Source organism: Lynx rufus, unplaced genomic scaffold (assembly GCF_022079265.1).
Source record: "Lynx rufus isolate CCGP_SWC_20201006 ecotype Redwood Valley unplaced genomic scaffold, mLynRuf1.p SCAF_18, whole genome shotgun sequence".
Taxonomy (NCBI): Eukaryota; Metazoa; Chordata; class Mammalia; order Carnivora; family Felidae; genus Lynx; species Lynx rufus.
In genome coordinates, this window is record NW_025814832.1 from 20,134,260 (window position 1) to 20,278,438 (window position 144,179).

Consider the following 144,179-nt stretch of genomic DNA (forward strand, 5'->3'; position numbering starts at 1 on the left):
AAACATTGTTCAGGAGAGGAAGCTTAATTTAAGACGAATTATTCCATTTTAAGAAAGTTGAAAACATGCTACATTCAGACAGAGTGCTAGAAATCAGAACAATACTCTCTTTAAGGAGGAAAGGAGAGAGGATCTCGGAGTACACTGGAGAAGGGGCTTCTTAAAATCAGATAATCTATTTTTTGATTAGGGTTTTATTTATCCACATGTGTTTCCTTTATGAACAACCCAGATACTTGCTCTTTTCTGCACATAGATAGTACTTCAAAATTATTTTTGAAAAGGAAGTAAGCATGCTCTGAATTTTGTGAGGGAAGGTGTGGGTAAGCACTAACGAGCATACATTTTATTTGATGAGAATATGTGGTGTGTTTGTATGCGTGCCATCTAGTTTCAGAGGTAGCTTTTGAAAAGAGTTCACGCTCACATTACAGGAATTATTGAGAAACACTAATCCCTGAAGTCCCTCTAAAAACTTTGCCTTTGTAACTTTCCATCTGTACTTTTCAATCTCTTTTTTAATTCTTCTCCCTTTTTTGGCCCTTTCCTCATAGGTTTTGGTATGAATCTTGCACCATATTCCCCCAGAGCTGGAGTCTGATGCAACTGTCATACTTCTTCAAAATGCCAGTTGATGAAAGCTTATGGTGTCACCCTCCTGGGGGTATGTACATTTTAACAGAAATCCTAGAAGACATCAACCAGCCTTTAAGAAACAATTGCATATGTCAATAAGGCTAAAATTTCAGACTCCATGACAAAGAGAATGAGAAATTCTATTCGGCAGGATGAATTCTAGTAGTTCTTAAATTACACTTTACATTTTTTGGTATATAGCATTTACTTTTCAAGCCAGCTCTTGTGAGTGGCCTCAAATTGTGCTGAGCCATGCAAGTTCACCTGAACTATCTTCATTGAAGTTTTAAAAATCTCTTGAGCTCCACCCTGTTGTAAGCTTTACAAAACTTTATCTTAAAAAATTTAACAGATTATTCATTATTGTAGTGTGTAGTGGCTGGAGGGTGAAGCTAAAATTTATATAACTCAAGCAGTACACTGCTTGCTGAATTTTTCCAAATTACTGTGAAGCATTTATTCAGCCTTCTCTTGGACATTTCTAGGGCACTCCTACCTTTTTGGGAGCACATTATATTTTAGATACCTCCAACCATGTATTCTCTTATTATGCCTACAATCATCTTGCAACATTTAAAACATCCCTTGCATTTCTTCCAAATATTTGAAGACACATATAGCTCTTATAATAGTCTTTTCTATCTAATAGTTTAGAGTTTGTTCATTGTCTATGCCGTCCATCATTGATCAGGCTCTATTTTGTCAGTATCTTGTTTAAAGTTTTATACATAGAGTCTTAGAAAATCCATAATGTACTCTGGTTTATAAGACTGCTTTTCAGAGCTGAAATTAGCATATTAGGATATGTTCCCCCTTTTCAAGTGTCACCGTAGGAGGAACAAGCTAAAATACACCTGTCCCTAGAAGACCTATGACTAGTGACAATGTCCATGAGAATTCTATATGCTGTCCCTGGAATTAGAGGAGATGTATCCAACTCAGCTTAACTACATATTGGCTAGGTATTGTCCATGTATCATCTTCAGCAACTTCTTAGCTTCCCCAAACCTTAACTCATAGATCTAATAAACAGAGGTAAAAATAGGATTTGTGTTAGAACTTTTTTTTATGATAGCATATGTGAAATCCCCTGGGGAGAGGCCCAGACATATAGTTATAGCTCAATAAATGTTACCCGACTCCAAATCACAAAATAACACTAAATCGATATTTTGGTCACAATGACCTTTCAATACCCTCCAAAAATTATGCCAGATGGCAGCTGCTACCTTCTGGTCATAAATAGGACTGGTCATAAATAGGACTGGTCATAAATACAGGGTGTGTTATTCATGCCCTGTCTGACTGCACCACCTGCTATCACTTGGCATGAAATGTAGACTTGAGAAATGGGAATTTTCTCTTTTGGGTATAATTTACACTGACACCAACTCTCTCACCAAGTTCCAGGTTTGAAAATCTCTCCTCACCAGAACCGTGATGTTAGAAATTGCTGACTAACTGAACACTTAAAAATTCAGTTACCATTAAATTCTAATGAACGTAAAATCCACATTAACATCTAATTAAGCCATTATGATTAGTGCTGCACAATGCATACTTTATCATCTTGGATACCTTAACATACTTTTATCTTTGAGGCAATGTGGCTCATTAAAAACTGCTATTTGCTGAATAGATCATAAGAACTTTATGATGCAGAGTGGCCAACATCATTAACCTCTTTATAAAGTTTTTCAAAAACTGAATACTCTACCAGTGGGGGGTCACTCTAGGGAAAAGATGCTTTGAAAAAATAAAAACAAAAACAACAATCATTACTTGGGTACAAATTTTGGAAGGACTTATATATACCTCGATCAATATGATATAAAGAATTCACCTCAAAGGAACAATCCCTAGGCATTCTAAATTACTGAACACGCTGTTTGTTCCAATGGGGGTGAATGCCTGTATTTAGAATAAAGCCTTACTTTTCATCCAGAATCATTGGTACTATATTGATATTGACATGTTTTAAACAGCATTTTATTATCCAGGTACAGATGGATCCAGGTCACAACTTGAAATCTTATGTGCAGATAAAGTGTCCATTTAATAGAACGCAAACTTTGCACCTCTGCTTCAGTCCCAACTCTGTCTTTATGGGACATGCAATTTTGGATTTGTGACTTAACACTCTGAACTTCAAGGTCACTATCTGTAGCATGCTTATAGTAGGGAATACCAGAGACTAGACCGGAGACAAGTTAAAAAGATAATAAATATCTATTACTCATTAAATCAGAGCTTTGGTTGGTGTTGGCTTATAGTATCAGTACTGATAACAGATTCATGTACTCTGAAATTGTTATTTCTTAAGTCTTAAGAGTGTTTCTCTTTCTACTAGTTATTTCACATTTTTCTCTTTTGACACCTGAAATTTCTATAATTCATTCACTTGGGTTGATGGGTACATTTTCCCCATCCCAAGAAGAGTAGAGGAGAGAATTAAAGACAGTAATTGTTAGTCATATGCACCTAAATTATAATTAATATATTAGGCCATTTCCTCCTGAGAGTCTCCTGATTGCTGAGTAATGAGACATTGGAAATTAAGATAGAACATCATTTTAGGACCCATGCCAGCCTTGGGGGAAATGCTGTAAGGAGTAACATGAAAATGCTTAAGGAGCCACAGGTTATAGAGAAAAGGAAGGTAAAGGGGAATTAGGAATAATTAATCACTAGAAACCTTGTTATTCAAAATTGTTTATCTCAGAAACCTTTTCTTGTTTTCCTTACCTCTAAAGACCTCTGTCCACCATTCCTTGCACACAAAGGCCTGGCCTGCCCTCACCCTGCCATCACTCATCCTGGGCACAGCCTCACGTGGTCAAACAGGGGAAGCTATCTGGACCTGGGCTCTGCCTTTAGCTGGAACTTGACAACCAGACATTGGAGTAACTCAGCAAGGCTCTACACTTTTCCAATGCTTCATGTTGCCCCACGACTTGAGTATCTAACTGGAATTCCTCCATATTTAGAAGTATATCTTATTTTAATCCTATACCTATTTAGTATAATGGAATATTAAAATGTCACTACTATTTTTAAGTTTTCTTATTTTTAAGTGCTTTATAACAACATCAGGGTAACACCTGAATGTATATATGCTCTTCAACCTGTCCAGGAAAGTAACTTAAAATAAAAGCATGTTAGACGTTTTATAATTTTAAGTTCACTTTCACATGTTATATTTCCTGTTCATAACAACCCTAAGTACAGTTATTTTTATCATCCCCATTTCCCATTTTAGGAAACTGAGACTCAGAAAGACAGTCTCTTATTTCATTAGACTGCAGCTGCACTAAGGTTTAATTTATTTAATAAATATTTATATTAACTCTCTCCCTATCCATTATTCTAGTGAATAAGACAGAAAAAGGACTTGATCTAATGTTGGTTATGAACTCTAGTGAGGGAAACTAAACAAATGCGTATATATAAATCCTTGGTTTGCGAGCATAATTCATTCTGGAAACATGCTTGTAATCCAAAGCACTTGTATATCAAAGTGAATTTCAAGAACCACTGGCTCAGTTTTGATCATGTGACATTTGGCATCACAGACTACTAATACTGCAAAACATCACTTGTTTATCAACTTAAAATTTATTATAAATGTTTGCTTGTTTTGTGGAACACTCGCAGAACAAGTACTTGCAATCCAAGGTTATACTGTACAGAACATTAAAAGTTGTAATGCTGGGCCTTCTGAGTGGCTCAGTGGGTTAGGTGCCTCTCAGTTTCAGCTCAGGTCATGATCTCAGTGTCATAATCTCAGGGTCATGAGATTGAGTACCATGTGAAATCAAGATTCTCACTCTACCTCTCCCTCTGCCCTTCCTCTGAAAAAAGTTGTTGTACTAAGAAAACAATTAAAAATGGTATAGTATGATAAATTGCATCTCAAGAAGCTACTTTTGACTAGATAAGGAAAGCAATACATAATATTTAGGTCAGGCTTCCTGTGAAAGGGGAAACACGAGCAGTTGATGGAAGAAACAGGAGGTGACCAGGCATGGTTTAGCTGTCAGACATTGGGCATCTTGGCAGATTTGTTTGTTTTGGTTCCAGGGCAGGATGGCTGGGCATCAGAAGCTAGGCACACAGACTTGGTACAAAAAGGTCATGGGATTAGTTTATGATTATAAAAGATTGAAAGGAACTAGGTCAAGGAAATCCTAGAAGTTCTCACCAGAAGGAGAAAAGTTTTTTTTTCTTTTCTTTTTATTGTAGCTATGTGAAATGTTGCATATTAACTAAATCTTTTGTGGTAATCCTTTCACAATCCAGGTAAACCAAGATATCATGTTGTATACCTTAAACTTGTACAGTGGCATATGGCAATTATTTCTCAATAAAACTGGAAAAAATGAGGGGACATGGATTGGTAGGCAGAGTCCTCAATGCAGAACAAATCCTTATGGGCAAAGCTAAGGAGCAAGTGTCAGGACAAAACTGCATCCTGAAGACAGATTCCCATTTGGTTTCATTTCCTAGAATTCTAATAGCAATGGAGTGGGCATTCAACAAATAATTTGTTTACTAAAGATGTCAGTGTTGTACAATTTGAAAAAAAAAGTGACTTTATGAGTCTAAGAAAATACCAAATAGGAGATGATAAAAGTAGCTGTACATAGTGGGGTTAGGAGGCAGAAACATGACATGTGAAAACGCTATAAAAATTATATGGCCACATGGGCTCCTAGGCACACAGACTACCAAACCAATGACTGAAAGTCTATTTCAAGACACCAACAAATAATGCAGCTCAGACTGAAAGCAGGTTCATGCTACAATTAGGACAATGTCATGCACTAATCAAGTCTGAGCAATCAGTGATAGGCATTAATGACTTTTACTAAAAAGGATCTATATTAAAGAACTGGACAGGAACTGTTGGGTTCTAGAGCAAGTTATTAAATTAAATAAGGAAAAACCTTGAGTATAATGGAGGTAGGATGATACCCAAATATGTCACATAATGAAAGATATCAAATCCATATGCTATAGACAAAAAGAGTAAGTGGACCTAAGTTACCAAGAAAATTAAGACATAAAAGATAAGAAAAGCCAAACCAAAGAAGAAAGGTTTGTGTCTATATTGACTTTAACCATATAAATCAAGTGACAGAAAGCAGTGTGATTTCTGAGACTTTAAGCTTTCACACTGGTAAACAAAGATAAGAGTCTTATGGACGCCTGGGTGGCTCAGTCAATTAAGTGGCTGACCCTTGATTTTGGCTCAGGTCATAATTTCAAGGTCCTGAGATGGAGTCCCAAGTCCCAGTCTGCACTGAGCATGGAGCCTGCTTCTGATCCTCTCCTTCTCTCTACCTCTGCCTCTTTCCTGCTTGTGTGTGCGTGCTCTCTCTCTCAAAATAAATAAGTATTAAAAAAAAAAGATGAGTTTTATAGGCACATGAAGAAACACTATTGGCATGAAATTTACATACACTTTGATGAATCATAGAACTCATTGCCTATAGCCATCTAACTACCATCTCAGTTAAGATATAAAACATTGATGTCACTCTAAATCTCTCATATCCCTTTCTATCAATACCCTCCAACCCAAAAGGTAACCAATTCTGATTCGTAGCACTAGAGTTTAATCATGCTTATTTTCAAATTTCATATGAATGAAGCTATCCAGTATATATTATTCACATTTGGCTTCTGTCCCTCAACATATGTTTGATATTCACTGGTTATACATATTCTACTTAATACATTTGTCAAAGTGCAGTGTAATCGTCCATGTTTGATTATACCACCATTGTTCCTCCATCTTCTGGTTAATGGACAATTTTCCATTGTGGAGCTGGTCATTTTCAGTGTGAAGCTGTTAAGCATAATTTTGTCCTTTTATAGGCATGTGTTTTAGCTTCTGTTGGATAAATACCTAGGAGTGGAATTTCTGTGCCATAGAGTAGGTGTATGTTTAACTAAGACTGTTAAACTGCTATGCAAAGTCATTTTAAAACTTTACACTACTAACAGCAATAATTCCACATTCTCCTCATCAGCATTTGGCATCATCAGTGGTTTTTAATTTTAACCTTTCTTGTGTGTATGTAGGGTTGTCTCGTTTTTTTTTTTTTTTTTAACTTGCATTTCACTGATGACTAATGACGTTGAGCAACTTTTCATACGCTTACTGGCTTTTTATGTATCTTCTTTTGTGATGTGTCTATTCAAGCCTTTTGTCCTTTTTTTACTGGGTTATCATCTTATTACTGTATTTTAATCTATATATATATTCTAGATAAAAATATTTTTAAGATACATCTATTGTGATTATTTTCTATTAGTCTGTGACTTATTGCATCTACCTAAAAGGTTCTTTGGTTGTATAGAAATTTTAATTCTGATAAAGTATTTGTGTATCTGTATAATAAATCTTTCTCTAATCTAAGGTCATATTTTTTCTAAAAATGTTATTGTTTTACATTATTAAAAAGCCTTTAATTACATGTATAATTTTTGGTTATTTATCTGCCTTTTAAGATGTTAAATGAAAATAAAACTATAATCTTTTTAACCTACATATTCACCACTTTTGATGTTCTTCTTATGATATGAATTTTCATTGAATGTCCTTTTCCTTTAGACCAAATAACTTTCTTTAGCTTTTCTCGTGTTGCTAGTCTACTGGCAATAGTTTCTTTTTTTTTAATTTTTTCTGTTTTAATCTAAAAATGTCCTCATTTTAACTTCATTTTTGAAGGATAGCTTTTCTAGATATAGAATTCTTGGCTGAGATTTTTTTTTTCCTTCAGCACTTTCAAACTGTTTTAAAAATTCTGGAATTCCATAGGTTCTGATGGCAAGCCAGTGCTATTTTATCATTTTTCTCTGAAGGTAACCTATCATTTTGTTTTCAGATTTTCTCTATTATTTGGCTTTCATCACTTTGTTTATAATTCGCCTAGGAGTAATTTCCTTTAATTCATCTCTGTTGAACATTTCAGATCTGTAAATTAACATTTTGGAAGTTTTCAGCTATTATTTCTTTATATATATTTTCCACTCATTTTTTTCTGTCTCATATCCTTCTACAGTTGAAGTTATTGCCTCATTTTCCTGACAAGTTAGGGAGAATCTATTCATTTTTTTTCAATATTTTAAATCTCTGTTCTTTAGATTGAGTAATTTCTATTAATCTATCTTCCAGTTCACATGTTCCTTCTTCTGTCTTCATCAATCTGATGTTGATTTCATCTAGAGATTATCTTTTCGATGATTCTACTTTTGGCTCTTGAATTACCTTATTTTTATAGCATTTCTATTTCTCAATTTAAGTTCCTCATCTACATTCACTTATACCATATTTTCTTTCACTTTGTAAATATTTTTAGGTTATGTGCACTGGAGTCTGTCTCCTAAATCCAACATCATTAGAGTTGTTTCTTTCTTTCTTTTTTTAAGTTTATTTATTTTGAGAGAGAGAGAGAGAGAGAGAGAGACGGGCCAGAGAGAGGGGGAGAGTGGATCTCAAGGGGGAGACTGTAACGCAGAGCCTGACACTGGGGCTCAAACTCATGAACCATGAGATCATGACCTGAGCCCAAGTTGGACACTTCACCAACTGAGCCACCCCAGTGCCCCTAGAGTTGTTTCTACTGATTATTATTTTGTCTCATAATGAGTCACCTTTACCTGTTTACATACATGTCTAACAGTTTTTTGTTGAAAAATTAGACAGTGTAGCTAACATTATAGTAGTTTGTGATTGTGTCATATTCTGTGGATTCTTGGTTTTGCAATAATAGGCATTTAATATACCTGGATTCAAACTGGAAATTATTTTTTCCTTGATATGCAGCTGCAGAACATTTATTCTGTTCTTATGCTTTTTAATCCTGGCTCCCTGTGGATCTTCTCTGTGCCAAGAATTTGAGCCGAGATAGACTCCCTTTCTCTGTGCTTTCCTTGCTTCTGGGGATTCCTCCTACATTTCCAGCTGCTTTGCCACTTATGGACTCCGCACTTTCTCATGTCAATCTTTATGCTGCTTGAACACAGCATGGTTGGGGAATACACTCAGATGAGGAAAGCACGGAACTTACAGATCTGGCTTCATGTAGCTCTGTCATGAGCATATTTATCTCTAGTCTCTAGCTGCAGGAATGTAGGCAGTTTATGTTGGGATTTGTGTCTCACTCATGGGATAACTGGGGTGCCAGGATTTTCTCTTTACATTTTCAGCTATCTCCTAGCTCTGAACTTCTGATCTCAAGTATGTCTAGCCAAACAAGCTGTGAATTTTTCCTTCCATAGTTTTTCACAACTATCATCATGGAGGTTGGGCCATTGGGCCAGCAAGTGACAGATTCACAATTCTTACCCCTCTGGTTGCAGGTTTTTCAGACTAAATTCCCTTTGGAGGTCTATCAGCAATTGAATACATTCCTATGTTTTATAAATAATTCTTTTAAAAAATTTGTCTAGTTTTTGTGCTTGTTATCTGCCAGGGATTTGTGCAGGAGGGTACTTCCCTCCTCCTCTATTATGAGAAGTAATCTCTGCCTCCTGCATTTTTATGTCTGTTTTTTTTTTTCTATCAATTATAGAAAAGAATGTAGTAAAATGCTAGTTTCTTTTTTTAATTTCATCAGATTCTACTTATTCAGAGGTTATTTTGTTAGGTGTTTACAGTCTTCAAATTGTTATATTATTTAGGTGAAGTCGTATTCTTTTTTTTTTAATTTTTCAGTATAAAGTGATCCTTTTATCCCTAAAATGTGTTTTGTCTTAACTTATTTTTTAAAACTAATATTAATATGTGTCACCAGTGTTATTTTTGATAGTATATTCATAGTACCAACTGGTATATCATTTCAATTTCTGTCTCTCTGTGTCATGTTTCAGATTAATCACTTGCAAACAATATAAAGCTGCATTTTCAAATCCAATTTAAATGTGTTTATTGTCTGAGTTTAATTCATTTATTTTTTGGATTAAGTTAAATATTTGAGCTTATTTCAACCATCTCTGTCATATTTAATTGCATCATTCTGTCATATTTAATCTTCACCTTTAAAAAACAGATTTATCAAGTTTTATGTAAAACTCTTTGATCACTGTACTTAGTAAATTTTAATGATTATATACTAAATTTTATGCGGGTATTTGAAATAATTAAATCAAAAGTAAATCATCATCTTTATCATCCCTCTAGAAAACACACATCTATTATCTTGATGTTTATAAATTTAGCTTTGTTCTGATTTAAAACCCTGCAAAATAAGCATGGGCATTACTGTTTTTCTTTATCCAGTGATTTTTAAATTACCTACATATTTATCAATTTATTTGTTCAGGTTTGATTCTTATATTAAATCTTTCTTTCTCATGGAGAACAGAAGACTATCTGAATTATAGTATTTCAGGGCTAAGTGAAAATGCTATTCATGTAGAATTTTATATACAACTACTGGCAGACTCTCCCTAAAAATGCTGAGATGTTATTCAGGAAGAAGGAAGTTGAACTACTATTAAATCATCCATTTTAATTTCGTGAATTACGGTTTTATTTCTAGAAATTCCTTGGGTATATTTCTGTTTTTAAATGGTATTTCTTTCAATCTGCATAATGTCTGTATCTTTATCTACCTTTTTAATCATTTAGTTATACTTATTTTATAGTCCTTATCTACATTTTAAATTTTGTACTAGATTTCTTGGGAATGTAGTACTATTTTGTTTTGTTTTACACAGTAGCCAATTTTCTTGTTGTTTTGTAATTGCTTATTGTGTACTCATCAGCAGCAGGACTCCTTTCCTTAGGGAATCCTGGGCAGCCTGGAAAGCAAGAGAGCCCTCTTCTCCCAGTGCTATTGTTTTCAGTTACTTTCTCAGTTTAATGTTTGCTATACCATGTAGAGCTTATAATTTGAGTATCTAAACCTATATACCTCCAAATTAGTAATTTCTCACCAGTTAATTTTTAATTTTCTTTCACCCATAGCTAATGCATGTTCAAATGCTATGATTTGTTCCACTGGTTTAAGATTTATAATTCTGTTTTGCTATGTTGTACCCTTTTGAAAGTTATAATGTTAAGGAAGGATTTCATGTCCAATTCTATGTACACTACTAGCCTGAGATGTCTCAATCCACACTGTATTGCCAAACACTTGAACTTTATTGTTGTTGCTTTCTATTATCTTTTCATTCTTAGCCTTTGCCCATATATTGTATACTTATAATAAGAACCTTAAAATTTTATATAAAGCATTTTCTGAAAAGCTCAAATACCTCACAGAAATTTACATTATTATCCACTACCTATCACTGCTCACTGGCAAAAACTATCCTATCATATATTTCTGTCTTTTATATCAATAAGTATTTACTGAACCTGAATTATTTATCTAGAATAGTAGACTCTCTATAATTTTTAATTGTCCTGTAACCTGTGAAACCAGTAAATTCACTAATTAATGGGTTAATTATAGCTAATAATGTTATTTTGAAACATCATATGCAATCTAGTAAATTTTATTCATCATGTGAAAGACAAAATAAGCTAGGCTGATAGAAATGTTTTCATTAGCCTATCATTGTTATGAAGATATTTTTATCTTTCTCTCACAATAGCCAGAAGTAGCAACCATGTAATCAGGCTAAACTTTCCTCATTTCTTTATTTTAAACATTTGTTTTCGATGTTTACTTATTTTTGAGAGACAAAGACAGAGTGTGAGTGGGGGACGGACAGAGAGAGGAGGAGACACAGAAACCAAAGCAGGCTGCAGGCTCTGAGCTGTCAGCACAGAGCCCGAAGTGGGGCTCGAACTCACGAACCATGGGATCATGATTTGAGCTGAAGTCAAGCTCTTAACCAACTGAGCCACTGAGGTGCCCCATAAACTTTCTTCATTTCTCATCTACAACTTACATGTGATGGTTTATTGAATGCAAATACAAAGGTAATGAGATAATAACTGCTAACACACATAGGATTCTTACAACCATGTGAAAAAGTCATGGGGAAAAATTTTATCTCCCAATATAAAATAAGTATTATTTACTTATTTCTTGAGTAATATTAGTGAAATCACAATACTGCCACAAATTTTCTGAAATGTAAGGTATATTAGTAAATTACATTTTGCGAAGAAAAAAAATTATTAGTGTATAAGTGGGGATGCCTGGGTGGCTCAGTTAAGCATCTGACTCTTGGTTTTGGCTCAGGTCACAATCTCAGAGTTTGTGAGTTTGAGCCCTGAGCTGGGCTCTGTGCTGACAGTGAAGAGCCTGCTTGGGATTCTCTCTCTCTGTCTCTCTGTCTCTCTTTCTCTCTCTCTCTCTAAATAAAGAAACTTAAAAATAAGAACAGCATATAAGTGACTTGCCACTTAACATGTATCTGCATATTTCTTATTAGAATACCAGCTACACTGAGTTAGTGTCCCCTAAAACTCCTTTCCACCAGAAACTATGAGTGTTACTTTATTTAGAAATAGATTCTTTACAGATGCAATAAAATTAATATAAGGCCATACTAGATTAGAGTGAACCCTAAATCAAATATGACTGATATGCCCATAAGAAGGAGGAATTTTAGGAGTGCCTGGATGGCTCAGTCTGTGAAGCATCCGACTTTGGCTCAAGTCGTGATTTCACGGTTTCGTGGGTTCAAGCTCTGCGTTGAGCTCTGTGCTAACAGCTCAGAGCCTGGAGCCTGCTTTGGATTCTGTGTTTCCCTCTCTCTCTGTCCCTCCCCCGCTCATGCTCTGTATCTCAAAAATAAATAATAAAAAAAAAGTTAAAAAATTTAAAAAAAGGGAGGAATTTTGAACAAAGAAAGACACACAGGGGAGAAAGCCATGTGCAGATAACAGTGGAGGTCTCAGTAAGCATCTCCAAGCCAAAGAAGGCCAAGGATTGCCAACAACCACCAGAAGATCTCAGAGGCTGGGAAGAATTTTTGCCTAGTGTCATTGAAGAGCAGTGACTTGCCAAAAACCCTGATTTCAGCCTTCTCCACTGTAGAGCTGTGAACTATAAATTTCTGTTTTATAACCTAGTTTGTTATAATTTGTCATGGCAGCTCTAGGAAACTAATACACCAGTATAAAACATATTTTGATCTCAAAAGCAATGCTGTAGATATATCCAACCAGAACTTATTCTATCGTCAAACAGAATACTTCTTTTTTTTTTTAATTTTTAATGTTTATTTTTATTTTTGAGAGTGAGAGAGAGGAAGAGACACAGCATGAGGAGGGGAGGGGCAGGGAGAGAGAGGGAGACACAGAATCTGAAACAGGCGCCAGGCTCTGAGCTGTCAGCACAGAGCCCGACATGGGGCTCAAACTCATGAACTGCTAGATCATGACCTAAGCTGAAGTAGGAAGCCCATCCAACTGAGCCACTCAGGTGCCCCAAACAGAAGACTTCTTAATATTAATCTCTTTAAGATGCTTTCATTGCAACGATCAATATGCATTTAAATGGTTGCCTACATCCAAACCATTTTCTTTGATTCAAACCAATCCAGCCATCCTTGGTCTCAATCACCTTCCTAATTTTATGTCAATTTCTTTAAATCCCCAGCTTTGCAACCCCCATGCCCAAATCAGCAGTTCTCAAACCAAATGTGGTAAAAAATCACATGAGAATAATTTTGTTTCAATAATGATCCAGGTTCCCACTACAAACCTACTAAAACAGAATTCCTAGGTGTAGGATCCCAGAATCCAGGATTCGGTTGTAGATGGTCCTTATATTTCACTGTGAGAAAAACTGAACTAGACCAGTGTTTCTGAAGATTTGACGTATGTTATCAATACCCTAGGGATTATATTAAAATGGTTCTAATTTAGTATGGCTAAGTTTGGGCCAGATATTCTATATTTCTAACAAGATTCTAGGAACAGTCAAGGCTGCAGGTTCATGGACCACATTGAGTGTAGCAAGAATTTAGAAACAATGCCTGATTTGTAATAGTGCTCAAGAACTTGATGTTAATTGAAAGAGCATTTTGGGGGCACCTTGGTAGCTCAGTCGGTTAAGCATCTGACTTTGGCTCAGGTCCTGATCTCACAGTTCATGGGTTCAGCCCTGTGTCGGGCTCTGTGCTGACAGCTCAGAGGCTGGAGCCTATTTTGGATTCTGTGTCTCCCTCTCTCTCTGCCCCCCATCACTCCCACCCTTGCACTCTGTCTCTTTCTTTCTGTCAAATAAATATTTAATTTTTTTTTTAAAGAAAGAGCATTTGTATCACTATGCCTATGCTTGCCTTAAAGTGTTTACCACATTCTACATTGAAATATAAATCTCCTGTGCCTTATAAATTCTCTGAACAGGTCTTTCTTGTATTAAAGAAAGGATCTTATTCTATATTTGTATCTTCTCTAAAGAACCTAGTATAATATCTGAGAAACAGAATAATTTCTCATGACTAAACATATAAACCAAAGAAGAAATAAACTAGCCAACAATCAAAAAAATAGAGGACAGACTATACTGCTATGGGTCCTTTGGAACCATATTCCTAAATGGTAACTAACAAATAAATATTGTGCTTATCAAATAATACAGGGGCTTTTCAACTCTCTAAGAACAACAACCAAGATCATTAAGGGACAATGGCTGAATCAAATATCCAACAGCTTTTATATTTTTAACTACTCCCTTAACTACCATATTTCATCACACAACTTCATAATAACTCTTAGATTTCCTACATTTTTTAATTGAAGGGATCAAATAAAGAATAACACTTTCATTTTCTTTAATGGGAAAATTGAGTCACACAGGTTGCATTGCTTGTCTGAGACTTAACAGGTAGCTGGTAAGACAAATATTATTAACAATCCTGATGCGTTCAATTGATGTCTAATGTCTAAAAGTAGGACAGAAAATCTGTTAACTCAGAACTGTTGTAGCAAGTTCCCAGATAAGTCTGTTTTATAGTGAGTACCAGTCATTATCAGTAGGCCCATTACTCTGTCAACATTGAGATGATGGTTTATAGGTGATGTTATCTTTTAAGGGGAAATATATAGGGAAATATAAATGATTACACAGTAAGTACAACCAAGAAATTCTAAGCACAAGACTGGAGTTTTTGGATAGCTCTTAATTTTTAGTTTTAAAGGCTTTCTATTTCCTTCATAATTTTGGCAGACTTCTTGTTCCTGATTAAGATTATACCATGAGGTTCATTAGCTTCTTAACCTGAGATAGATATGGGAGACTGGAAGAAATAAGAATTTGGGGGCCAGAGAGAACTGGTATCTAAACCTCAGCTCCTCAATTATTAGCTATGTTGAAATCCTAAAATATTAATATGAGAAATATATAATAATTTCAATATCTATGTACAATATTTTAAAAAGGAGAAATTTAAAAAATTTTTCAATTAAGGCATAATTTTAATTAGCTCTCTACCCATTCTTGCCCTAATTATTTAACTACGTTTGTTTTCTACCATTGAAAAAGAAACTACTTGCTACTTCTTTTTTATAACCTTTTAAATTATTGTCTCTCTGATTCAAAGAAATCAACTTCATCCTCCTCTTTACCTTTATCACTTTTCATTAAGATAACTATACTGCTACTTTCTCCAAACATGCCACATAGCCCCTCTCTAGCTACATTAACACCATCAGACCTTTATTTCTCATCTAAATTTTACAAAGAAAAAATTAATGATCACTCTCCCTAGTTCTTGTCACTCTTTCACTCCTCAACCCACTCCATCAAGCTGGACTGCACTGAAAAGTACCTTTATTAGGTTACCTGTGGCCCCTAGTCTAAGACCAATTAATACTTTATGCTGTGATCTTAGTTCATCTCTTCATTACAGCAGATAATATTTTGAAAATCTGCTCTTCCTTGGCTTTCATGACTCCATACTTTCCTAATTCTTATTCAATCTCTTTAGCATTCCCTCTGGCCACTTCCATTGGTAGGTTCTCCTCTATTCATCCCTGAAATGTTGATATTGTGCAGATTTCCATCATTGGTTCCCTGCCTTTCTCATTTCACACCCTTTCCCTAAAGAATAATACACAGTGGTGTGTTTTTTAACCCCTCCCCCCCACTTCAAGACACTGATGACTCTAAAATTTATATTTAAAATTGCACATCTTTCTCAAAATACTTATGTTTTATATTAACTTGTAAAGTATTGAACTGTTTCATTCACTTGCTTGCTGACCATCAACATTCAGATATACCATGGGAAGCTCAAACTCATTATGTTCATTTGGAATGCATTATTTTCTCTCTTTAGGTTATTCAATCTCTTACCTCCTCTAATTGAATTAATAACATCACCATTTGCCAATTTTTCCAAAATAGAACCCTTGGCATAATGCTAGATGTCTCCTTGCCTCCTTTTCTTTCATTCTCATTTTCAGTCAAGTCCTATTGATTTATTCTAAGTAATTATCTAATCCAGTACTTCTTAAATTTATTAGGTATTGTAATTACCTGAGGAACTTAGAAAAATTCCAATACCTCATACCCAACTCAGACCAATCAGTACAGAACCTTGTTGATGGTGACTGGGTAGTGGTATATTTTAATCTCCTCTCTGTCTCAGGCAACGTTCTCTCCTCTCCCATTGCCCTTGTAGTTCTTCATTATCTCTCAAATTACTATAGTAGTGTAGTCACTATCCTTAGTCTTCTCTCCCATCTGTCTCAACACCTTCCTCCTCATTGCTAGCTAAAAATATTTCTCAAAAAATATCTTCTATTCTATAAAAATATTACAGCTCTTTTACATAATTAATAAGGTCCTCAAAAATCTAGTTTCTGCCTTTCTCCTGACTCACAGCCATTGCTTGAGATTTTCCACATGTATCAGGATATATCTTATTCATGTTCTTTTACTTGTTTCTTCTCTATGCTTCTCTTTTCAATGATACAATGCCTCCCTGTTGGGAAAAGCATTCATTTCATGCATTCGTTTCATGATCCCTACGTGGCTATGTAAGAGTGAGCCTCAAGACAGGAACACATCCTCACCAAGAGATGAAGAACCCATACAGCCTGTGCCAGGCTCGTCACCTTGTGTGGGAACATCTTTCCCTGTTCCATGCTCAGTGAGTTTTCCTTTGTTCTGCTTAAGCATGCATGTCAACAGTACTCAGGCACATGCCCAGTTTTAAGTATTTCATATTCCATGGTTGAGGGTTGGGATCCTTTTACTGCTGCAGCAGAAGGGTGCATAGGCAAACTGCCCTGCACTGGCTGCCTAGAGATTCATGCTACCCATGGGAGGGCCAATGTCCAGTATTAAAGCTGATCTTGCTGTTTCTTCTCTATGTAAGTAAAATATTCTGTCATTCAGTTCTTGACTGCATTGTGTTTTCCTTGGTGACTGCAATACCAAGATGCAGAGGGCAGATGCCTTTGGACCTCTATCCCTGGTGATCAGCATGGTGATGATCTTTGCTATCTTCCAAGTAGTTGGTCTTTCACTGGGTTTTGTAACTGGTCACAGTGTTTTTCTCCCCTTGGACTGCTTAACACTCCCTCTCAGCGTCATTTGACTTGTTAAATATTACAATGAATTAAGTTCCCATCAGTCCACCTCCTCTGAAAAGTCTTCCTCAGCTCATCTTTCTTCTACATTTGATTAGATCCCCTCCACTATTCACTTCTATAGTTGAACTTGCCTCCTTGTCTTGTAATCATTTATATATGCATCTCTTTCTCCTACCAGAGTTGGGGGATCAGGGACTCATTCCTTTGTGAATCTCTACCACCTACTATAATCTTTTAGTTCCATACTTATTAAATGCCTGAATGAATTTATTAAGCAATTAACTTACCAGTTTGTCCCTTATTTTGCTTCTATCAAAATATTTTATCTGTACCTGACTTGGTACGTAGGGCTATCAGTGAGCAACTATATAAAGTATGTCCTCAGGGTCTCTTCTTCTTTCCCAAAGGCCTTCCTCAGACCCTTCACATAATCCAAGTTCATTGTTTCCCGCCTTATCCTGTGCAACACTTTTACCTTATAACACATATGTATACATAACCTTATATACATAAGTAAAGCCATCTTTATTATCTTGCATTAAATCCATTATATCATTTAAATTAACATTTAATTTTAAAATAGTACTTTAATACCTTAATTAAAATTATAGAGGATAAATAAAAGGAAAGTAATTTATAATAAAATATATTTCAGAAGGTAAAACCTTGAGGATGGCTACATTAGAAGTCACGATGAAGGAGAGGTATAAACGTATCTATCCATATAAAGTTGCCAATGATGTAGCATCTACAAATTCAGAGTGATAGTACTTTTGCAAAACAAAACCATCATCATCACCACCAGTGACATGTATTTCTGAAATTGAGGACAATTCTGGTAAAGATTTCAAATTAACATTTGACTCACACTTCTATTGCTTTACTGCAAAGGTCACTGTATAGTAAAACCATGGACAAAAAAATATAGGTCTTTATACAATGGAATACAGATTCGTTCAGCTAATCTTTTTCTAAACATCTAGCAGGGCATTCAAAAGTCAGGGAAGGAATGGGATAATACTTTGTTCTATTCAACAGTCTGCATATCAGGGCATTTAGCATCCCTATCCCACTCATTGAATGAATTAGTGACCCACCATCACTGGGATACAATATTCACAATATGTCCCTAAACTTTCAGATCTCTCCCTTGCCCTTGGTAAGTTCTCTGTTCACATTTTTCCATGCCCCCACTGAAGCTAACCTGACTTCCTGCTCTTACTTTACCTCAGTTCCCCATCTCATTTAGTATTTCCTCTCCATATTCATTCTGTCATGATTTGATAAACTAACCCATGGTATGTGGTGGCTGATTAATAATGGTCCAAGCTGGAAATTTCAAGCCCTGCAAAAAGCATGTTAGAGAGACTGGTAGAGGGAAATATATGGGAATTTTTGTTCTGCCCAACACTTCATAGCAAATAGCCGTGATTAAGAAAGTTCTGAGCACTCCCAAATCTACTTAAACCTTCGAGTTGCACAGATTCTGGGAATAGGTTTGGGAGTTTTAATCCCCCACCTCCATTAATAACCTAATACAGCATCATCAACAATCAAGTTTTTGATGGCAAATAATCGTAAAAATAAACATATGCAGAACAAATATTTTAAAAATGATAATCCCACAGTAATCATGTAAGATCAAGGAAAGGCACACTAAATGCTTGTTGTATTATTTTAGGTGGAGTTAACTCCAGAGCTTGATTTTATGCTAAGAGTGCTTCTGAGTCTGTATAAGCATAAATAAAGAATTTTGAAAATCTGTGGAATTTGTTTTAACCTTTATATCTGTAGCCTTGTAGTAGAGATCTCTGGAGGGTTTAGCTATAATTAATACTGTTCTCTTGCTGTGACCCATTTTCAGCTGAAAGCTAGTCTTTCCTAGGCTTACCTGAGAAAGAGAAGCCTAAAAGCTTTCCAAATCTCCACTAAAACCCTACACATTTCTCAGCCGTGAGATTTAAGAATTTCCCCACTGCAAAAATCTCCAGTTCTAATTTCTCTCATGTAATAATTTAATCACCCCTCTTGTAATAAAGCTCTTTTTAAGCTGTTTCAAGGTATCCTACAAGTTCCTTCAAAATGTTTTTTGTTTCTTTTTGTTTCCATGATTATGGTAAATCAGCATTAGATTTCAGCAGAGCCCTTCAATGTTTCAGAAAGCATTTACCAGTGCTGATTCTTCATCTAAACAAGAGTTCTTAGAAAACTGCCTTTCTGTACAAGAATAGTTCAAAGGGCAAGAATGAATGGTAGATGGTATAATAAAGTGAACAGTGAATGAGAAAAAAGTAGAGTGCTCAAATACCTTTATAGCTTCTCTTGTGGTAAATAAGATTGAAAAAAAAATTAATCAAGTTCCCTACAATCTCAACTCTGTGATAGCCAACAAGATGTGGATTGATTTAAAGATTTAAATGCAAACCCTTCTTTTTGGTGGTGCTTCAAGAACAGCTGTTCAAACTATAACACCATCTTTGATAGTTTGATCAATACTAGTTTAAGCAAAGATAAAACTAGCTGCACAAAATGTCGATTTGGTACACAAAGGGGTCAATTGAGAAGGTTCTAAACAATTTTTCCTACAACCAAAGTGTTTCACTCTGCCACCTCAAGAGAGATCAATGTGCAGACGCATGCCATCTGTTTTGCTGAAGCCTAAGTCAGAAGAAAATATACCTACTATGGGATTTAAACCAAGATGAAATACAACAATCACAAATACTGGCAAGTATTAGTCACTTGGAAAAAATATTGATCGCGTGCCTCCTGTGAACAGGTGCCTGACCAAGGCAATCTGGACATGCAAATGAATTCAAAGACACAAGAAGGAACTGGCTTCAGGGAGTACATAATAGAATATAAGAGACGGGGGAAATGCTGGCCCATGGGAACATTTGGGAAATACATTTAAACAAAACAAACTGGTACTGAAAATCCTACGGGGATAATAAATGAGAATCAAACAGATAATCATGGAAAGATTCCTGGGCAATATGGGGTATGAGACAGCTTTTGAAGGACATGTCATGGATCAATAGTCACAAATAACTGGATTATATATATTCAATAAATTTACTGAGGACAGTTTGGTTAAATTATTTGATTTCTACCATACGTGAGACTTTCCACGGGCACTTGGGGATATAAGGGAAGAGTAAAAACTGGCCACTCTCGGGGAGCTCAGTCTAGTCTGGGAGGTAATCATAGTACATGGAATGAGGGAAAGACTTCTCAGAACCCTATTATGCTATTCATAAATTTGTAACTACTGGGGACTCCAGGCTGTGAACCCAGAGGAACAGACCCTCCAGCTTCACGGTTCTCCAAAGTGTTTATACAATTTTCAAAACTACTGCCTAAAGCTGGTGCTCAGCTCCAACAATGCTTCTGCTTTCTATCTTCTTCTTGGCATTGACGGTGCCAACAAGTCCTAATCAATAGAATTCATTAATTGAAACACTTGAGGAAATGAAATCACATATGCTTTCCTGTATGCATTTATTTTTCCCCGAGAAAACTTGACTTGATGGTCAAATTTTGACTTGATAGTCAACTACATGGACATAACAGAGTATCATTCCAAATAATATAACCAAGCTTAATATAGCTTCAAATATATAGCTTAAAAATTATTTTTAGAGTGTTTTGGGAAAAAATATGGAGGAGCTATATCTGTCCAAGACATCCTTTGGAAAAAAACTAATATTTAAAAAAAAAAACAAATTAATTCTCATATTTTTTTTTTAATATGGAGGCATCTCTAGAGCAAATCTTCTTTATGCATGAGTTAATTTAATCACATTTTTACCTAAATCAATTCTGCTATTGTCTTGGCTGTCTCTTATGTTTCATGTCAGACCTACTTCCTTCCTTAGCCAATATACATAAAGTCCCAGCTCCACCACCCAGGTGAGTGTAGGCGTCTCAAATATACTCAGACTTACTAATGACTGATGGTTCCCAAAGTAATCTGTCTGCCCAGGTCCTGTTATTCATTCTTCCTGAGTCCACTCTGAGAGCCTTCATAGTTTTCAAGCATCATTTTCCCCTAAGTCCTTGTATTGTAATTTTCAATCACTGCACAATTGCCACAAATTTAGTGATGTACAAAAAAACAGATTTATTATCTCAGTTATGTGGGTCAGAATTCCAGGCTAGCTAGGTCCTCTCCCCAGGATACCAGTCTGGGTCCAAAGTGTGGGCTCAGACTACGCTCTCACCTGAGGATCTTGGTCCTCCTCTTGTTCTTCTTCCTCATTCAGGTTTTTGGGCAGAATTTAATTCCTTGACTGTTATAGGACTGAGATCCCAGTTTCCTTGCTGAAGGTCACTCTTAAGTTGTAAAGAACACTTTCATATTTAAGATGATCTCCTCACAACATGCCATCTTATTTCTTGAAAGCCAATAGAGAAATGCCTATCCATTCTGCTACTAACGTGGAATTTTATGCAGCAACACATTAATTGGAGTGACTCTCACTTCACCCTGGTCATATATCCTAACCTAATTAAAGGAAATACTATCCCATCATACTCAATAGGAGGTGATTATACATCAGAAGACATCAATCCGGAGCCACCTAGAATTCTGCCTACCATTCCCCAGCAACATCAACCTTTTCCATGTGACAGTACTTTTGACTTAATGCTCCTGTCCTCTTGCCTTTTCCAACATCCAGAATTAGGTCTATGAGTAAATTTACAAGGAAATTTAGAATCGATTGGGGCTTTGTGTGTTTATCAATCGATATTTATTTTCCAGTACGTTAAACTCTGTGAAAATCAATATCACAGAAGTTATCTTTGGTCTTATAGACATATATTATTACTTTCACTTTGCTCATGAGTAAAGTGAATGCTAGTTTAAATGATGAGCTTTGGCCCACAGAGTTCTTAAACGGGCCATCAAAATTTTGAATCTAGAACATCTGATTTTTTAAACCTACACTGCTTCTATTTCATCACAGTTTTCTATAGTTTTCTCAAGGATGTTGTTGAGGACAAGGACAATTAATGAAATGAAAGAGCTTTGGGTTCTCATAGGATCAAGAAACCACAGAGGTATTGTCTTAGTCCATTTGGGGCTGTAGGATGTTGAAAATATGCACGGTTCCTCTCCACTCCACATCCAACTATGAAAAGGGAAGATTCAGTTTGGATAAAGAGAGCTTTCAGTGCCACTTGGTTCTTTGGTAACAAGGGAGGAAGCTCCAAAGTCACTCACTGAACCATCTTGACTGCCCATACTCATATGGAGAATATACTTTGTCTCATCTGAATATTTTATTTTTAACTTTCTTTTCATATGCTCTATTGGTATTTTCTTTTTTTCTTTTTATTAATTTCATCAAAAATTTTTTTACATTTATTTATTTTTGAGAAACAGAGTGAGACAAGGTGTGAGCGGGGGAGGGGCAGAGAGAGAAGGAGACACAGAATCCAAAGCAGGCTCCAGGGCTCTGAGCAAGGGGTCAGCACAGAGCCTGATACCAGGCTTGAACCCACGAACTGTGAGATCATGACCTGAGCCAAAGTCGGACGCTCAACCGACTGAGCCACCCAGGCAGCCCTATTTTTTTTTAATTTACATCCAAATTGGTTAGCATATAGTGCAACAATGATTTCAGGAGTAGAGTCCTTGGTGCCCCTTACCCATTTAGCCCATCCCCACCTCCATAACCCCTCCAGTAACCCTCTGTCTGTTCTCCATATTTATGAGTCTCTTCTGTCTTGTCCTCCTCCCTGTTTTTATATTATTTTTGTTTCCCTTCCCTTATGTTCATCTGTTTTGTCTCTTAAAGTCATCGTATAAGTGAAATCATGATTTTTGTCTTTCTCTGACTAATTTCACTTAGCATAATACCCTCCACCTCCATCCACGTAGTTGCAAGTGGCAAGATTTCATTCTTTTTGATTGCCGAGTAATACTCTATTGTATAAATATACCACATCTTCTTTATCCATTCATCCATGAATGGACACTTGGGCTCTTTCCATACTTTGGCTATTGTTGATAGAGCTGCTATAAACATTGGGGTGCATGTGTCCCTTCGAGACAGCACACCTGTATCCCGTGGATAAATACCTTATAGTGTAATTGCTGGGTCATAGGGTAGTTCTATTTTTAGTTTTTTGAGGAACCTCCATACTATTTTCCAGAGTGGCTGCACCAGCTTGCATTCCCATCTATTGTTATTTTCTGTCCCAAGCTGGATTGAGATCTTTTTTTCCTTAACAGTTGTGCCAAAATGTTTGCTGATCATATGAGGGTTTTAAATACTATTTTGAATCTTTTTGTGGTTTCATTTACATCATTTAAAAATTTGTAGTATAAACATATTTTTAAATCCATGACAAAAATATTATTGTTATCAATTATCATTCTTCAAATAACACCATATACTTTGGACATTTTCATTTGTTCATTTCCTCTTCCATACTGTTATTTTGATAAAGCCTCCTTATTACTATTTTCAGGTTATTTTACATTTGCCTTTTCTTTCCTACAAATCGTTTCTTAACAAGTACTCCAATGCTCATAGCTGCCATACTGATAATTTCTTACACCTACTTTTAGTGTTACTATTTTTCTGCTCAGCACTCTTATCGACATATTAATTTTTCTCAATTTCTAGCATTTATTTTCACTTAGAGAATATTTTCAATAAATTCTATCAGACAGAGTTCATAGTAGTAACATTTTAAAAGGTTTGTATATCAAAACATATCTTTTTTTTTTTTTTTACCCCTGCATACTTGAATGATAGTTCTGAGTGGGAGAGGAAGATAAAGGTTTATCTGGGATGGAGTAAGGTTTTTCAATATATTCTGCCATTTTCAACCCTGTTTGCCTTTGTAGACATAAATTACCTCCAACACTACTGTCTTCTCTGCCTACCATGGCCAATCTAGAGGCTGATCTCTGGTGATATCCCAGGTTTAAAAAAGAAAAATAGAACAAGCAAGCAAGAAAGTAAAACAACTATACTCTTAGGTTTCACCTAGAAGCAAATACCAGTAGTAACTGCTCTGAGCTGTAGGAGCTGGTTAGGTGGGCTGCAGTGCCTTCTCTGTATTTCACAGAACACAGACCATCATCAGTGATGAAGTATATCATTATTTCACGCACACCTACAAACAAAGCCTGCTGCCAATTAAAGTATGACACTGCATGACTGCAAGACACTTCTAAATTATTAAATAAATGTTAACATGTGAAAAATTCTAAAGTTCAGAACTGATGAAATATAATTACCTGGTTGACTGCTCACATCCCCTTCTCTCCCCCTGGCTTTTGCCCTAGGTGATTTTGGAGGAGCTATTCCTGAGAGTTTCTATGGAAAAGCATTATTGTTCTTGTAGGTATCCTGTGTTGCCACCTTCCTTAATTCTATTAGATTTCACTGTTAATCTTATTCCATCTGCTTTTTAACTTAACCCAAATCCCTCATTAACGTGATTGTGGCAACTCTTCTAGTCTATCAGGGAGGTTGTAGATTTGTTTTTATATGTTTTCTGTCATATTGACCCATACTGAACAATAACCAGACTTTTTCAAAATATTTTCTCTGAATATACTTATTTCAATTGTGTATACTGTGCTTCTCTTCCCAAGCACATCTTTCCTTCATGCAGCACATTAGGCAATGAGCCAACAATGATTTTCATCTCAGGAAGATGAGATTTTATTCCTCTAGGCAAAATTTTATTTTAAAATAAAGGCAGTCAAATTCCTAAGCTAGGAGCTCAGGTTTTCGTAATTAACACTAAAACACAGACATCCATTAATTCAAAACTTATATAATATCAACAGCCAAGCAAGTAAAGAACTCAACACCTTCTGCCTGGAACATGTTGTAGCAACTATCAACCTGCCTTTCTATTTAGTTCAGAATATAAATTATTATGGATAGAAAGAAGTTCTAAATATTTTTTTTTCAAACCTTGGGACTGTTAGTGCAGACCCCTTGAGACGTGATACGCAACTATGTATTCTCAACCCCCAGAAGATATCTAAATCGGACCTCAGGAATTCACAAACATCAAACTACTCTCCAAGTAATAAACACTTCTCTCCTTCAGAAGTAGTTTCATACACCACTGTGATTGTCTTCATGTGTATCTTTTTAAAGTCTGTTCTTATTTGTTTATTCATACTGTTCCTCATTTACTAAAACGTTAGTTATCAGAGAAAATCCATACAACTTAAAATACTTTAAGAAATTTCATGAAAGGAGAGGAATATAGATGGTGATATAAAATCAAGCCAAGTATAAATTCAGTGCAAAAAAAAAACTGTCTGAAAATATTTTTGAAAGGTTAGGAACAGATCACAAATGTGGCTATTGAACAGGTAGGTTAACCTCATTCTGTTGTAGCTTAGTGGACATGTCTTGATTAGTATCTTTGCTCTCCCACTTACTACCTAAAATCTTGAACATGTTTCTAACCCTGCCCTTTGGTTTTCTTATCCTAAAATGCTGGATAATAATGACATTTTCTCATGGGCCTGTTACAAAGTTTAAATAAGGTAATGAATCTAAACTCCTTGATAATTTCTGACATGTAATTAAAGCTCCGTAAATATTAGCTATTAGTAATATTACTGTTTGAGATAAAAATGTAGAGATGAGCGGCACTTAGTTAAAATGCCAAGCACTTTTGTTTAATTTAAAGTGATAGGCTCATTTTAGAACAGAGATATTGCTTAATTCTTAGACTGTGGGTATAATTAGCTATTATGAATTTGTCAAAGTTCTAAAAAACTGTAGAGGATTGTAACCCGAAGTACACACTAGTTTGAACTGTACTTCATAATACCACAGAATGCAACTGCTTTGAAACAAATCTATAGAAAGAACACAATAAAAACAGATTATATTTGGCATTATATTATCTGATCTCCTTTAATAATAGTAAGAGAAAAATGATACTGAGGTTAGTCAACTGCCATTTAAGAAGTCATTTACATTTATAATCACAATTTGGGATAGCTTTATAAAATATTCTATCAATTTTCTAAAACATATAATGAATTTTTATGTAGTTTACTTCAAGTTCACAATGACATAAATGATTTCAATTCAGGTGGTAGAGGGTAGCATAGAACAAGTTCAGGAAAGGATAGGTTTCTATTATCAATTCAACCACAGGAAAGTAGGAATAGAAAACGCAGGTGTATAATAGAGGTATCAGTGAAGCATCTGGGATAATCCCTGAGTTTTGTAAATTACTGTGGTAAAACACATATAAAAGTTACCACCTTAAGCATTTTAAGTGTACAGTCCAGTGGTGTTAAAAACAATAATAATGTTGTCCTACCATCTTCACTATGCATCTCCAGAAGTATTTCCACCTTTTAAAAGGGAACCTTGACTCGTTCATGAAACAGTATTTCCTCCTTCCTCCCGTCCCCTCAGTGCTTGGTAACCACCATTCTACTTTCTGTCTCTATGACTTTGACTACTGTAAGAACTTCATTTAAGTGGAATCATGAAATATTTTCCTTTTTGTAACTGGCTTATTTCATTTAGCATGATGTCTTCAAGGTTTATCCACATTGTAGTGTATGTCAGAATTTCCCTCCCTTTTAAGGTTAAACAATATTCCAGGCATGTATTTATCACATCTTGTTTATCCATTTATTCTTTGATGCATACTTGGGTTGCTTCCATATTTTAGCTATTGTGAATAATGCTACTATAACGGGTGTCCAAATATCTCTTAAGAGTTTCTGCTTTCAGTTCGAGTGTATACCCAGAAGTGGAATTACAGGATCATATAATTTTGTCTTTAGTTTTTTGAAGAGCTGCCATACTGTATTTTACAGTGGCTATATCATTTTACATTCTCATCAACAGTGCACAAGAATTCCAATTTCTTCACATTCTCACCAACACTTGTTATTTTCTGTTTTTTGTTTGTTTGTTTTTTGTCTATTTTTTAATAGTAGCCATCCCAATAGATGTGAGGTGGTATCTCATTTTTTATTTGTATTCCCCTGATGATTAGTGAGGTTTGGTATCTTTTTCTGTTCTTATTGAACATTTGTATATCTCCTTTGGAAAAATGTCTATTCAAGCCCTTTGCTTTTTTTTTTTTTTTTTTGGATTGGGCTATTTGTTTATTTGTTGAGTTTTAGGAGTTGTTTATATCTTCTGGATATTAATCCCTTACCATACATATGGTTTACAAATAGTTTATCTCATTGTGAGTTGCCTTTGTACCCTGTTGATAGTGACAGTGTCTTTTTTTTTTTTTAACATTTATTTATTTTTGAGACAGAGAAAGACAGAGCATGAACGGGGGAGGGGCAGAGAGAGAGGGAGACACAGAATCGGAAGCAGGCTCCAGGCTCTGAGCCATCAGCCCAGAGCCTGTCGCGGGGCTCGAACTCACGGACCGTGAGATCGTGACCTGAGCTGAAGTCGGACGCTCAACCTACTGAGCCACCCAGGCACCCCATGACAGTGTCTTTTGATGTACACTTTTTTAATTTAAAAATTTGGTTTTTCTTTTGTTACTTTTACCCTTGCAGCATATACAAGAAACACTCTCCAATCCAATATTGTATAGCTTTTACCCTATATTTTCTTCTGAGAGTTTTGTAGTTTTAAATCTTAAACTTAGGGTTCGGGTCCATTTTGAGTTAATTATTGTAGTAAGCAATGCTTCAACTTCATTAATTTGTATGTGAATATCTAGTTTTCTCAGTGCAGTTGAAAGACTGTCCTTTGCCCAACTAAATGCTCTTGGCACCTTTGTCAAAAATCACTTGACCATATGTGTAAGGTCTTATTTCTGTGCTATTTTATTCCATTGGTCTATTTGAGGTCCTTGGAGATTCCATATAAATTTTAGAATAGATGTCTTGTTTCTTTTAAATATATCATTCAAATTTTGATAGAGATTACAGTGAATCACTTTGAGTAGTACTGATAACATTAAGTCTTCCCATCCATTAATATGGGATGTGTGTCCACTTTTTAAGTCTTTTAAAATTTCTTTCAGTAATATTTTGTATTGTTTATTGTATGAATATTTCACCTCCTTGACTAAGTCAATTCCTACATATTTTATTCTTTTTGATGTCACTATAAATTGAACTGTCTTCTTAATTTCCTTTTTGACTGTTCATTGTTAGCGTATAGATATACAATGGAATCTTTGTGTGTTGACTTTGTATCTTGTTGCTTTGCTGAATTCATTTATTAGTTTAACAATATTTTGTGTGTGCAATTTTTAGGTTTTCCTACATCTGCAAACAGATCATATTAATTCTTCCTTTCAAACTCAGATGGCTTTATTTCTTTTTCTTACATAACTGCTATGGCTAGCACTTCCAATACTATGTTGGATAGACGTGGCAAAAGTGATTGCCTTTGTCTTGTTCCTGATCCGAGAGGAAAAGTTTTCAGTATTTTACCATTGAGTATGCTGTTTACTGTATTGTGTGTGTGTGTGTGTGTGTGTGTGTCTCTCTCTGTGTATGTGTATATATATATATATATATATATATATATATATCCCTTTCTTTCTCATATGTATATATGTATACACACACACACACACACACACACACACACACAGAGCGAGAGAGGTAGTTTCATTCCATCTCTACTTTATTTACTATTGTTATGATGAAAGAGTGCTGACTTCTGTAAAATAACTTTTTAAAATTTTATTTATTTAAAATTTTTTTTTACCATTTATTTATTATTGAGACACAGAGACAGAGCATAAGCATGGGAGGTGCAGAGAAAGGAGGAGACACAGAATCTGAAGCAGGCTCCAGGCTCGAGCTGTCAGCACAGAACCCGATTCAGCGCTTGAACTCACAAACTGCGAGAACACGACCTGAGCCAAAGTCGGATGCTCAACCGACTGAACCACCCAGGTGTGCCTATGTTGTTTAATTTCTATAAATTTGTGAATTTTCCAGTTTTATTTCTGTTATGGACTTCTAACTTCATCTTATTGTGGTCAGAGAAGACTTTGTAAGACGTCTACCTTTTAAAAACTATTAAGACTTAATCTGTGGCTTAACATGTGGTCTATTCTGGAAAATGTCCTATGTGCCCTTAAAAAGGATGTATATTCTGTTACTGGATAGAGTGTTCTGTATGTGTCTGTTAGATCATGTTGTGTTATTCAAGACCTAAGTGTCCTTACTTCTGTCTTGTTGCTCTATCGTTTACTAAGAGTGAGGTATTTAAGTCTCTATTATACTAGAACTATTTGTCTTCCTTCAATTTTGTCAATTTTTGCTTCATACATTTTAATTATCTGCTATCAGGTGTTTAAATGTTTATAAATGTTGTGTCTTCTTGTTTTTTGGAAGCTTTTATTAACACATAATATTCTTCTTTGTCTCATGTAACATGTTATATTTTAGTTAATTTTATTTGATATTAGTATAGCTAACTCTGCTCTCTTTTGTTTACTCTTTGCACAGAAAATATATATTTCCCCCATCCTTTCACTTCCAACCTCTTTGTGTCTTTGGATCTGACGTGAGTTTCTTACAGACAGCAAATAGTTGGACTATTATTATTTTATCCATTCTTCTCACCTTACTGATGAGGGAGGACTTTGACATTTTGATATTTCTTTTCCATAGGTCATATAGCTTTTTCTTGTCTTTCCTTTCCTGTATTATTTCCTTCTCTTGTGTTTAGTTGATTGTTTTAATAAAATACTTATATCCCTTTCTCATTTCTTTTTGTATATATTCTGTAGCTATTTTCATTTTGGTCATCATGAGGATTACATTTAACATTTACTGTGAGGATAACATTTAATTTAGAGTATTAGCTATAATACTGTAAAATGAATTTATAGTAGCTTAACTTCAATAACATATAAAAACTCTGCTCTTTTATAGCTCTATCCCTACTCCTTTAAGTTGTGATGTCACAAAAATAAATCTTTATACACGTGTGCCCCAGATATAAACCAATAATTCTTTTAAATATATTAGTCTCATAATTTATGTAGACAACAAAATGTGGAGTTACAAACCAAAATTACAATAATATTTTCATTAAGGTTAATTATTTTTAAAATATATTAGATTTTTAAACCATATAGAACATAAAAAGTTGAGTTATAAACCACTGTTACAATAAAATTAGCTTTATTTGCCCAGATGGTTTCAAGTCTAGTTTCTTTCCCTTCAACCTGCAGGACTCGCTTTAACATTTCTTGCATGGCAGATCTAAACAACAATGAATGCCTTCAGTTTTTGTTTATTCTCTGAAATTAACTTCTCCCACACTTTCTCAAAAGATGGTATTGCCAGACATATAGATTCTTGACTGAGGGTTTTTTTTTTTTTATCACTTTGTATATATTGGCCCACTGCATTCTGTTCTACAAATTTTTGTTGAGAAATTGACTCATGTGATTATTGAGAATCTCTTGTATGTGATGAATCACTTTTCTCTTGTTTTAAAGATTTTTTTTTGCCTTTGTCTTTTGAAAGTTTAATTATAAGGTATCTTAGTGTGGGTCTCTACTTTCATTTTGAGGTTTAGTGAGCTTCTTGGGGTACATACATATTCATGTCTTTCATCAAATTTGGGATATTTTCAACCATTATTTCTTCAAATATTCTCTCTGCCCCTCTCTCTCCTTCTGGGATTCCCACAGTGAACTACTGATCCATTTGATGGTATCACACAGGTCCCTTAAGTTCTGTTCATGCCTCTTCAATCTTTTTTCCTTTGTTCTTTAGACTTGACTATTTCCAATGTCTTATCTTTAAGTTTATCAATTCTTTTTTCTTCCTCAAATTAGTCTATAAATACTTTTAGTGAAATTTTCATGTAAGTTATTGTATCTTCCAGCTCTAGAGTTTCTTTTCACTTTCCTTTTAGGTTTTGGATCTGTTTACTGACATTTCTATTGTGTTCATACATCATTTTCTTTACTTTCTTCACATCTTCCATTAGTTCTTTGTGTATATTTAAGAGTATCATTTTAAAGTTTTACCTAGTAGATCCACCAGAAAATCTTTTTCAGGGACAGTTTCTTTCAATTTATGTTTTTGCTTTGAGGAGACCATACTTTTCTGCTTCTTTGTACTCCTTGTGATTTTTGTTTGTTTTGTTTTTGAAAACTGGACATTTGAATCTAATAATGTAATAACTCTAGAAGTCAGATTCCTCCCCTTTCCTAGGGTCTAATGTTTTTGTTTTTGCCTTTCTTTTTATTGGCATAAGCTGCCTCTGTGCTGAGGATCAGTCTGAGCTGTAAACCTAAGTCTTTTCAGGTGTTTTCTGAGCCAGCACCTTTCCCTGTGCATGTTCAGTGACTTTCTGATTTCCCCCATGAATGCAGCTGCTTTTAAGTATCCTAGTCTTTAATGTCTGGTTCCAAACTTTGGAAACAGAGAAAAATGAAAGGGGAGGAGAAAGGGTTCCAGCCCTTAAAATCCCTTGGAAGTGGAAGTCACTTCAGTTGGAGGGGGAGGATCTTACATCAGTGGAAGGAAGTGCAAAAACAATGGCTATCCACCATTTCATCTGTACCTCTGAGATCGAAAGTAGCATTCAATGATCAGACCACTGATTTACAATACTTGAAGGACAAGGTCATTTTTCCCAACCCTGGCTCCTGAGAGCTACTCCAGGAACACATACATGCATAGGCTGCCTGCCATGGAGCTGAAAGGTGGAATATGGGTAGCTGCTACTGTGATAAGAGCTGAAATTGGTGGGAATTAACTGCAATTTACTGTCCAAACTTTCTTCTGGAAGCTGCAAGCCTTCAATACACTCCAGAGTTTTAAAACAGTTACATCAGACGAGGCAGCCAGAGCTACTGTTATCTAGGTGGGGAGATGGATTCCTACTGCTTTCTATACTGCCACCTTCCCAGAATCCTCTATAACCCCAGAATTTTTGCTAACTGGTAGTTTTCTGGTTTGAAAAGTATATCTTATTTATACCTAGATTATAAAACTCTTCTGATATTTAATTGGGGTTTTTCTTTTTCTCCTCTTTCCTTTTTTTTTTTTTTTAAACCTAGAACTGGAAGAATCCAAGTATTTGTGACAAGTTGTAGTTTTGATTAGGAGAAAAGTATTCCTTAACAGAGCTCAAATTACTGGGCTAAATATACCCTACAAAACTATTAAAATTTGATAGGTATTGCCTAATCATTCTGAAAATTTGTATTGTAAATTTGTTCTAGTTTAGGATATTAATGACATTCTCATAAGCTTGATTTCTGTAATAATTCTATTGAATTCAGCATTCTTTATTCTTCTTTACTTAATGTCATGTGTGCAAAACAGTGGTGAGGAATATCCATGGCTTCTGGCTTTGGTAGTATAGTTAAATATGGATTATGTACATGAGAATTTAAGCCATTTACTAGAGACTTTAGGTTAAAAAAATTAATATACTAAGTCACTATTAGCCCAGAGTAAAAAATAATCTCAAAGATTATTTTTATATGATAATACCTAGCATATACTCACTTAATAAGTCCTATCTAAATTTGACTTGCATTCAAGTCTGATAGATATAATTTACCACTTAGTATTCAAGATGCTTTAACAAATTTTGCAGAAAAAAACAAAGATGAACAAAATAAGGACCTTCAGTTTGAAAAAGTTCACATCTCTTATAGTCATAAAATAATTTCAGTGTCTAAATGACCTGTTTAAACAGCTTTACATGTGTGCATACCTGCTCCCTCATATACTGCCTCCCCCCAACATACACAGACACATAAATACACACAAACAGAAAGTTTGGGTTCATAGCTTAACAAAATACTGGGAAAATATCTCATAAAACATAAATCCTAGTAATACATTATTTTTATGAATTATCAGTTTCTTTGTAAACTTAATATCATCACGTCATCTGGTACTTTTTGAGATGACAATATGTTAATGGAAAATATCAGCTATATAACTGACTTTACTATCTTCTTTCTGCTTCTTAGCTATTGGAAAAGAAGTGTTTTTCATGTTTGGATTGACAGATAAATTAGTGTCCAGAGTTCATTATGCATGAAAATATTCCATTATTTTGACCATAACTATACTCTGACTCAAGTAAAGAAACTATACAACTTTATGGATCAGATATTACAGAAAGAAAATAGAATATAACTGTTAGAGCTCTATCCTCAGTCATCCTGTTCTTGATTTTATTTCAGGGACAAATGCCAAGATCATAGTGGGCTGACACTGGCCTGTAGGAGGACAAAGTAGAACACTGATAGTCTTCTGTAACCTCCATCGGGTGAGACCCATCTTTTCTGATTTGTGCAATATTCTTGTAGATAAATAAATAAACATTAAAAAGATATGTTTCTGGTTAAAGGTCATATATATTTACATATTAATTAATTAAACTGATTGATTAATTTAATCATCTAGGTGGGGAGATGAATTCATAGTGCTATTTCTATGCTGCTATATTCCCATAATACTTAATCCCTACACACACACATACACATGTATATATACACAAATACACATATATACACATATATATATACACACACACATATATATATATATACATATATATACATATGTATGTATATATATATATATTTAACACTGGCTCTGCTTCTGAGCTTAAAAGTTTAGTGAACATAAATATCACAGATGATTTGTGAAAAATGCTTAGGAATGGGTTGTACTCACTGAGCTTCTGATTAGTAAAGTTGGCATAAAATTAGTGTTTCTGAGGTAGTTGAACTGAGTTTCACACATTTGTGAAAAAAAATATTTTAAAAAGAAATAATATGGACTGGTAGAAAGGAAGAATTTGGATACTAAGATCAAAATGTATAGCTCCTGATTCATATATAGCTACAATGAGTGTTTAAAAAAAAGAATTCTTGACACTTGTTAAAGACTAGTAAGGCAGACTTTATTCAGGACCATCTGGACAGGGCAAGGGACATTACAATGGGGTTTTGCAGTGGACAGCAGGAGAGACTAGAATCAATTCCAAACACAACAAGCAAAAGTGGGAATTTACAGTTGGGGCGTGGTGATGCAGTTGTCAGTGGATGAAAAATGACTAAGATAATTAATTATATCAGCGGTGAGCATAGGATCCTGGCTAAACTGACCTAACAAGATTTTTGCTGAAGGTGATTTCTTCATAAATCACCTGGAGGACTACAGAGGACAAGGAACATCCTCAGATATTGAGGGTGATCAGATATTAAGGATGGAAGATTCCAGTCAAACAGACCTAGTAAGATTCTTCTCTAAAATTGAACAATGCAGAGACAAACACAAAAGCTCAAAGTCAAGACCTTTGAGAAGTGAGTTCATAGGAACCAGAGGAATGTTTGGCCAAGAACAGCATCTTTGTCATAAGAAATGGGCAATTACAAAGAAAACATAATTATACCATCATCATCATCGTTACAGAATCTCAAACTAGTTTAATAACCTTTTATTAGAGGAAAAAAAACAGTTTTTCCTGTATGTATTATTCTATACAGATAATCCCCATAACCTCATTTATCAGACAAAAGGAGAGCTGAATGTAAGTGATACAATGTGGTTGCTGGTAGGACTTTTAGAGTAATGTCAGCATCACTACAGTACTAACAATAGGTTGTAATTAGGTCTTTGGGAAGAGTTAAGATAGCAGAGAAGTAGGGGGACCCTATGCTTGTCTCAACCCTTGAACACACCTAGATAGTTATCAAATCATTCTGAACACTCAAGAAATCAATCAGAGGCCTGAGAGAACAAAAACTTCAAGTCTACAAGGAGAAATGCAGCCACCTTTTGGAAGGTAGGGGGTGTGAAGAGTTGACATGGGGGAGATATAGCTGTGGATACACTGGCAGGGAGGGAGGATACCAAAAACTATTATAATAAGCAGAGTGCAAAATCTGAACCTGTAGAAGTCTGTTGCTATGGAGGATGTGTCTGGCTTAAAGATGCTCGGGTGGCAAAGCAGGGAGGAATCCTAGGCACAAGAGCACGGTCCGAGGATCCCCTGGGTCGCAAGAACAGTGGTGCCAATATGCTGCACTATTCCTAGGCATAGGTGCAGGGAAGCTGGCTGAGAGCAGCAGGTCTTGGTGCTAGCTTTCTGCTCTGTTTTGCCATAAACTGCAAACTGCTGTGTGGTCCTGCCACTGCTCTCCTGGGATCAGCCAGGAAACAGCAAAAGCTGGTGAAACCTTCCCCTACAGGAACAGTGTGGGTCCACCCCACAGAAGTCCCTGAAATTTGAAGTTTTGAAGCTCAGTCAGGTGCTTGAGACAAAAAAGCTCAGATACAGACAGGGAGAAGCAGGGCTCAGACAGAAATCTGAGACATACAAGGGGTGACTGATGGCTCTGTGAGGGCTCACGGAAGAGTACCGGTTGCAAACTTTCAGCTCTGGGGCTACAGAATAGGGCCCTCCCATATTCATCCTGCCCATCAACACTGAAGGTCTTCAGGGAGCAAAACAGTGTCACCTAGTGGACACCAGAGCTTACACCAAACCCAGCCTGGCTGCATCCTGCAGGCACACTTCCACTGAAACTAGTCAGCCTGAGAATCAGCATGGCAGGTACCTCCCCCAGATGACCAGCATAAACAACTCACACCAAGTCTACTGATTATAGAGTGCTGCAAAGCTTCAGCTCTAGGGAAATAGGATCTAGCTTCCTTTTTACTTTCATTGTTTATTTTTTAATTATTTTTTCATTTATTTTCTTATTTTTTCACTTTTTATTTTTTATTTCTTTTTTAACTTTTATTTTCGTGTGTGTGTGTGTATATATATGTATATGTGTATACATACATGTATACATATATATGTATACATATATATTGTTTATTTTTGCTTATTTTCATTTTATTTTATTATTTTTTGGGGGAGGGGGTGTAGATTCTTTCAACAAGCAGAACAAAACATATCCAGGATCTGGTCTTTTTGGTTTTTTGAGGTTTTTTTTCCTTTGTTTTTTGTTTTGTTTTCTATTTCTTCTTTTCTTTTCTGGACAAAATGATGAGATGGAAAAATTCACCCCAAAAGAAAGAAAAGGAAGTAGAGCTAACAACCGGGGATCCATCAATAGGGATATAAGATATTTGAACTAGAATTTTAAACAATGATTATAAGAATTAGTCAGACCAAAATTAAAAATGCTATAACCAAGATGCAATCCCAAATGGAGGCCATAGAACCAAGGATGGACAAAGCAGAAGAGCAAATCCATATTACAAAAGTTATAATTATGGAAAATAATGATGCTGGAAAGAAGAAGGAAAAAAAGATAATGGATCATGCAGACTGACTTAGGGAAGTCAGTGACTTACTAAAATGTAGTAATATTTATATCATAGGAATCTCAGAGGATGAGGAGAGAGAAAAAAGAGCAGAAGGTTTAATTGAACAAACTATAGCTGAAAACTTCCCTAATCTGGGAAAGAACACAGACATCAAAATCCAAGAAGCACAGAGAACTCCCATTAAATGCAACACATGCTGACCATCACCAAAGCACATTATAGTCAAATTTGAAAAATACACAGACAAGGAAAGAATCCTGAAAGCAGCAAGGGAAAAAAAAGTCCTTAACCTACAAGAGAAGACAATACAGGTTTGCAGCAGATCTGTCCACAGAAACTTGGCAGGCCAGAAGGGAGTGGCAGGAAATATGCAATGTGGTGAATGGGAAAAATACATAACCAAGAATTCTTTATCCAGCAAGGCTGTCATTCAAATAGAAGGGGAGATAAAGAGCTTCCCAAATAAAAACTTAAGGAGTTCCTGAACACTAAACCAGCCCGGCAAGAAATTTTAAGGGGGACTCTTTGAGTGGGAAAAAAAAAGACCAAAAGCAACAAAGACTAGAAAGGACCAGGGAACATCATCAGAAACCCCAAGTCTATAGGTAAGAAAATGGCACTGAACTCATATCTTTCAATAATCACTTTGAATGTAAATGGAATAAATGTTCCAATCAAAAGACATAGGTGAGCAGAATGGATAAATAAACAAACAATATCCATCTATATGCTGCCCATAAGAGACTCATTTTAGACCTAAAGACACCTGCAGATTGAAAGTGTGGTAATGAAGAACCATCTATCATGCTAATGGGCATCAAAAGAAGGCTGGAGTAGCCATAGTTATACTAACAAACTGGATTTTATAACAAAGATTGTAACAAGAGATGGAGAAGGGCATTATATCATAATTAAAGAGTCTATTCATCAAGAAGATCTAACAATTGTAAATATATGCCCCCAACTTGGAACACCAAATATATAAATCAATTAACAACAACAACAAAAAAAAAAACATAAAGAAACTCATTGATAATAATATAGTAATAGTAGGGAACTTTAACACCCCACTTATAACAATGGACAGATGAAAAGCACCAAGGAAAAAATGGGTTTGAATGACACACTGGACCCGATGGACTTGACAGATATATTCAGAACATTTTATCCTACAGCAGCAGAATGCACATTCTTTCCAAATGCACACAGAATATTCTCTAGAAGAGATCACATGCTAGGTCACAAATAATCCCTCAACAAGTATAAAAAGATAGAGATCATACCATGTTTATTTTCAGATTACAGTAGTATGAAGCTTGAAGTCACCCACAAGAAAAAATTTGGAAATACTTCAAATATATGGAGATTAAAGAACATCTTACTAAAAAGTGAATGGATTAACTAGGAAATTAAAAACAAAACTTAAAAAAAATACAAGAAAGCAAATGAAAATGAAAACATGGCAGTGTTCCAAAACCTTTGGGATGCAGCAAATGAGGTCCTTAGAGGGAAGTATATTGGAATACAGGCCTACTTCAAGAAGTAAGAAAGGTCCCAAATATACATTCTAGCCTTACACCTAAAGGAGCTAGAAAAAGAACAGCAAATAAAGCCTAAAGCAAGCAGAAGAAGGGAAATAATAAACATTAGAGCAGAAATAAATAATATAGAAACACACACACACAACAACAACAACACAGTAGAATGGATTGACAAAATTAAGAGCTGGTTCTTTGAAACAGTAATAAAATTGATAAACCCCTAGCCAGACTTATCAAAAAGAAAAGACAAGGGACGCAACAGATACAAACATGAATGACAGATCACAACCAACACACACACAAAAATACAAATAATTATAAGAGAATACTATGAAAAACCATATGCCAACAAACTGGGCAACCTGGAAAAACTGGACAAATTCCTAGAAACCTATAAACTACCAAAACTGGAGCAGGAAGAAATAGAAAATTTGAATAGACCCACAGCCAGAAAATAAAATGAATCAGTTATTAAAAATCTCCCAACAAACAAAAGTCCTGAGCCAGATGGCTTCCCAGGGGAATTCTACCAGTTAGAGAAGAGTCACTACCTATTCTTCTCAAACTTTTCCAAAAAATAGAAATGGAAGGAAAACTTCCAGACACATTTTAAGAAGTTAGCATTACCTTGATTCCAAAACCAGACGAAGACCCCGTTAAAAGAGAACTACAGGTCAATATCCCTGATGAACATGGATGCAAAAATTCTCAATAAAATATTAGCAAATCAAATTCAACAGTACATTAAAGGAATTATTCACTACAATCAAGTGAGATTTATACCTAGGTTGTGAGGGTGGTTCAATATTCACAGATCAATGAATGTGACACCCCACATTAATAAAAGAAAGGATAAGAACCATATGAACCATATGCAGAAAAAGCATTTGGCAAAATACAGCCTCCTTTCTTGATCAAAACCGTCAACAAAGTAGGGATAGAGAGAACATAACCTCAACATCATGAAAGCCATATATGAAAGACTCAAAGCTAATATTGCCTTCAATGGGGAAAAACGGAGAGTCTTTCCCCTATGGTCAGGAACAAGACAAAGATGTTGACTCTCACCATTACTATTTAACATAGTACTAGAAGTCTTAGCCTCAGCAATCAGACCACAAAAAGAAATAAAAGACATCTAAATTGGCAAGAAAGGAGTCAAATTTTCACTATTTGCAGACAGCATGATACTCTACGTAGAAAACCCAAAGACTCCACCAAAAAACTGCTAGAACTAATATATGTATTCAGCAAAGTTGCAGGATATAAAATCAATATGCAGAAATATGTTGCATTTCTATACACCAATAATGAAGCAGCAGAAAAGGATATCAAGGAATCATTCCCATTTGAAACTGCACCAAAAACAATAAGATACCTAAGAATAAACCTAACTAAAGAGGTAAATGATCTGTACTCTGAAAACTATAGAGTGCTTATGAAAGAAATGGAAGCAGACACAAAGAAATGGAAAAGTATTCCATGCTCATGGACTAGAAGAACAAACATTGTTAAAATATCTATACTACCCAAAGCAAGCTACACATTCAATGCAATCCTTATCAAAATACCAACAGCATTTTTTCACAGACCTAGAACAAACAATCCTAAAATTTATATGGAACCACAAAAGAACCCAAATAGTCAAAGCAATTCTGAAAAAGAAAAAACTGGAGGCATCACGACTCTGGATTTCAAGCTATATTACAAAGCTGTAGTCATCAAGACAGTATAGTAGTGGCACAAAAACACATACATCAAAGGAACAGAATAGAGAACCAGAAATGGACCCACAACTATATGGTCAACTAATCTTGACAAAGTAGGAAAGAATATCCAGTGGAAAAAAGGAAGTCTCTTCAACTAATGGCTTTGGGAAACCTAGACAGCAACATGCAAAAGAATGAAACTGGACCACTTTCTTACACCACACACAAAAATAAACTCAAAATGGATGAAAGACCTAAATGTGAGACAGGAACCCATCAAAATCCTCGAGGAGAATACAGCCAACAACCTCTTTGACCTACACTGAAGCAACTTCTTACTAGACACGTTGCTGAAGGCAGGGTAACAAAAGCAAAAATGAACTACTGGGATTTCATCAAGATGAAATGCTGCATAACAAAGGAAACAAAAGCAAAAATAAAAGGTAGTTTATGGAATTGGAGAAGATATTTGCAAATGACATATATGATAAGGGCTTAATACCCAAAATCTGTAAAGAGCTTCTCAAACTCAACACCCAAAAACTAAATAATCCAGTTAAGAAATGGGCAGAAGACATGAATAGATACTTTTCCAAAGAAGACCTCCAGATGGCTAACAGACACATGAAAAGATGTTCAAAACCACTCATCATCGGGGAAATACAAATCAAAACCATGGTGAGATATCACCTCACACCTGTCAAAATGGCTAAAAGTAAAAACATAAGATGGGGTACCTGGGTGGTTCATTGGTTTTGTGTCTAAATCTTGATTTTGGCTCAGGTCATGATCTCTTGATTTGTGAGATTGGGCCTCTTGTCGGACTCTGCCCTGAAAGCATTGAGACTACTTGGAATTCTCTCTCTGCCTCTCTTTCTCTATCCCTCCCCTGTTTTCACACACTCTCTCTCCCAAAATAAATAAACTTAAAAAAAAAACACACACACACAAGAGATTATTTAGGATTGAGGGAAGATGGCAGCGTAGGAGGACGGTGGGCTCACCGCGTCCTGCTGATCACTTAGATTCCACCCACACCTGCATAAATAACCCAGAAAACCACCAGAAGACTAGCAGAACAGATTCTCTGGAGCCAAGCACAGACGAGAGGCCCATGGAAGAGGGTAGGAAGGGCGGTGAGGCTGTGCGCGCTACACAGCCTGGCGGGAGGGAGCCGGGGTGGAGGGGCAGCCCGCTGGCCAAGAAGAGATTCCGAGTCTGGCTTGCAAAAGCGGAGGGGCCAGATGGAGTGTGTTCTGACAGCAAGCGGGACTTAACATCTGGAAGGCTGTAAGTTAACAGCTCTGCTCAGAGAGCGGGAAGGCTGGAGGACAACTGGAGGGAGAGTTGCTGAGCCCCGGGATGACAGAGCTCAGTTTGGTGGGGAACAAAGGCACTCACCAGCGCCATCTCCCTCGCCCACCCCCAGCCAAAATCCCAAAGGGAACCAGTTCCTGTCAGGGAACTTGCTTGTACCACGCAAACACCCAACGCTGTGTTTCTGCGGATCCATCCCTCTGGCGGGTCTGACTCCCTCCCGGTGCCACAGGGCCCCTCCCGAAGCAGATCTCCAAAGGAAAAGTGACTGAGCCTGCCCCTCCCGCCCCGTGCACCCTGCCGATCCACCCCAGCTAATACACCAGATCCCCAGCACCATAAGCCTGGCAGTGTGCAAGTAGCCCAGACGGGCCATACCACCCCACAGTGAATCCCGCTCCTAGGATAGGGGAAGAGAAGGCACACACCAGTCTGACTGTGGCCCCCGCAGTGGGCTGGGGGCAGACATCATGTCTGACTGCGGCCCCGCCCACCAACTCCAGTTATACACCACAGCACAGGGGAAGTGGCCTGCAGGTCCGCACCAATCCAGGGACTATCCAAAATGACCAAACGGAAGAATTCCCCTCAAAAGAATCTCCAGGAAATAACAACACATAATGAACTGATCAAAAAGGATTTAAATAATATAACAGAAAGTGAATTTAGAATAATAGTCATAAAATTAATCACTGGGCTTGAAAACAGTATAGAGGACAGCAGAGAATCTATTGCTACAGAGATCAAGGGACTAAGGAACAGCCAGGAGGAGCTAAAAAATGCTAACAACGAGTTGCAAAATAAAATGGAAACACCCACGGCTTGGATTGAAGAGGCAGAGAAGAGAATAGGTGAACTAGAAGATAAAATTATGGAAAAAGAGGAAGCTGAGAAAAACAGAGATAAAAAAAATCCAGGAGTATGAGGGGAAAATTAGAGAACTAAGTGATGCATGAAGAGAAATAATCTACGCATAATTTGTATTCCAGAGGAGGAAGAGAGAGGGAAAGGTGCTGAAGGTGTACTTGAAGAAATAATAGCTGAGAACTTCCCTGATCTGGGGAAGGAGAAAGGCACTGAAATCCAGGAGGCACAGAGAACTCCCTTTAGATGTAACTTGAATCGATCTTCTGCATGACATATCATAGTGAAACTGGCAAAATACAAGGATAAAGAGAAAATTCTGAAAGCATCTCGGGATAAACGTACTCTAACATATAAAGGGAGACCTATAAGCCTCATAACTGATCTCTCTACTGAAACTTGGTAGGCCAGAAAGCAATGGCAAGAAATCTTCAATGTGATGAACAGAAAAATATGCAGCCGAGAATCCTTTATCTAGCAAGTCTGTCATTTAGAATAGAAGGAGAGATAAAGGTCTTCCCAAACAAACAGAAACTAAAGGAATTCATCACCACTAAACCAGCCCTACAAGAGATCCTAAGAGGGACCCTGTGAGACAAAGTCCCAGAGACATCGCTACAAGCATGAAACCTACAGACATCACAATGATTCTAAACCCATATCTTTCTATAATAACACTGAATGTAAATGGACTAAATGTGCTAACCAAAAGACATGGGGTATCAGAATGGATAAAAAAACAAGACCCATCTATTTGCTGTCTACAAGAGACTCATTTTAGACCTGAGGACACCTTTAGATTCAGAGTGAGGGGATGGAGAACTATTTATCATGCTACTGGAAGCCAAAAGAAAGCTGGAGTAGCCACACTTATATCAGACAAACTAGACTTTAAATTAAGGCTGTAACAAGAGATGAAGAAGGGCATTATATAATAATTACAGGGTCTATCCATCAGGAAGAGCTAACAATTATAAATGTCTATGCGCCGAATACGGGAGCCCCCAAATATATAAAACAATTACTCACAAACATAAGCAATCTTATTGATAAGAATGTGGTAATTGCAGGGGACTTCAACACTCCACTTACAGAAATGGATAGATCATCTAGACACACGGTCAATAAAGAAACAAGGGCCCTGAATGATACATTGGATCAGATGGACTTGACAGATATATTTAGAACTCTGCATCCCAAAGCTACAGAATATACTTTCTTCTCGAGTGCACATGGAATATTCTCCATGATAGATCACATTCTGGGTCACAAAACAGCCCTTCATAAGTATACAAGAATTGAAATCATACCATGCATACTTTCAGACCACAATACGATGAAGCTTGAAATCAACCATAGGAAAAAGTCTGGAAAACCTCCAAAAGCATGGAGGTTAAAGAACACCCTACTAAAGAATGAGTGGGTCAACCAGGCAATTAGAGAAGAAATTAAAAAAATATATGGAAACAAACGAAAATGAAAATACAATAATCCAAACGCTTTGGGATGCAGCGAAGGCAGTCCTGAGAGGAAAATACATTGCAATCCAGGCCTATCTCAAGAAACAAGAAAAATCCCAAATACAAAATCTAACAGCACACCTAAAGGAAATAGAAGCAGAACAACAAAGACAGCCTAAATCCTGCAGAAGAAGAGAAATAATAAAGATCAGAGCAGAAATAAACAATATAGAATCTAAAAAAACTGTAGAGCAGATCAACGAAACCAAGAGTTGGTTTTTTGAAAAAATAAACAAAATTGATAAACCTCTAGCCAGGCTTCTCAAAAGAAAAGGGAGATGACCCAAATAGATAAAATAATGAGTTAAAATGGAATTATTACAACCAATCCCTCAGAGACACAAGCAATTATCAGGGAATAGTATGAAAAATTGTATGCCAACAAACTGGACAACCTGGAAGAAATGGACAAATTCCTAAACACCCACACGCTTCCAAAACTCAATCAGGAGGAAATAGAAAGCTTGAACATACCCATAACCAGTGAAAAAATTGAATCAGTCATCAAAAATCTCCCAACAAATAAGAGTCCAGGACCAGATGACTTCCCAGGGGAGTTCTACCAGACGTTTAAAGCAGAGATAATACCTAGCCTTCTCAAGATTTTCCAAAAAATAGAAAGGGAAGGAAAACTTCCAGACTCATCTATGAAGCCAGTATTACTTTGATTCCTAAACCAGACAGAGACCCAGTAAAAAAAAAAAAAAAAAAAAAAAAAAAAAAAAAAAAAAGAGAGAGAGAGAGAAGTACAGGCCAATATCCCTGATGAATATGGATGCAAAAATTCTCAATAAGATACTAGCAAATCGAATTCAACAGCATATAAAAACAATTATTCACCATGATCAAGTGGGATTCATTCCTGGGATGCAGGGCTGGCTCAACATTCGCACATCAATCAACGTGATGCATCACATTAATAAAAGAAAAGAACCATATGATCCTGTCAATCGATGAAAAAAAAGACATTGACAAAATTCAGCAAACTTTCTCAATAAAAACCCTCGAGAAAGTTGGGACAGAAGGAACATACTTAAACATCATAAAAGCCATTTATGAAAAGCCCACAGCTAACATCATCCTCAATGGGGAAAAACTGAGAGCTTTTTCCCTGAGATCAGGAACACGACAGGGATGTCCACTCTCACCGCTGTTGTTTAACACATTGTTGGAAGTTCTAGCATCAGCAATCAGACAACAAAAGGAAATCAAAGGCATCAAAATTGGCAAAGATGAAGTCAAGCTTTCACTTTTTGCAGATGACATGATATTACACATGGAAAATCCGATAGACTCCACCAAAAGTCTGCTAGAACTGATACATGAATTTAGCAAAGTTGCAGGATACAAAATCAATGTACAGAAATCAGTTGCATTCTTATACACTAACAATGAAGCAACAGAAAGACAAATAAAGAAACTGATCCCATTCACAATTGCACCAAGAAGCATAAAATACCTAGGGATAAATATAACCAAAGATGTAAAGGATCTGTATGCTGAAAACTATAGAAAGCTTATGAAGGAAATTGAAGGAGATATAAAGAGATGGAAAAACATTCCATGCTCATGGACTGGAAGAATAAATATTGTCAAAATGTCAATACTACCCAATGCTATCTACACATTCAATGCAATCCCAACTAAAATTGCACCAGCATTCTTCTTGAAGCTAGAACAAGCAATCCTAAAATTCATATGGAACCACAAAAGGCCCGAATAGTCAAAGTAATTTTGAAGAACCCCAAGGCAGGAGGCATCACAATCCCAGACTTCAGCCTCTACTGCAAAGCTGTAATCAAGACAGCATGGTATTGGCACAAAAACAGACACATAGACCAGTGGAATAGAATAGAAACCCCAGAACTAGACCCACAAAGGTATGGCCAAGTAATCTTTGACAAAGCAAGAAGGAACATCCAATGGAAAAAAGACAGTCTCTTTAACAAATGGTGCTGGGAGAACTGGACAGCAACATGCAGAAAATTGAAACTAGACCACTTTCTCACGCCATTCACAAATATAAACTCAAAAATAAACACTTCTCTAAAGAAGACATCCGGATGGCCAACAGGCACATGAAAAGATGCTCAGCGTCACTCCTCATCAGGGAAATACAAATCAAAACCACACTCAGATATCACCTCACGCCAGTCAGAGTGGCCAAAATGAACAAATCAGGAGACTATAGATGCTGGAGAGGATGTGGAGAAATGGGAACCCTCTTGCACTGTTGGTGGGAATGCAAATTGGTGCAGCCACTCTGGAAAGCAGTGTGGAGGTTCCTCAGAAAATTAAAAATAGACCCACCCTATGACCCAGCAGTAGCACTGCTAGGAATTTACCCAAGGGATACAGGAGTACTGATGCATAGGGGCACTTGTACCCCAATGTTTAGAGCAGCACTCTCAACAATAGCCAAATTATGGAAAGAGCCTAAATGTCCATCAACTGATGAATGGATCAAGAAATTGTGGTTCATATACACAATGGAGTACTACGTGGCCATGAGAAAGAATGAAATATGGCCCTTTGCAGCAACGCGGATGGAACTGGAGAGTGTTACGCTAAGTGAAGTAAGCCATACAGAGAAAGACAGATACCATATGGTTTCACTCTTATGTGGATCCTGAGAAACTTAACAGAAACCCATGGGGGGAGGGGAAGGAAAAAAAAAAGAGGTTAGAGTGGGAGAGAGTCAAAGCATAAGAGACTGTTAAAAACTGAGAACAAACTGAGGGTTGATGGGGGGTGGGAGGGAGGGGAGGGTGGGTGATGGGTATTAAGGAGGGCACCTTTTGGGATGAGCACTGGGTGTTGTATGGAAACCAATTTTACAATAAATTTCATACATTGAAACACACACACACACACACACACACGAGACAACAGGTGTTGGGGAGGATGCAGAGAAAGGTGAACCCTCTTGCACTGTTGGTGGGAATGCAAACTGGTACAGTCACTCTGAAGAATAGTACAGAGGTTCCTCAAAAAGTTAAAAATATAACTACCCTATGACCCAGCAATTGTACTACTAGAAATTTTCATAAAGGAGATAAAAGTACAGATTTGAAGGAATACATGCACTCCAATGTTTACTGCAGCATTATCATCAATAGTCAAACTATGGAGAGAACCCAAATGCCAACTGACTGATGAATGAGTAAAGAAGATGTGGCATACATACACAATGGAATATTACTCAGCCATCAAAAAAGTGAAACTGTGGTCATTTGCAATGTTGTGGATGGAGCTAAAGTGTATTATGCTAAGTTAAATAAGTCAGTCAGAGAAAGACAAACACCATATGATCTCACTCATATGTGGAATTTAAGAAAAAAATCAGATGCACATATAGGAGGGGGACCAGAAAAAAAGGAAAAAGGGAAACAAGCCATAAGATCCCCTTAAGGACAGAGAACAAATGGGTTGATTGAGGGAGGTGGGGGGGGGAGATGGGCTAGATGGGTGATGGATATTAAAGAGGGCACTTCTTGTGATGAGCACTGGATGTTGTACATAGGTGACAAGTCACTGAACTATAGTCTAGAAACCAATATTGCACTGTATGTTAACTAACTAAAATTAAAAAAAAATAGACAGTAATTAAACCAGTGGATCTCAAAAGTGGCTCCATATTAGAATCTCTAGAGAGCTTAAAAAATATATTGATGCCTGAACAGGTTTGTCAAATCACTATGTTGTACAACTAAAACTAATGTAGTATTTTGTGTCGACTGCACTTTATTAAAAATAATTAGGAAGAAAAGAAACAATTATGAAGAAAAAGAAATATATATTTATATTATTTTATTTATATTTAATAAATTAATGTATTTTATAATGCTATATTCATATACTTATATTATAAATTATTATTTATTACTAATATTACATTATTTTATTATTCATATATATGTTGATGTCTAAAGTGCTTCCCCAGAGAATTCTAACTTAATTAATCTAGGGTATACCTTGGGCATCACTTTTTAAATATGCCAAATTATTCTAACATGTAAACAAATCTGGGATTTTGCTTGAAACCAATCACTGGCCCCAACAAAAACAAATTCCCAGCAATATACAATGATCATATTTCCTCACTGAATGCTCACAACTGTTTTAGCCTATTCACTACTTTCTAAAAGATTTCAAATATGTGTTGTTTATTTGTTTACTTTGCTTGGAATTAACTCATTATTACTAAATGCAGCTAAGTATTTATTTCTTCATGTACTTGCCTTCTAGTAAGAGTGAAGTAATGTTGACCAAAAAGTTGACACATACCTCTCTATTCTTTTATTTTTTTAATGTTTATTTATTTATTTTTGAGAGAGCGTGAGTGAGTGAGTGCCTGCAAGTGAGTGTCCATGAGCAGGGGAGGGGAAGAGAGGGAGGGAGACAGAGAATCTGAAGCAGGCCCATGCTGTCAGTGCAGAGCTTAACACAGGGCTCGAACTCACAAATCATGAGATCATGATCTGAGCCGAAGTTGGAAACTTAACCAACTAAACCACCCAGGTGCCCTTCTCCCTATTCTTTTAGAAGTACGGAATAAGATCAGCCCTGATGAAGGACTGAGAGCTAGTATACTGATTTTTGGGTAGACCAGTTGTCAATTCTGAGCTCTTGATGGCTATAGAATAGAGAGAAGGAAAATGACACTTTTATGGTTAAGTCTCTTGCTTCTTTAAGCTAGACTGATTTCCTAAACTTGATAGTAAGGACATAGATATATATTTTTTTTAAGTTTATTTATTTGGAGAATGAGAGAGAGAGAGGGAGAGAGAATTCCAAGCAGTTTCCAGCATCAGTGCAGAGCCCAATAAAGGGTTTGATCCTATGAACTATTAGATCATGACCTGAGCCAAAACTAAGAGTTGGACACTTAACCAACTGAGCCACCCAGGTGGCTTAATATATTTTCAATACTAAGAAAATAAGGTGCAACTTAAATATTTTAAATGTTTATTTACTTTTGAGAGAGCGCAAGTGGGGGAGGGGACAGAGGAGGGAGACAGAGGATCTGAAGCAGGTTCTGCACTGACAGGCTGGCAGCAGGGAGCCCAATGTAAGGACAGGAACCAGGAGATCATGACCTGAGCTGAAGTAGGAGGCTCAATTGACTGATCCACCCAGGTGCCCCATACAGCTCAACTTCTGCATGCCATGAAACAAAGTATGTTGAAGAGGGTCATTTTTAAATTAAAGAGGTCCATTTCAGAATTCTGTGATCTCTTGTTGAAAGAAAAAGTTTACGACAAACTGAGATTTTTTCCAGATTTTTCTTTTTCCTTTGTCATAATCTTTATATCTTAATTGTTTGTACTATCAATTTATGTTTTCTAAAGCTTTATGGAAATTTCTTCCAGTGAACTTTACATAAAGATATATGAAATACTCAATTAAATACTTCCAAAATTTAATACATCTTCAATAAATTTATGAGCATGTAATAAAACTGTGAGTTTTTTCCAGAAATAAATTCTTGGCACAAAGAGGGATACATAAGAATTCAGTATTAGCAACTTTTAGTTTGTCCAAAGTTCTATTTCTAATTTTCTAAGAATTATAAAGGATAATTGATAAATTTGCCTCCATAAATCCTCTAGCACTACAAAGCTGAGAAAAATCACGTAATCACATTTTCCTCAGTTGTCCTAACCACTATATGAGAACAATCATAAATTTACAGTGTGGACTGTTTGAGCTAATATCAAAGACATCTTGTGACCTAGTACCAATATTCTAATAGTCTCTGCATTGCATTGGTCTTCAGCACTATTAGAAAAGACAGGTCATGGATGTATAAGATGATTTATAAGAAACAGGGGAGAAAGGGAATCTAGGCTTTAGTAGCCTACAAATATTGGCTGCAGATGGCTAAATATTATAAACTATCTCTAACTTGCAGAATATGTGCTTTGTAGAAAACAACTAATTAAAATTCAAAAGTAGCTAGAGTTTCACATTTGGGCAATGTGAAAGGTACTTTCCGTCCTGCCCCTAGGAGGATCAGTATTGCAGTCAGGGTATACTCATACTTTCAACTTTTCATTCGTTTTCTGTAGATAAGACATGCTATCAAAGGTGTTAAGTTCATCAGTCAAACTATTCCCATTCACCATCCTTACTGAATTCAGGAAAGGTCTCCTCATTCTGACCTCAGATGCTGACATGTTTTAATAGGGCCCTCCTAGTACTAAGTTCTCTTCTAAAGCAATTGATATATTTCTTAATCTGGAAAAAAGTCTCTCATTCTAAATGTGTTAATTTGCAAAATATAAAATTCCACAAATCATAAACTTTTCTGAACTTAACATTCAATATATAAAGATGTACAAGAAAAGATGGGCTCTATCGCAATGAAGCAAACAGAGAAACGACAAACATACAAAAAATTAATGCAATAGGTTAAATGTTATACTTGAGGTAAGATCAAAATTTGTTAGTAACGCAGAAGAAGGAGAAAGTAGAAAAAGAAAGAAGACATCAGTGACATCAATAATTTACTTATTTGATAGTCTGGTGGGCTGATGAAAGAACCATCTTAGATTTTTACCTTTGGAAAAACAAGTGGCAATGTTTGAGAAAATAGCTATTCCAAAGACTTAATCCTTGAGTGACTATGGTAAGCAGAACCCTTTTGCTTACTTGTGGTGGTCAGGTAGCATTCATGAGAAATAAACAGTGAAAACAGGAAGAATTTCAGGCTTTTTGTTCATGCGTTACCTAGCTCAGTACTTCCCAAACCTTCGTGTGTATATGAATCATCTGAGATATGTGGAAACATACAGATTTGGACTCAGTACACCTGAATAGAAAGTTTGTAATAAAAAAAGAGAGATCAACTCACACTTGTCCAAATGGTTCAAATAAAAAAACATAACAAACAACAAGCGTTGGTAAGGATGTGGGAAAAAAAAAAGGAACCCTTGTGCACTGTTGGTGGGAATATAAACTGGTACAGCCACTGTGGAAAACAGTATGGAGTTTTCTTAACAACAACAACAACAAAAAAAGCTAAAAATAGAATTACCATATGACCCAGCAATGCCACTATTGGGTATTTACCCAAATAACATGAAAACACTAATTTGAAAAGATGTATGCATGGTCATGTTTACTGCAGCATTATTTACAATAGCCAAAATATGGAAGCAACCCAATTGTCTATCAATAGATGAATGGATAAAGAAGATGTGCCACACACACACACACACACACACACACACAGAGAGAGAGAGAGAGAGAGACAGAGAGAGAGAGACACAGAGAGAGAGGGTGAGAGAGACTAGAATACTACCTAACCATAAAAAGAATGATGGGAGAAGATCTTCCTAAATGACATATCGGATAAAGCATTAGTATCCAAAATACATAAAGAACTTATAGAAGTCCACACCCAAAAAACAAAGAATCCAGTTTAAAAATGGGCAGAAGATGTGAATAGACACTTTTCCAAAGAAGACATCCAGATGGCTAACAGACACATGAAAAGACACTCAACATCACCCATCATCAGAGAAATACAAATCAAAACCACCATGAGCTATCACCTCACACTTGTCAAAATGGCTAAAAATAACAATACAAGAAAACAACAGATGTTGGCGAGGATGTGGAGAAAGTGGAACCCTTTTGCCCTGCTGGTGGGAATGCAAACTGCAGCCACTCTGAAAAACAGTAAGGAGGTTTCTCAGAAAATTAAATTAGAACCATCCTGTGATCCAGCAATTGCACTACTAGGTATTTACCCAAAGGACACAAAAATACTGATTTGAAGGTATGCATGCACCCCGACACTTACAGCAGCATTATCAGCAATAGCCAAATTATGGAAAGATCCCAAATGTCCATGGACTGATGGACGGGTAAAGAAGATGTGGTATATGCATACAGTGGACTGTAACTCAGCCATCAAAAAGAATGCCATCTTGCCATTTCCAGTGATGTGGATGGAGCCAGAGAGTATTATGCTTAGCAAAATAAGTCAGTCAGAGAAAGGCAAATATGCCATATGGTTTCACTCATATGTGAAATTTAAGAACCAAAACAGATGAGTTTAGGGGGGAAAATAGAGGCAAACCAGAAAACAGACTCTTAACTGTAAAAAACAAACTGAGGGTTGCTGGAAGGAAAGTGGGCCAGGGGAAGGGCTAGATGGGTGAAGGGTGTTAAGAAGGGTATTTGTCGTGATGAGAACTGTGTGTTGTGTGTAAGTGATGAATCACTGAATTTTATACATGAATTAATATTGCACTGTATGCTAACTAACTGGAATTTAAATTTAAACTCAAAAGGGAAGAAACGATCAAAGGGAAAAAATAAGACAGAGAGAGAGAGAGAGAGAGGGAGGGAGAAATCAAGAAACAGACTGTTAACTATAGAGAAGGAACTGATGGTTACCAGAGGGAGGTGGTTGGGGGGAGGGGTGAAATAGGTGATGGGGATTAAAAAGTGCACTTGTGATGAGCACTGGGTGATGCGTGGAAGTACTGAATCACTATACTGTACACTTGAAACTAATACAACAATGTATGTTAACTGGAATCAAAATAAAATTTAAAAACTATGAAAAAATAATCAGCCAATACCTCTTCAAAGATTGTATCTTCACCTTCTCTCCTCTGAAAAGCCAATTAGAAACGTTATATATTTTTTCATTCTATCACTTATAATTCTTCTTTTCTCTTTAATATTTTAAATCTCATCTCTCCTTCTTACATACAGAATTAATTATTTTGAAGCATTTACCCATTTTATAATTCTCTCCTTGGCTTTGTCTCTCCTGCTTTCTAATATAGCCACTGACTTTCAAATTTCTATTCCTTATTCTTCATTTTTAAGAGTTTTCTTTTGTTCCTTTTCAAATCTGTAAATAACACATTCCTTATCATGCTTTTGGTACACTCTTTCATTTCCTTGCATATGTTAACCATGCATATTTTGTATTTTCTTTTACATAATTCTAATATGCTAATATTCTTTCATTGTGTTTCATAACTCTCAGCAGCATTGGCTAATTTCCAATGTGTTTTGTGATTTGGGGGCAGTAACCTCAAATCCTATGGAACTTTATCTATCCAAGATATGTTTAGCCCAACTTTAATGCATATTCCTCCAGGGTGCTCTTCAATTGCTTTTGCTACGTGGTTAGGGGTCCCTAGTTTTAGGGTCATGTAACCTTAGTGAATTCTGACTCTAACCCTAATGAGGGCAGATGAAGTATTTTAGGAAAACACATTTTGTTAAACTTAATTTTTTTTTTTTTTTTGCCTCCGTCCAGTATGAAAGCCACGACAGGCAAGTCTTCCATGGCAGAACATTTTCTTGTGTTGTTATTCACCCGCACAGGGGAAGACACTTTTGGAGATTTGGGGATATCCTCAGCTTCACGGTGGCATCTTTGATCGGATTGCTACCCTGTGGAGGGTCAGGGGTTGTCCACTGTTCTCATGCTCTAGGCTTTCACTGATTAACAAAGACTCAGACATACGTGCTGGTCTCAGAGCTTACATATATATTAGGATGTTTCTTGTTTCCGATCTTATCCACAATCTCAGAAATTCGTTTAAATGGTTGTTTTTAATATTTTACCTATTAACGTACGGCACCTTAATCTAGGAGGGTTTCTTCAGACATCTAGCTCAACATATTGCCAATATGACTAGTTCTCAGAGTTACTTTTTAGTGCATAGGTGAAATATAGTACCTTGCAGAATCACGTTCCTATTACCTACAGCTAAAGTACTTGTCTCTGTCTCATGGTACTTACACTAGGTAATTCCCCTGCCTTTTGCTACATACTTGCACAAACTTATTTGCTATATGCCCGTGTTCACCTTTTCTCTCTGTCTACAATATTTTTTAAAACTCAGCTTTAGAGTCCCTCAAATGAAGCTCTCCGCACTTACCATGGATAACATTTTTTTCTGCTTTCTTTCATACATATCTCTGTCATGCCCCCTATAACTTTATTGCCCATTTTTATTATCTTGAATCTTCAAAGGCCAGTATTTTATCATCCTCAGCTGTGTTTCAGAGCTAATTAGCACATTTCCTATGCTATGGTAGGTTATTTACAATTTATTTTTGATGAACGAATCTTGACTTACCCTGCACATGTCATTTAACTCATACAAAACTCTCTAATAAGGACATAATATTTTACTCTTTATTAATGAGAAATTACAGATTTCAAAGAAGGTTGGTACCTTACTTGAAGGTACTCAATTAGTCAGGAGAACTGAGGGTTGGACAGAATTCTATCTCATTCAAAATGTTAAGGTATTTTACTTTTACCGTGCCTTCTGACAACATTTGCAAGGCCCAGAGAAAAGTACAAATCGAAACCTGCATCCATGACTATTAAACTGTTGGATAAAATTTATTCTAGTATCATATCTTGACAAACATATAATCACAATAACTTGAAGTTCAGATCATATTTAGAAACCTTTGTTCTTCATGGGGCGCCTGGGTGGCGCAGTCGGTTAAGCGTCCGACTTCAGCCAGGTCACGATCTCGCAGTCCGTGAGTTCGAGCCCCGCGTCGGGCTCTGGGCTGATGGCTCAGAGCCTGGAGCCTGTTTCCGATTCTGTGTCTCCCTGTCTCTCTGCCCCTCCCCCGTTCATGCTCTGTCTCTCTCTGTCCCAAAAATAAACAAACGTTGGAAAAAAAATAAAAAAAAAATAAATTAAAGAAACCTTTGTTCTTCAGTGTTTTCTGCTAGGCATGGCAGTGTAGAAAGAATGCCCCCACCCCCCACATATGACCAATGCCATCCTTGATTTCCTCTATACTTTGGCTCCATTCTGTACCTCGTATCAAATACTCTGGCCACACCTTAAACCTAGGTACAGAGTGGCAGTGTGGTCTACCTAGATCTAAGAAAGAGGCTTATGAGCCATTTGGGATGGAGCTCTAAAATCCCAAATACCCAGAGACTAATCTAGAAAAGGAGGAGCGTGTCTCTAATTAGATACATCCTCTGGGTCACAGAAACGTTTACACCATGGGAAGAGGCAGAGGTAGAAGTAAACTGAAGTGAGACCCTCCAAAGCATAGGGCCAGAGAAGGGATTTCTCTTGCCTAGACTAGAAGAGGAGCTACATTACTCTGGAGGAACTATATTATTCTGTCAAATTTCACAATAAAGAAATTAGGCCACTAATCAATAATTATTATTAGAAATATACTCAGAGCATCCAGATTGCAATTAAAAGTTCCATACACTAAAGATTACCCAGAAAAAAAATATATATACATATATACACATATACATATATACATGTATATACATATATACATATGTATACATATACATATATACATATGTATACATATACATACATGTATATATGTATATATGTATGGTGCAAGTGGTAGGAGCCTACAATCTGTAAGAGGAGAATTTCCTTATGAAGTGATTCTGGTAGTCATTCTTAACATTTTCACTGAAATGCTTCTCTAAGAAGCTCTCTTCACCCTAGATGTATTTTGGGATGGAGTATTATTTATTTCCCTACCAATGTGAAATGCAGAAGAATAAAATGTGGATATAATGTTGTCTGTGATAATGATATGATTATATATGCTGTTATGCTATCTGACAAGTCATAAGGTTAATTTACATGTATTTTAAGCCATTTTATTCTAGCCAGCCAAGATTTACCTGCTTTTCAATACATGACAGAATGAGTTCTTAGATATTATCGGAGCCAAAACAATGGCATTAAATCTGTGAGTATTTACATCTTCCATTACAGGCAATGTTCTATGTATGACTTTAGACAAGTGCTTTTTCTCAGTGCTTCTTGTATACCGCTCCTTGATTTAGACCCTTGTGATTCTCCTGGCTAAGATATGATCATTAAAAGACAATGTTTGTTTTCTTTTATTAAAGAAATGACCTTCATTTTACTCTTATATTTTCTGTAAGGTTTTTGTAAGATATCTAGCACAGGCTTAATAAAACTCTTGAATAAATACGCATTGGGGCAACTGGAAATATGCACCTCACTTCTCAAACATACAAAAGCAAAGCTGGTTTTTTTTTGAGGCTTGTAAGTCAAAGATTAGGCAGTTTCACTGTTCGATTTGGCAGTCTGAACATCTGGCTTTAGGACATTTCAATATATTACTGAAGTAAATTAGTCAGAGATACTAGGATTACTATTTCATCTAGTTACCACAATTGTATCCTGCTGCCATTAAAAAAAATGCATTACTATATCCTCAGGAACATGTATCTGGACAAGATGTAGGAGAGTGTCGCATCCCCGGGGATTATGGACCTAACTGAACTGAAGCATTTCCAACTTTCATTTACATTTGTTCACATATGAAAAGAATAACTGGGATCTGAGGGCTTCATTATTTTCATTTGGGAAGAACATAACATTATTTTTCCTTCACAATGTGGTTAAAATAAACAACACAAACAATTTGAATGAAGATATTACAGAACTCTGCTTTCATATTGGTTTTAGTGGCCACAGTCAATAACATATGATGAGCTTCCAAGCTCCTCAGAGCTATATTCTCACTGAGTCAGTGTTAGTGGTGACAAATCATCCAAAGACCTGCTTAGCTTCTTGATACTGCCCCAAATCTAATTTCAGAAATGTCTTCATGAGGATGAGGAAACTGAAACCGACATTCACTAATTCATTTATCCCATAAAGAGTTATTAATATTTCTCAAATACTTCCACAAGGGCTATAGCAGTGGGAATAAAACATCAGTCTGCTTACACGGAGCATTCATTTTAAATGTGTTAGAGATGTCTGAAGCAAACAGGTAAATAACATACAAAGTACAATTTTAGATAGAGATCAGTGTTTTGAAAAACAAGAGAATAGTAATGTGATGGAAGGATGAGGGGTGATTAGGAAGCGATAAGCAAGGAAGAACCCCCACCAAAGAGATTTCTGAACTCTGACCCGAAATACCGAAAGAAAAACATAAACAGGAAGAGTCTGAGAATTTGAGAATTAAATGCTGACTACATCTGCCATTAATGAGGGGCAGGAGAGGGCACCTGGCGGGCTCAGTCAGTAAAGCAAAGGACTCTTGATCTCAGGGTTGTTAAGTTTGAGCCCCACGCTGGGTATGGACATTACTTTAAAGATATTAAAAAAAAATAAATAAAGAGGGGTGAGAGGATAAAGCAATATAAAGGCAATCCCTCCCTCCCCAAATAAATGAATGAAAAACCATGGACAGACACAAGAAGTGTTTTGCTTCCATTTTCCCATTGTCCATCTTTAAATACTTCCTTGTTACAAAAGTCAAACTAAATGGAAAAATAGAATAATACCCCCTCCTAAATCCTACCTCCAGGCTTTTCCAGAATTAATTACTGCAAATAATATTTTTTGAGTACTTCTCTAGAAAATTTATGTGAATACGTAACTACACACACACACACACACATACCTTTCTAAAAATTTTCAACAAACTGGATCAATCTCTAGAATGTGCCCTATCCAGTAGTTAAGTGTCCAAATGTTGCAGAGGCTAATCTATATTAGTACATATAAATCTACTCTAGTCCTCTTAATGATAACATAATCTAATAGATAGCCTGAATATACTACTAAATTTAAAAATTCCTCTGTTGATAAACATTCAGGTTATTTCTATCGTTAACTATTTAAAGTAATGCTACAGTATCACTTCCTGAATGTGTATCAGGAATATATATCAGGATTATATTTACTCCCACATGCAAGCATTTCTTAAGAACAGATTAATTAACAGTGTGATTTATAGATTTTAGGATATGTGATTTTTGATTAGGGTAGATCTGGTCAGATTTCTACCAATAAGAAGCTGTAATTTTCATTCATAAAAATCATGGATAAGAATGCTATTTCCTGTGCAGCTTCCCTAAAGTTATTATCAATTATCCATTTGACCCAACTGAAAAGCAACACATAGGAAACCACTGATGTCTTTTACTACCATTTCCCTGATGACTACTGCAGTTAAATCCTGTCTTTTTTTTTTTTTTGCATATTATTTATACATGTTCTCTATATTTTCTTGGGTAAATTGCCTGTTTATTTCATTTTCCTTTGCTCATTGGACAATGAGGGTTTATTATTTACTGAAAAAATTAAAACACTTTTCTATGGAGCTTTATAGCAATCCTCTTTTAAAAAAAACACACTTTACATGAAAAAGTAGCTACAGTTTAACATGTCTTACTGATTTTTTGTTTATAAATATACCCCATGACTTCACCTTTCCTGTTTCTGTGGAATCATAGTTTGTTTTTTGAAAATGCACTTTAAGTAATTCTTCCAGAATGTGTCCCTGGTCATAACATTTCTGAGTCTTTGCATGTAAATGTGTTATTCTTTTCTCCCATTTGAAAGCTAGTATTGTGTAGAATTTCATTGTTTAAACACTTTCTCTCAGAACTTTGACAATATATTCTATACTGCTTTCCAGCACTTGATATTGTTAATTTGTTTCTCATCCCTTTATAAATAGCTTGAGTTCTTTTCCTTTCTGGATATTTTTTAGATGTCTTTTATGTTGGCATAATGAAATTTCATCATAATGTATCTATTGAGACGTTTGGGTTGTTTATGGTTTTCTTTGTTTAAAGTTTATCTCCATGGTTACATTGTGGGAATCTTTCAGCATGGATCCGCCTATATTTCTTCAGCTCTGAGAAGTATTTTTTTTTAAATATTGGATTATTCCTTACCCAATTTTTATGGCCCCTCCTTTTAGAAATCCTATTAGAGACTGGAGGACACATTCTCTCTACTTTACCTCTGAAATTTGCCCAAATGTAACATTGTTTAGACATTGTGTATTCCTTTCTTGGTCTTGGCTTGATTACTACTCTGAGTAATTTGCTCTCTAATTGTTTCTTTCATGTTATTCGATGCTGAGTTTGTTCTTACTGCAGTTGTGGTTTTAAAAATCTATTTTTTTTTAAATTTTTTTTTCAACGTTTATTTATTTTTGGGACAGAGAGAGACAGAGCATGAACGGGGGAGGGGCAGAGAGAGAGAGGGAGACACAGAATCGGAAACAGGCTCCAGGCTCTGAGCCATCAGCCCAGAGCCTGACGCGGGGCTCGAACTCCCGGACCGCGAGATCGTGACCTGGCTGAAGTCGGACGCTTAACCGACTGCGCCACCCAGGCGCCCCTAAAAATCTATTTTTTAATCTTTAGTTTCTAAGTCATTAGTTGATTCATTCTTCTATTATTTATGCATTTTATAATGTTTACTGCTTACTTTAATTTTTTCCTTATACTAATTCTTTTATGATCACTTTGGTGATGTTGGTGACGTTCAAATATTTGATAATTCCACATTTTCTAGCTTTTATTTATTTGATTTTGTGAATCCTGTTTACCTCCATGTTCATTCTGTGACTTACTACTGTCTACTTCTGGTGATTTTAGAGAGAATAGTGAATGTTGTGCTGGCAGCTTTTTGACTACATGTCAGAAATTCTTGTGTCTGTTCAGGGTTAATAGATCTCAGGATCAGTTCATGTAGAGCTTCAAACTTCATCTATTACAAAATCTTTTATTTCCGTGGCTTCTTTTGCTAGATATTATGCTGTGATATGTTTGTTATTCATTGTATCAATAATTAAGTCTTTCTCAGGGTGCCTGGGTGGCTCAGTCGGTTGGGCATAAGACTTCGGCTCAGGTCACGATCTCACAGTTCTCGAGTTCGAGCTCTGCGTCGGGCTCTGTGCTGACAGCTCAGAGCCTGGAGCCTGCTTTGGATTCTGTATCTCCCTCTCTCTGTGCTCCTCCCCATTCACATTCTGTCTCTCTCTCTTTCAAAAATAAACAAAAAAAATTTTAAAAATGTTTAAATAAGTCTTTCTCATTGCAAATACATGCTCATATATATTTTAAATATGTTTTGCACATGCACATTGCATTGTTACAATACCATATCTTATTCATCCATTTCATTTTTAATGGGCATTTGGATTTTGTCTGGTTTTGGCTTGTACAAACAGTCCAGCCATGATCCTTCTTGCTCTTCTCTTACAAAGAACATATACATTCATTTCTCTTAGTTATACACTTAGTGGTGAATTTGTTTCTATGTGCAATTCTACCTTCAGCTTTACTAGACACTGGTAAAAATTACTATATAATATCTGTACTTAATTTTCACTCCCACCATCAATATATGAGAACTGCAAGTATTGTATATACTTCCTGGCACTTGATATTTTCTACTTTTTTCATTGTACAAATTTTTGTAAATATGTGGTAGCACTGAAATATTGTTAACTTTTTGTATTAAATTTGATTGGTGTCATACAGACGTGGTGACCACTGCGATGAAGGTTTGCCTTAGCCCCTCAATCTAGAGAATAGTAACTCTACCGCTGTTAATTTTTTCCTTGATATTATAGTTGGTTATGTTTCATGTTAATTGTCTATGGATATTGTCTTTCATAAAGTATCAAACACAGGTATTTCCCCTTCTTTTCTACTGAGTTGTATATTTTTTTAAAAAATGAGTTGAAGTTACTTATCTGTTCCGGATTCTCCACTCTGTGGCTTGCTTTTCTAGTCTCTCAATGTATCTGTTGATAGACAGATGTCCTAATTTTAATGTATCATTTATTTGGTATTGTTTCAGGAGTAGCACTTTTTGTGTTGTAGATCACAAACATGCTTTTTCATGTTTTCTTCTACAATATTAACGTGTGTGTGTGTGTGTGTGTGTAATGTTTTACACTTAATTGTATGATCCATTGGCGACTGATTTTTATTTATGGAGATACGTGTCAGGACTCAATATTCTTGATATGAATATCAAATTGACTCAGTTCCTTTGTTGAAAAGATAACTCATAGACCACCACAATGGAGATTAACCTTTGTTACCCATCAAGGTAACCGTCTTCAAAATAAAATTGAAATCTATGTTAAAATGAGAAAACTAAAACATTTTACTTTAATTGTAAATAAGCTGAAGACTACTTCTCTGTGTATAATATACTGCCGCTTAATTCATTTGAAAAAGTTCATTTTATAAAATACAAGAGGCCACATGAGACCAGCCATAGTTAACAATTTACTAGCTCATAACATCAGTCAATTAAAGACAAAAAGAGGAAGCTTCAAAGGAATACTGCTCACGAAACTTGCTCTATGGATTGTCATTAAAATTATATGTTTGCTGCAGCAAATGCAAGCGAAGTAGTTTCTGAAATTGTAGCTCAAAATAAAACACTTCTTTGATCAGGAAAAATCATTCTTAAGTACGCTTATAGTTTGTTTGATAATGAAAGGAGTGTAACTTTTAAAATAAAGTGTGGTTTATAAGCATATTCTTTTTCCTGAATTAAATTTTGTCATAAATGTTTGCTAACCATTGTGGCACAGTAAGATTTTCATATAAGGTTTTCTTTGAGTTATTGAGTAACAATGGCAAATCTATGTTTTCCAGTCATTTTAAACTTTCATTGTTGCTACGATAGGGAATGCCATAAGATCACAGCTTGCAAAAATAATAATAATAATAATAATAATAATAACAATAATAATAATAATAATAATTGAAAAATAATCACAGGAATTTGAGGAATTTGAGAATTTTATTCTTTTTTTAGATTTTTAAAAATGTTTTTATTTATTTTTGAAGGAGAGAGAGAGACAGAGCATGAGCGGGGGAGGAGCAGAGAGAGGAGACACAGAATTCGAAGCAGGCTCCAGGCTCTGAGCTGTCAGCACAGAGCTCAATGTGGGGCTCGAACTCACAAACTGTGAGATCATGACCTGAGCCAAAGTCGGACGCTCAACTGACTGAGCCACCCAGGCTCCCCTTTTTATATATTTCTTTAAATTTTTTTTAAATGTTTTTATGAGGGTTTTATTCTAAGAAAGGTTAAGAATGTTATTTGCTATTATCAATCCACATTATACCACAAAGCATGGGCTACATTTGCATAACCTTTGATTTGGGTCCCCTAAAACATTAAATGTCTAAATTCTTTTTTTAAGGACTTTTTTTTAATTTCTTAAACAATTTTTATTTGAGAAAGAGAAAGAGAGAGAGAGAGAGAGAGAGAGAGAGAACAAGTTGGGGAGAGAGGCAAAGGGGGAGAGACAGAAAATCTTAAACAGGCTCTATGCTCAGCATGAAGCCAGACACTGGGTTCCACCCCATGACCCTGGGATCATGACTTGAGCCAAAATCAAGAGTTGGATGCTCAACTGACTGAGGAACCCAGGTGCCCCAAATGTCTAAATTCTTTATATTGATGATTAAAGCAAATGATTGCTCTTAAGAGTTTCAAGACAGTCATTTCTCATATATGACCAGTCTTCTTCCTTCTAACATTTCAGATCATTTTTTCTTGCTCTTCTTAGAGTGACAGTGTTGCTTAGTTCATCAGTTTGCTCCATTAAATCCTAATTCTGATAAACACACACACGCACACACATAGAAAATGCCTTAAATGGGTGGGTGAGGATAACAGTAGCCTCACTTAAAAAGTGAAAGAGCTTTTCTTTTTCCTTGAAGTTAAGAATTTTACCCTTGGTATTGAATGAACTCTGTTTTTGCAAGTTCCTCATGTGACTTGTACTGATTTAGAAGCACTTTTGCAGGAATTCCTTGACTTTGTTTATTCTGGGCATTTTAATCTTAACTGTTGTGGTTACATAAACCTAATTAAGTCAAGGTAATTATTTATATGTAACAATATCTAGGAGGGTAGAGCACACTGGACTTTAAAAGCAGCACAATTGTTAAGGGTTATTAAGAATTTTTGAATTTTCATTCTCTGAGGAATATGTGTTCATTTGTATAGTTATATGTATTTATATCTGTGCGTGTGTGTCCACTAACCTAAGAATGCTCTGAATAATTATGTAATTTTTACATATAATTATATATTACATCATAGGTATTAACTAGGCATCCAATGTCAACTTCTGTTTCCTATTCACTGAGATCTATGATGACATTCTAACCCAGAAGGTCCTGAAGCTAGACTTTAATGGCCCCACATGAAATCCTCTTTTCCCAAATATTCTGCTCATCTTTCATGAGTTTGGTGGTGCCTTTTCTCCATACCTCGTCGAATTGAGAGGTTGCTTGCTCACAACAGGACACATATCAAAGTCTACAGGTAGGTTTTGATTTTGCACATGTAAAAGTGCTACCTTTACTCCTATGAATCTGCTTCAAAATACACCATATGTTTCAAAATGAACACCTTCCTGATTTTGTCACTTCGGGAAATGGCTGAGAGATGTTACTGTTCTTTGACTCTTTGTCTAGTTGGAATGAGCTGCATTTGTATTCTACAGTGGGGGGGGGGACTATTTTGGAGGGAAGACTCTTTGTTTTTCTCCTTAAGCCCCAAACAGTAACAGACACTTCCGAACTCCCTGTCAGTAGTAGCTAAGTGGCATTATTAGAACATATTTTATGCCAATGTTGCTTTGATGCTGTAGGCATCTAGTAGAATTTCACATTTTGAATTTAGTAAAAGTAAAACTCTTTCCAATTAAGTCTATAAATTAGCTCTGTGTCAGTTATGAAATATGCCTCACAGTTCTTTAATTCAGCAAATACTACCAAGTACCTGGGTCCATGACTATAACATTCCTTTAGGTAAACAAAGACTGTCTTCATACTGTCACTGTAAGCTACCAAAAGAATGAATTGCGCTTTGCTAGCAATGTTTGTTTCTTTCCTTCTATCTGGAAGGCATTCTGTGGTTGATGATCAAGGACTTTGAAATCAGATAGATATGACTGTTCCTCTCAGTGTCATCCAAAACTAGCTGAGTGACTTTGACTTTGTAAAAATCACTAAATCGCTCCCATCTTTATTATCCTTAAAACCATTTGACTAATACACAATCTTAGATGGAGGTAAAAGATATGTGAGAACTTACGTGCATTGACAAACAGAGTTCCTTACACACAGAAAGGGAGCAAAATAAGTTCTTTTTGTTTGTTTGTTTTGTGCTCTGAACATGACAAAACCGCATGTATTTATGTTAACCTGGAAAATAGTTTTCTACTTTAGTGAAGTCAAGATTTTTTATTGGATATAATTAGTGTGGTATCTAGCATTCCAGGTCAAGGAGAATAATTTTATCCATATTTATATGGACAAAAGCCCTGTCCATGCATGGGCTTCACTATTTTTTTGTGGCCATGACATAAAGTGTTACTAAAGTAGAAATTGGACACTTTTAGCCATCTTGTTATTTTCTAGGTCAGGATCGTAATGTGGGTCCTTATCAGAGAACATTAAATGCCATAAACAAGAACTATGGGAAAACAACAGGGGTTTGCTAAGATAGCAAGCTGAGACTTAATCTCTACCCCCTCCCGGCCACACTCACAATGCACATACACACATACTCTTCTATGCCCTCCACCATTTTTACCCCCTAAAGATAAAGAAGAAGCCTCTGGAAAGATCCAGTGCAAGATGTCTGGCTGTGTTAGCCATTCTGTTTTAAGATAATATTAAAATATCTGAAAGAGACTGAGCAATACAGGATCATGAGGTTTCCGCTTGTTTTTATTTACTCAAATTCATCTTAATACAAAATTTCTATAACCGTAAGAGTTGCTTCATTATAAACTTCTCCTTAACAGCATGACTTGTGTTCAAGGCATTATCTGGTCTTCTCATTAGCTTATATCTTTATTTGTAGGTACATCTCTCTTAAAAATTCCCTTTTAAAACAAAGCAAACAGATACACAGTCTGGATATTCTCCATTTTTCCTCTCTAAATCTACTCACTTTTCCAGCCTGATCTATGCTCCATGAGGCTTACATCTCTGTGGCTTGGGCGCCTTCACATGCTGACTTCAATTTGGGTTAGACTAATGGGAGGCATGGCAGGAAATCCAAAAGGCAAAGGAGAGAGAGGGGGACCAGAGTATTTATCAGCTTGCCTTCTTCCTGTTGTGCTGTGAGTTGGCAGTTACTATGTTCTTTCACTTAAGGCCCACTTCTTGTGAGCAGTGGCTTTCTCAAACCTATAGCCCTTTCTAGAGTCTAGGCGTGATAATGGCATCCGGTTTTCTAATTTATGGATGCTTCTCCATCCCTTAACCCTGCACACCTTTTATTATTATTATTATTGTTAGTAGTAGTAGTATTGTTGTTATTATTATTATTATTGTCTCTTCATAGAACTCTGTTTAGTCTCTGCATTGAGTAAATCCAGAGTTTCCTACTGGTGTCCTGAATGATACAAGCAACACTGACCATCTCTTATGTATTGGAAAGCATGCTAGGTAATTAGCCATGCATTTATCTCATTTAATTATTTAAGCAACACTTTAGAGTATGCAGTAATATATCAATTATAGATGTGAGAAAGCTTTGATTCTACAACTAGGGAGTATAGAAGCCTAAGTTTTAACCTAGTTTTACCTGAGTCTAAAACTGTCCTCTAAACCAAACTGTTTATTAAGTAAAACATTCATATACAGATTTAGGAATAAATACAAGTGACTCTTGGTAAACATACTACTTAATTGGCATTCTGCTGAGCATCATAGGTGGGTTTAGATGTTAGTTCTTTACCCAAACATGCTTTGTAGATTCATCTACTCTTGCAGGACCCCCACATGAGGGAAGTTTTCTCCACTCCACTTTTATGTTTCAGAGATTTTTAACAGTTATGATCTTGTCACCTCTTTACTAGCTACATCTTCACAAACTGCTTTTTTTCATATCACAGTGCTCTGTGACAATTTTTTCCACCATGTATCTTCTTGGCTAATTTCTACCTCTCTTTCTTCCTCTCTGTCCAGTATACACTAGTATAAATCTAATCTAACTTGGATGGGAGTGAGGCTTCTCTTGGATGGGAGATCATTCACTTAAGACTGATGATAGTGTGTCATAAAAAATATTCAGGCCGATGTGCTATGACCTTCCTTTGATTATCCAGGGCTGCTCCTGTAATAACTCCACCAAGACATGTCAGAACACACTGCAGATACAGCTGTCTCATCTCCACACCGTGTCCCTATCCTATACTGAGCAGAAATTCTCCATTTCAGTTAATTGCCCATAAAGACCATGGAGGCATTTCATCAGAACACCCAGAGTCAATGTCACAGTAGCGTTGTGGATAGTTTTTTTCTTCCCTTCAAATCCTTTCTGGCACCTGAAGAAGGATAAACTTGAACTTAATGGGACAGTGGCTAGATAAAACACATTTTCTCAAATAGTTTCATATAGGAATGTACCATTTATGATATGGCTGCTCAGATTTTACTAGCCATGGATTACTATATAATTTTTATGTAGTGAAAGAAAACCAAGCTTTAAATAAGAAGGCCAAGGACCCAAATCTGCATATGTCATTTGTATAACTTCACAGAACTCTCAGAACTTTGGTTTATTTATCCACAAAACTACTCTGGTAATAATATTCATCCACTATTTATTAAATATCTACTATCAACCAGGCCTTGTGCTAACACTGAGAATAAAGCAAAGAAAGAAAAATAAATTCCTGCCTGCAAGGTAAAACAAACAAAAAGCAATAAGCACTTATAGAGTATGTGGGGGGAATCACTTCTCTGGAGAAAAATAAAATGAGATATAAATCAAATAGAAAGCACTAGTTGGATTGGTGAGGGATGCTCTCCCACAGAGAGTACGCAGAATCACCTCGCTGAAATGACATTTAACTGTGTATTTGTTTCCTACTGCTCCTGTAACAAAATGCTACAAGTTGTGGAGTTTCAAACAACACAGATCTATTATTTTGCAGTCCTAGAGGTCAGATGTCCTAAAATGGGTCAGCAGGAATCTAAAGAATCTTTTTCTTTGCCTTTTATAGCTTCTGGAGGTCACCTACATTCCTTTGCCCATAGACCCATTTTCCACTTTTCAAAGTCGACAGCATAGCATCTGTCAATCTCTTTCCCTGTCCATCTGCTTCTGTGGCCATGTCAGCTTCTATGATCCTCTGGCTCTTAAGAACTCTTGTGATTAAATTGGCCATGCCAGGTTAATCTATGATAATCCCCTATCTCTACTCTTAGTGACACCAGCAGAGCCCATTTTACCAGAGAAGGTAAAGTATTCACAGATTCTGGGGATTAAGATATGAACATCTTTGCATCTTTGCAAAAGATGGTAGGTGGTAAGTGTGGGAAATTATTCATCCTGCTACAAACAGTGACCTGAAAAAATGAGGGTGTCCATTTAGGAATATCTGGGGGAAAGCATTCATTCAGAGAGAACAATAAATGAACAGACTCAAAGGTGAGAGAACACTTTGGGATTTGAGAAATCAATGAATGCTAGTGCTCCTGGAGAAGAAGAAGCAAGAGACAGGTTGGTAAGAGAGACGGTCAAGAGCGTAGTGGAGTGGATGCAATGTCAAATAATGTATATCCTTAGAGAGATTTACTCTAAGATATATGAAGAGGTTTTGAGTAGAGAAATGACATATTTTTGTATGTTTAACAATGATGCCTACATCACAGTGGCATGATTAGTCAGAGGCTGTGGCAATAATCCTGGGAAAAGATGAGAGTGTCTTGTATCATTGTAAGTATTGGAGCAGTGATGGCGTTAAAATATGTTCACATACTAAAAATATTTTGAAGATACAGACATAAAAGTTGATGATTGATTGATATATAGAATAATACAATATGAGAATTTAGATCATTATTTTATAATGTCAACTGTAAAATTTTGAAGGATGGAAAAGCCATATGTAATAAACTAACCATTAAAATGTATATTAATATTTTCAGATCTTTTAATTAATTCTCATGCAACAGACTCACTGAATTCTTACAGCTGACAAAATATTCTTTAGAACTCTCTTTTCCTTTTCATAACTGAGGTTGTATGTTTTTCAAGAATTGGTTACATTTATTCTTAAATGTTTGTATGGCAGTTTATTTATTATCACAATGAAATATTAATGCAAAGGAGAGCTATAGTATATATAAAGTTAAGGTCAATTATTTGTACAAAGTAGCTAAAACAAACTTTTGACCAAGTCAATTATAAAATATTAGGTAGGGAGTGATGTTTTAAAGACCTGTGAATCTACACTTACTTCAGAATTTTCTTTTGATTCCCTTTTCTTTAACAAGAAACCAAGAACAGAAATCGAAGAGAATACATTTGGGTGTGGTTTATGCAAGAAAGAGAATGAATAAGCCCAATCAGCCAACTCAGTCTCAAAGCAAAGGCCTTAACTCTACTACAAAAGTTTTACAAATAAATGTGAAAGCATATGTTACAAAATAAAACTAAAACATTTATAGTGTTATATTTTTAAATGAACACAAACTTGGCTGATTTCCTGTTTTGTTAATGTCTGATTTGAGAGTTTTCTTTTTACTTTTTTAGTTAACTTAAAAGTAGTCTCTAGACCATGAAATAAATGATAAAAAAATACAAACAAAAAGGTTTGGTGACATGAAATTAATATATTTATATTTGAAAAACATATACCCAATAACTTTTTCAAGAAATGAAACAAAGATGTGTTTATCCTCTCTATACAGAAAGATGCACTAATACATTAGAAAATTCTACTGCCCAGTAGTCAAATGAGTAAAGAAACAAATTGCAGAGGAAATGCAAACTGTTGAAAACATGAAAAACATTTCAGCTTCACTGGTAATCAAAGTGAAAGTGTTTTGTTTATTACAAACTACAGGGTTAATAATAATAATTATGAGCAGTTATCTAAGTATTAGCTATCTATTGCTACATAATAAATTACCCTCCCATTTAATGGCTTAAAACAATAAACATTCCTTGCCCCACAGTTTCTGTGGGTCAGAAAGCGGGGTGTGACCTATATGGATAGCTCTATTTTAAGGTCTCATGAAGCTGCAATCAATACTACAGCCTCATGTGAATGCTCAACTGGTGGGGGCCCCACTTCTCAGCTCATTGATGCGGTTTTTGCTCCTAGCCATGCTGGTCTCTCCACAGGGCTGCCTCAAGACAGGACACTTGGCTTCTCCCAGTGTGAGTGAGCCAAGAAATAGTGAGAGAGATCACTGAGAACAGAAGCTACAGTCTCTGTATAATTTAATCTTGAAAGTGAGATCTCAGCATTTCAGCCTTATGCTAATTTTTAAAAGAGAAACAAGTCCAACCCACACTCAAGAAGAAGGGATCCTGGAGACAATGCTTCATGGGCATCTCACATTTCTGTATTCTTCTGCGTGATCTTTTCAAATACGTTTATATAGCAACAGCTTTAAAAGATATGGTGTCTGCCTCCTGAGCAGAGTGCAAGTTTCTTCTATCCAATAAGTATAATATCACCCTCAGGGGAAAAGTTTATGCAGGCTTACTTGGCATTTATAAAAGATCTAGTTTTCTTAATGTTTGGGTTACTCTCATTTAATGTTATCTTACTGTATGTACAGATGTCACCCTGGAGGAATTGGATCTTAGGGAATAGGTACACAAATTATTATACTCTACCTAATGCTATTGCTGTAAGCAACACACCATCCTTTGTCTCTCACCTAGGAGTCTCATGTCTTCTGCAAGCATTCATGAGACTTTGGCAAGCTAATTTGCAAGTAAGATAAAATCTCAGATCCTTCTCAATTTATACAAGAAGATTACACACGGTGTGTATACTAGGAGGTGAAACCGCTAGGGGCCATCTAGGAACTGCCAACAATATTAGCTCTTTTCTTTCTTTCTTTCTTTCTTTCTTTCTTTCTTTCTTTCTTTCTTTCTTTCTTTCATCTTTTCTTATAGTGAAATAACGGAAGGAAGGAACAAAAGGAAAGAGGGAAAATTGTTATTTATTGTATTCATATTATATCTAGAAATTTTAACACCCATTAACCTCCTTCATGTTTAGCAGAGTAACAACAGTAAAATGAAACTCAGGGGAAAAAGTGATTATTTCCCCAAGGTCGCTTAGCTAATTGATAGAGACTTACACTCAAAATCTCAGTATTTTTTATAAGCAAGAGACACAAATTCTCAAATGCTTATATTAATGAGGCCTAATCATTAGTAATGGAAGATCACAACAGTTCAGTTTTCTATATAATGTTACAGAGACTGATAATCTAATTCTATCCTACTATTCCAGTAGGAGGAAAGGTAATTACTGAAATGATTATTCCTGATAACCGTTTTTTTTCTGATATATTTATCTCTAAGTAACAGCTCAAAAATCAGAGTTTTACATGATCGTATACTATTTGGTGTGGAAGTCATCTTTCTAATGAAATATTGAAGTAAAGTCTTAGGTTAAACTTCAAGGCTTTTAATAACCTCTAGCGCAGAATAATATTAGGTATAAAATAAAGTCTGCACGTCACAGATCATTCATATTTTAGATAACTTCTCAGCCCATGAAGCTTGTTATCAGGGAAATGGTATTTTCATTTTTGAGATTGTTATTCAATATTTTACTATCTCCAACTCTTGGGTTTGACTACAGTCAATGATGTTAGGTCATATGTTGCCTAGTTCATCCTATATTTAAAAAAGTGCTAAACCCATAGTCTGGTATGCTATGGCCTCCAAACCTTAGTTGTTTAATCTTACTGGCATTAAATGAGCCTTTACATTTTAAATTCAGTAAGTTTAAATCAAGCAACATTTATCACTATAAGCCTGTATCTCTCATAATGAAGCAAGCTACACTTTTTAGAGAAAATGTGTAAATTTTTTAGGACGTTGTTATCCTAAGCTTAGTGAACCACTGCTGATTTCTGACCAACTTACACTTAAATTCTAACAGCCAGCTATAATGATACGCTTTAAAATTCTGCTGAATGTAAATTTTAAGTTCATTTTTTCCATACTTACAAGCTCTGCCTTTTCCCTGTCTTTTGAATGTTTGAGCTCTTTCTTTTCAATTTTCTTTTTAAAAACGTTTGAATTCTTTCCATTCTGTTTTTTTTTCTTTTTTTTTTTCAACGTTTATTTATTTTTGGGACAGAGAGAGACAGAGCATGAACGGGGGAGGGGCAGAGAGAGAGGGAGACACAGAATCGGAAGCAGGCTCCAGGCTCTACAGCCATCAGCCCAGAGCCTGACGCGGGGCTCGAACTCACGGACCGCAAGATCGTGACCTGGCCAAAGTCGGCCGCTTAACCGACTGAGCCACCCAGGCGCCCCTCCATTCTGTTTTTTTTAATATTTCTTGAATTTTAGTGGTCACATCATTTTGGTTACCTGTGACCTCATGTTCCCAGAACAAGTGACAAACTCGATGCAATCAGGGGCTCCCTGATCTTTTCTCCTAACTTGAGCTTAAGTTTCATCATTCCAAATCTTTGTTTTACCCTCCAAGTAAGGCAATTATTCTCTTTGGCAGAAAAGTCAGAAGCAAACTGGCAGCTAAATAATTGTGCATTCTCACCTACCTTTAGCATCACACCATCTGTTCAAAGCAGCCCAACTATGTCTGCCTCCTTTTTTTGTTTTGTTTTGTTTGTTTGGTGTTTTAGCATAACTTTCATGAAAAAAAAAAATCTTGCTTTGCTTGTAATTTTTGCAATATACTTGGGGCTTTATATAAATCCATTTTGCCATATGTCTTTCTATTCATTAAATGTAAAGTCTTCATCATCGTTTCATTCACTTTTGAAATGACATTACTAATCAACATATTCTGATAGTTTAAAAAAAAGTGCTAATACTGGGAAGCATATAATATAAACTAAAACTCCTTTCACTTCACCCACCTTCAACCCTAGTCCTTTACTCAAAAGTAACCAAGGTTGACATTTATTGTTCATGCAGGCCTTTGTCTTTGTACATTTTATGAGTTATACACATACACACATACACACACACACACACACACGTGTATATCTGTGCATATCTACACACACACACAAATATGCATATATGGATGCATAAAATATACACACATGCATACATGAAATGTGCACTTCACAGGTAGATATAGACATTGTACACGTCTGTATACTTTATGCATACATATATATACATATTTTTGAGCAATCTGGATTTAATACTTGACAGTATGACATAAACTTCTTTCCATTTCAGTAAAGATCTTCTTCATTCTGTTTTAGAGAAGTATTTCTATGTACTATAATTTACTTAGTTTTTTTTTGAAGTAGGCTTCACTCTTAGCACTGAGCCCAACAAGGGGCTTGAACTCATGACCCTGAGATCAAGTCCTGAGCTGAGACCAAGAGTTTGGCGCTTAACCAATTGAGCTACCCAGGTACCCCTACTTAGATGTCTTCTAATCAAACTGTCAACAATTTTTAGTTGTTCTTTTAAAAATAATAGCTGTTAGCCATTCTTAGGCATAATGGAATAGGGTCAGCAAAAATCTGGGTGAAGGGGAGAGAATGGAAACCCTGTAAGTACTCCAGCTCACACTGAAGACCAGACAATGGCCATTCACCACTTGGATGGAGCTGGCAGGAAATCTGAGAGAGATTCCCAGAGGAATAGATACCAAGGGCCTGCTGACATCTAAGACAAGAACAGAGAACCAAGAGATATACCGCGAGTACTTAGAAACTTACAATGAGTGTTAGGAAGCAGCTAGCATTGTAGCTGGTGACTAAGCAGGAAACTTGAGACACCCATGAGGCACAGTGAGTGAGGCAGGCTGATATCTGAGATCAGGCCATAGCAACTGATATAAACTATCTTGGTGATCAAAACCTAAGCATTGTTGAAGAAATGATTCAGATCCCACCCTCAATTAATATAGAGCCTATGGTGAATCTACTACTAGCATCAATAAATCCCAAGCCCAGTTCAATCACAGACTAAACTGAAACAACTCCCTACATTCACTGCTTGACACAGAAGAGGTATATTCTTTTGGAATATAAATATTATTTACCATAGCCTCTACTGCTCTTTTATACACAAAGCCGGCATTGGTTCAAAGATTGTAAGACATGGGAAAAAGTATGAAGATGTGACCCACAACCAAGAAAGAAAATAGTCAATAGAACCAGATCCAGATATGGGCCAGATATTTAAATTATCAGACAGATACTTTATAAAGCCAGTAGAAATATATAAAAGGATCTACCATTTGATCCAAAATTTGACTCCTTATATTTACTTAGGGGAAATAAAAATACCTATGCACACAAAAAAAGAATTACACATGAATGTTCATAGCACCTCTATTTGTAAAAGTTCCAAGTTGGAAACAAATCAAATACTCATTGACAGATGAATGGATATGCAAATTATCATACATCCACACAATAGTATATCATTCATCAATAAATAGAAAGAATTCCTCACACATGCAATAACATATACTGGAAAAAAGGGGCCAGACATCAATAATTGTGTGATTTCATTTACATGAAATTCTAGAATTTTCAAAACTATGCTACAATGACAGAAGTAGATCAATGATTGCCTAGAGATCAGAATTGGGAACATGAATGACTGTAGAGGGGCATAAAGGACCTTTCTAGGGTAATAAAAGTATTCTATACTTTGATTATTATAATGGTTACATGAGTATATGTATTTGTCAAAATGTATAGAATTATACAAATAAAATTCATTTAGTATATGCTAAACATATCTTAATAAAGTTATTTAATTTAAAAAATATAGTTTTTGTAAAATAGGCAAGACATATACTGGAAGAAAATCTTATCAACACATACAGTTCCAGAAGGTCACGTGTCCAGAATATCTATATGTGTGTGTGTGTGTGTGTGTGTGTGTGTGTGTATCTTCTAACTCAAAAATAAAATATCAAAATAATGGGCAAAATATTTGAACAGGCACTTCATAAAATGAGATGTAGAAATAGCTGAATAAGCTAATATAAAGTATTAACAATCATTAGTCATCAGGGAAATGAAAATTAAAATGACAAGAACATACCACTATGCATTCATTAGAATTATCAAGAAAAAGAATGTTATTACCCATCAAGAAAAGAGTGTGAACACCAAATGTTGGAGAAATTGTGGAATAGCCAAAAGCTCACATACCATGGAGAGGAGTATAAAATGGCACAAATAATTTGGAAAATCGTTCAGCAGTTTCTTAAGATGCATCTATCTTCCCCATGACCCAGGTATCCATTTCTAGGTATTTATTTAAGAGAGAGGAAAACAAGTGCACAAAATCCTGTAAACAAATATCCATGGTGCCTTTATTCATAAGTGTCAAATACTGAAATTAACCTAGGAGTTCATCAACAAGAGAATGCTAAACACACAATAGAATAATCAGTAATAAGAAGGAAAGGAAATAATTACTTTTACACACAGAGCAAAGATGAATGTCAAAACCATCATGCTGAGTGAAAGAATCCAGGCACAAAAGAGTACCTCCACTTACATGAAGTTTAGAATGAGCAAAACAACCCCCTGGTCAACATTGGAAACCAGATCAGTGGCTGTTTTGAAAATGGGGAACTAGGGCTGATTGTCAGAAGACACAAAGAATAATGGAAATGTTCCTTTTTATTTTCTTCGAGAAGGTGCAAATGAGCAAGGGGCAGACAGAGAGAGAGGAAGAGAGAGAATCCCACAAGGTATAGAGAGACGGGGGAGGGGAAAGAGAGAGAGAGAAGTGGGGCTCACCTGAAGTGGGGCTCAGGGTCACCAGATGCGAGGCTCATGCTCACGAACTGAAGTCAGATGCTTAACTGACTGAGCCGCCCAGGTGCCCCAGAAATATTCAATTCTTGATTGTGGTATGAAACAGACACTTTATATGTTTATGAAACTGATGAAATTATACTCTTAATATCTCTGTGTTTTTTATTATTTTATGAGATGGCCACACAGGTGCAGCCACAAGAGGAGATCGAGGGGAGACTCAGCAATAAACGGAATTTAATGTACTCACAGGTCCTAGAGACAGGAGGCATGACATACCATGCAGGGCCACTAGGAAAGATACTTGGGTGGTCAGGAGGCAGAAGAGCAAGAAGGTTTATTCCACAGACCTTATGGAGTATTTTTGTGGGAAAGGCAAGGCAGGGCAGTGTGAACAGTCTGGGATTGGTTACTTCTGGGCTACTGGGGTAGTCCCTAGTTGCCTGACACCTGGCCTTGGGGTGATTAATTCAGAGGAACATTGCCTCCTGGGTTATGTAGGCTAATCAATCCTGGATTGATTTGTTTGCACATCAAAAACATGCCCCTGGTTGGGCCCTTTGCTATCTCTGTAATGGTTAGCCCCAGGAGGGACCACCTCTTCCTGGCAGAATGTTATTTTTAAGATGTCAAAATAGCATAATATACCAAATACACACACACAGAAACACAAACACAAATACACACACAGTATACTATGTTTCATTATATATAAACTGTATTTTAAGTTTTAAAAATATTTGGAGCCGTGTATAAAATTTTAGGCAGTGTTTCCAGGTGTTAAACTGTCTCTTAAGTCTGAATGGTTGGTCTGTCTTTTGTTCTTCATTTGTCTAAAGTGTGCACATATATATTTGTATGTTTCTATGTATGCACACAACCTTCTCAATAGCCATGTTGGCAACCCCATAGGAAATAAAAATGATTTTATTATAAGACCTATTTTCTATCAAGGTATATTTTGCCAAGACATGATTCTCCAAATTAAACTTTTAAAAAAATAATACAATTCACATAATCAGATTCTATAGTTAAATTATCACTTAAGTTTTAATGTCACAGACTTCTCATTTAATATTACTTGATAATGACTATTATGGATCATGTCCAAATACTGATAAATTCCCTGGCATATTCATAGACATCACAGAATGAACAGAAACAGACATACCTAATCCTCTTTTATTAAACAAACAATAAAAATAAAAGTAGCTACAATTTACTTTGCATATGTCTGTAAAAAAATCCTGGTGATATACAGATGATATTTCATCCTTTTTTCCTTATCTCAGTGTTTCGATTTTTTAAATTAATGTGCACAACTTCTGCAGTAAGAAAATTCATAGTAAATGTTCCTTTTTTATTTTTTTTAATGTTTATTTATTTTTGAGAGAGAGAGAGAGAAACATAGCATGAGTTGGGGAGGGGCAAACAGAGAGGGGGAGACAGAATCCGAAGCAGGCTCCAGGCTCTGAGCTGTCAGCACAGAGCCTGACGTGGGGTCCAAACTCACAGACTGAGAGATTATGACCTGAGCCGAAGTCAGACACTCAACCGACTGAGCCACCCAGGTGTCCCTAAATGTTCCATTTTTAAAAAATTATTTTAGAAGAGGGTATTCTTTCAAACTGCTTCACGGGACTAGCATCAGTCAAAAAGCATGGACAGATTTTGAATGTACAGGAGGAGGATCCACTCCAGGGTGAGCTCTTAATTGCAGACACATGAGAAATAACCATTGGTTCAGTGCCTGTTTCACCCAGAACTCCCCTCACCTAGATCTACACACTGGACAGCAAGGGGCTGGCAAAAGCCCGCTTGGAAAGCTTTTGCTCCAAGGAACAGTTTCTGTGCTATTATATTCATTGCTGCAAAGACCTAGGAAAAAATCTTCAAGTCCGTGATCTAGTTTGGACCCATGCTTGGCACAACATAATAGGAAATTATACAAACAAGAGTACCATGCAAAGGCATGCCTTTTGCTTAGCGTATGTATGATGAACTAGATGGGACACTACGGAATAATAAGGAATCATTTTGCTTAGACTATAAGCAAAGCTAAATTGTGCAGTCAGATATACCTTTTTTTTTCTTTTTTTGGAAAAAGTAAATATAGCAGACCCAGGGGCCTCTTCTCCTTAAGCTAACATTTTCATCCTTTTCCCCTAGATTTTCTACTCCAAAACAGAAAAGGGGAGTCTAAGAAAAACGAATCTAAGGAAGAAACAGAAGCTATCCCTCCTGCCTATAGGAGAGTTTCTCATCGAGGCCTTACCAGGACAGTGTCCTCTTCAATGTGAGAAGGAATCTCAGACTTACCTTTTCATACCAGAAATAGGAGAAGACAGAGAACAACAATCAAAGGGAGAAAAAAATTCTATATAATAGCTTGAGGTTTTATTGTACCTCCATTTTATTGAAAGCCTTATTCTATACCAGTTATAGTTTATAACCTAATAAATGCATTTTGCTTGACTCTGACACAATCTTGGCAAAGGGGCAGTGGTGGGTATAGGGAGGCTTTCATCTGTACTGACCCTCTTTTTGGCCTGAGGGCACCAATGTACACATAGTGTAAGACATAACCTGGAAACTACCGCCACAGACAACGAGGCGAGCATTTGGGAGGCATCATTATCATCTTTATCAGCTGTTTTAACCTCTTCTTTCAACAAGCAGAATAAATATTATGTGCTGAGAACTAGATGTTAAAGAATGTAAGAAAGAAAATAAGAGAAGGGAGCAGAAACCAAGATTTATAGGGCCCTACCTATGTTCTAGGAACTGTACTAAATGACACAGACTGTATTTATCACTGTGTCCACTCTGGGGAATGTTCAGCACATTCCCCCCCTCATCCTGTCAGACTACAATGGCTTCTTTTGAATGGATGTGAAATTCATGGAGATATGTGTTGGATACAGGACAAGTTCATCAACACCACTATAAGAGCATTTTAATTTGCCCAAAGTATTATGTCATGGACATTTGATGGATATCAATGAGAAATCATACACTGCTGAATAGATAGCCCAGGAGCACAAACGATCAAAAAATTAGAAATTAGCAAAATATTTAGTTGTTTCAGGAATAAATATTTGCGATCAGGTAACCGTCCCAGTGGCAGAGTATTAAATGTTCTTTCTTTCTCCAGCAAGAGCAGTGGTGGGAAAGTATATTCAGCTTCACTAAGTCCATGTGTTAGCTGTGGCACCGTAACCACCTCTATTGCTTTTGATGAAGGTTACTAGTATCGTATATCCTCTGAGTCTGTCATCTTTGGAACCACACACACCAAATCATAATTTCACACAGACTGGAATTCCTTTTTTAAAAGCGGAGGAGGGGGTACGTTGGTGGCTCAGTCGGTTAAGCGTGGATACTTGATTTTGGCTCAGGTCATAACCTCACAGTTCGTGAGTTCGAGCCCTACATCGGGCTCTGCACTGACAGCACAGGGCCTGCTTGGGATTCTCTCTCTCTCTTTCTTTCTGCCCCTCCCCTACTCCCACTTATGCACCCACACACTGTCTCTTTTTGACTTTTAAAAAATTAAAAAAGATAAAAGTGGAGGACAAATGGCAAGCTTAAATGTTACATCATATATTTCTTTACCTCCTGAAAATTTTGTAAGGTATGTATATTACTTTTATAATTAGAAAAATATTAATACTCAAGTTACTAAGCATAAGGGGATAAACACATAAATAAATACCATTAGTTTATTGATGCATTCTATTCTAATGATTTGCTCATATTGATACAGAAACAGCTAACTTTTATGAGCCTGCATTAAGATTGGCTGTCAATAGTTTTATGAAACTATCATGTACTTTCATCCACATATTTTATACATAGCTTTGCTTACAAAAGTATAGGGACAAAGTGGAAAACATCTGTAACTCCAGCCCTCTTTGATACTACAAATGCCAGCCCTTCTAGACTCAAGATATAAATGTTTGACTTTATGAAGTGACATCTGTAGAATGTGTGATATTAAAATTCTGATTGAAGATTCTCCTGTAATGTATGCATTGTCTCCTGGCCAATAAAATCAAACATCATGTTATACTATCGAATATACTTAGCATTAAACCATACACAGTTGCTCCCTTTTTACCATAAATTTGCTTCCTTATTTAATGCTCACACGATGTGCATGAACTACATGGGTAATTTATTCCCAATTTACTGTGAGGCATAGCATTCTCAGCCTGAATCTTTGCTTGAATATTCTACTGTGTATAAAACATTGATGTGAATGTGATTTAAATGGGGTGTAGATTTGAGGGGGAAGGAAATAGTCTCCAAAATGGTGTTGAGGTAATAAACAAATCAAGTTACAAAAGGGAATATCTTTAAGTACACCCTGAGCAAAAAAATAAGCCTATAAATCATAGTTTTTTGTGTGTGCCTATCACTGCACAAGTTATAATAAAACACATACCTATAACCATGTACACACTTAAACACTCATGTAGGAAGAAATTTAATAACTAGGAAATTCCAGTCCAAACGTATATGTCTTCAGGTTGGTAGAATACCTAGAGGAGGATAGCACTAGCAAGATAGCAGAGCAGAAAGCCCTGGACCCTCCTTCCCCCAACAAACACATAGATTTGGCAACAATTCATGGACAAATTTTCTTTGACAGAAATCCAGAAAGTAACTGAAAGAGTCCCACACTCCAGGAGAACATGAAAACAGATTCACCAAAGCTGGGAGGGAGACTCAGGGTGCCCTGTCGCTGGACTTTCTGCCCCTGCACAGCACCATATGAGCAAAAAGAAACCTCTTCACTCCTAGATTCACCTAGGAAGGAAAAGGAGTTGTTTCGTGGTCCAGTGTCCCAACTTTATTGAAGAGGTTTCTGTCTTTCCAATCCTGAAGCTCTGTTGGGTCTGGGAGAGTCTATCCTCCTAGGGGAAACAGAGAGAGCTCCTTGGGCTGGTAGATACCACAGATCCTCACCTCTGCTCAGCACAGGCAAGAAAATGAAAAATCCTAGCTCCCAGCTTTCCCCTAGGGAGGGAAAGAATTGATCCATGCATCTAGTGTCTCAGCTTCTCTTGGGGCTGATAAAGAACTAGTATCTGACTCACCAGCACTGGGTTCAGACAAGACTGACACAATAGAGCCACCAAGAGGAGAACACAGATGGTTTGGTCTGCTAGCTGCCATAGTTTCTCGTTCAGCAAAGAGAGGTCAGATGAAAAATCCCAGTTTAGAGGTACTCCTTGGAGAGGGAAAGAGTTGACCCGTGTATCCAGCACCCTACTTCTTCATGACTGCCCACATAATTGGCATCCGTTTTACCAATCCTGAAGCTCTTATCAATCCAGCACTGTCTAGCTGCCTGGGGTAGAACAGAGATGATGGTTCAGATTGGTATATTACACAGATCTGCATACAACCCTGCTCAGCAAAGTGCAAACAGAAAAAATATCAGTTTTCAGCCTCCCTCAGGAAAGGAAAAAGTGGATCCATTACTCCAAAGCCTCAATTCCTCTCAGTCTGTCCAAAGAAATGGCATCTGGAATACCAGTCTGGGAGTTCTAATGGGTTTGGTGCAGTCCAAACACCTGGAGAAGAACAGAGATTGTGGTTTGGACTGACAGACACCAAAGATCCCCACCTCTCCATTCCTTCAGCTCAGCACAGAGCCAGTGGAGAAAACCATGATATCCCAGATGAATACAGATGCAAAAGTCCTAAAAACATGCTAGAAAACTAAATTCAGGGGCACATCACAAGGATCACACACCATGACCAAGTGGGATTTATCCACAGGATGCAAGGAAAACAAGAATGGTTTAATATATAAAAATCAATTAATATGATACACTGTATTAACAGAACAAAGAACGAAAATTACATGAGTCTCAAAGTATGCAGAAGAAAAGTTTGATTTTTTTTTCACTTTTTCATGGTAAAACCCCTCAACGCACTAGGAATAAAAGGGAAGTACCCCAATATAATAGGCTAGACGTCCTTCCTCCCAGGACTAAAACGAGTAAGATATGGAGTTGGGATTTGACCCCAGATTGACTGAGTCTTGAGTGTATGTGTCATGGGTGCTGGCTTCCTATCTCTGCCATGCTAAGTGTCGTGGGGCCGTGCCAACATGCCTTTCACATGGTGTGGTGGAAATAATGTTAGGGACCAGATCCATGTAATTGAACACCAATGCTCTTCTTACCATTCATTCGCTTTACCCCATCCATCCTCAGCATCTACCTACCTCTATGAGAACATGAGGGATTTATACTACATAGTTTTCAGAGTTCCTCTCTGCTCTGAACATTCTTTTGTATAGTAAAATTCATGATGATACCAAGAGTGAAAACAAATACCACTGCCATTCACTCATTTCTTTCAGAGTGAGACACTGGGCCAGCTGGTTTTTCACATCTATTTTTAACCTACAAACGATACTTTAAAAATATGACTATCACTCCACTTCTTCAGGGGAGGAAACTGAGGCTCAGAAAATATAAGTAACTTTGCCAAGGTCAGAGGACTTCCTAATGATGGCTAAAGTTTAAAAAAAAAACACATGTACCTATCTATGCTCGTTCTAACAAGCCATTATGTCTTTCACGTGGAATCATATACCACTTGCTTTCATTATCCACATTTGGTGAGGACCAGAACTTGTGCATGAGCAAATAAATCTTTATTAGAATTTTTCTTCCTTGAGCTAAGTATATGTTTTTGTTTAACTTGGATGTATGTTATGGCTTTTGCTTAGTCACATCTTGTCCAGGGTAGTGAGCTATACTAGTTATGCAAACAAATTACAGCGAATCCATGTTGAAGGCTAAAAATTGTCCTTTTCCTCCTCTGCTTCCTCCTACTTCTTAAGATTATTCTAAAATTAAGATAAAATAAAAAGACTCCTAAATTAACCAGGCTTGCTATTTCTCCCATATATGTATGTCTGTTCCACCGTTCTCATGATACCACAAACTTTACATGTGTGAAAACATAGGTTATAATTCTTATATGAATATGTAAGTGTATAACCTCTGAAAACATAAAAGCATAAAAGCAAAGAAAATAAAGTATGACTCGAATATTCGATTCTAATGTTAGAGTTCATTGGCAGAGAACACAATTGCCAAGATTTGGAATTGTTTTAGACTTACGCCCTTCTGGCTTCAGTAACTAATTTCAACTTGGCCCCTGAATTCTAGCTCTTATCTTCTCTTAGTCTGGAAGTTTTCCTAGGCATTTCTATATCCTTACCCTCGTGATAGAGTCATGCATGCTATTTCTCTCTGGCATTGCTTATATGTGCCCATTTCCTACAGGGCAAAAGACATCCAACGAAACTTTGTGATGCACCAGTCTGAACTTGTAATTGGTTTGGAAATAATAGCATAAGAGGAATCCAATTTTGGAAAAGAGGAACCCAATCTATCTTTTTGAACTCCTCAGGTGATTTACCCTAGTCATTTTAGAATATTCGTGCATGCCTTATAAACACTTCTCATTACAAGCAGTGGAGTCAAATCAATTCGTGGCTTTTCTGGCCCTCTCTCCTGCTATGCTGGCTAGGTGTCCTGCTCTCCCAGTACATTGACCAAGTACAATCTTCTATGGGGTGCACTTCATTAAACTCAAAAAGACCAGCTAACTCATGCTTTTCTCATTAGAAATAACAGAGTTCAACCCCCTCTTATACTATACTTAGATAGAAGGAGAATTGGATTATTTGTTATGAAAAGAGCATTTGGGTGTGGAAACAATTTAGGAGTTAGAAGAATGGGAAATAGAAAACCACAAGGGTCGGTATCAAGGCCGATTTTTTTCCCACTTTATATGTTAATGACCTGAAAGAGGGAACATGCCACAAGGTAGCAAGAACTGCTGAGAGGGCAAAACAGAGGTGAGAAGTGTCGAGGATGGAGAGCAAGCAACAATATAAAGGGAGGTAATGCAGTATGGAATGAGCTAGACATCAATTCCCTGCTTTAGCAGTTTAATGTAAAGGACTGTGAGGCAATGAGGCCAGAGACAAAAACAAGGGAAGTTAATAAAAAGCTGAAGAGTGACTTTGCTACATCACACAAGTGGGAGGGAAGAAGGAGAGGGCTGACCTAGGACAGCTGGGGTGAATAAACATTGAAACTTAGGATTCTGGATCGAAACAAAATTAACAGGCATTTGAAGTGGTATCTGGGGAGGACTCTGGATATAAGCACTAAGTGACATGGCTAATTCATCAAAGTGTAAATGCAGAGCTTCAAAGTGAGGCTGAGGCGAGGGAAGCCAGCTAGCTGCTCCAGGGTGAAATGAATTGAAAATGCACTATTCACAGTAACTTCTCTGCTTGGCCTTTCTTGAATCCATAGAAAAGAAGACAAATCACCTGCCGTGGAGGATGGAGGGTTGAGGTCTAGTATGTATTTTTTCCTAATCACTGAAGCTTGCGAGGCAACAGTTAAATGTGATGACTTCCCTACATTCTGAACAGAGGGACAAGGGGTTGACTGCAGTGCTGCTCAGTCTTTAACGTGGAATTGGATCCTCTGAGAATCTCATAATGCTGATTTGGATCCAGTTGGTAGAGTTAGTGGGGGATACTGAGATCCTGTATCCCAAATATCTCCCAGGAGACAGCAATGCTCTAAGAACCATGCTGTGAACAGCGAAGTATTTATCCCCTAAAGTCTTTCAAAATTCCCAAATCTATCCATCTCTCCCCACCCCCACCATAGTCCCAGGAAAATATGAAGAAAAGAACTGTATTATTTACTACCTTGAAATACCAAAATATGCTTTTCTGCTTTTCTCTCCTTTTGAATCTACTCTTTAATTTAAAGATTTGTGGGGCACCTGGGTGGCTCAGCCAGTTAAGCGTCCTACTCTGGCTCAGGTCATGATCTCACAGTTGGTGAGTTCGAGCCCCGTGTCAAGCTCTCTGTGCTGACAGCTCACAACCTAGAGCCTGCTTCGGATTCTGTGTCTCCCTCTCTCTCTCTGCCCCTCCCCTGCTTGCACTCTTTTTTATTTTCCTCAAAAATAAATAAATAAACACTTAAAAATATAAAGATTTGTAGAATAATACACAATAGGCCCCTCTTATCTGGGGGGATACATTCCAAGACCCCCAGTAGATCCCAGGAACTATAGATAGTATCAAACCCTATGTATCCTATGTTTTTTTTTCCTATACATATATGTCTATCATAAAGTTTAATGTGTAAATCAGGCACATTAAGAAATTAATAATAAAATAGGACAATTACAACAATATATTGTAAGTATATATTCACCTTCCTGTGATGATGTGAGATGATAAAATGTCTATGTGCTAAAATGAAGTGAGATGAGTGACGTAGCTGTTGTGACTTACTGTCAGCTGCTTCTGACATCAGGGGGATCATCTGCTCCCAGACCACCACTGACCACAGGTACCTGAAACTGTGGATAAGAGGTATGACTGCAAATGACAGAAAAATAATTGTGTGGTAGGGTAGTCTTTTCTACAAATCTCTTAAAGAAATTACAGGTTTCAACTTTCAATTATCTGAAAACCACCAAAGAGTAAGATCATTTCTCATACACACCATAACTCAATATTTTTGGTTCATTTTTTTTTTATAATGGAACTCACTATCTTTTTGCATCCCTTTAATTATGCATTTAAATAAAATCCAAATAACAGTATTTTAAAATGTGAAAAATTAGAATTTTATTGTCTATGCTGAGTTTAAAGGAGTTATGAGAGATCAAAAGGAGCTCATGGAATTGAATTTAATTCTCTATAACACTTGCCAACAAGATAATATGTGCTACACAGTATGTACTAAATGTTCAACATTATTAGCCATCAAGACAAGGCAAAATAAAACCACAGTGAACTACCACTTCCAAAATATTAATACGCCCACAATGATGGCCATACCAGTGCTCATAAGAACGTGAAGCAGCTGAAATTCTAATGCATAGATGGTAGACTTGAAAATTGGTACAACCATTTAGGAAAATAGTTTTAAGTCTCTTAAAAAATTAAACAGAACTTTCATTTGACCTGTTTCTATTTAAGAGAAATGAGAATAGGTTTAGATAAAAACGTATACAGAAAATGGCACGACAGCCTTATTTGTAATGGCCCCCAACTACAAACAACCCAACTGCCTATCGGCAGGTAAATGGATCCAGAAAATACGGTATACATACTGCTCCACAATAAGGTGAACTAACTAAAACCATGCCACAACATGAATGAATATCAAAACTATTATGTAGAGTGATGGAAGCAAGACACAGAAGAGTACATGTTTCCATTTATATAAATTTCTGAAAGGTATAAACTAATTTTTAATGATAGAATAAACAATTAGTTTCCATCTAGGAATGGACATTAGGTAAGGATGAACAGCAAAGGAGCAGGAGGAAATATCTGTGGGTGATGGGATTGTGGGGAATGTTTAGTATCTTGATCGTGGTGGTGGCTTCATGAAGTTCTCAAATTTCATCAAACTTCACACGTTCAGTATGTACCATTTATTTTAAGTAAACACCAATGAACTTGTAATTTTGTTCCAGACTATTATAACAGAACAAAATAAGAATAAAAACACAAAGAAGGGGAAAAATTGAAAGGGGCACCAGGGAGTAAATTGGAAGTAGGGTAGAGGCAGTGTTTTTTGTTGTTGTTGTTTTTATTCTTAAGCTTATTTATTTTGAGAGAGAGAGAGAGAGAGAGAGAGAGAGAGAGAGAGAGAGGCAGAGAGGCAAAGAGAGAGGGAGAGCGAGAATTCCAAGCTGTCAGTGCAGAGCCCGACATGGGGCTCGATCTCACAACACTGGGATCATGACCTGAGCTGAAATCGAGAGTCAGGCACTCAACCAACTGAGCCACCCAGGTGCCCCCACAGCATATTGATATACGGACAGCAATGATATAGAGGAAACATTTCAGAGTCAGACCAACATGGGTTTATATCTTGTGTTAAGTGTATGAGATTTTTATAGTAATGACTTCCAATGAATGACGGCTTCCCTATATCTTGTCCCCTTCCAGATTGACTCTGGGCTTGGCCATGGGACTTGCTTTGATCAGTTGGGCATTAGCAAACTTCACACAAAGAGATCCTTAAAGATGGTATTTGAGTACGTAGGCTTGCCTTCTCTCTTGCTGCTTTTAGAACCCAATTGTCATGTGACAAAAGTAAGCTAGCTTATGGGAAACACAAGGTTACCTCATCCCCAATCTTTACACATGTGAATGAGGTCATCTCAGACCACCCAGCCCCAGCTGAGCTATCAGGTGATTGGCCTACAGCTACATGATTGACCAAGGGGGAGGCTAGGTGAAGAATCAAGGCCAAAGTAAGGATCCACACAACCATGAGAGGGAAAAATGATTGTTGTTTTAAGCTACTAACTTTTATAATGGTTAATTATGCATGAATACATTAGGCAAAAATACTTCAACTTTGTTAGCCTCAGCTTCTCCATTTTTTTTAATGATTTTATTTTTTGTAAGTAATCACTACACCTAACATAGGGCTCGAACTTATAGCCCTGAGATCAAGAGTCGCATATTCCACTGACAGCCAGCCACGTGCCCTTTCTCCATCTCTACAATAAGATGATAATATATCAAATGTCGTTGCAAGAATTAGATACAATATATATGAATGTGTCAACCACAGTTCCTGGGAAAGGTAGATAAATACTAAACTTGACTTCCCACATTCCATCCTTTCTCACATCCACCTTTAGCAGAAGAACTTCTGTTTGACCATATTTATAAAAAATGAACAAAGAAACGTAATTTTCATGAAACTGTTGGTGAAATATTCTCTGTTGGGTGGTGTAGGAGAAGGTGCAGTACAGGTAAATAGTTGTAATTACTCCAGTCAACTAAAGGATTGCTTGCTCCAAGACTACAGCTCTGTAGACCATATCATTTCTGGCACTCTTAAGTGAACTAAACTGGTAATGCTCAAGTTTGTTTCAGGATCTGTAGCCCAGGTATTCCCAAAAGGAAAAAAAAAAGACAGAGAGAGATAGAAAGGAGTTAATTAGAAAACTATTATCATCAACAGCCTACATGTTGCATAAACATATGAATTAACTCCCAAGACTTTTCTTCCCTTAATAATTACTGACACTATAGCAGAAACTTCTGGAAGAAATGTGCTTCCTAATTCATTACACTTTATCTCTTCTACATGGCCTCTTTTGGGCTATACTGAGTGGTGAATATTTTTTTTGTCATTTATTTTGTTTATTTTGAGAGAGAGAGAGAGAGGTAAGGAGGGGCAGAGAAAGAGGGAGACAGCATCCCAGGCAGGCTCCACACTGTCAGTGCAGATCCCAATGCGGGGTTCAAACTCACGAACCATGAGATCATGACTTGAGCTGACATCAAGAGTCAGATGCTCAACCGACTGAACCACCCAGGTGCCCAGTAATTTTTTTTTAACAAGATACTCAGCATCTTCTCATGACCATCATGTAACCTCCCACCCATTTTAGAAATTTGATTGAGAACAATAAAAGGTATCATCTCTTCAGTCTTCCAGCAAGTATTTGATAAGTACTCACCATGTGTCAAACATTCTGCTATCTGGCTTGCGACTTAAATGTAAATAAAACACAAATCTTACTCTTGATGAACTATTTCTAATGAGGGTGACAGCCATAACAATAATTACAATAACATACTGTAATCGCAACATTGAAATACACACATAAGGTAATAGGAATGTAGAGAAGGAACACTACGCTCAGCAGGGAAGCTTAGAGAGATTCTTCAGGAAAAACCAAAACAGAGGCTTGCAATATGAAGTCAACTTAGGCAACTACGCACAGAAAAAGGAAGAGGTCATTCTAAGAAGCCAGCAAGTATGGTGTGTATGGGGAAGTAGGAGAAGGTAAGGGTTACTATAACCCAAAATGCAAGGTGACAGTGATAGGAATGAAGCTGAAAACAGAAAACCAGGAAAAGAGATATGAAGGGTTTCATTATCATATACAAAATTCCATGGACAGTTTATGCGGCTGTTCATGGATGATACGACCTAGGAATGTCCTGGCTGGTACAGGGAAGATGGATGTAAGAAGGGAGAGAATTGTGAATTTATTGCCTCCCTATATAGGGATTAAAGTTGGTGGCTGCCTCTTTTCTTTTCTTCTCTCTTCCTGGCAGAAGGAAACTTCACAAAAAGCTCCATTCTACCAATTTCCAAGCCTATCTCCACCTTAAACTTTTTGTTTGTTTGTTTCTATAACTTCTTTGGAGAAAACAAAACAAAAACTACAGTCCTCCTTTGCCCAAACACTGCCTCCCATCCTTCCTCTCCCTTCTTTCTTCCAACTCCCACTTCCCAGTCTGTTTACATAACACATTTCCAAAACTGGCACCCTCTCTAAAATTAGGTTTTCCTATGCTCAGTTTCAGCCAAGAACATCTAATATAGATATGCAAGTCAAACTCACATTTGGGCTTTTTTAGAAATAAATCTTTTATTCTTTATTTCATTCATGATTTTGGAATTCTTAAATAGTAACCAACAACTTTCATGTGGTGATTCTATTTAAAAAGAATCTTGGGCACCATGCTCAGTTGGTTGAGCATCTGACCCTTGATTTCAGCTCAGGTCACGATCTCAGGGTCATGGGATTGAGTCCCGCTTCAGGCTCCGTGCTGAGTGTGGAGCCTGCTTAAGATATTTATTCATTCATTCATTCATTCATTCATTCATTTTCTCTCTCTCTCTCCCCCCTTCTGCCCCTCTCATGTGCACATTGTCTTTAAAATAAATAAAATAAAAATTAAATTAAAAAATAAAATACAATCTTTACATGGTTTTACATGGTTCCAATCTCTAGTTTATTTATTGGCATGGCCAGAAGAAGCCTTGTTATGGTCCCTCAGGGTTCCCAGCATAAGGTGAATTGTGGCTCAGGGGCCCCAGTCTCAGTTCCAGAAGGTGACTCTAATTCTCAATTTTGTGTTGCCTTGTCTCCGAGCTTCTAGGTTCTGATGATCTCAACCTCTTCCCTTTATTTCCCCCAACATGGGGAAGGTGGGGAGGATATAGATGCCTCTCGCAGTTACTATTTATATTACCATTGTGTTTCCTTTTCACTGTTTCAATTTCCCAACCTCTTATGTTGAATCAATACCTAATATAGTTTCTGTTTCCTTTCTGGATTCTGACCAATGCACTAGGTGATTAATCCTAACCTTAAAGATTTCTCTTACTCAAGTGTCCTAGACAGGGCCATACAATCTTTCAAATTTGAAATTGAGGGAAAGAATCATACCCTAAATTATTTCAGGCAGTGACTGCTGCACCAGCATGCCAACTCTTGATCAGATCATTTACATCTTACTATGTGCAGGCAACTGTCCTAATATACTAATTATTTAACGTTTGTAATATCTATCATGTTGACACCATTGTTATTCCCATTTCAAAAATGAGGAAACTGAGGCACAAATGAATTGAATAACGTGTCTTCAGTCACCTGTCTGAGCTAGGATTTGAATCTATCCAAACTGGCTTCCAAGTTCAGGGACTGTCAAACTTTTTCTGTAAGTGACCATGCTATAAATATTTTCTGCTTTGTGGGCCATACCATCTCTGTAGAAACTACTCAACTCTGTTTTTAAAGCAGCCATAAAGAAAATGTAAAAGGACAGACATGACTGGGCTCCAATAAAACTTTACCAAAACAGGTGGTAGCCTGGATTTGGTCCACAGATCACAGTTTGCTGATCTCTGATCTAGACTAATATGCTGTATTGATCAACAGAAATTTCACGAATGTCATTTGACATAGCTATTTATTATACCATCAGTCCATTACCTTAAGGTTATGTTCCCTTTGGTGAGTTTTTCCCATATTTGTGGTCTTTGAATCCTTTTTCTCTAAAAGTATAAATGTCTGGCAATATTCCAGATACACCTTGGGTGCTGCTTCTAATGTTCACTTTTAATAAATTCCTATATTTTTGAAAACACTCAGACTGAATATTTCTTAAGGCAATGTATCTATCAATGTGTGGTATAGTATTGTAGCATTTGCACACACAAACTTATTGGCTATCTATAAATTTATGACCATGTGAGCATATGCCTCACATTATATAGGTTTTATATGCACAACATTGTTTTAGTCCCAAGCCATTTAATCCATGAAACATTTTACTGAGCAATCTGTCATCCAAGTTTTGAGTATGTCCAACATTGTCAGCCTCAATAATAACGGGGGGGGGGGGACACGGTCCTCCCCAGATGCCAAAGGGAGCAGCTGTAAGTATTGTCTCTGAAAATAATGACACATTTTTTCTTTCTTCTATTCTTTAAAAAATTAACTTGAGGAACTCTGCTCATTTTTTTTGGTCTCTGTATATATTTTTAAAACTACATACTGTAGCAGCGGCCAAATGATTGTCTTATGTTTTTCCCCAAGATAAATCTACTGCATGTTTAATCTTTAAAAACATGTATCTGTAACTCCAGATAAGCCAGTTCTTCTCTGCCTACAGTACTTGGTTTTGTGACTGAAGGGAGGTTGCAAGTGATGTAATTTAGGACAATCTGCTTTTATTCATTACTGCAAAATAGACGGCAGTTGGGGATTTCATATTGTCAACTCTATTTCTGCATCCTAATCATGCCAAACATTTGGTCTTCAAAGACTGAAATAAAACCCATCACCAAGACTTTCCCTTCTGCATTACATAAGAATGTAAACATCTTTGGTAATAAATTTACTCTGACAGCTGCTAAAAAATTTACCAAGCTTGACAACACACTCTGAAAGCAAAAGAGAAAATAAGAGACCTTGGTTGATTATTTACCCAAAACATTTATCATTTTGGGAAGCAAAAAAAAAAAAAATACATTTAAGTGTGCGCGTAAGAAGGTATTAAGATCCGATTTTGTCTGTCACTTTGTGGTGTCTGTCTGGTAAGTTTTGTTTTAGTGGCAACCCATTTTTCATGAGAAGAAGAATAAATGACTTGGAAAAGCAAAGGCTGAATTCGGAATGCAAAATGAGTCTCTGCTAGTTCTCTTCAGGGAAAAATAGAAAATAAAAGTTTTCCCATGGAGACAGACAGAGCTGAAGCAACCCCTTTGGCGGTAATGTTTACAGTCAATCTGTCCAGGGTAGAGCCATCAGCAGAAGTGAAATTCTAAGCAGCTCTCTGGTGTTCCAAACAGATTAGCTCTCACAGTTACCCAGACAGATGTGAATCCAGCCCACTTGTTGTCTTAATGCTTCCCTGTTGCTAATGATGTTCCAAAGGTATCAAGGAATGGAAATAAATAGCTGGCCTGGTAGCTGCCTTAAGTGCTGGGCCTGCTGGGTATCAGTTGTTTGTTTGGTGGCTTTCAAGGTAGAGCAGTGTATTGATTTGTTTAAACGGTGCTGTGCATTAGTGCTTCTTGTCTCCTCCCAGGCCTTCGGCCTCATCTCATTCAGAAGATAAACTTACTTTATTACACTGAGAACATGTGCTATTCGGTGACTTGAAATATGATTGACTGAACTGTATTGATTTTTACCAAACTGTGTCTCAGAGACACTTTTGAACTGACACTGTGGAACCCCTCACTATTAGGGAAGGGGACGAACAGAAAGGATTTGGTAAGGGGGGAAAAAAAGGATTCAGACAGGCCTTTTGGCCAATATCCTGATTCTCTCAGAAATAACTTTCCTGAATGAGCAGCCCTAGGAAGTTGTCACTTCTCCTTCTTCCTTTTTTTCTCTATATTTCCTTCCTTCCTTCTTCATTTCTTCCCTCCCTCCCTCTCTTTAGTCCCCCTTCCTTTCCCATTCTTTTTTTAATGATATCTCCTCAGCTTATCTTGGACCCAACCCCTCAGAACATATAACTTACCCGTGATGAATACTCCAGAACAACAAATGGATGATAGCTGGGGAGAACACCAAGGAACTTGGTGGACAGATAACGGTAACGAATGCAGGTTGTCATCCAATACTAACTAGTATGTCAGACATTTCAGCTGGGAGACTGCCTTCTGACCAAGTAAAACAAGAATCCATCTGTATCTTCCCTTTATGTTTTCAAGTTTATTTATTTATCTTGAGAGAGAGAGCGAGAGCGAGTGAGCGAGCATGAGCCAGGTAGGGGTAGAAAGAGAGGCAGAGAGTGAAAATTCCAAGCAGGATCCCCACTGTCAGCACAGAGCCTGATGTGGGGCTCAAACTCACAAACCTGCGAGATCATGACCTGAACTGAAATCAAGAGTTGGACGCTTAACTGACTGAGCCATCCAGGTGCCCCTGTATCTTCCCTTTAAAGCAAGTATCTTTGGGAGAACAAATGCTTTTTCTCCCACGTGGATCTCATCTCCTCCTCTTTGGTGCCTTTTATAACTCCTTTCCCACCTCTTCTTCAGCACATCTTTCTTTCACTCTCAGATTTATTTTCATTTCCCTTAAAATAAAACAAAACAAAAAACAAGGAAGACAGTAGAAAATCAAACGCAGTGGGTATAATGTTCATAAGCTTCCAATCTGAAGTATAAAAATATATTTCATGTGTTTTATGTATTTATATTTATGAAATACTTATATTTCATAAATACAGAAAAATTTAAAAATTTATTTCTATATTAAGTCTTTAGTTTGTATGATAAGAATACAGTCTTGTCACTACCTAATACATAGCTCAGTGTGAAGGTTTATCCAATGATTTGGATTTAAACTCAACAAATTTAAGGTTTTCTTTCTTTCCTGTGTCTTGATATTCTCTGTCAGTTACACTGTATTATCACAGAGACTACCTGATCCTTAGTTTTCTGGTTCTCCCATGATGATGTCCTGAGCTGGGACAGTGGCATCTGGCCCATAGCTCACAAGTTTCCACACTGGCACCTACAACTGGGCGTTCTGCCTGAATATAAGGCCCTTTAAGGTTTTCAACTTCTTCACCTGGCAAGCTTGCTTCTCTCCCTGCAACTGTCAGCAAAGTCTACTCTTCTCCAACCACAAGACAGAGGGAGTGTTTAGACCTTGAAATGATTCATAATGTAGCTGATGCTCTCCTTATGGGGTACTATGCTGGTCATGGGTTCCATCCAGTCTTTGAAGCCAGAAATCATGACAGAAAAAACTTTCAGGAGGATATTCTTCTGTCTGAGGCTTAAGCCGAGACCTAGGCTCATAAAAGTCCCAAAAGCAATTTTCAAAATTATATTGAGCTTTCAAAGTCAAACTCTCCTGACAATTTCTCTTTATTTTTCCATTGGAAAATTTCTACTCTTCCCTGATATCTGATTGAATGGGGAGAGTGCTCCCTTGGAGTGAATGGAAAACCATAACTAACTTCTCAGAATTTCACTGTACAACTAACTCACTTCCCTCCCTATACTGAGGGCAGAGTTCACTCCATGGAGCTGGGCAGTGACTTCTTCTTGAGGGAGATATGGGTAGCACATCTCTGTGTTTATCACAAAGGAATTGATGGGAAACACAATGTAGCACAGAACATATTTTAAACTTCAATATAAATCTCCATGGTCCAAAGGGAAAGCACTGAAATAATTAAGGAATTAGGTGATTCTAATAAGAACATATGAACTTGTAATTTTACCTTGGAATGAAATGCAAAACTTCGTGCCAGTGATATAATTGACACAATTAGCTACATGCCTTCTTTTAAGAGTTTTGTTCCAGTAAAAGGGAAAGAAATAGGAAGATATTTAAGGATTAGTCAGCTTCAAATAAGTTCCCAATATTTGAAGGACTGTTTCTTATCCTTGGTCTTCATTCCCTCTGTCATTCTGAATACATACAGTTCAGTAAAGAGTGTGTGGTCGCGTATGTGATTTAAATACCATCACCTACTGATTTGAACTATGGAGACCTGAATTCAAACACATCTCCTCCCTGACGTATTCTGGCTGCATGGCTTTGGATGCTTTAACCTTTCACAATCCATTTTCTCACTTCTAATGTGAGCACAATTGTATCTATAATGTGGTGCTCTTATGAGGATCAAATGAGATATTATAAAGGCCCAAGAAGCAAGCTCAACACAGGCAAATACTAAAGCCCTGTGCTGCACCCAACTCTTCCCATTTTGGAAACATCCAATTGTTTCACTTTTCATAGATTATAAGTGTGCACCATTCTGGGTTGAATAGCCAATATTTGGGGTAAAGATAATTTCATTCCCAGGCACCAAGTAAGGCCTGGGTCTGTGTGGACTCATGCTGCCTACCAGAGATGTGTTTCTTCCTATTCCTACAAGAGCAGAGCATTGACCCATACTCCTGATTCCTTTATCAAGAGAACCAAACAATTTGTTCCAAGTTAAGAATTCTGATACAGCTAATGCTTTCTGCATGCCCTAAATTGGGATGTGCTTGGCCAGGGATCTGTCCAGGATTTCTCGCTGTGGTGAGGTTGAAAGAAACAACATAGCACTGAGTGAGAGTAATAAATGCAGTATTAAATCAGAAGTAAAAATATAATTAGTTATAACTGTGTTTTTCACTATTCTTTTTTTTTTTTTTTTTGAGAGAGAGAGAGAGAGAGAGAAAGAAAGAGAATGAGCGGTAGAGGAAGAATCTTAAGCAGGCTCCACACCCAGTGCAGAGTTGAACATGGGGCTAGATCTCATGATGATGAGATCATGACCTGAGCCAAAATCAAGAGTTAGACGCTTAACTGACTGACCCACCCAGGTGCCCCATGCCATTATTCTATTTATACTCTATTTCTGGAGAATGAGGGACTGGAATCTCGTATTTCTTTTTTTTTTCTTTAAATGTGCTATAGAGTTGGGGCGCCTGGGTGGCGCAGTCGGTTAAGCGTCCGACTTCAGCCAGGTCACGATCTCGCGGTCCGGGAGTTCGAGCCCCGCGTCAGGCTCTGGGCTGATGGCTCAGAGCCTGGAGCCTGCTTCCGATTCTGTGTCTCCCTCTCTCTCTGCCCCTCCCCCGTTCATGCTCTGTCTCTCTCTGTCCCAAAAATAAATAAACGTTGAAAAAAAAATTTTAAAAAAAAATAAAAAAATAAATGTGCTATAGAGTTTAACTTATGCAAAAGGTATAATAATTACCAATGCTTGTATATTAAAGAGTTTCATATACTCTTTATCAAACATGCTGTTTTGTGATCCACTTGCCCAAACAGGATGCAAAAGAAGGATCTTTAAAGCGTCTTTCTCTGGGTTTGTTTTTGTTTTTTCCCCCTTTCAGAATAAAGAATGACTAAGCTCCCATAGAGCATCCTCTTGTTTGTTTTTGTTTTTTTAATAGGCCCCATGGTCTGTCTCCAAACCCAGGGCATATATGTTGTCCTTCCGCAGGTAATGAATATAAGGCTGATTGAGGAAAGTCTCATAATTGATCTTCCAGTGGAGCCACAGAAATCTCAAAGAGAAGCCTGAGTCTTGGGCAGTATGTAATAAAGACATTTATTTAGATTAATTGCCCTGGCAGTCTAAACAAGTGGAATCTGAAATACAGAATGTCGTTAAAGACAGGCTATCTTATTAGTTTCTTGTATATACAGTTCAAATTAATGACTAACACAGGAATACCAAGAAAGGTACAGAAGAACAATAATAAATGGATAAGGAGACACTGTAATACCACATTAACTGACTCAATTTATGGACCATTGATTAAAATTCTTGCAAAGAGTTTGTTTCCTTAAAGTAAAATTTATACTCCATAGGTGGACAGATACCACCGGACTTTGAATTAAAACAGTAAGTGTTCAAACCCAGGTAAGACCATGGATTAACAGAATATTCTGACAAAACCATCCTGAGCTTATTTTCACTTAGTGTCTACTCTATCCCCTGGCACAGTATGTATTCAGTATTTGAAAAATCTTCATTTTTATATGGGTTATTTACCACCATACGAGCCCTGTTACAGTCCTACGTTCTCTGAGGAAGCACCCTAAAGGAGTTGGCAAGTAGATTTATGAAATAATACTTAAATTCACAAAATAACCCGATTTATAGGTACCTGTAATTAAGTGTTAATTGGAAGTAATTTCCAATACACTATCATTTGTCATTTGCTGAAAAATGAATACTTAAAACCAAATTATAGGCAGCTGCAGAAAGGAACCTGGGAAAGTGCCAGAGTAGAGATTAAACCCAATGTGGAATTTTGTGGTCAGTGTTGGCTTTGTTTATTTTATGTAGTAGATATGACAGAAGAAAAGTTGACAGAACCTACTGGATAACAAAACTGTAAGCAAGCGGGTAAACTCCCCCTGGCAGAAAAGGTTCCAGATCAGGGAGAAACAGTTGCCCGAGGCTGATAGTATCAGTTAGAAGAGAATTTGGCGTATGGAGGGGAAAAAGTATATTCAGTCTGATTAATTGTGAATGGGAATCCCAAAGACTTTATTCTCAAGAGCTGTTGTTGACACTAGTTGCAGTGTCTGGCCAGCCTAGGATCCCTGCTCTGAGAAAACTAGCCCCATGCATCCAATGGTGGGCCCCAGAAATGTACTTATACAATAAAACCTTGAGCACTGCTTCACCACTCATTCTTCAACACAATTTCGGCAAAATATTAGAAATGAATACCTCATCTGAAAAGGGCGGGAACAGATAGACTGGGTGTCAGGTCTCATCATCTCTCCAAGGAATTTGGATATGGGAGTTAAGGATATTTTGATTAGTCTCTGTTTGACAACTGAGACCATGGGAAGTCAAGTGCGTACGGTTACTTTTCTGAGCCACATGCATGTGCCACTCTTGGGAGAGAAGGCAGAGAGGCGAGAGGGAGGAGCGGGAGGAGAGACAGGAAGAGAGGGCAGGGAACAAAAGAGGAAAGAAGGGAGGAGGGTGGGGGAAAAGAACATAAAACAGACACAGAGGAAACAGAGATGAGAAATCGTAGGTTTCCGGAGAAAACTAGAGAATAAATTCAGTTTCTGCCAAACTCTGGTGTCTACTCTAAGTCTTTCTTAACTCCTAATTTTTACCTTTGGTTACTCTGCATCTTTACATTGCATCATTTTCCCTCTTACTTATTTTACGCAGAATAGAATTTTGTTATCTGGAGCCAGAAGAGCTTTGATTGAGAGAGAGTGGTAGTGTTGGGCAGACTGGATGGAAATAGGGAAGGACAAGGAAGAGTATAACTGTAAGACAGCTGGGAAGGAGGAAATGAGGCAATCAAGAAGTAACTTGGGATACAAAGTAAGAGACCAATCCAAGAAATATTATAAAGGAATGTTTGACAAGAATAAGTAGATAATCATATATTAAACTGTGTAGGGAAAAGTAATCACAAATGTGATTAAATTGTGTGTGTGTGTGTCTCTCTCTCTCTCTCTCTCTCTATATATATATATATATAGAGAGAGAGAGAGAGAGAGAGATGCACACATATACACATACTATGTGTAATACCATAATGCTGAAGGATTAAGAAGACTAACAGATATAGGGATTCCCGGGCATTGACTAACTGATTTGATTTTTGAGGAATAATAATATATTTCATTGAAGTTTTTATTAAGATGTAAACTTAATGAGGGTGAGGATTATGTCTAGTGCCTCGACCAGTGCCTAGAAAAATACCTAGTGCTTTGTATTTGCTCAATGAATATTGCTTTGAATATATAAAAGTGCATTTTGAATGACAGCAGGACATTCAGAGGAACATAATGAACAGGAAAAGAGTTAAGTTATTTAATCTTCATTTGCTATATGAACATTACATTGGTGCTAGAAATCAATGAACTGTGGTAAGCCCTAATAGAGAGGATCTTGCAGTCCAGGAAGGAAAGGATCAAAGGTGTAGACATGAGGTTTACTGGTATAGGACTAGCCATTAAAATGTGAGAGTGGGAGGTTTTGGCAAAAGGGGTTCCAGCTTAGATTCAGGGGAATTTTTGTTCAATAAAAACTACCACATTACTCTCCACCGACATTTAATAATGTAGTTTTGAAAAAAAATCTGCAGTGCAACTAGGAAAATATCTAAACAGAAGCAGCCATCAAACATACTGGTTTATTTTATAATGTGACATCTGATGCATAGGTCTTTGGTGTGAGAAGCTTTCCTCTTATGCCGGATCCAGGCTCAATATTCATTTGTCAGTATGCATCATCTGCATCTGTAGAGCTGGTGACATTAAGCAGCACTGATAATGTCTAAGGGTTCCTTTCAGAGGTGCAGCTAGGCTTGCAAAAGATCCAAAATCCCAACAAGAAGAGAAATACAAAAGAAAGGTATGGCACGGCCAGTTCCATCAAGGAAACTTTGTATTATGGCAACTGCAAAAGGCATAGTGAAGAAAGCCCATCCTCAGTCGGAAACAATGCTGAGCAGCAGGAATAAGGGACAAAGAAAAAAATGAAGGGAGTGCGTGAGCTAGGAGGTTTCTAATCACAGATACAGTCATCATTAAAGAAGAGTTGACTGAGAGGAGCCAGGCAGACCAGGGGTTTGAATGGTGAAGTCATGCTCAGATTCGGCATAAATGTGTACCTAATTTGTTGAGTAGACACAGTGTAATGGAGCTCTGTATGGCCCAAAAGGGATGTATATCCATAAAAATCCACAAGAGCAAAACAGATGAGTCTATGTTGATGTATTTGATAATTACTAGTTGAACATACATTATATGTGCAATATATATGCCATAATATATGTAAAATTCTATAAAAAATTATGAAACAGTGAACCCTTTTTTCAAAGTTGAAATCAGCAAAGCTTATAAGAGACACAGTTGAAGTAGTTTGGAACGTACAGAAGAAATTTCTTCTGTAGTAGGAATATTTTACTTAAAGTAAGCTCATCCCTAAAGAATGGAAAAACCACTGCCTTACTAAGAAGAAAAAAATTCAGCTAGTACGAATGAGGACCCAAGTTCATATCTATGCCCAAGAAAGAGGAAAGAACGGATAAGAGGTCAGAAAACAGTGGAGTAGACATTTAAAACTTAAAGCTTAAAAAAAAAAAATCAAAGGCATGTGGAAAGCAATTATGCTACAGGCTTCTCAGCTAATTCACAGGAGATTCATGGGTAGAGAAGGCCTAGGCGCTGAGAGACTGGTAACGGGCTCTTCCGTGTCCCTTCCTGGCCATGGCCTGGAATTAAAAGCTATTGAAGAAATGTCTCCACCTTGGATGGAGTCCACACTGATGCTGCTCCTTGTGCTTCTGATATCCCTAAACTCCCACGGGGCTTGCTCTTCTGTGACCACAAAGCTGACAGCTGGCAGGGGGCAGATTGTTTTGCATAGAGGGGACAAGATATGGTTTCTTTGCTGCTATGGTAGCAACTCAGGCAGCAGCTCCACTGAAAGAGGCTCCACCCTCAACCCTTGAAGGCTAATCGAGTGATTAATGTGCCAGCTTAAGCCAAAGAAATTCCAAGCACTCTGCTCTAGAGAAGATTAAGTCAGTGGGAGGTCCAAATAATGAGAACCCTGAGGAACCATTCGGAAAATCAGAGGAAATTGAAAGAAAAACTTTAAATAACATCATTTTTAAAGGAAAAGAAAAAAGAGGGAGAAGTTTAATAAATTTATGTGACCTCTTACTGGATTGTAAACATTAGAGGAGATAAGTAAATAGAAGAGGAAATGGTTCAAAGGAAGGGGGAAAAATTCAATGGTGCTTACAACTCTGTAGTGTTTGCCAATCCAAGTTACAGTCAGACCAGACTGGCAAACTAGCTGAATTTCCTTGGGGATTGCCTAGAGTGTGAAGGAAGGGGAGGGAAGAAAGAAGAAAACCTGAGCTGCAAGGGCAAAAAAAAAAAAAAAAAAATCTCTGAAAATTTGCTTTTCTAGTCCCTGAGTTATAATAAACAAGCACTGCGATAAGAGGGCTTAAGGGAAGAATGTTTACTATAGATGCAGATTGTTTTAAAGGGAGGAAATAGTACATGAATATCTAAAGCTGATGAGTTCTGAAGATTCTTACCCAACATCTACTTCACTGGTCCCCTGTCTCTGGGGCTCTGAGAATAGACATAGCCTCCAAATCTCTGCTATGTCTTGATCCATGTAGTCTTGGGGAAAGGGCAAAGGGAGAGTCTCTCCTCTGCATTTTTCTGCCTTAGGTTTTGTTTGCTTTGCTTTTATCCCGATCTCTGGCAGCTGTGCAAGAATGAAAAATAGCCATTAGGCAGATGGCAGAATGGATTTCCATTTCTCTGTACTCTTTTTTCATTCCAAGCTCAGGGTGTTGCTCATGGAACCTGATCAACTTTCTTAAAACTCTCCTTCTCTCTCTCTCCCTTCTCCGCACTGCCCCTGTCTATGGGCTTGGCTTAAGCAGGTCTTGAATGCCATGTAACTGAAAGCTGATTCATGAATGGAAAAGGTTAGGATATGTCCATGAACTACCAATGTTAGTCTAATTCGCTTCAAAGTCATCATATCAACCAACATTTTATCAGTGCCTGCAATCTCTAGGTGTTTTATAAACATTGTGGGAATCCAAAGATGACTAAAACACAGCCCCTCTGGCCGATGGAGTAGGAAGAGCCATGGACTGAAATCAGGAGAGCTGACCTGATTCTGTTGCTGTACTTATTATGCCTGCCTTCTCTCTACATTCCCTTCTTTAAGATGATACTCTGCAGCGGTCCAGGATGACATGATGAGCCTAGCTTGACAACTTCTACTCTGTGACAACAACCCACCCAACGACCATAGGTTCTGGGCTCAGGGATCAGGTTGGGCTGAGATGATCAGATTTTACCTCTAAAATGTAAATTTAGAATGTTAGGACTTAGAGTGCTAGATTTAGGACCAGAAGCAATGCTATGATGAAGCAGAGCTAAGGGCAGGTTGAGGGTGAAAGGTACAGAAACTAGAATTGTTGCAGAGAAAGCCAGCATACAGGGAAATGAATATAGTAAGTAAGCAGAACAAAGCAAAGATATGAGAGGACTATTGACAGACATTAAGGCAGAGGATAAGAGGCGGAGCGGGAGACAGGGAGAAGAGAAGTGACCACAGACAGACTGTCTTATTAGGTCTTGTTGTATTTCTTGCAAAGTATTTTGTCACATTGTTTGTATCCTTGCATCAACCCTTGTTTCGTTTTTTTTAATGTTTGTTTATTTATTTTTGAGAGGGGGGAGGGGCAGAAAGAGAGGGAGACAGAGAATCCCAAGCAGACTCTGCACTGTCAGCACAAGCCCGACGTGGGGCTCGACCTCACAAACTATGAGATCATGACCTGAGCCAAAATCAAGACTAGGACACTTAACTGAGCCACCCAGGCACCCCATGACCCTTGTTTTGACTTCAACTTGTATATATATTTTTGTTCCTTTGGAACAAAAAGGACATTAATTATGATTGTTGATTGGTGTGCAACCTGGAAGGGACCATCTTATCTTGCCTCTCAGAGCTTTAACTTGCTTAACTGTATGATGGTGACATTAATGTCTCCTGGTGACAGAAAAGATGGAACTCTGATGCTTGGCATGTACCTGCTTTTCCAAGGGTTTCAGAATCTGGATCTCTACCCAGAGCATTAGTAATGGAGACTATCAGGAATGCCTGCAGTAATCAGGAAGAGTGTGGAGGCTCAGGGGTCCTTGGGGAATATAAAGTAGCAAAGGCTATTGTAGGAAAGCAGGGGAGGGAAGAAAGAGAACCAGAAATGGTACTGAGCACAGAGTGGTCCTTTTTGGCTGGGATTTGGGACTAGAGATGGAAAAAGAAGTTGGAATTAGCTCACTGGGTTTTTTTTTTTACTACACTCATGGATTTGAATTTCAAGTTGGTTTGGGGTTTATTCTCTTTTTAAGGAATATAAAGAAAGAAAAGAAAAAGAAAGAAAGAAAGAAAGAAAGAAAGAAAGAAAGAAAGAAAGAAAGAAAAGAGAAATGAAAGAAAGAAAGAAAGAAAGAAAGAAAGAAAGAAAGAAAGAAAGAAAGAAAGAGGGAGGGAGGGAGGGGGAGAGAGAGAGAAAGAGAGAGAGAGAGAGGGAAAGGAATTGAGGGATGTGACTCCTGAATACCTTATAATATGAAACAGAAGGCTGTATAGGCTACTGTTCCCCATTATACACATAGAAAGTACACTATTAACACAAAGTTCCTCAATCTTTTACATTCATGTCACCCCACTGTTTTATTCTAATTCTGCAGGGTTTTACACTCCAAAATTTGCATTTAAAAAAGGATTGGAAGTTTTCCAAATATAAATTGCATTATCCTACTCAGTATATACGTTTAATATTATCCCAGCAGATTAATGTAAGAATCCTAGGTAACTCCCCCTCCCCCTAATCCTTTTCTCCAATTCAGAAGCAGCACCTTTGAAATGCTACCCTCGGGGCACTGCACACCCCAAGCCAGCTTCATGTCCTTCCACCACCAAAAGCAAGATTTTCCCAAGCCATATGGTAGTGCAGGGCCTGATTTGTAGTAAGAGTTCAATAAACACCTACTGAGTAAACTAATCAGTAATATTCCTTCTTTGTCTCCCAAAATTTATTAACGAGATTCACTCCAGACATTCTGATTCTACACAGAAGAAGGAAACGGTGGGAGAGAGGAGAAAAAGCAATTTTTTTTCTCTAAAGAGAAAACTGAGCATTCCAATCAGAAGAACCCAACTGCTACTTGAGTAAAATTGGTTTATCCCTACATTTTTACTCCCCACCATCCTATGCTTGGCAACCCTGTGCATATCCTTTGGATTTTTTTTATCCTTTTGATTTTGGAGGTCACTAGCCTTCATGAAAAAAAGTATCATCATTACTTCATTTAAATTAAAGGGGAAAAAATAGAAGTTAGAAGACACACTAAAAGTTTTAAGCTAGTTATAAAAATGATACACATTCCCTGAAGATAAAACAGAAACCAAAGTCCAGGTATAAAGATATTTAAAAATCTAGGGGCACCTGGGTGACTCAGTCAGTTAAGTGTCTGACTTCGGCTGAAGTCATGATCTTAGGGATCATGAGTTCGAGCCCCACATTGGGTTCTCTGCTGACAGCTCGGAGCCTGAAGCCTGCTTTAGATTCTGTGTCTCCCTCTCTCTCTGCTCCTCTCCCACTCACACTGTGTCTCTCTCTCTCAAAAATAAATAAACATTTAAAAAAATCTAAAAAAAAGATATTTAAAAATCTGAAAACATTAACTTATAAAAGTAAAAAATCAAGGCAAGGGCAAAATATATTTTGGCTTGGCCCTATGAAGGGAACACAGACTATAGAAAGAAAAGTCAATGAGGACGTTACAGGGTGGTGGGTAGCCATCTAAGGCTCTACATTTTGCAGCCCCACGACCCTACAATTTATCATTATTGTCTATTTAGTTAAGTACGAGTTTTGGTAGTACGTGCATACCACAACTTTGACTTTCCTTTAGATTACTAAGGGTTTTGAGTGATCCCTTATCATCTGCAGTGTATTCCTTGGGGCTACTTCACACACACACACACACACACGCACGCACGCACGCACACATGCACGCACAACAAAGACTGACTTGAGATTAAATACACTACTTTTCATGGAGTCTCACTTAATTTCTCTCCACCAAGGCAGACACACAAACCTATTTCTTTTAAGTGTTTGATCCCTGTGAGAAAATAAATACGATGACCAAAATAACATTCACAGAGAAAGTTTAAAACTCACCAAGTTCACATTGTATTATTCCTTGGTCTTTTCCACACATCTGACTCCTGAATAGCTTATAATATGAAACAGAAGGTTGTACAGGCTACTGCTCTCCATTATTTCCTTTCAGAAACTAGGCATCACAACCCCCTCCTTCTGGAATTGCCTTAGTAAAGGCATCCCCTGAGGTAGGTTTCTAGGCATGCTGGGTGTTTTCACTCACAGAAAAACGGAAAGGAACAAACTGCTCTCTGCAATTACAACAGGCTGGTGTATTGACACACAAGTGAATGAAATGTTTATGCCCTGAGAGGCAGCCCCTGCATCATTCTCAAAATTATGGGCCCTCAGATCACCACTGAATGTCTAGCCTAGAAAATTTGCAGAGATAGACAAAGAATAAGGGAAAGAGAACATAGCAGGCAGCAGTAAATAGCTGTATTTATGGCATTGTGTCATAATGGAAACATCAATCCTGTTTTCTGGGGAAACTATTGAAAATCCTAACCATAATATTGTCCTCTACTCGACTGCCAGATTGGCTTATAACTTATTCTTTCAAAAAGCTAGAAGCTAAATTCTCAGTGCCAAACAGAGTACAACCTGAAGATGAAATTGTACACAATTTCCAAGGCTCGTTTAACACAGAAACAGATCTATCTAGGCATCAGACCATCGATTCCAAGGTTGATTTCTGAGCAGTTCTCAAATGTGATAGATGGATAGGTGAGGTAGAGGGGTACTCCAGCATCTAGTCTGGTATCGGGCACATAATAAACAATTATAATATTGATTGATTGATTGATTGATTGGCTGATTTAAAAAGTGAGATATACTAGTGAATTCAGAATATGACCATTTGTGCCACAAAAGTTTCTGGAGCAAAAAACAGATTTGAGAGAATCTTCTCATACTTCATGTATATGAAAAACAATTTGGGATACACTCAAATATTGTTTGTGTTTAGAAATACAGTATGTTCCAACCATAAATCTGTGGCCTAATAACCAGACACGTTCAACACTGTAATGTTGACAGCTCAATGGAGCTTCATAAAAGCAAACAAACAAACAAATAAATAATAAGCAGTCTCTGATGACTTCATCTAAGTATCTGGTTTTTTAAAATCTCTTCTTCGCCTCTTCTTCACAGGACCTCTTTCTAGCTCCAACCTATCAACTACTACACACATTAGATGACCCCAGATAGCTTCAGTTCAGGCATTTCTCCTGAACTGCAGATTTCACATAAATCAGAATTTCAACATTATGGCTCATCTTTCCTCCATCCTCTGTATTCACCCAAATCTGAATTTTCTTTATTATCTTTGCTGGGAATTCAAGAAATAGGAGGGGTGCCTGGCTGGCTCAGTCAGTAGAAGGTATGACTCTTGACCTCAGGGATGTAAGTTCAAGCCCCATGTTGGATATACAGATTACTTAAAAATAAAATCTTTTTTTTAAATAAAATCTTAAAAAAAAAAGGAATAGGAGCTACTTACACATACATACACGTGCATACACAATAAATTTGAAAGTCTCAATCACATAAGTTAAAAATATCAAATCCATATTTGTTTAAAGTCTTATGTGAGATATCCCATAAGCCTAATCAGTCCCCAAATCTTATAATTTCTACCTTTTAGACACCTGTTGTATTCCCTTCTCTGCATCTCCTATCTCTGCTTTAATTTTGTTCCATACTCATTTAATATTATTTCATATTTTATCACTCCTCATAATTCATTTATTAAAATGCCACCAAATTATTGTTATTATATGAGGATCCCATCATGACACTCACAAGCTTAATGAAACCCCAGTGGGTTCTAAGTTTCGATTAGATCAACCTCCTTCGAATAGCATTCAGGTCTCTTCACAGACAATCAATGTATGTCTACTGGAATGTAATCTTCACCAAGGTGGATTTTGTTCCCAGGTTCATTCACTGCTATATTTCCAGGGCTTAGGAAGAATGCCTGGTATCAATAAACTATTTGCTAAATAGATAGATACTTGCACCTTACCCTTTTCTCCTCTCCTCCTAAGCCCCTAATGTTGACTGTTCCTCACATGTTCTACTCTTACCCACCACCACCTTCCATTCCCCATGAGTCTCTTGAAATTCCAAGTTTAAATGTTAACCGTATCTGTGGAATTTTCTCATCTTTTGCAGTAAACAGTTATAAAAATCTCACGCTTCCCAAGTATTCTGTGTACATTATCTATCGTATTACTTAAACAACTTACTACAAATATTTCCATATATCTTCAGGGGCTGTCTTATACACCTATCCACCCTCAGATGCTAATCAAAAGCTAGACACATAACAGTAGTTCAACAAATATTGGGTGACATAATAACGAATGTACATGATTTCAGAATTCTATGAGAAATAAGTATTTTTAGAAAACTAAAAATTTGAACCAAAATATAAAAAGATAGATATGGTTCTTTTTTTTAAATTTTTTTAATGTTTATTTATTTTTGAGACTGAGAGAGACAGAGCATGAGTGGGGGAGGGTCAGAGAGAGAGGGAGACACAGAATCTGAAGCAGGCTCCAGGCTCTGAGCTGTCAGCAGAGCCTGACGCGGGGCTCGAACTCACAGACCATGAGATCATGACCTGAGCCAAAGTCGGAAGCTCAACCGACTGAGCCACCGAGGCGCCCCAATAGATACGGTTCTTAATTTAAGGGAAAACACAAATACAATTAAAATAAATTTAGAATACAAATGTAAATTCCCCCCCCAAAAAAATCTTCACTTATTTTAACTGAATTCCCTATGACAAATCTGAGTAAAGGGAGAATGCAGTACCAAGATTTAAGAAAAATGCTAGGGAAATAAATAAGGAGTAATTCTAAATAGGCTCTAGTCCAAAAGCTATTTTATAAATGAGTCATGTAGTGATTGAAACATATTTCTTGAAGGAAGGGAGGGAGGGAAAGAGAGAGGGAGGGAGGAAGAAAAAAATAATTCTTATATTCTCAGATCATTTTACTGAATATAATTTAGTCCAAAATATACTAGGGATGGTGCATATGGTACTGCTAGAAAAAATAAAACTTAGCACCATATATTCCTCTGACCACCTGCATCTTGCCTTCTATCTTGAGAAATGTTCTTTAGCAGAAGTTGTACATTGCTGTAAATGACACTTTATAGATATGACTTTGCTCTGAAATGCAGGATAAATGGGAGAAAGAAAACTCACAATCCATACGTATCAACAAAGAAAAAAAAGAGGGGAAGGCAAGAGTTCAAGTATTTCCATCCACATGTATGTATACACACTTAACCTGCACCGGGCTCAGAATGCATTGTCTACTCCTTCACCACTGTAGTTAGTGCAAGCTACTAATTGGTAAAAGGGCTTAGGACTTCTCCTAACTCTTGATAGGAAAAAAATATATATATATATATACATATATATATATATATTTATATTTATACACACATACACACACATACATACACATACACATATCTGGAGAAACACATTCCAATCTAATTCTTATACCTTGTCTTTCATAATAGCTTTTTGCTTGATGCATTAAGTCAGTGCAGTGGGTTTTCTGTTTGATCACTTGAGTTGCTGGTCAATTGTGACCAATTAACTAGGACTATGCATGGGTACTGTTGTGATCATGAGAATCACTCACTGAAAAAGATTATGTGTCTGTTTTCCCTACACATACATAACTGGGTGAGCAAAGTATAAAGAGAATTTTAAAGTAGCCTCAAATAAGGATTTCAAATCAAGAGATACTTGACATCAATTTGTGTTATTTCTTACTCTTTACTTCTTCCACCTCTCTTCCTTGTGCCCTTTTCTTCTATCTGCACATCGCTCTGTTTATTCTTCTTACATCATTTAAAAAAGACTTATATTACTTGTTCTCTCCTCTCTCTTCTTCCTTCTCTCTCTCTCCCTACCCTCCTCCTCTCCATTCCTCTCTAGTTGTCTTCTAGAGAAGACTGAAAATGAATCAGTGTATTTCTCCTAATGGTCGTATCCTGGTATTCCTTGACCGATCACAGAACCCTCCCTAAGACAAGGCGGTACAAAATGTATCCATAAACTCCACAGAAGAAACCTATACCTTCTTTGTCTTTATAATTCTCCAATTTGGGGCACATACTTTGCTGGAAATCCCTCCTATATTGATTATTTGCAAATCTAAAATCAGATCATGATCATGTTACCTAATGGAGAAATGTAATAGAAATGGTGAGCAATGTAATCCATTTAGTTAGGCTCTGTAAAAAAACAATCTTAGATTGCTTGACTCCCATCCTTCCCCTTTCCTTCTGCATCAAACTTAAAACCCCTGCTACCTTTTCTAAATGGTGCCTGGATGCTTTTCCTCTGTGTCTTCTTCCTCCTTTGGAATACCCCCTGCAGATGGTGTGATAAGTTGCCAGCCAATTAAATTAATGTTGCTAAATTGGGAAGAAGTAAATGTCCCTTTCTTAGACAACAGAATTTCTCTTCTAGATCCCCAGAAATAACTGAGGAGAATGATTAGCCCTGTAATAGATTCCCATGGTGTATGCCACTCTTAGACTGTCACAGATGTTTGCTGCTAATAGGATTTTCTGTTCCACGCCAAACATTCTTATGTCACTGTTACTCTTTTTAAAACCATAAAATTATGACTAACATATTTGGCTTGTATTTTCAAGAAATTAATTTTCTCCCAAAGGGGAGCCTTGGGAAAATATTCGGGTAAATAAAATAATGTATTTTTTAAATGTTTCATTGAAAACAACAACAAAAAACCAATGTCAGTGTATTAAACTTTTAAGTAAAGTAACTTATAATTGACAAAAAAAGCTTTTAATTTAAATTAGAAAGTTCATTTGCTCACATGATAGGTAAAAAATACAGAGTTAAGGAAGTCACTGGCAAGGTGAAGGCCTCGATTTCAGGATACAAGTATATTTTCTAAAATAACCAATTCTGGGGTGCTTGGATGGCTCAGTCAGTTAAGCATCTGACTTTTGCTTTCAGTTCAGGTTATTATCTCACGGTTTGTGAGATCAAGCCTCACACTGAGCTCTGCGCTGATGCACAGAGCCTGCTTAGGATTCTCTCTCTGCCTTTCCTCTGCTTGTGTTCTTTCCCTCGAAATAAATAAATAAACATTAAAAACATAAAAATAAATAAAATAACCAATATTATTCTATGGAATTACTTCCAAGCTTTGTAACTATATATATTTAAGAAATTAAGATACACTTTAGGAAAATTCCTATTTTTCATCTAATTATTCAAAATTTAGACTAGTTAGATCATCTTTACTTGCTTTGTAAAAATAAAACTGAATCTCATTTTTACCACTTTAATGCTAACAAACATGTTGAGGAGAATGAACATCCTTAAGAACTATCAACTCTAACTTCTCCCTGGTGGAATTCGTGGTCAAAGACCGAATTAAAGTTTACTTCTGCCCCATAGAATAGTCTTCCCTTACCCTGTTTCAGTTACTCCTGGTCAACTGAGGTTTGGAAGCAGATGATCCTTCCATTGTCAGAAGGTCAATAGCAGCCTCGTGATAATGTCACAATGCCTACATCATTCATCCCACTTCGTCTCATCAGGCAGGCAGCTTATTTCACATCCTCACAAGAAGAAGGCTGAGTACAATACAGTAAAATATTTTGAGAGAGAGAGAGAGAGAAAGAGAGAGAGCACATTCACATAACATTTATTACAGCACAGTGTTATAGTTGTTCTATTTTACCATTATTAAGGTATTGTTGTTAAACTCTTACTGCCTAGTTTATAAATTAACCTTTATAATAGGTATGTGTGCATAGGGAAAAAAACCAGATATATAGAATTCGGTACTGTCCTTGGTTTCAGGAATCTACAGGGGGTCTTGGAACATATCCCCTGCAGATAAAGCGGGAAATACTATAATAAGAATACCTTTCATTTTCTAGCACTTTATAGCTCACAAGAATTTTCATGTAGATTATCTCCTTTATTTTTTAAACAGCTTTAGAAAGTTGGTGGTAATTTACACCACTTCACAAAATGAGAATAAAAGACTACATCAGAACACAGAGCTGAGTTTATTAGATATGATAACTAGGCAATTTAAATAACACAGAGAGAGCATAAAAATTCACTCATACAGCTAAAGTTAGCTTTAGTCTCTTTAAAAAGGTAACTTTTTTTTTCTCTCTTCTTAAATCTACATGAGATGACGGATGTTAAGTAAATCATTTCACAATATATGTAAGTCAAATCAAGTCAAGTCACCTTAAAGTTATACAATTCTGTAGGTCCATTATACCTTATTAAACAAGAGGGAAAAGAAAAAAAAGTTTTATGAAGTAATAATGACTTTTATATGAAAATATCTGTAGCTGAACTCAAGTGTTGACCAAAACAGAACAGGTGGGATTAGACCCAGCCTCCTACTGAAAACCACTGTAAAACTGAACAAACTATATGAAGGAACAGTATCCATTGACCTTGAACAAGAGGTAGCACAGGAAAGTGATGCTTTAAAGAAGAAAAACACATACAGGTTAGCGTATCAATCATGTCAAAATTGCCTTGGCTTTCTGCCTTGAGCACTTTCCTGTAGTAGAGCAAGAAAATGGACCAGAAATGGAGAGGCAGTTTTGGTAAGCTAAGGAGGCAGAAGCAAGAGTTCTGGGATATTTAAGCAAAGCAGCCAGAACTTGGGACAACATACCCATAAAGTTGGAATGTATGCAGAAAGAGGAGCCCACACAGATGTGTGGGCATTCACTGTGGGTGAGATTACACAAGGCTCTGCAGAGAGCACCTGTCAGAGGGCTGACAGTTGAGTAGTGATGTCGATGACCTAGTATAATGGAATATATTAGAGTTCCAGCTCAACCAAAGTACTGAGAACACATCAGGCATTCAGTTAAGACAGCAGAACATCCATAGTGAGAACCATACAGTGAAATCGTGATGTGCCCAAGAACTAAGTTCACAACTTAGAGATTTACCCAAAGAAGGAATTGAATCAGTTTTGACAGAACCCAAATAATGTTGGTAATTAAACGACAACATAATCTGTACTCTGTCTCATATCTACAATGTCCAGCAAATAACTATGCATAGCTAGATCTTTGAAGAGACAAGACACATGTGACCCACGGTGAAGAGGAAGACAGTCACAATCCAGATAGATTTTTCAACAGGTCTTTCATGCAGTTATTCTGAATGTGTTCAAGCACTTAAAAGCATGATTATAATGAAGTAATATATGGTAATATCAGCAGCATAATGGAAATTTGAAAATTTAATTAAATGAAAACACTATGAGGATTAATAAGTACATAATCCAAGATTTAAAAAATTCAATTACAGCAGATTGGAAATGGTAGAGACAAAAAAAAATCAGTAAACTTGGATTTATCAACAGAAATTATCTAACCTGAAGAACAGAAAGACAAAAAAATGATTTAAAAAATACAGGGGTACCTGGCTGGTTAATTTGGTGGAGTGTATGACTCTTGATCTCTGGGTCATGAGTTTGAGCCCACATTGGATGTAGAGATTACTTAAAAATAAAATCTTAAAATACATACATACATACATACATACATACATAACGGAGCTTCAGTAACTCATAACTTATTTCTCTACTTGCTAGATGAGATGCTGCCCTATTCATAAATTGCTTAATAAAGCCAATTACACCAGGCACCTGGGTGGTTCAGTTGGTTGAGCATCCGACTTCAGCTCAGGTCATGATCTTGTGGTTTGTGAGTTCGAGCCCCACGTCAGGCTCTGTGCTGAGGGCTCTGTGCTGACTGCTCAGAGCCTGCTTCAGATTTTGTGTCTCCTCCTCTCTCTGCCCATCCCCCACTTGTGCTCTGTCTCTCTCTGTCTCTCAAAAATAAATAAATAAATGTAAAAAATAAAAATAAATAAAGCCAATTGCATCTTTAAATTAAAAAAATAAGAAGCTAAGGAGAAATTAAAGAAAGATCATCTTTTTCCCATCAAAAAATTATTTAGAAAATAGAGAAACCACACATTGAAAGGAAATGTATGCAAAGGATGAGTAGGCAGTATAAAGAATTCTTCAACAAACATGATAATTTAAAATGTCTAAGAACTTGAAAAAATTCTAAAAGAAAATATTCATATAGTCAATTAGTATATGAGATCATCAGTCAAATGAAAAATGAAAGCAAATTATATTTGTAATATGCTACCACACACAACTGGAATACCTAAAACAAAAATTAAAATATAAACAAAAAACAAAAACAGTAAAAAAGTAAAAAAAAAAAAAAAAAAAAAAAAGGAAAGCCTGACACCACCAAATGGCGGCAAATATATAGCTCAGCCAGACTTCCATAAATTTCTGGTGGGAATGTAAAGTGAACGACTCTGAAAAAAAGGCTTAAAAGTTTCTTATAAAGATAAATATATTCCAATTCTATAACTCTGCAACTATATCCTATGCTGTTTATTCACAAAAAAAAAAAATATATATATATATATATATATATATATATATCTTGACACACACACACACACACACACACACACACACACACACCCATAAAGACTTGTATGTGACTATCATGGCAGCAATATTGAGAACAATCCAAAACTAGAAATAATACAAATGTCCACAGAAGAGAATGCATAAGGACATTAATATTCATTCAACACAATATGATTCAGATGCTTATATATGTTATATATTACATGTAACAACACTGGTAGATCTCACACATGTGTTGAGAGAATGAGGCCAGAAACAAAAGCAAAAAACACATAATGTATGGCTCCATGTACATGAAATTCTAAAATAGGCCAAGTTAATGTATGCTGAAAAACTTTTTGGAGAATGGAGACAGAAGAGGGGACTGACATGAAGGCATACAAGGGAAATTTATGTAGCAATAAAATGCTCTATAATTTAATAGTGGTGTGAGTTACATGGGTATTCATTTTTCAAAACTCATCTAATTGTACACTTAAGATTTGTGCATTTCCATGTGTATAAATTTTATCTCAAACAGGAAAAAAAACTGTGAAAATACTGGATTCAAAATTATTTTGTTCTTCACAGTGGTATATGTTTGCAAGTCTAAAGCTAATTTGTGAACATTCTAAGCTTTTACAGAATTGAGGATAATGAGACCCCACTGGGGAAAGGGATTAAAAACAAGCTTAAGAGGGAAAATTAAATTGTGTCCTGTGGCACAGAATTGTCTTTTTAGACAGATATATGATAGATGTATATAGGTAGATGAATAGATACATAGGTAGATAGATATATAGACACAGACAGACATATAGATAGATGAATAGGTATCTCATCTTATCTGTTTGATGAAAGGGCCTAGATATTTTGATATAAAAATAGTAATGAGTTCACGTAACGTCTAAATTTTGTTTCCTAAACATCATTCTCCCATAAAGGAAATCAGGACTACTCTATGACCTGATCCTGCAAAGTCCTGTTGCACCAAAAATGACAAATAAATAAATAAATAAATAAATAGGTCCTAAAGACTGATTTCAGGAACAGGAGAAAGTTGATCCTGGAATACCATATAACAAGAGAAAGTAAGGAAAGGCTCAAAGAATGAGTCATATCAAAGGGACAAGTAACCAGTTGAGAAGGATTATGACTGGCCAACTCTAGGGAAATTTGAGCTTCAGAATATATAATGATTGTAACAAGTTATAACTCACTGAACAAAGTGAGAATTTATAAGTCCATGGCAATATAAAAATATCATTAAATAATTAGAAGAAGGATATTTCTTCTTACAAGAGAATGCCAACTATAAATAGAATGAATAAATAAATATAAAAGGAATGAGAGATTCAGAAAATTATCAATGGATGCTAATACTACTCAGTGAAAGTTTGATAAGGAACACTGACATTTACAAAGTTTCAAAATATGCCTATAAATTAATTATTAATTAAAGAGGAAAAATAGTAACTTTAAAGAAACCTGGTGAATATTACCTCAATCAAATGATCAGCACCAACATCACCAACAAATTTTGACAAACCAACATCAACTGTCTCTCCTTAAGATGCACTCTAAAACACATATCATCACTTTGTCTAGAATTCCTGATATTAATGAATTATTTAAATAGAATCGTGAAAAAACATTAAGCAAATCCAAATTAGAGACATTTTATAAAATGTCTGGCCTCTATCATCAAACATGTTCAAGTGAAAAAAAAAAAAAACACAAAGAGAGGCTGAAGTGTTCCAATTTAAAAAAGACTAAAGAGACATGACGAACAAAATGCTCACAAACCTGTATGAGGATCACGACCCAGGAAAAGAAAAATAGCCATAAAAAATATTATCAGGGCAACTGAAAAACTTTAAAGATGTAATGTAGATTAAGTAGTATTGTATCCAAGTAAAATCTCCACATGTTATTAACCATAATATAGTTATATAGGGAAAACTTACTAAAGTATTTTGGAGTGAAGGGGCACTGTATCTGCAACCTGCTTTCAAATAGCTCATAAAATTTCATATGCATATTTATAGAAAAAATGATGAAGAAAATGGGAAAAACATGAATAGTGAAGCTGGGTCAAGACTTCTTATGGGAGTTCCTTTTACTCTTCTTGACATTTTCCCATAATTGTGAAATAACATGAGAATGAAAATTGCAAGCAAAATATATACACTAATTACAGATAATTATCAATGTGTTTTAATGGCAAGATCTTCTGCCAATAGACATCATGTTAACAAATGACATTATTGGATGTATATATGCCATTTATTTAAAAACTTGCTTCATAATATTAAACTCACTGAGTATAAGATGGTTTATACATATATTTTTTCCAAATTATATTGTGTTTTTTGTTTTTGTTTTTGTTTTTTTTACTTAGAAACTAAAGAATCAAGGACTTTAAGAGACTGGCATCCAATTAAGCATTCTGAATTAACAAGAAAATGTCTCTCAACTTCCTAAGTAAATTGACAATTTAGGAGTTTTACAGAGGTAGGAGAGCGGGAATAAAATTCCTCATTGTATATTGAAATGGCATATTTTTAAATGCATACTTTACATTGTGAAAATAAAGTTTAACAAGTTCTCTTGGGAGTATCATGTTTGAAAAAGGAAATTCTATAGCTCTGACTTAATCCACTTCACTAAACATAACTTTAAAAGACTTTTTTGTCACCTTGAAATATGACAGTTACACTGGAATTTTAATTTAGTAACAGAATCTGCTATATTAATGATAGAATGATGTAAAATTCTAAGTGAAAACTCTGTTGAGTGCTCATTAATTGTTTAAGCTCAAGCTAGAATTCCACCTATTATTTCTAAATGAAAATATAATAGGTAAATTTGAAATGTGTGTTGTTTTTTTCCTCCTGGCATAGTTACTTGTTGACATACAAATTTCTGCCCTGTTTGAATGTCCTTGTATATTCAGCTAGGTAATCATGGGCAACATCAACACTGGGATGTTAAGAACATCAGCAAGAAAGAACAAACAAAGCAAGCAAAAATATGGGTAAATACAGCAAATTTTGCTTCTCTTCTTGAGTTTAACTTGTTGTGTGACATTTGAAAAAAATAGTGGAAGGTCATCTGATGTGGGTCTAAGTGTATGTAGAAGAAATATTTAAGGCCCTAGTGCTATCAATAGGGGAAGGTAAAGGAATGAAAAGAGAGGTTCAGTTTCTACATTTAAACATGTAAAATGATGAAATCACTAGGCTGTGGAATGTTGTGTATAGATTGTAGAACACTTAAAGTAATGACCAAAATTATATACAAAGAGCAAAATAAGCCCAAATCAAGCACAAGGAAGGAAAGAATGAAAAGAACAGAAATTAATAAAATTGCAAAATAATACTAACAGGAAAAAATAATGAAACAAAAGGTTGTTTCTTTGAAAATGTTAATAAAATTGACACACCCTCGGGGCGCCTGGGAGGCTCAGTCAGTTGAATGTCCAACTTCCGCTCAGGTCATGATCTCATGGTTCGTAAGTTCGAGCCCCATGTTGGGCTCTGTGGTGACAACTTGGAGCCTGGAGCCTGGATTCTGTGTCTCCCTCTCTCTCTGGCACTCTGTGACTCACACTCTGTCTCTCTCTCTGTCTCTCAAAAATAAATAAAAACATTGAAAACAAATTGACACACCCTAGCAAAAGTGAGAAAGAATAAAAGAGAGAAGACACAATTAACCAATATCAGGAATGAAACAAGGGATGTCACTACAGATCCTACAGACATAAAAAATAATAATTAGGGAACAGAAGAAACATATCCACATAAAGATTCAACAACTTCAAGTTGTCATTTTTAACAATTCATTAAAAAGTACCAACTACCCCAGTTCACTCAATATCAAAGTAATCCACCATATTAGAAGTCTAGAGAAGAAACACATCCATCATAATAAACATCCATCATAATAAAAACTCTCAGATATATAGTAATAAAGGAAACTTCTTCAATTTGAGTTAGAGCATCTACAAAGCAACAACAAAAAGAACAAAAAAAATCTATAGCTATTACTATTCCTACAGATCTAAGACCAAATGTTTTTCTAATAAGATCAGGAATAAAGTAAATTTTTCTACTCTAAACACTTTTTTTTAATGTTTATTTATTTATTTTGAGAGAGAGAGAGTGTGTGTGTGTGTGTATGTGTGCAGGAGCAGGGGAGGGACATAGAGATAGGGAGACAGAGAAAACTAAGCAGACTCCATGTTGTCAGCACAGAGCTCAATGTGGGGCTCAAACCCACAAACTGTGAGATCATGACCTGACCTGAAATCAGGAGTCGGACACTTAACCAACTGAGCCACCCAGCCGCCCACTCTAAGTACTCCTATTCAACAGTACTAGAAATTGTAGACAGTGTAGTAAGTCAAGAAAAAATAAAGTTCATACAGATTAGATAGGAAAAAATAGAACTGTCACTTTTTGCAGATGACATGACTGCCTACATAAAAATACCCAAGTTATTTACAAACAAAAATCCTACAACTAAAAAGATAGTTTAGCAAGGTCACAGGATAAGATAAATATATAAAACTCATTTGTATTTTTATATACTATCAACGAACACATAGATATCAAAATTTCAAATACAATGCCATTTACAATTGCCAAAATAAATAAAATGTTTAGATATAAGTCTAACAAAGTACGTGTATTTGAAAGCTGAAATTATCCAACCTTGAAAAAGATAAATAAAGAAGATCTAAATAAGCTGAAATGCACATCATGTTTATGAATTTGGAGAGTCAATATTAATTTCAAGACCTCAATATAATAAAGATGGATATGCAGGTTTAATGCAATTAATATCAAAATTATAACATATTTTTGTATATTTAGGCAAGAATGTTCTAGCACTTTTATGGAAAAGCAAAGGGAATAGAATAGCTAAAATAAACCTTAAGGAATAATAATGTGGAAAGAATCAGTCTACACTATTTAAAGGCTTATTATATAGCTATAGAAATCAGGATTGCTTTATTAGAAAAAGGATAAGCATATAAGTCAATGGAACTGAAAAGAAAAAAACTTAGAAATAGACCCACACAAATATGCCTGACTTTTGACAAAGGTGGAAAATCATTTGAACATCTATAGAGGGAAAAAACAATTTTGGCATACGTCCTCATACTACCCTATTTTTTATTTCTTTATTTTGTAAAATGTTTATTTTTGAGAGAGAGAGCATGCAAGCTGGGGAGGGGCAGAGAGAGAGGGGGACAGAGGATCTGAGGCAGACTCTGTGCTAACCAGCAGTGAACCCAAAGTGGGGGGCGGCAAGGGGAGGGCTTAGACTCAGGAAATCTTGAGATCACAACCTGAGCCAAAGTCAGACACTCAACCAACTGAGCCACCCAGACATCCCAAGTCTTCACATTTTGTTAATGTTAACACAGTATGAATTGAAACCTAAAATTTATAAACTATGAATTTAAATTTAATGTATAAATTTAAAACTATGAAACTTTTGAAAGAAACACAATATTTAGATTCTAAGGCTAAAAAAATATTCCTTAGATTTGACAACAAATACATAATCCAGAAAAGAAAAATTTGATAAACTGGACTTCACCACAATAAAAACTTTCACTCTGCAAAATACCCTGTTAAGAGTAACAAAAGAAAATTACTTGCTGGCAAACAAATATCTCAAAGTTACATATCCAACAAAACACTGGCATCTAAGATATACAAAAACCAATAAACAAAGAAAAAAACACTAAAACCTCATCAGGAAAAACAAATCCAATCAGACAATGGTGGGAAAAAAAAAACATGAAGAGACATTTCATACAAGAGGACATCCATATGGCAAATAATCTCATGAAAATGTTTAGCATTGCTATCAATGTGCAATTACCATTTCCAAAATAAGATACACAAATGATCCAAAAGTACTTGAAAAGTGCTTACCACTACTAATCATCAGGGAAATGTATCTTAAAACCACATTGACGTATTACCTCACACCTGTTAAAATGGTTATTATCAAGAAGGTGAAATAACAAATGATGGTGAAGATGTGGAGAAAAGGGAGCACTTGTGCCCTGTTGGTGAAAGTGTATATTGATAAAGCCACCGTGAAAACCAGTGTGGAGATTCCTCAACAAAATAAAAATAGAAATGTTATATGATCCAGCAATACCATTTCTAAGTATTTACTCAAAGCAAATGAAATTAGGATCTCATACATATGCACACTTCCCATGTTCAGTGCAGCATTATTCACAAAAGTCAAGACATGGAAACAAATTAACTGTCCATCAATGGATGAATTAAAAAAAAATGTGGAGTGAATATGCAACACACAGATGAATATACAATATATATGTAATTCATGCATATGTATATTGTGATACATGTATTATGCATTTATACACATGTATAATACATGTGTTGCACACATATATGTATATGTATATCATGTGGAATATATGCATATATATTACATGTATTTTACATATACATATGCATATTATATGGGATATATGCAAACATATTTATATCTTACATGTTTATATGCATATTTCATATTAATATGCATGCACATGTTATATATATTATTCAGGCATAAGAAAAAATGAAATCCTATCATCTGTAACAACATGGATAGAACTTGAAGACATTTGATAGGTAAAATAAGTCAGAGACAGATACTGTATGATGTCACTATATGCTTAACAAAAAAAAAAAAAAAAAAAAGAAAAGAAAAAGCTGAACTCATAGAAACAAACAGTAGAGTGGTGGCTGCTGGGGACTAGGAAGCAGGGGAAGAAGTGTTGGCCAAACTTCTAATTATAAGAGAAGTGAATTCTGGGTATCTAGTATAGGATGGTGAATACAGTTATTAATTCTGTACTGTATACTTACTTGCTTTTAAAAAGAGAGATTTTAAATGTTCTTGCCTTAACAACAAAAATGGTAATTATGCGAGGTAAAGGATGTGTTAACTAACCTTACTGTGGCAATCACTTCTCAGTCCATACATGTATCAAATCATCACATTGTTCACCTTAATATAGGTCAGTTATACATCAGTGAAACTGGAAATAAAACAAGCTACAATGCATCCACACCATGGAATGCTATTCACTTGTAAAAAGCAATGAACAGGGGCGCCTGGGTGGCGCAGTCGGTTAAGCGTCCGACTTCAGCCAGGTCACGATCTCGCGGTCCGTGAGTTCGAGCCCCGCGTCGGGCTCTGGGCTGATGGCTCGGAGCCTGGAGCCTGTTTCCGATTCTGTGTCTCCCTCTCTCTCTGCCCCTCCCCCGTTCATGCTCTGTCTCTCTCTGTCCCAAAAATAAATAAAAAACGTTGAAAAAAAAAATTAAAAAAAAAAAAAAAAAAAAAAGCAATGAACAATTGATACACATGACAACCTAGGTGAATTTCCAGAGATTGGGCTAAGAGAAAAATACAATTCCAAAAAGTTACATATTATATGATTTTATATATGTAAGATTCATAAAGTACATAAAATATGTATATATAATATATAACGTATGTTGTATATATTATTTTACAAAATATGGTATATATTTATATATAATTATCATATATTAATATATAATTATATTATATTTTATGTTATATATTTATATTAAATTTATTTTTATATATTATATAAAATATGTATACTTGAAATGACAAAATTATAGAAATAAGGAACAGATTATCAGCTGCTGGGAAGGAAGGAAAGAATAGGTAAGAGGGAAATCGATGTGGCTATAAAGGGCAACTTGAGGGACCCCTGTAGCAATAAACATGTTCCACACTTTGTATCAAAATCAGTATCCTTGCTATAATATTCCACTATAGTTTTGCAAAATGATAAAACTGCATAATAGATAAATGGTATTTTTTATATTCTTTCTTTTAAATTAATTTTTTTATTACTTTGAGAGAGAGAGAGAGAGAGACAGTGCACGAGCAGGGAGAGGGGCAGAGGGAGAGAGAGAGGGTGAATATTAAGCAGGCTCTATGCCCAGTGCAGAGCCTAATTCAGGGTTCGATCCCAGAACCCTGGGATCATGAGCCAAAACCAAGACCTGGATGCTCACCCAACTGATCCACCCGGCTGCCCCTCTGTATTATTTCTTACAACTATGTATGAATCTGAAAGTATCTCAATTTAAAAAGTTCAATTAAAATGAAACAGGCCTTCTTAATATATGTGCTGGAGTGCAAATATATCCAGAGGAGTAAAACTAAATAAAATCTGAAGTTTGATTTCTGGATTTAGTAATTGACCTTTTCTGCTACGAATTAAGGTTTTTTTTTTTTTTTTTTTTTTTTTTCAACGTTTATTTATTTTTGGGACAGAGACAGAGACAGAGCATGAACGGGGGAGGGCCAGAGAGAGAGGGAGACACAGAATCGGAAACAGGCTCCAGGCTCTGAGCCATCAGCCCAGAGCCCGACGCGGGGCTCGAACTCACGGACCGCGAGATCGTGACCTGGCTGAAGTCGGACGCTTAACCGACTGCGCCACCCAGGCGCCCCAGGTTTTGTTTGTTTTTAAGTCCTATGTAAGTTCATACCGGTGAACAGATTCAAATGCACATGTAACACATAGATTAACTTGAAAACAAACGCAAGTAGATTTGCATTTTTATTAGGGATTGTGTCTAATTTTTTTTTTTAATATCGTGATCTTGGCATAGTGCCTGGAATGAAAATGGTAATATTCTGCAAAGCAACAATCATATTGACTGATAAATCAATAACTGTCAACACATACTCCCCCACACAAAAAACTCTGATCCAAATATCCTGACATGGTGGCAGAGAACATGCAAATAAAGAGAAGGTGGCTGACGTTCATGTTGACATCCTCTTAGGAGTCTGTATAAAGTAGCATTCACTATAACCCCATTTATAGAAAACAGGCCCTTGAAGCAAAAGCTACCATTTTCTGCTACCAAAGAGAGCAGAAAATCCTCTCTTTGGTCCACAGATTATCCCAAAATTTGTTTATGTGTCTAGACCTTAAATTATAAGCAAGATAGTGGCACTTTTGTATCGTGGAATTGTCTGCATTTAGAGAGAAATGCTGTATTTAAATTGTAATTAGCTTTAGTGATATATTTGAAAAGAACTAATTGATTTCATTTTGTTGATGTGGCTTATAAATACCTGACTGACTACAAATAAGAACATTGGATGGCGGCACCTGGGTGGCTCACTTCGTTAAGTGTCTGACTCTTGATTTCGGCTCAGGTCGTGATCTCACAGTTTGTGAGTCAGAGCCCCCCGTCGGGCTCTATGCTGGCGGTGTGGAGCCTACTTGTGATTCTCTCTCTCCCTCTCTCTCTCTCTCTGCTCCTCCCTTACTCATATGCTCTCTCTTTCTCTCTCTCAAAATAAATAAATAAACTTAAAAAAAAAAGATACTGGATGTCATAAATGAGAAGCCTCTAATGTTTTTTCACTGTTTACCTGGAATAATGAGATAAGGAAGTTGGTAGTATTTCATCTGCTAGTCTTCACTGAGTCAGTTTCCCTGAGGCAAAAAACTTAGATTTAGTGTGTTTTAAAGACACCCAGACTTTCCAGCTATTCCTCACACTTGACTCCCTCTACATAATGGGCATTATGACCTGACAGGGTAAGTGGCCTGCTTAAGTCCAAGAACCTTTGCACTTTTTGCCCCCCTGGATCTGGGAATCAGTGGGAGGCAACACTACCACTGGTATGGGATTTGCTCCTATCTAGGTTGTCTGCTTTTTGGACATCGGGGTCCACTTAGACAAACACAAATAAATTAAAATGCCCCTCATTCTTAGTCTTTTAAAGACAAAATCCAAAAGCAAGGTTTGGGAAATGGGAAAATATGTGTTGATACATGTTCAATGATCATGTTACTTAAATGAACTATTTAAACATATTTTGCAACTCGTTATTTGCTTCTATCATAAAAGCAGAAAGAAAGAAGAAAAATCTGAGTGGCATCTTAGGATGTAGCATTTTCAAGCAGGCATCGGAAGATGAAATGACATAAGTAGTCTAAGATACACCTAAGATACATCTAACTAGATGTATCTAAGTCACTAGATGTTAAATACACCTAAGACCTAAATGGGTGGACACCTCACTCATTCCAGCATCCCTCTCCCCAGATTTTCAACTGTGTAGGAGATGTTAAAGAGACAGGATTAGTGAAGTCCTGCATATTCTCCTGGGTTTTATTAGATTCCACACTGAAGTAGAACCCAAAGGTGAACCACAGAATATTTGAAATGGTGGCCAACTTCCCCCAGCTCAAATACGACATGAATAAAAAGGAAGCTAAGATATAAGAGGTTAGTGGTTGGGCTAACGACTGATAAAAAAAAAATGTAATTAAACTGTGACCTAGTCATGGTTCAGACTAACAGTAAGAGAAATCTGAAGGGTCAGCCCCTCATTACAACTTCCAGACAAAAGACAGAGTCTGCATACCTTGGTACATAAAGAAACCCAAAAATCATTAAACTTTTACCTCCATGGTGGTTTTATACTCAATATATTTAATGTAATAAAAATCATAAGTCATGCAAAGACACAGGAAAATATAGCCCATAATTAAGAAAAATGAAGTCACTACAGATGATCTGCATGGCTCAGTCACTGGAATTATTAAGCAAAGTTAATAAAGTGATAATTATACATTGTAAGGAACTGGTGAGCACATGTGAAGCAGAAAATGCTGAGTGATAGGAAAAACGTAATTTGGAAGAGGTAAATAATTCATATAGAAAAGGTGGATGGAAAATAGGACTATCTCCTCAAAAGAGAACAGGACTATCAGAGAACAGAGTTCAGCCTAAGTGATACTCACTTGGCATGTATAAAGTGTCAAGCAGCATGTTACACATTTTTACACATGCTTCCGAATCATTTATACCATAATGTAGTCATGCATCCGTAATCCAGAATTCTATAAGTAGTAAAATGAGAGACCGATAAGTAAATTTGCTGAATGTCGGAATTTGGACACTGACCTCAGGTAGATAGAAGTCTAGTGTTCTTACCATAAATCACACTGGTGGTGAGAGGACCAACAGAAGAGAAAAGAGGCTGAAAGGATAATATATACCGTAGGCAAGACTATGATACGGGGATTATATACCAATTATGGGAAATGTGTATTTCTGTCCATTTTTATTTTTAGTTGTGGAGAGCACCTTAAAAGCCCCTTTTTAAACGGGGCCCTCAATGTAAAATTATTGCAACATCGGAGTTTAGGGACCCTGTATAGGTAACTTCCAGCTGTGCTATATTTAAAGATCCCTATAGTCAATGGTTCTCAATGGGGAGATAGTCCCCACACACACACATACAGGAGACATTTCACAATTTTTGGAGATATTTTTGATAGCCAAAACTGTCCAGATTCCAGTGACATCTAGAGGGTAGACACCGAGGGTGCTGCGAAACATCCTACAATGGATAGACAGCCCCGCTCAACAAAATGTTGACAGTGCTGAAGGTGAGAAATGTTGCTGTAGTGGGGAATGCTTGACCACTGGGATACAAATTGTTCCAAATTAAATGCACTGATACGCAACCATCTCTGAAAAAGATTCTGCTTTGCCTCAAGAAGCCTCAGTCTACACTAATTCAAAGGGTTACATGCATTCCTGTGTTTACTGCAGCATTGGTTACAATAGTCAAATTATGGAAGCAGCCAAAGCCAAACACACACACTGGAATATTATTCAGCCATAAAAATAAATGAAATCTTGCCATTTGCAACAACATGAATGGAGCTAGAGTATAATGCTAATTAAGCAAAATAAGTCAGTCAGAGAAAGACAAATACCATATTATCTCACTCCTATGTGGAATTTAAAATAAAAACAAATGAGCAAAAGGGAAGAAAAGAGAGAGATAAACCAAGAAAAAGACTCTTAACAGAGAACAAACTGATGGTTCCCAAAGGGGAAATGGGTTGGGGATAGATGAAATAGGTGATAGGGATTAAAGAATACACTTACCATGATAAAAAAAAAAACATAAAAAGCAGCTCAGGTCTTTTTAATATTCATACACCTTCAGTGAAATAACATTTTTAAAAATACTTGCATCAATTCACTGAATTAATTTGAGGTATCTTTTGGATTCTCATTCTTTACCTTATTTTCTCCATGATATACATCAAGGTAGGAATGTAAACACAAGGATGAGGGCAAGGAACAAGCTCCACTTGCCAGTGGAGAAGCACGACGAGGACAAGGAGGTCATACTCCTGGGCACTCCATCCATCCACTTTTCACTTGGTAGTCACATACCATGATACAAAGGACAAACTGTTCACATCATTTAACTGTTCACCTAGATGCAATGTAATCACTTCATCAAAATTTATAACTTCCAACACTAACCTTCTGTGCTTTTGTTTCTTGAGAGAAAACTTCTCTTAGGCTAAGATTATTCTTTCTCTCATTTCTTTCCCATAAGCCTGGGCACAGAAATATAATTGGTTTGTGTTTTACATCAAATTCCACTAGTTAGGTAAATCCTTAAAAAAAATGGTTTCAACTCCCTTGGTCCCGTCTTGCTCACTTTTAAAACAGATGTAATAATACCAAACTAACAGGTTTATTAATATTATCAAATGAGACAATAATTCATAAAGCATCGCACACAGAATAGGTATAAAGTAGGTACTTGGAAATCTTAGTTTTCATTCCCTAACATCTTACTAATGCAAAGAGAATCTTTCAGGATCATCTTCTGACTTTCATGACTAGTTTGAAGACATTGGATTCGTGTAACACAAATATATGGAACTCTACTGCAAAAATATATACACATGGAAACAGTAAATACAGGATGATAAACAAAATCTTGCATTCTACTCTTACCTCTCCCTGGCATTTCTCTGTGGTAACACAATTTAGAGAGAGGCTGAAAAGAATGGAATCCCTTTGAATTTGTATATCCACTTGAGCTTCCTTTGTTCATTCATATGTGTTCAAACATATTCAGTATATTCTGTGAAATTTACTTTGAATACTTCCCTGTCCTTGGGTTTCACATACAACATTCAAGGCCAACAATGTTTTCTTTGAAAAATACATGCAAATGATTCTTGTAATTGTATTAAGTGATTAAGGTCGCAACATGATATAGGCCCTCATACAGGATAAGAATTAAGTGGACTTGGAGTAATGTTCTATAAACTATAATGCTAGCAGTGCCAGGAAAATGATCTCAGTAAATTTACAACCATTTTCTAGATTCCTCTATATGTTTTCTTAGATTTGCTATATAAAGTTTTTTTCTTTCCTTTTTTTTTTTTTAACATTTATTCATTATTGAGAGACAGAGAGAGAGAGACAGAGCATGAGCAGGGGAGGGGCAGAGAGAGGGGGAGACACAGGATCCAAAGCAGGCTCCAGGCTTCAAGCTGTCAGCACAGAGCCTGACGCAGGGCTTGAACCCACGAGCAGTGAGATCATGACCTGAGCCGAAGTCAGATGCCCAACCGACTGAGCCACCCAAGTACCCCTCTATATAAAGTTTTATAAAACTCAAATGCATGAGGAAACTCTGAAGCTTAGCTGAGCCTCAACCATTAAGCTATAAATTGTATAGCTTTGTTTAGGACATTACTATAGTAATAGTCTAGCTAAATATATGTTGATAAATATACATAAATAGAAAAATATATATTTAACTAAATAAACTCCTCTAGAGCTGGAAGGATATTAAGAAGTTATCTAATCTCTAATTTAGAAATGAGAAAACTGAGGTCTAATACATTTAGAAACAATTCTGGAGTTGCAAAGGCTAAACTGATATCCTGATGTCCTAAGTCTAAGTTCAGGGTTATTTGCACAGCCTTCTGCCTATTCATAAAACTTTGAAGGCATAATTGAAATGAAATTATCAAGACAGACTTCCAGAATCTGTCATTTTTTTAAATTAATTTTCTCAGCATGTTAAACAGGCAACAATGCAGATACACTCATGATTATGTTTTTTAAAGAGAACCTAGAACACTAAGACAAATTTAACTCTGCAGTAGAAGATGTAATTGGTGAACAGAAAGAAACATCTGTTCAAAGAGAAGTTTATGTGATGTGACTTTAAAAATAAACCTCTTTTACTACCTATATAAATAAATCTGATCATGCACCAGGGATACGAGAATAAGATTTGGGGGAGATAAGACCATTTTAACAAAGCAGACAGTAGCATAAGCACTTACTGTTGTTACCAATTTTATGAGATAAATCTATAAACCAAAGCAAGAACGTATTACACCTACTGGTCTCAATATTATTCAGCCTCAATTCAGATGAAGGATAAGTCACATCTCATCTGTGATGAGTTTATTTTTAGCTCAATTTTAGTAAGAACTTGGAGAAGGACTGAGTAAAGGTAGGTATAGAGTTTGCATTTTTAAAAAACCTCTCTTTGCTCCTTGTTTCATATCCTATGTGGTATACTTCTTTCTGGCTTAGGGTTTTGAGGAATTCATAAAGAGTCTAAGAAGTTACTGGCTTCCAAATCCTGGTGGTCTTTATGTTCTTCCATAGATTATTCCTTGGAATTTATGTGAGAGGGGAAATTTGAGCTGAACTGATATTTATCCACTCTAGATGGACATGTTTAACTTTTCAGGGAAGTGAAAATCACAATAGGGCTAATAATGAAATGATAGTGAAAACAGATTAATTCACATAACCTAGTTTTGTAATGATTGTAGATTTCATTGTGATTGATTTACTTTATTCACTTTTGTTTCTATTAGAACTCTTCTTGGATTAGTCAACTGGGGCATTAAGGAAACATACACAGAAAAGAACTAAATAGCCAGATATTAATTTAAAGGAATTATGTTTTTACTCAAGAATCATAAAGAACATTAAAATATATAATTCTGAATACCACCAATATACAGTTTTTCTCTCTGACCATATTATATCACATATTGTTTGAAGCCTTTCAATTGGAAAGCATTTCATGATACTATTTTTTTGTATAACTCTCAGTCACCTTCATCTTTTCACCAGATCAAAGTCCTTTTCTTTGATGCAGGCACTATACACAGATAATTCTCCATGCACAAAAAAGCCCTAGGAAGTATCTTTTCTCTCTGGCTCTTGCTGCTTTCCTACAACGGTCTGTTGTATTCTCCACCACCAGCATGTGCATGTTCTCTCTCTCTCCCTCTCTCTCTTACTCTCCTCTCTAATATTGCTGCTGAAGAGGCTATGTACCATATGCCAACTCGAAGGTGCTTCCCAGTGCTCAAATATGGGACAACTAGGCAAAAAATAATGGTAGTAATGAATTATGATCCATAGAACAAAACAAACATCCATGAGGTCATACCCATATAAATAAATAGACTCAATAAACAGAATGAAGAGATACCTCTTTCTTAAACAATATTCCAATTAAACACGAGAAGAAGGATTGAAATAGAAAAGTCACCTTTTGGCAAATCGACAGGAATAATTATCGTATCAAAAAATGCTAAAATCAATGAGCAAAAGTATGATAAAAAACAGGATATTTACATTGTGTCAATGTATCTTACCACAATATTCCTTAAGTACAAAATAAAAAATAGTAATTTTATAGCGGAGAAACCTGGAAGACATCACTTTAAAAGTTATCATTACTAAAAATGGGAAATATTGACATCAATTGGTTCTTTTTTTAAAAAAATTTTAAATTGTTTTTTAATTTTTTTTTAAGACAGAGAGAGGCAGAGCATGAGCAGGGGTGGGGCAGAGAGAGAGGGAGACACAGAATCTGAAGCAGGCTCCAGGCTCTGAGCTGTCAGCACAGAGCCCCACGTGGGGCTCGAACTCACGAACTATGAGATCATAACCTGAGCCGAAGTTGGATGCTTAACCGACTGAGCCACCCAGGCACCCCGACATCATGTGTTTCTTGACATAATGCACCGAGACAAAATATCACTTGGATGAATTCTTCCATAAAAATAAATAACCTCCAGTTCTACATGTACATAGCCTGGGAGCTTCCACTCTGTCCTAACAATAAGGAGAAAAAAACTGAACAGATGGAAAATTCAGCAATTCTCCTTGGATCTACAAGACAGGGAAAGACACAAGGCAAACTGCAATCCCCAAGATTGGAGGCACATATGTGAATACAGGGAGTCATGGCTTACTAGAATAAGAGTGATGAGCAGAAAGTGTCAGGGGAACCAGGACCAGCATAGAAAACCTGAACTATAAATGATGGATTGCTGGAGGTTCAGTGTGGCTATCCCTGAGAGGCAAAGCAAACAAACAACAACAACAAACACAATTTCAGGGGTTCCTAGATATAGGGAGGCTCTCTAACTTTGTGAGATTTATATCTGGGAGCTTAATCAGCATCTCACAATGAACATCTGAGAAAAATCCTCTTGATGCTTCTGGCATCTTCTGGTGTAGAAGAGGAACCATTAGGAAATACTCTGGAGCACTATTCTTAATGAAGCGTGCCCTCAGGAGAAGAAACTAGTTACCCAGAGCCTAACTTGTAGGGCTACTTTCACAGCCTAAACAACATGGGGAAGGGAAATACCCAATTTCAGTCAGCTCTAGCCTTCCTAATGGATGAGGTAGCCAGCATGCAAGAGCAGATGGGTAATGCAGGCAAAACATGGAAATCTTAAAAATGAATGAAAAAGAAATGCTAGAGAACAAAACACCATAACAAAAATGAAGAAAGCCTTTGATGGATGCAGCTGAAGAAACACTATCCATGTTGGAGGGAATTTCAATGGAAATCACAAAAATTGAAAAGCAAAGGGTATAAATCTGAAAGAAAGAAAGAAAGAAAGAAAGAAAGAAAGAAAGAAAGAAAGAAGAAAGAAGAGAAAAGAAAGAACAAAAGAAAGAAAAAGAGAAAGAAAGAGGGAAGGAAGGGAGGGAGGAAAAAGAAGATAAGACAAAGAAAAGAAAATCCAACACAGTGGAACAACTACAATGACAGAACATACAGAAGAGAAATACCAGAAGAAGAAAGGAACCAAAGAAATTTATGAAATAAAAACGACAAATTACTGTCATGTCAAACTACCGATGTATGATGTTATGTAAGCAAAATATATGACAGAAATTACACAAATAATGGAAAAGTAGAATTAGGATTATTTTGTTATTATAAAATACACTATTCATGAAATAGTATAATGTTATTTGAAAGTGGACTTGGATTCGTTGTAAAAGTCTATTGCAAATTCCAGGATGACCACTAAAGAGAGGAGGGAAAAGAAGTATAACTGATATGTTAAGAAAGAAGAGATAATGGAATTATATAAAGGCTCAATTAAAACTACAAAGTAAAAAAAAGAAAAAAGAGTAAAAGACAAAAATAAAAACAAAGAACAGGGGCAAGAAATAAAACAACAAATATGACAGATATTAGTCCAACTCTATCAGTAATCACTTTGAAAGTCATTAGTCTTCACGCACCAATTAAAAGATAGAGATTGTCAGAATGGATCAAAAAGCAAGGTCCAACTATAAGCTGTCTAAAGAAAACTCACTTTATACATGAAGACATATAGATTAAACTGATGGAGAAAAAAACATGCCATGCTAACACTAATCAGAAGAAAGCAGGAGTGCTATATTAACTTCAGGCACAGCATATTCAAAGTAAAAAAAGGTATGAGGGATAAAGAAGGGCATTACAATCAGTACTTTACGTCTTTTCACTGCTGAGTATTTCATTGTATGGATATATCACATTTATATCTCCATTTACAAACTGATGGATTTAAATTTTTTTTGCTATCACTTGCATGCATTATCTTTCAAAAAACTAATAAGGTATTATAAACCCTCTCCACTAACAAAGAAGCAGTAGGCATTATGTAATGATAAAAAGGTCAGTCTTACAAGAAGACATAATAATGCCCAATGTGTATGTACCTAACAATTAAACATCAAACTTCTCTAGGGAAAAACTGATAGAACTACAAAGAGAAGTAGATGCATCCACTGCCATAGCTAGAGAAATCAACGCCCCTGTATTACAAATAGATTGTGCAGCAGAAATCAGTAAGGACATAGATGAACTCAACAACACCATCAATCAACTGAATGCAAGTGACATGTACAGATGACTTCATCCAAAAACAGCAGAATGCATATTCTTCTTGAGCTCATAGGGAATATCCTCAAAGGTAAGCCACATTTTTGGGCCATAAAATACATCTTGCAAATTAAAAAAAAAATGGATACCACATAATATCTGCTCTCAGACTACATTGGAATTAAACTAGAAATCAAGAATGGAAAGTTAACTGGAAAATTCCAAAGTACATGGACATTAAACAACACATTTATAAATAATGCAGGGCTAAGAAGAAATCTCAACAGTAATTTATTTATATATTTTTAAGTTATTTATTTTGAGAGAGAGAGAGAGAGGAAGAGAGAATCCCAAGCAGGCCCTGTGCTGTCAGCGCAGAGCCCAACGTGGGGCTCCAACTCACGAATTGTGAGATCATGACCTGAGCCGAAATCAAGACTTGGATGCTTAACCTACTGAGCCACCCAGGTTCCCCTCAACAGTAATTTAAAGATATTTTGAAGTAAATGAAAATGAAAACATAATTTCTCAAAATTTGTGGGATGCAGTGAAAGTGGTGCTGAGAGGTGAATGTATGGCATTGAAAGCATATATTAGAAAAGAAAGATTTAAAAGCAATAATAATCTGAGTTTCTACCTCAGGAAACTAGCAAAAGAAGAGGAAATTAAATCCAAAGAAAGAAGAAAAAGAGTAAGAATAATTAAAGCAGAAATCAATGAAATTGGAAACAGAACATCAACAAAAGCAAAATTGATACTTTGGAAAGATCAATAAAATTGATAAGCCACCAGCCAGGCAAACCAAGAAAAAAGAGAAAAGTCACAAATTTCTATTATCAAAAATGAAAGAGGAAACATTACAAATCCTATGGACACAAAATGGATAATAAAGGAATACTAGGAATAGCACTACGTCTGCAAATTTAACAACCTAGAGAAATGGACCAATTCCTTAAAAGATACAATTTGCCAAAAGTTACACAGGAAGATATAGACAATCTGAATAGGCCTGCATCTATTAAAGAAATTAAATCAATAATGAACAACCTTGCAAAACAGAAAACAGCAGCCCAGAAGGGAAAACTGGTGAATTGTACCAAACATTTAAGTTAGAGAAATTATACTAATTTCCTACAATCTTTATCAGAAGCTAGAGGAGAGGTGGGGCACCTGGGTGGCTCAGTTGGTTAAGCGTCCGACTTCGGCTCAGGTCATGATCTCGAGGTTTGTGAGTTCGAGCCCCCCACCAGGCTCTGTGCTGACAGCTCAGAGTCTAGAGCCTGCTTCAGATTCTGTGTCTCCCTCTCTCTCTGCCCCTCCCCCACTCACACTCTGTCTCTCTCTCCTTCAAAAATAAATAAACATTAAAAAAAATTTTTTTAATGAAAAAAGAAGCTAGAGGAGAGGTACTTTCTAACTCAACAGTATGAGACCAGCTTTACCTTAATACCAAAATACTTAAAAAAAGTTTTTTTAACGTTTCTTTATTTTTTGAGAGATGGAGAGTGAATGGGGGAGGGGCAGAGAGAGAAGAAGTCACAGAATCCAAAGCAGGTTTCCAGGCTCTGAGCTGTCACACAGAGCCTGACACAGGGCTTGAACTCACAAATCACGAAATCATGACCTGAGCTGAACTTGGATGCTTAACCAACTGAGCCACCCAGGTGCCCCAACACTAAAATACTTTAAAGACACAGATTAGATTATATGGAAAGCTGAAAGTTAATGAATGAAACCTTTATCTCAAAAAGGTAGTAAAAGAAAAGGGGTGCCTGGGTGGCTCAGTGGGTTAAGTGTCTAACTTGATTTGTTTCAGGTCATGATCTCAAGGTTCCTGAGTCCGAGCCTTGCATCAGGCTCTGTGCTGACAGCATGGCACCTGTTTGGAATTCTCTCTCTCCCTCTTTCTGTCCCTTCCCCATGCACGTATGCACACACTCTCTCTCTCAAAAATAAATTTAAAAACTTTAAAAAAGAGTAAAAGAAGAAAAATGAAACTTAAAAAGTAGGTGAAAAGCAGAATAAGAACTTTCCAAAGATGTTGACATCTTAATCTACAAAACCTGTGGAATTAGGCTGCATAGTAACAGGATTAATATTGCAAATGAATTAAGGAGCTAACCAGCTGACTTTAAAATAGGAAAATTATTACAGAAAATCAGTTAGCAATGAAAACATCTTCCCTCAAAGAAAATTCCATGTGGGCTGCTTACCAGTAGATTCTAACACTCAGGGAAGGTATAATCTCAATCTTACAAAAAATCTTCCAAAGAACATGATATTTGACCAAATATTCAAGAATAAAAGGTAACTGCATGCTAATCTCACTTATTAACATAAATGTAAAAATCTAAAGCAAACTATTATAAAATCAAATCCAGGAATAAGTAATCAGGAGCATGAACTCTGAGCAAATTTAGTTCATTGATGAATGAAAAGTTAATATCACGAATTAGACTGAGTAATCTCCTTTTAAATTCATGAATTAGCCCCTCTTCTTCCATTGTATATTAGCCATGAGGGTTTGGGGGGATGGGGTGTGGAGGGTAGTTATTCTACCCTCAAATCCAGAAACGTGCTCTGATTGGCATAAAATGAGAAGAGTTTTAATGCCTTACCACAGGTGAGAGATGGTGAGCAGGCAGGTTGAAGCCAATTGTCAACTTTGCGGACATCATACCTGAGACAATAGTGATAGGTTTGGGGAGAGGGCCACATAATTTAATTCAATCAGAGTACTAATCAGCACTTCTGTTTGACGTTTGGGAGGAAAGGCACAATCTTTTTGAACTTGGATGAAAAACATGCAGTCTCTGAAGATGAAGCAGACATTTTGCGATGATGGGGAGTTTAAGATACTGTTAATTCCAGAGAAGGTAAGTAGGGGGAATGAAAAAAAAAAAAAATCAAAACATCAGTGACAGCACTAAGCCACTAGCATAAAACAAACCTCAAATCTATCCTACCTCTGAACTTACATTTTCGTAAAATATTTTCTTTCTTAATGTAGGGTTTTTTGTTGTTGTTTTTTAGATTTGAAGCTTAACACAGACTGAGTGATTCATAAATATATGAATTGTTCTACAGGCAAATATTTATTAATCTAGTGGATAAAAATTAATGGAGATCGGAAAGGATGGGTCTTAGTATGAACAATCATAGAAACATGGTAATAAAGTTGAACACTGAGTGAAGTTTGATAACTATGAGATTAGTTTCCCTTTATAGGAGGCCAAAGTAAAAACAAGATCAACAGGGGAGTCTGGGTGGCTCAGTGGGTTAAGCCTCTGACCTCAGCTCTGGTCATGATCTCACAGTTTGTGGGTTCAAGTCCCACATCGGCCTCTGTGCAGACAGCTCAGACTGAAGCCTGCTTCAGATTCTGTGTCTCCCTCTCTCTCTCTGCCTCTCCCAACTGGTGCCCTCTCTCTCTCTCTCAAAAATGAATAGACATTAAAAACATTTTCAAAAAATATTTAAAAAAAAAACACGATCAGTATACACAAATGCATACTCCACTTTCAACATCAGCAGTAATTGTCTTAGATACGATAAAAATATTATTTAAAAATTTAACGTTATAATTTCGTATATTTTCCTAAAAGTTACATTAACTGCAACACATTCTTTTCATAAAAGGTTACAGTACAGGTCTTAAACAGAGTTTAAAACTCAGTCTAAGATACACCTCAAACCCCAATGTTATAAATGAAAACAATTGTTCTGAATATGAACATAACTGTTCTGAAATACTTCCTGTGATGCAGTGTCTTTATTAAACTTAAGAGTGCAATATTTACAGTTAAAAAAAAAAAGCCTTCATGCTGATGTAAAGAAATGTCTGAACGCTGAAACCAGGAAACTGGTCCCTTCTCAGACAAAACACTAGAGGCAGAATATATTTCCATATAAGGTCAAAAATACTCTCCAAAAAATATTATTCTTAAACCTAAGCAATTCAGAATTTCTTGGTCTGTAAATAAGTTGTGTAAGTATCTGGAGAAGAAAATATTCCCCGACCTCTCTTGAATACTTTTGGCTGGTCTAATAATTAAATTGACAGAAGACAGGTTAACAGGAGAAAAAAAAATAATTTGTTTGTACGTACGGTGGTCTCACAGATATGGGATCTAAGAAAGGAACAAGGCAGGCAGCTTTTACACTCTTTAGACATAGAAACAATAAATTTGTGAGGAACTGGGGAGACCAGGAAACTTAAGTTTGAGTACTAATTAGGAAGAAGAAACAGAGTTTACTTACAGAGATTTCTCAGACCTGAGTTCCCTGTCTCTGGTGATAAGGATGTCTCTGGCCTTGGAGATAGATATAGGGAAGGGTACTTTTCACATAGGAAGATTAATTTACTGGTATCTGGAGACAAAGGAGGGTCAGTGTCCCTTTCGTAGTTTTTGGTTCTTAAGTAACTTTAAGAGCCTGTGGCTTATCTTGGGTTGACCTGCCCTGAGCCCCAACACAGGGAAGTGAAATATAGATTAGTTGGTTCATTATTCTCAGCCCTATTGTCTAATGAGTATTAACTTATTCAAGCAACCAGCTGAAGTCTAGTCTTGGTGTAGTAGGGTCATATCGAATTAATTAGCTGTCGACTAGGCTATTAATGTTGACAAGTAAATGGTACCACAGCTAATTGTAGTCAGATCACCTACTCTCAGTTGCGTGTGGACAGTGGTGGTGGTTCTAATGGGGACAGCAAGTAGAATCAACAGGTTATTCCCATAGCAGACCAAAATGCTATGCTTAATTCTATTTTTGACCGATTGGCTTTTGCTGATTCACCTGAGGTTGTGGGATTATTTGGTACCATATAACAGCAAACTCAGCTAGTCTCAAAGGAAAAGAAATTTCTCGTGTGGACTCATCTGAACTGGGACCAAACCAACTGAGTTAAAGAAGACCCTCCAACCCAGTTAAGCCTTTGAAAAGCTGCAACTCTGGTCAGTATCTTGATGGCAACCTCACAAGATGTATGGAGGCAGATTGGCTCTGCTTAACTGCTTCCAAATACCCAGCCCACAAAAACTCTGGGAAAATGAATATGTATTATTTTCAGCAACTAAGTTTGGGTAATTTGTTACAAAGCAATATATGTTTAATAAATTGAGCTCATCCTAGAAGCACTCCATGAAAGAGAGATTCGAGATGCTTAATTTAGGTGAGCCTCCTCACATAACATTAAGGAAACAGACCTAAATAAAATTAGTGATATATAGCTCTCTAGAATTTGAGTTACAGCATATCGTCTCTCTAATTGGAAAGAAAAAAAATGACTATGCTATTATATAAACCACGGATAATCATTAACACAAATCACATTAACACAATTTGCACATGCAGACTCTTTTATTTTCAGTCTACCTAATAATGTAGCTTCCTCCTGGAAGTTCTTAACCCAACAAAATGGCACTGAGAAATGCAAACCATTAGTGGAAGAATACAGACACCCTGTTGATTTCTTTTATTTGTTCAAATAAAGCTTGTTAGAAAACAATGATTTCTGTCCTTTCTGAACATTTACAGAAATATAAATGTAACTAGAATATCAAGTCAAGAACTGAGAGATAAAGTGATAAACATGAATTAAATTAGGTTCCTGGATCCAATTTCTTTTTTTTTAAATTTTTTTAATGTTTATTTATTTTTGAGATAGAGAGAGAGAGAGCGCACACGCATGAGCGGGGGAGGGATAGAGAGAGAGGGAGTCACAGAATCCAAAGCAGGCTCCAGGATCTGAGCTGTCAGCACAGAGCCCAACGCGGGGCTCAAACTCACGGACTGCGAGATCATGACCTAAGCAGAAGTCAGACGCTTAACTGACTGAGCCACCCAAGTGTCCCGTTGAACACAATTTCAGTGTGTGTGTATGGGAGACCCCTAAACCCACAAAAAGCAATGCTCCAGACACCAGCTTGGTGTCCTACAAATTCAACTCCATTCTGATACTCTCTACCTGGAGATACTGTCAGATCCCACAGATTAAACAGTCAGTCCTATAAGATTTCTACCCTTTCCCCACTTCAGGCACCAGTTGCAAATCCCGGTTATTACCTGTGCTCTGAACAGGCTACAGATCAGAGGTCCCCACAACTTCCTTCTTGGACTTCGGACACCAGTCTCAAATTCAAGTTGTTACCTAGACTTCTGACCGACTGGCTATAAATCAAAGGTCCCCATGACCCTCTCCTTAGGTTTGATTAATCTGTTAGAGTGGCTCACAGAACTCAGAGAAATATTTTACTCACTAGATTATCAGTTTATTATGAAAGGATATAACACAAGAACAGCAGATGGAAGACAGGCACAGGGCAAGAATGGGGAAAGGGTGCAATGCTTCCATGCCCTCTCCATGTGTACCCTTCTCCCAGTACCTTCATCTGTTCACCAACTTGGAAATTCTCCAAACCCTGCCCGTTTGGGTTTTTGTGGAGGCCTCATCACACAAGCATGATTGATTAAATCACTGGCCATTGGTGACTGGTTCAACCTCAAGACCCACACTCCTCCCTGAAGGCCAGAGGAGACAGGACTGAAAGTTGCAACCTCTAATCACATGCTTGGCTCTCCTGGCTACCAGCCCCCCTTCCTTTGGTGGGGTCAAAAAGTCACCTCATTAACATAACAGAAGACACCTCTATTGCTCTGTCACTTAAGAAATTCCAAGGCTTTTGGAAGCTGTTGGCCAGGAACCATAGATGAAGACCAAATGTAAATGAGAAATACAGTTTGGTCATCTGAAGAAACAAAGATATACTTCTAATAAATCACAACATCACAAAGACATTTAGGGATTAAAGCCAACTTTTCAAACTAGGGTCAGAAATGTTGGGGCGCCTGGGTGGCGCAGTCGGCTAAGCGTCCGACTTCAGCCAGGTCACGATCTCGCGGTCCGTGAGTTCGAGCCCCGCGTCGGGCTCTGGGCCGATGGCTCAGAGCCTGGAGCCTGTTTCCGATTCTGTGTCTCCCTCTCTCTCTGCCCCTCCCCCGTTCATGCTCTGTCTCTCTCTGTCCCAAGAATAAATAAACGTTGAAAAAAAAATTAAAAAAAAAATGTTGAGGGAAAATCAGGTAAGGAGACAGAGTGAACATCATTTCAGGGATGTTTTCTAGGAATTGGGTCCCTTTTTGATAGAATAAAAATGTCATGCCTCTTGATTACATGTTGCTATACTATAAAATTTATTATACCCTTGTAGGAAAAACTGCTGTATACTATAAGCAGTTCCTGAAACCTAAGTTTTTAGCATTGCTTCAGCAATAAAGATAGCATTTAATAAAATTCAGACACTCAATCTTCACAAGTAATGTTATTGTTCCATCGTTCTTGGATCTCTTTGTCCTAAATACGGGCAAAAGTATTAATACACTTTCCCAGAGTAGTTCATACACTATCAAAGTATTATAGTAAGTTGGAAACTACTGAGTTATCTTATATTCATATACACACAGAAATACAGCCTCTTGATTCTGGTTTATTGGTTCACATGAACCTAAACTCCACCACTCCCACAAGATTTTGCTATAATGTGGCTTTGCGGCCACTGGTGAAATATTCTGTAAGCTAGCTGAACTTCAAAGATGGTTCACTAACTTATAGACACCTGTTTCCCTAGGTATTTATTATGCTATAGTTTGCTTTCACACGGACACTTTGTAATAAAGAGTCTACATTAACCTTATGACTAAAGGGCAGATTTTTTTGTCATTAGAGACAATTACCTTAGTGAGTTATTTTTGTCTTTGTTTTTGTTTTTGAATGGGATAGGGATGCAGTTTGCCAGATTTGGAAGCTCCACTTCCTACATAAATGCAACAATTGCTCTCTGTGTTGGAAAATATCCATGTGAAAACGAGATTAAAATGCTCTTGGTTTGAAAAACATAAATGAGCAAACAGCTGTAAATCTTAGGACTGTATGAGAAACCAATTTGAAATCTGAACAGAGACGACATCCATTACTCAAATTGCTATCACTAGACAAGTATAAAGTCTCTTTGATGCAAAAATAATTTCTGAAAGGTAGCTAGGAAATTCCCTCTTGAAGCGAAAAATAAAACTCTATCCGCAGAGCTCTGGCTTAGAATAGTCTTTTTTTTTTTTTTTAAGTCATTCATTCATTCACTTATGAGAGAAAAAGAGAGAGAGTACACATGTGAGTAAGCATGAGCAGGGAAGCAGCAGAGAGGGAAAGAGAGAATCCCAATCCCACACAGGCTCTAAGCTCTCAGTGTGGAGCCCAAACCGGAGGCTGGAACCCATGAACCATGAGATCATGATCTGAGCCGAAATCAACAGTCGGAAGCTTAAATGACTGAGCCACTCAAGTGCCCAGGCCTAAAACAGTCTTATAGGATTGTATTATCTGTGTTTTTCAAGTCTTGCATATCAACAAGTAGAATAAAAATAAATGTGGATATCTCTCTTGGTAAAACCATATTTAATAATGATTTCACGTACAAAACTCTTATTGGCAATAATGAAAATTCTGACCCAAAACAACAATATCACAACACATGAGGTAATTTAAAGATATCTTTGTTCTTTGCTGAAGGATCCCAAATAATATATGTATGTAATCAAAACATGATTTAATCCTATTTACCAAACTATTGGTCAGAGTTAAAAAGAATCAAAATCATTAAACCAGATTTTTTTTTAAAGGGGGGGGAGAAGAAATCAAATATCAAGTATAAGTAATGAAGTTAGAATAAAGCATGGGAGTTTATGGGTGTGAAGAAGGGCAAAGGTTGGTGAAAAAATTAAACCAGAAATTTATACACAGAATAGAGGAACATTTTCTCATAAAAGCAAACAAACAAACAAAAACACAAAACTTAAAAATACAATCATTTAAAGTCACTGGAAATTGTTCTAAAGCCATACAAACAAATGGAGAAACATTCATTTAGGAAAACATACTAAACCCAGTGGGCAAGTGTCCAGCCTTGGAGACATGACAATTCACTCTCCCTGAACCACAGGTATGTGTTACGGAATCTCTAGCTTGGATTTCAGGAAAGCATCGCCAAGAAGATAGGGGCTTTTTCCCCACTCCCCAAATCCCGCTCTGGGGCTTGTCTGGGAAAAGACAACTGCCACTGACACCATCATGTTTCATCAGTGAAGAATAAATCAGCTACAAATCACCCTGAAGATGACAAGTACTGAAAGTCAAGCTAGTCTCAAGAAAGAGTTTTTTGCAAGAAAAACAAGCAAATCAGAAAAAAAAATCTTAATTACAGAAACGGTAGACTAGGTTGCTAATTGTCACATTTACTATAAAGCTGTATTACTTAAAAGTATTTGAGGGCACTTGGGTGGCTCATTCAGTTAAGTATTGACTCTTGATTTGGGCTCAGGTCATGAGCTCACAGTTCTTGAGATCGAGCCCCATGTCAAGGCTCTGCATGGACAGTGTAGTGCCTGCTTGGGATTCTCTCACTCTCTCTCTCTCTCTCTGCCCCTCCCCTGCTTACATTCTCCATCTCTTTCTCAAAATAAATAAAGAGACTTTAAAAAATAAAGTATTTGAGAGTGGCAGAGAAACAGACAAGGACTTCCAGAGAAGTAGCCAGAGAAAGAGTAAAAACACAGATTAAAATATAGAGATATATATTCATTGATACAGTGCTTCAAATGAGAGGTTTGTTTACTTTTTGATCATTAGAGGAACAGAGGTTTACAAGGCTCTGAAAACAGAAAAGGCAATTCATACCAAAGATATTGTTGACAAGTGGATTATAAATGAATTCACATGCATAATTAGAAAAATAAAAATAACCATTTTCTTTTTTTTTTTTTTTACCACACAGATAGCTACCAAAATACCTGAGAGCATACACAGAGATGAAGGAAATCTATTATTGCTAGAATTACAGATTGATGAAATCATCTTTGAAGGGAAATAAAGTAATATAAGTTGTACAGCAAATACAAGCTCTTTGACTTGAGGATTCTAATCCACTGTTGTATCCCATATTGTGTTCAAATATGTGAAAGGAAATCTATTGTGGGTATTAGGAAAGTGCTTTTTCTTTCTGGCTACCTTCTAATTCCAGCTCTGCCATTTATCCTATGTATGAACTTTGGAAAATTATTGAAATTTTCTCTTCATTTTCCCCACATACGAAATGGAAACAATCAAGAGTACCCTCATCACAGGACTGGATTATTTAATTACATATTTAATATTCCAGAGGAGTACCTGTGATGGAGTCAGAGTTATGTGATTATCATTATGAAGAATATGCAAAGAGGGGTGCCTGGGTGGTGCAGTTGGTTGAGTATCCAACTCTCGATTTTGGCTCAGGTCATGATCCCAGGGTCATGAGATCAAGACACTGAGTGTAGAACAGCTTAAGACTCTCTCTCTCTCTCTCTCTCTCTCTCTCAATCTCTCTCTGCCACTCTACCCCACTCACACACATTCCCTTTCTCTATTAAGAAAAAAGAAAGAGAAAAAGGTGGCTCAGCCGGTTTAGTGTCCAACTTTGGCTCACGTCATGATCTCATGGTCTGTGAATTTAAGCCCGCATCCGGCTTTATGGGGACAGCACAGAGCCTGGAACCTGCTTTGGATTCAGTGTCTCCCTCTCTCTCTCTCTCTGCCCCTCCTCTGCTCATGCTCTGTCTCCTTCTCTCTCAAAAATAATAAACATTTTTAAAAATTTAGAAAAAAAGAAAAAATATGCAAAGGAATGTGTACAGTGAAGTTAATTACACTGTTGTTTTATAATAGGAAAAATGGGGGAGGAAGACAGTAAAACAAAGGGAAACTGTGACAATCAATAGGGTAGCATTTGTAGATGCTATGTAGATGTATGATAGAAATATCATAAATACATATATGCATATCACCAACATATATGCTTAAAAAACAAAAATCGTGGAAGAGAGCATGTAGAATGCCTCAAATTTTAGAAAATAAAGAAAAATCTATCCATATATCAGCTATGTTTTAGGTGTATAGCCAACTGCTTGAAGAGCAATAAGAAAATGTTTTCAATGTTTTTGAAGAGAATACCCTAGGTATCTGGGATGTGAAAGAGTTTTTGTTTTCTCATTATATACTCCTTTGCTGTATTTGAACATATGTCATTTGTATAGATTAATTTTAGAGTATTTTTAATTAAAAAATAAAAAGAAAAGAATCCTTATTTTCAATAAAGAAGACACTTTTATGACCTCTGTTCTTAATTATTCTGCTAGCTTATAATGCTACTGATCTGATTGAATCTAGGATGCTATAATTTACAAGCAGTTTTATAGATTAGAGGGTTATATAATGAAGTTTCACTTGAGGTAAAATTCTTAAGAATGATATCCAGACAAAAATATTGTTTCCTAAATCCAGCCCCAGAATATCCCTGCTCGTGTTACTTCAATGACTCCGCCTTCCTTTTATCCACACAGCCATTAAATTCCTTTTTGGTTTATGAATATATATCCCCCTGAAATCAGGTTCTTTGCATGGGTTATTTTCACTCTTTGAGATAACCTCCTTCTGGCTATCAATTAACTCTTTTATCCTTTTTTTTTGTTGTTGTTGACGTTTATTCACTTTTTGAGAGACAGAGACATAGGGTGAGCAGGGCAGGGGGCAGAGAGAGAGGGAGACATAGAATCAGAAGCAGGCTCCAGGCTCCAAGCTGTAAGCACAGAGCCCGACGCGGGGCTCGAACTCATGAACTGTGAGATCATGACCTGAGCTGAAGTCGGACACTTAACTGAATGAGCCACCCAGGCGCCCTGCTGTATCCTTTTTTTTTTAATGTTTATTTTGAGCAAGGGGCACCTAGGTAACTCAGTCAGTTAAGCATCTGGCTCTTGATTTAGGCTCAGGTCACAATCACAGGGTTCATGGGATCAAGCCCCACATCAGGCTCTGTGCTCTCTCTGCTGCTCTTGGTCTCCCTCTCTCTCTCTCTCAAAAATAAATGTTTAAGAATAAATAAATATATAAAGGCTCAAATATTACCTCTTAATAAATGACCTAAGTCTATGAACTTCTATATGACAGAAAACTATAATTTTACATTTCAGTGATTTTCATAAGCACGACTTCCCTCTAACTTACCTAATGAAAACAGAAATTGTACCAGCACATCATTTTGACCCTCAATTTCTAGTACAATGTTTGATATGTAGTAGACATTCGATAAAATAGAAGTAATATTTCAAAATAGGGAATGGATGAGGAGCAAATGAATTACATCAATCTCATACACTCTCCTTTTCTTCTCTATGCTTGTCTTTAACTTCCTAGTACGTTCCTAATACACTATTGTTTAAAGCATCTTCTCATTTCACCATAGAACTATGGGGTTTCTTTTGTAAACACACCACAAAGTCCACTGGATGAATAAAATTCCACTTTCAAATAACTTGAAAAACCTTATATCTGAATGATTTAGCAGTCAGATTTTGTTTGTTTGCTACTTCTGCCTCTTTTTTAAAAATTTTTTTTAATATTTATTTTTTGAGAGAGAGAGAGAGAGAGAGAGAGAGAGAGAGGGAGAGAGAGAGAGAGAAACAAGCAGACAGAGAGGGAGACACAGAATCTGAAGCAGGCTCCAGGCTCTGAGCTGTCAGCACAGAGCCCCACTCAGGGCTGGAACTCACAAACCATGCGATCATGACCTGAGCTGAAGTCAGATGCCTAACCAACTGAGCTACCCAGGTGCCCCTTACTGCCTCTCTTTTGTAATGGCATATCCTCCTATGTGTTTTTAAGTTTGTACTATAAGGGCACCTGGCTCAGTCAGTATAGCATTTGACTCTTGGTCTCAGGGTTGTGAGTTCAAGCCCCACATTAGGTGTAGAGACTACTTTTAAAAAGTTAAAAAGAATAAATAAATTTGTATTGTAAATTCATATTAATCCGGCCTTTATCAATGGGTGTGATAAGCTTATATTAAGAGTATGTTTTAAATTCACTAATAACAGCTAATTATTATAGCTAATAATAGCTAATAATTATACATAATTAACTAATAATTAATAATAATATACATTTTATATTCTTATTAGGCCAAACGTCTTTTGTGCTTTTTATATGTCATTTTCTTGAGCATTCATATAAATCTTCTGCCCTTTTTTTTCTTTTTCTTTTTCATTTGTAGGAATGCTGAGGAGATTCTCTCCTTTCTCTTTATCTTTCCTGTAACAGGTATATTTTCACACTGATTGCTTTGATGAGCAAAACGTCATACGCATGATAAAATTCAATTTGTCAATTTTTACTTTTTTTAGGATTAATGAATTAACTGTGTGGCCTATGTAAAAATAAAATCTCTCTACTTGCTACAGTCATGGAGATATTCTCCAATGTTTTCTTCTAGAAACATGACGCTTATATAAGCTTGTTTCATTTTTAGTTAATTTTTGTATGTGCTGTGAAATAGGGAGTGAGGTGCAGTATTTCCCTTTCACAGTATTTCCAGCATACTTTGTCAAAGACTCCTTACTCCACTGAATTGTTTCAGTGCCTCTGTCAAAACCCCCTGATTCTTTAAGTGTGATCTCTCTGTACTCTTTCTGACCACTGTCATATTGTAAATTTTATGTTTAAAATTGAATTAAAAATAAAAGTAAATATTTTTGTGAAGTGGTTATCAACTGTGTTTTTTGGTAAATCCAGTGACTTTTAGGAAGGCCAAATTAAAGAATCATATAAACTTTCTGAAACAGCTGTGAAAGTATTAGCACAGACAATAAAAATGTTGTTTGAATATAAGGTACATTTTTTGAAAACTGCATTTTTAAAAATATTTTAAATTGCTTTAAGTGTATTTATTTTGAGAGGGAGAGAGAGCAAGCAGGGCAGAGAGAGATGGAGAGAGAGAATCCCAAACAGGTTCTGTGCTGTCAACACAGAGCCTAAAGTGGGGCTCAAACTCATGAGCCATGAGATCATGAACTGAGCCCAAACCAAGAGTCAGATGTTTAACTGACTGAGCCACCCAGGTGCCCCAAAATCTGCATTTTTATGTACTGGTGAATGATATTTTACTATGATATTTTACTTTTAGAGATGCTGCCAGGGTTTTGTATAAAACCATCCAACTTTAAGAATTGTTCTGGGGTGCCTGGGTGGCTCAGTTGTTTAAGTGTCTGACTCTGGCTCAGGTCATGATCTCCCAGGGTTTTTTTAATATTTATTTTTTTACATTTATTTATTTTTAAGAGACACAGCGTGAGCAGGGGAGCAGCAGAGAGAGAGAGGGAGACACTGAATCAGAAGCAGGCTTCAGGCTCTGAGCTGTCAGCACAGAGCCCAACGCGGGGCTCGAACCCACGAACCATGGGATCATGACCTGAGTTGAAGTCGGACGCTCAACCGACTAAGCCACCCAGGCACCCTTGCTGGTTTGCGAGTTCAAGCCCTTTGTTGGGCTCTGTGCTGACAGCTCAGAGCCTGGAGCCTGCTTCAGATTCTGTGTTCCCCCTCTCTGTGCCCCTCCCATGCTCATGCTCTGTCTGTCAATAATAAACATTTTTAAAAAATTTTTTAAAGTATCATTCTGACACACATAAGAATTTCCTTTGAAAATTTCAAAGCAATAAATATAGTAAAAATACTAATTATAAAAAAAATCTGGAATTTAAAGTACTAGGAACCATGAATTGAATGTTGCAAAAGTTGGGGACTTATTTACAGATTTGCATTTGTTTGCAAAGGCTATAGCTTCTAAGATAGTAGTAAAACATTTAGGAAATCTGCTCTTAACACAAAAAAATTAGGATTCTGACCAAGAACAAAATAAGCAAGATAACTGATAAAATCACTCAGCAAAATACATCAGTTCACCATAGAATTTCATTTATGGTCCTAAGTTGTATAGATTAAAGTATTTTTTTAATTATTATTATTTTTTTAACTTTTTAACGTTTATTTATCATTGAGAGACAGAGAGACACAGAGCATGAGCAGGGGTGGGGTAGAGACAGAGGGAGACACAGAATCTGAAGTAGGCTCCAGGCTCTGAGCTGTCAGCACAGA